Consider the following 119383-nt stretch of genomic DNA (forward strand, 5'->3'; position numbering starts at 1 on the left):
CTGAAGATGGTTTATTGTGAGTCGGCGGCACAGATTTGGATCAGAAGTTCAACCTGATGTGAAAGTTCATTCAATCCAAAACTTTCACGGCCTCAGTACCTTTTCCATCTTAGCTGTTAATCACAAACACTTGATGCTAAAGTACGTTTATTCCTTTCAGCATCAAAATTAACATCAGCACCAAATTTGAAATTGTCCAAATTTAGTGATTTCAGCTGGACTTTAAGTTTTCTAGCATGTACTGAAGTACCACTCTGCATTGCCTTGTATCTACTTGTACTTCTATCTCTGCTCCTGTGTCGTTGTGTCCCAGTGCTGTGCTTTTATTTTGAAATGGCTTCATGTAAAGGGTTGAATAAAGGACGTGGTGAGGCTGTATGAACACTGCTTGTCGTTTCAGAGCAGGGTGGGTGGGATTGACAGCGAGCACCCACACACCAGAGCACAGTGGAAATGGACAGTTCACCATCGCTGCTTTCCGTCACTCAGATTGTTTCAGGATGATTGTGTTTGTTGGCTTCACTGACCTTTGACCGGAATATAAAACACAATACACTGACATGTTTATGGAAACACACACATTAGAGAGAGGCAACCTGTGTGTTTTTGAGTGTCAGCACCATATTATCACGTGCACACCTCATAATTCACCTGAACACACCACGTCTACTAATATTAAAGATGATAATGAACTGAACAGGACTCATTAGCTGGTGCTGTTTAATACCTGTCAACTATGAGCTGAAAAGTAGAACATGTTGTTTACTTCTTGCAGTGAAGAAACACTTCTGATCTGAACGTAATGAAATGTGCTGAAGCCTTCCAGTAATGTCGTTTAGTGTAATTAGGGCAGCTCTTATCACCTCCTGATGACTCCGTGTTCTGTCTCCAGGAGCTAAATAAACCTCTTCGATTTATTGAAGCCCTCGCGCTTAGGTTTGAAAAACTTGAGATTTTCGTGGTTTGATACAAAATTGACGCCGTGGCTGAAAGCGATGCAGTGATGTCACTCGAGTCAGGTTGAAGATGTCTAAAAGTCTAAAAGCGAAACAAACCTGTCGCTGTGGAGTCAGAAAGACGTGAGCTGACCAGACCTCGCACATACACCTAGCACACCATGGTCAGTTGGCCCAGTTGCATTGTGGGTAATGGTGGAGGCTTTGACGAGGAAGAAGGAGAAGAGGAGGTTCCTGTGGTTGTGCTGCATCACTTGATTGCTCCACTGTGAGTCTGTCACAGGAGTGTGATGGAGAAGCTTCGAGTTTTGAGTCATTAACTTCCATGAATGCAGGTTTCACCAGGAATCGTCTCATTATTCTGTTCTGTACATAATCATAATCACAGAGATAAGACTGATCTCCTGCCGGCTTGCAGACGTCAGGTTGATCCATCCTCTCGTCTCCTGCTGAGAAAATGAAATGCAAAATGTTGAAATATGCCTTTAAAGCTGCAGCGTCTGTGTGTCTTCACCTGCTAGTTTAGGGGATTTTAAACTGTTAGTGTTTGCATGGACAGAGATGAGCTGGCTTGTGGGCAGTGGTGGAATGTAACTAAGTACATTTACTCAAGTTACTCAGTACTGAACAATTGAGAATTATGAAGTACTTTACTTGAGTATTTCCACTTTATGCTACTTTCTCTACTACAATCTGGAGGCAAAAATTATACTTTTTTAAAGCTTTAGCTACTTTGCAGACTCAGATCAATAAAACAAAATATAATCAACTAATAAATCAGAGATTAATCTGCCCAGTGGTATATAAAGTAATTACAATCAGCTCCACCTGCAACATTAAAGTCCATCCATCCATCCATTCTCTTCCGCTTATCCGGGGCCGGGTCGCGGGGGCAGCAGTCTAAGCAGGGAAGCCCAGACTTCCCTCTCCCCAGACACTTCCTCCAGCTCTTCCGGGGGGACCCCGAGGCGTGTCCTGGGTCTTCCCCGGGGCCTCTTCCCGGTGGGGCATGCCCGGAACACCCTCCCAGGAAGGCGTCCAGGAGGCACCAGTTGAAGATGCCCGAGCCACCTCAGCTGGCTCCTCTCGATGTGGAGGAGCAGCGGCTCTACTCTGAGCTCCTCCCGAGTGAAAGAGCTCCTCACCCTATCTCTAAGGGAGCGCCCCGCCACCCTGCGGAGGAAGCTCATTTCAGCCACTTGTATCCGAGATCTCGTTCTTTCGGTCATGACCCAAAGTTCATGAACATAGGTGAGGGTAGGAACGTAGATTGACCGGAAAATCTTCTTCACCACGACGGACCGGTACAACGACCGAATTACTGCCGATCCTACAGTCAATCTCACGCTTCATCCTTCCCTCACTCGTGAACAAGACCCCAAGATACTTGAACTCCTCCACTTGAGGCAGAAGCTCTCTTCCAACCCAGAGGGGACAAGCCACCCTTTTCCGGTCGAGAACCATGGCCTCAGACTTGGAGGTGCTGATTCTCATCCCAGCCGCTTCGCACTCGGCTGCAAACCGCCCCAACACATGCTGGAGGTCCTGGTTCGAAGAAGCCAACAGGACAACATCATCCGCAAAAAGCAGAGAGGAGATCCTGTGGTCCCCAAACCAGACTCCCTCCGGCCCTTGGCTGCGCCTAGAAATTCTGTCCATAAAAATAATGAACAGAACCGGTGACAAAGGGCAGCCCTGCCAGAGTCCAACATGCACTGGGAACAAGTCTGACTTACTTCCGGCAATGCGAACCAAGCTCCTGCTCCGGTCATACAGAGACCGGACGGCCCGTAGCAAAGGGCCCTGGACTCCATACCACGAGGGACACGGTCGAATGCCTTCTCCAAGTCCACAAAACACATGTGGACTGGTTGGGCAAACTCCCATGAACCCTCGAGCACCCTGCGGAGGGTGTAGAGCTGGTCCAATGTTCCACGGCCAGGACGAATACCGCATTGTTCCTCCTGAATCCATCATTAAAGTGATGAACATTAATGCATCAATAATTATAATCCAATAATATAACAGATTAGATTCTCTCTGTATAATCAGTACTTTTGCTTTTGGTACTCTAAGTACATTTTAATGCAAATTCCTTTACACTTTTATTAGACTAAGATTTTGAAAGCTGTACTTTTACTTGCTACAGAGTATTTCTGTAGTATTTGTAATGAAGTAACAGCTGTTGCTATGTGGACTGTTGAAACTGAAACTTATTGAACTTTCCTCTGAGCACCACTAAAGGAACTCAAGAACGTCCATTCGGTGTCAAATGATTTCACGCTGTGCTGCAGGAGAATATTCATCTCTGTATCCTCACGGCTCCGAGGCATCGTGGTATTGGATTTTTAATGTCTTTTTTATGATGCCATATTAAGCTTCTGTCGTGTAAGATCGTTTGTTTCTGTCAGTCACAAAGATCAGCGGTGCTTCATAAATCAGTTGATATTACTGTGCTGCAGCTCGCTGTGACAACACGTCATACAACCATCTACAGATGCTCATGCTAATGAAATGCTGTGAAATACAGATTCTACTTCATCTTTTAGAATGTCAGACAAGAACGTCGGCATGGACCTCAAATATCAACGTTTTAAATTTCTGGCTTTTCTACAGTAGCTGCACAACGACAATATGAAGAAATCGTGGTTACACTTCTGGGAGAAGTCAGCTGATATTCTATATTTTTCCTCTGCAGATCAAGACCAATAATGACAAATACTGTGAGTTTATCACAGTCTGATAGATCGTCTTCCTCTGAGCTCCATTAAAACCACATCAGTGAGCCTCACTGTTGCTCTGGCTGACATGTTCCTTCATTACCATGAACACACACACTGTAGTTTATTCTGACTCACACACACACCGTCCTGCTGCCACAAACACTCACTACAGCACACAATGTGGATAAATCCGCCGCTGAAAATAGTCCTCAACAAATGCTCCATTTCCTCCTGTTTGTCTGATAAAAACTACAGTGAGCAGCTTCAAGTCAATTTGATTTGTTCAAAATTATAGTCCAAATTCAAAAAAAGGCAGAAAAAAACAAATAAACTACATGAATACTGTAAGAGTCCCGAAAATAAGGTGAAATACAGTAAGAATACAGCAGTGGCATACACTACTGTTACCATACACTACTGCTAGCATACACTACTGTTAACATACAGGACTGATAGCATACTCTACTGTTAGCATACACTACTGTGAGCATGCACTGTTGTTAGCATACACTACTGTTAGCTTACAGTACTGTTGGTATACACTACTGTTAGCATACATTGTTGTTAGCATACACTACTGTTAGCTTACAATACTGATAGCATACGCTCCTGCTAGCATACACTACTGTTAGCATACACTTCTGTTAGCATACACTACTGTTATCTTGCAGTACTGTTGGCATACACTACTGCAAGCATAAAGTACTGTTAGCATACAGCACTGATAGCATACACTACTGTTAGCATACACTACTGTTAGCTTACAGTACTGACAGCATACACTACTGTTAGGATACAGTACTGTTGGCATACACTACTGCAAGCATAAAGTACTGTTAGCATACAGCACTGATAGCATACACTACTGTTAGCATACACTACTGTTAGCATACAGCACTGATAGCATACACTACTGTTAGCATACACTACTGTTAGCTTACAGTACTGACAGCATACACGACTGTAAGCATACAGTACTGCTGGCATACACTACTGTTAGCATACACCATTTCTGTTAGCTTACAGTACTGATAGCATACACTACTGTTAGCATGCACTACTGTAAGCATACACTGTTGATAAAATACACTACACACGTCCTGCACCCGTCTGCAGGACGGATTATTAGCAGATAAAGTTGTTTTTATCAGTTCCTGCAAAGACACATTTCACCTCCAAACATCCCACATGGCTTCATCTTAGTCCAAAGAGACAAAACCATCAAATGTTAAACAAAAAAACAAATATTAGGAAAAAGTGCAAAAAGATACACAGAAATGTGTATCAGAACTTTGTTTCTTCTTCTTTCCCATTAGCCATCTGATGACCCCTCAGATTGATCTGGTGACCCTTCAGTGGGGAAAGTTGAACATGCTTCACACCTTTCCTGTCCTCCTCCCTGCATGCAGGACTTCCTGTGTTCGTGCTGAAAGTTGGTGCATGATCGTCCAACATGAACGCAGTTCGTTCACAGAGTCCCTGAACGTCACGGAGCATTCCTCGCACTTATGGCATCACTGTGTCGCTGTGTGCGAGGACTCGGTCACTGTACATCACATCTGAGTGAGGTGACGATCACGTGGGAGGCAGAGTGCTGTGAATAATTCAGCCAGATTACATATTGATGCTGCTCATCATAAAGATTGCAGTGCGTGTATGGGCGTTATTTAAAATTGTATAATGGAAAACATTTAAACAGTCTCTCATGTAAATCCCCAGGCTGAGCTGGAATCAGTGTGAGTCACAGCACAGCCTCAGTGAGCCACACTTACCTGTGCTGTTTGGACAAAATGTGTTTTTTCTCTTTCTCCTTTACAGAAAAAAAGTCCAAAGACAACAAATCGTTTTCTGCACGTCCATCTATCTGTCCATGTTTTTTCATCCTCCTGTTTTCAATGAGAATGTTCAATTTTCGACATTCGAAAACTGTTTCCTCTTGGCTGAGGTGGAAAAGTTGGCGTACCAACAAAAACAAAGTAAACAAAGTGAATGGAAACAGACTGAGTGAATAAATGATCAGCTGAAAACATCTGATGTGTGCTGAGGATGAGGAGGCGGCTGTAACCTTCCTCACAAGAACATATGAAACAGAAATGTTTGATTTCCATCGTTTGACCTCTGACTGCAGCTCTTTTAATGTTTTTACTGGCATTACTTTGATAAGTTGGTGTATTTGTGAACAGAGGCAGATTTAGCTGCTACCCGACAGTGGATGAAGTACTCAGATTAATTAAGTACAGCACAAACATGTTATCTTCAAAATAAAGTACCAAAACAGTCATCATTATGCAGAACTGCCCGTTTCAGAATAATATATATTATTGTATTCTAGTTATTGATGCATGAATGTCTTCATCACTTTCACACTGCAGCTGATTTTAATGTGTTAATATTCTGCTGGGTAGCTTGTAATTTTACACCCAGGGATCAATAAAGTTTTTTCTTAACCTGTAATGATGCACTGTGATTTATTGTGATTATATGTTGTGTTATTAATTCGAATCTAAATTAAAAAACAAGTTAAAAGTATAAAGTAGTGGGAAATGGAAAATACCTGAGTAAAATACAAGTACTTCAAAATTGTACTTAGCAATTGGGTAAAAGTACTTAGTTACTTCTGCCCACTGCCCTTTGCTTCCCGTCTTTATGCTAAGCTAAGATAACCATGTCCTGACTCCTGAACACACAGACATGAGATTCATGTTATTAATCACATGCATGGATTTCTTAAAAGCTCCAGCATGAATTCAACCACCTGACCCTCACTGATATATTAACATGTGCACCTTGTTGCCATGGAGATGGGTGAGGTTGAGCTCATGATTAGCAGCATGTGGCTAGCAGCCGCTCCACGGGAAAGCTAACAAAAAGAGCCACCATGACAGCTGCCCGTTGGCTTTGTGTGTTTCTTTGTGTTGTTTGTGGTCTGGATGTTTCTCCCTCCGCCCCTTCGTCGCCTCCGGCGCTGTCACGGCGGCTTCCTCTGCCTCAGGTGACAGCTCGCGCTGCAGACAGCTTCTCGAGGTAGGTGACAAGAGTCAGCGTGAGGCAGCGGAGGGGGAGGAGGCCAGCTAACGTGTTGTAAGTGCCAGGTGACTCCAGGGTGACACTCTGTGATTTTCTGTCAGGATTCACCGTCACGGAGCCGCTGTGTCATGAATAATATACAGAACGCTGCGAGGTTGCAGGTCAGTATGACTGACAGCTGGACCAGAAAAGACGTGTAAAATGAGTCAGAGAGTGAAAATAGAGACAGATTCATTACAATACACCTGCACCAATGGGAGAAGACGTATGAGCAGATCTGTCTTATATCACTAACATCAGTACATAACAACCAGTGGAGAGTAACTAATTACATATACTCAAGTAATGTACTTTTTTTTCATTTTAAGTCACTTTGTACTTCTACTCCACGACCCCTCAGAGGGAATTAAGTTATATTCTTATAGATTTTACTTCTCTCCTCCTGTTTATGTTTATGTTTTTGTTTGCAATCATCAGTCGAGTGATCTTGATTGAATCTCTCTGTAAAGCCCTTTAGTCCATGATTGTTTGGTTTTAACGGTGCTTTATAAAACATATTTAAACTACCTACTACTACTTTATTTGTATATAATATACATTTAAAACCAGCTGTAACATTAAAATGAAACATTAAACATATTATACTGACATTAGTCATTCTGCATTACCAGTACTTTTACTTTTGGTACTTTAAGTATATTTGGTTGCTCATACTGTTTTTACATTTACTAAAATTTTGAATGCAGCACTTTCTTAAATATCTGAGTACTTCTTCCACCACAGCAGATAACAAAACTACATCACTACTTCATAGTCATCTTATATTAGTGTATTACATGCTGTATTCTTTCTTTCTGTTATATACATTTAATAGTATTTGATTATTACTGTATATTGTGTGCATTTAACATAAACTGCCCATATACATTACCTACTTATTATGCTATTATTGTGTGTATTGTGCTCATTATTCTTACTTTTACATACATACTTACATTATTACTGCTGGAGTTGCAGTACTGAACTTCTTTACTTCCACAGTTCACTTCCACAGTCTATATGATCATGTATATAATCTTTAAAGCTTTTTAATGTGATCCCTGCATTTTCCTCGCGCGATGTTTTCTTTGTGTTTCCTTCTTTCTGTTGACTTTCAGCCTCTGTGCTGCTCTGACATGAATTTCCCCTCAGGGGTCAATGAAGTTTTATCAGTCTGCTCTGTGTTGAATGTAAAGATGAGAAAGAGAAGAAAGAGAAGACAGAAAGAGAGAAAAACACCAACCAGAGGGAGAAAACTCTGTGTGTGTGTGTGTGTGTGTGTGTGTGTGTGTGTGTGTGTGTGTGTAATAATCCAATTCAGTGGGGTTCAAACAAATAAGGATGTTATCCTGTTAGAAAGTAGCTGTTGTGCTTGGGGGTCTGTTGTGACATCGTTAAATGTCAGACCCCATCTCTGCTGAGACTAACGGGATGAGAATGTAGGAACACACGCACACACACACACACACACACACACACACGCACACACACACACACACACCAGTAGTATATGGTATCATTTTTATTCATTGTTCATTCACTGTTAGTGAAACACTGAGTGATCCAGAGCTTTTCAGCCTGTTTTAGCTCCAGGTTTGGCTTTGCAGCGCATATCCTGCCGCGGTTTAGTCTCATCAACCTCGTTTCCATCAAAGCAGCTCTGATGAGCCACAGTTCACGACCGGCTCAGCAGCAAACAGCAGACAGGCGGTCAGAGACTCACCGCCGCCAACAAACCAAACAAGTCTGAAACAGAGTTGATGGGCTCACATTAATAATAATGTTGCTCCAGATCAGCTGGATGTGTAAATAATCAACATGTTCTTCATATCAGCTTCATATATGAAAAATGTATGAATATATGTTAGAGTTCCTCCATCCAAATACCTGAAAAATAAAATGAAATACCAATAAACACATTAACTTAAGACACAAAGTGAGATCATAGTCATTCATACAATTAACACAAAAACTTTGGTCAAACAGTCTTTGATAACAGAAGTTTCTCTTTGACAGTGTGATAGTGATGGAGGACGGAGCGTACAGTGGAGTCCCCTCTGTACGCAGTGAAAAGCGGCACCGCTGGCTGTGGCGACAAACACCGACATATCGACACCATCATAGCTTATCGACTGAGTGGATCGATTGCGGATGGTGGATGACGTGTGTCACTGCTGCACCGAGGCGGCAGCACGACGACGCTTGTCTTCACGATCAGTCGCGGTTACTTTGATTTAAAGCACATCACACATGTGGCCCATCTGGACAGCCGTCTGCTGGGTCTTCGTCTGAGCCATCCATCCACGCCACCTTCCTCCATGTGGACTTTCTTGCTCTTTATACCATGTCACCTGACTTCCTCCTTTGCTCCTGTCACCGCACAGGAATAAACACAAATATGGGCCATAATAACCTCTTTGCAACCCATATGGCTGTTTTCCAAAACACAGTCGAGTTTAGTGAAGACAGAATCTGATTTTCATACTAGTCAATACGATTTTTTAAATATGTAATGAAAGTGAACGAAGAGTAAAAGCCATTAAAAGATGCAGCTTTCTGCAGATTGCTTTAATCTGTGCAGAAAGCAGAGAAGAAGAGAAGAGTTTGATGGGTTCTTTGTAGCGTTAATGTTTCCCTCTGGGGTTTCCAAGACAGGAGACTTTATGGAGTGAAGCCCAGAGATAAACTCTCTGCGTCTCTGCAGCTCATCTACATATTCATGAAGGCTCTTCAGTCATCTCTTCAGCTGCAGAAGTGCTGGATTTCCAGGTGTTAAATAACAGATTTGGGATGTTAACAACAGCAGGACTCCACTAGAGAGTATTTTTAGTTGAACAACACATGAGTTTGTACAGAAGCTGGTGAGTGGCTGAAGTGTGTGTTGGAGTGTGTGACTTTGGGACAAACTGAAGGGCCGTTCAGCAGCACGAGGAGCTCATAATTGATTCTGGGATGTGGTTAGAGTGTGGATATTTACCTGAGCGGCTGACGAGAGCTCAGGGTTACGGCTGTTAGTCATGTGTTTGTGCCGCTGGTGATCTTTCTCACATGATTTCTGCTTACGCTGCAGAGCTTTAAGGTCACGCGGCCACACTTTGCTTACACATTTCTCAGGAGGCTTTTCTGGATGTTTGGCAGTTTTTCAACTTGACTGGCTGTCATGCTTCCTCCTGCCATCTGTCCAAAGAAGCAGAAATACTGAAGTCAGCTGCAGTAAACTGTGCAGAGAAAACCCTGTTTCTTCATCTCTGCGAGCAGAAACAGCTGATCAGTCATGTGATTTAATGTTCACTTTGTCGTGAAATTGATGAAGTTTTTTCTAGTTTTTCTACTTAATCACAGCTCTTTCTGCACTGTTGTTTTACTACTTTTACATAAGTAAAAGATCTGAGTACTACTTCCACTGGCAGTCATTAAGATTCAAGATTTCTTTGTTGTCATTGAGCATGACATGTCAATGAAATTTCCATTGCAACTCCCATGTTAGAAACAAGATAATAAGAAAGATTATAAAATAAAATCAAGATACTAGAATAAAACATGCACACAACCAACATGCAATAAAATATACCAGAAATGAAAATATACTAAACAATAAAATATAAAATATACCAGTGAAATGTACCAACAGCAGCTGAAATATACTAAAATGTATATACTGAATGCAAATGGCTGACCATTTAGTTAAGCGTGTGTGTACTTAAATGTTAAGTACACAGAAGGTGGAGGTGCAGGTGTAGGTGTAAAGTGCGGTGTGCAGTGGTTCACAGTTCTCACAGTCTCTCACTCCAGTGAGGGGCTGCTGGGGGTGATAGCTCTAACAGCTCTGGGGAAGAAGCTGTCCCTCAGTCTGTTGGTGGTGGTGCGGATGTTCCTGTACAGCCACAGGCAAACAGTCTGAGGCCCGGATGGCTGGGGTCTGTGGCGATGGATCTCGCCCTCTTCCTCACCCGGCCTTCATATATAGAGTCTAGGTCAGGAAGGGGGCAGCCCACGATGCCCTGTGCAGTTTTAGCCACCCGTGCCAGTTGTTTCCTCTGCCATACCACACTGTCACACTGAGGCAGAGGATGCTTTCAATTGTGGCCCTGTAGAAGTTGACGAGCAACCGAGAGGAGAGTCCAGCCCGTTTCAGTTTCCTGAGGAAGAAGAGCCTTTGTTGTGCCTCCTTCACCAGGTGTTCATGGACCAGGAGAGATCAGATGTGATGTGGAGGCCCAGGAACATGATGTTGTCCACACGCTCCACCACTTCTCCGTCCATGAGGAGGGGGGCGTGATCCGTCTTTCTGGACCTCCTGAAATCCACAATGACCTCCTTGGTCTTCTCTGTGTTCAGCAGGACAGCCTGTGTTTGTACAGTAATACTGTACAAACGCAGGCTGTCATAATAAATTCTGGACAGAACCAGGCTAGCCATTTCCTCCTGATTCCAGTGTTTATGCTATGCTAAGCTAGCCATTTCCTGCCTGCAGCTTCACACACAACATGAGAGTGATATTGAGCTTTTCGTCTCGCTCTCAGAAAGAGAGCGAGTGCATTTCCCAAAATGTTCACCTGTTAAACCTTAAAATACACTTTGCACACCTTGAGTTCAGACTGTTTGAGTCGCGTTTTAGAAACAGTAGTTTTGGAAAGGAAAGAAACAAGTTTTATTTTGTCATTGATGTTTGAGAACCTGCTGAAACAGAAGGCGTTTTTTGAACAAGAGGTGCATCAGGTCTGCCTTCATCCCTGTCCTCTTCTTCCTCTCATTGGTTCTTTGACCGCTGAGAGGTCCAACCATCTGACCCCAGGGAACAATCCTCTGCCTTCCCCTCAGCTCATCCTCTTTCTCTCTGCACAGAGGATTTTATTATCCACTCTGAGCAGAAGCCGATCACATCTGAGGGCGCTTCTCCTCGCCGCGGTGTCGTCTCGTCCTGCCTCAGTCATGCGCTCCTCCTCCTCCTCAGGGTCATGCTGTGTAACTACCTGCCTTCAGCTCGGCTGAACTCCGAAGGAAAATCGTAACCTATTAGTGCAGCAGCTTTGCCAACATGTGTCACAGAGGAACTTTTTGGGCCGACAGCCTTTTGCATTTGTCTGCAGCCTTCAGACGCTGTGAACCATCAGTGTTTTTATTGCTGCCTCTGGCTCACAAAACGTGTCAGATTTGATTTATCAAACTGCTCAAAGTGAAAATTTGGATTTAAATGAAAGATAAAACTTAAAGTGAGACTTTGTCACTTCTGACAGCGGGAATAGTACAGCAGTGCACCTTTGCTCCTTCCAGCAGAGGTGGAATGTAGCTCTGTAAGCAGAACACAGGAGCTGAAGTACCAATCTGAGCTTCTTGTTCTTCTAATGCTGCTTCGTAATTCTGCTTCACTGCATCTCAGGAGGAAATGTTGTACGTTTAACCTCACTGCATTTCTCTGACAGCTTTAGTTACTTTACAGATTCAGAGTTTTACACACAAAACATGTGAAGAGTTTAAAAAAAGATTAAACCACCTAACAGTTTATACAAGAACAGCTGAAATGATGAGTCGACTAACCAATTAGTTGATTGAAGTTTCATAATGTGATTTCACAAAATCATCAGCAGATTCATCCAGAATGAAGAGAATTCAGTCTGATGCAAACACATATCTCCATCAGCCTCAGCATGCCAACACACTAAACTAAGATGAGGAACATTGCAAACATGATAAACATCAGCATTAGCATGGTCACTGTGAGCATGATAGTGTTAGCATTTAGCTAAGCCCTGCTTTCGTCAGTCTTATACTTAACTGCCCTCTTTCAGCCACTTCCATATTATTCAGTGTCTCTTTAATAACCTCATTTACACATTATAAATATATCAGACGGTTGTTAATTTCATGTGTTAAACACTTCTGTGGATATTTCTTACAAATATAATGTATGAAATCATGCTTCTGCAGAGGAATGAAGGAAGGGAGGAATGAAGAGTGTGGCAGATGCAGGTTAAATCATTGTGTCTAATTGGTTATTCCTGCTCAGAGCAGACATGTGATCAATCATGTGATCGCTTGGGAGCTGATCTTAAAGGTTACACCTACACTTCACTGCCAGTTGCTCCATGCTTTATTCTTCATCTGTTTTAGTCTGGGAGTTATTCTGGAGCGTAATTCTTGGAAGTTTGATAAGTCCTTATTTGGTTTGCTTCAGATCTTCTGAGGTGTTACAGAGCGTCTGTTTCTGCTCGCAGAAAACCCTTCAAAGAACCAGCGTGTGATCACAGACATCCAGCTGTCAAACAGGGGCCACTTCTTCTTTCTCCATAAGAAACTCAGATTCACTCATCTGCAGTCTGGACTGCTACAATCCCCCTCTGACGCGGCCAAAGAAGAAGCGTGTCGGGACATTTCAGCTCACCCAGAAGTGTTGCAGACTGCTTCAGCTGCTTCAGCTCTCAGCTGTCTGTTTTGTTTGTGCAGCCTCGTACCTCCATGTCAGGTTGGATCATCACAGATCTGCTCTGACCAAAGAAACAAGAAGTCACATGCATGCATTAGTCTGTTTAGGCATGCTTGGTGTGACTCTTTGTCTCTAGCATTTAGCGCAGCCTCACAGAGCTGCTAGCATGACTTTAAACTCTCATGTGTGTTCAGACAGAACACAAAGCAAATTTTAAAGGCGGTGTATACAAAGCAATTGAAAAATGCGAGTAGACATGATTCGTACCTGCGACAATTTAAAATGTTTCAACTAAATACATTTGCTACATACACATGCAGAGAAACTGGAGGGAAGTAACAGAAAGAACTGGAGTTACTGAACACGAACAGGTCCGGTGCATCCGCTGCTCGCTAGCATGTCGTACATTTAGAGTTCAGACTGCACCAAAAATATTTTCTGTATCATAAACAAACCAAAACTTGAGGGTAACAAAATGGTTTGACCACAAACAACTTGTGAAATCTGTTTGTATGCTGCCGCCACTTATGACCCTTGTGACCACCTGACATCACTTCATGGTTGTCGACACAGGAAGTGGACCTGGGCGGACCTGACCACCGTGCGAGCAGACCAGCGTATCAGGCAAGGCTACATCCTTTTCTTATTCAGGCTGTGTTGTGGCCTGCTGGCAGCTGCTCAAATGCAATTAAACGACCTGCACTGTAACAATAAAGTTTCATTCAGCAGCCTCAACTTTTCCATTTGGGAGAAACACCAAACTTTTGTCAGCTTTGTTGTTCAGTTGTTGCATCTTTTCATTTCGTTTCTCCATTTTTGTGTAACAAAAAGCTCAACTTGCATCAGCATATATATAAGATTTGCAAAGACTGTTTTGTGCACTTCGCTCCTGATGGTCCTGTATCACTGGACCTCCTCACAAAGAGGTTCCCACCTCCCACCTGTTCATATGTGTGTATACGCTTCATGCACAGAGGTGTGAGAGTGGAACGAGGGCTGCAACTAATGACTATTTTCACTACAGATTAGAAGAAACTGGGAGACGTGTTTTCAAGTCTAAAGCAGCATCGACTGAAATAAGGTGTTAAATTCACAGATCTGTTCTTTGTGCTGCTTGTTTACTTGGGTCACATGTTCTTATTTTTATTATTGTATTTTGTATTTACCTTCATTTTCAAGTAGACTCAGTGTGTTATTTTGTCCGACTGTGCATTTATTTTATTTCTTCATTATGAGCAAAGGATTTACAAGAAAACAAGACAGTGTTTCTCAAAGGGTTTATGCTCCAATCAAAGTAGATTTCATTGTTCAACCTGCGGTCAGAAACTCACGGATGTTCACCATTAGGACGTTATACCATCACATTTTTGGAGGATTTTTGCTTGAAAATATGACTCTATTATCTGAATAGTTGCTGATTAATTTTCTGTCAATTAATTTTGCAGCTCAAAGCAAAAATCGACATGCTGGAGAGATGAACATACTTCTAAAGGACTTCTGAGGTGTTTTGTCTGACACAGATGTTCAGATGGGTTAAGACCTGTCTCTACATGTATTCACGTTTATCCCCTTCAAACAGTGTTTGATCTACTTTGTTGACATCTGAGCAGATAATAATTTCACTTTACATATAATATGCATGTCATTAGGATGCAGGTTATTGACTTGATGCCGAGGCTGCGGAATAAAAAAGCTCCCTCAGCTCCAGGACGTACATGTAGAGAATATAAAGAAGCCTCGGGAACAACAGGGAGGTTAACGAACAGATCAGCATCGAGATGAGACAATAGTCCAGCAAAACACACACACACACACACACGCACACACACACACACACACACACAGACATATGACCCCCCCGACAGAGACACACTGGCAAACTAAAAGCTTGAAAAACATGAGATGATGATAACCATTAATTTCAGATTACAGTACAGAGCACATAAAAAGTCATCCATTAAGGTTAGCCAGCATCAGGGCGGAAATGGAAGCGGTCGGCGGTATTATTAACCACAGTGAGATCTATCATGAAACAGAATGAAAATGCCAAACAGCAACAAACCCAAACAGTTTCTGCAGAGACAGAAAAAACACACACACAGAAACAGACTGAAGAGACTTTTTAAAAACCTGAAGCATGATGTCACCTGACTGATTGGAGGTTAGAACATTCCATATGCCTCATGCACAGCTTTTATGCACCGTCCTTTCACACGTGTTTTTCTCTCACTGCCGAAATCTTTTTCCACGAAGCTCATCTGCTCAAATAACAATAAATCACAAAGTAAAAACATTAGCTTCAGCCAGTTCCATTATATGGAGAGGAGGAGGTGAACCAGTTGGAGGATGAGGCGGGGAAGGGAAAAGAGAGGTGAAACATGGGGGAGTCAGCTGTGAAAAATGACTGAAAATTGGACCTAAAATAAGAGGATGAAAGGTAGGTGGTGCAGTATGGATTTAACAGGATGCTACAACAGATAAAGTGCGTAATAAAATGTATGAAACGGAGGAAAATATTTAATTTGTCCTGAAAAATGATGTTGCAGAAATGAGATGTTCAGAGTGAAATCCAGTAAAGGTCTGATGGCTGCAGGTCATTTGATTGTCATGGTGATGAGGATTAAAGCTCATTATTGGCTCATTATCTTTCCCATCTTTAATTGTATCAGTGGTCTTCAGCAGGTACTCTGTTTGTTATACTGATGATTTTGTTATTGTTAAAGTTTTACCAGTAGCTACAGCAGCACCAAAGCTGCTGGAGTATCATTAAAGAGCTATTACAACAGTTTGGCGCTGCTTTTCAAAACAGCCAGCAGGAGGAGGATTGTTCATTAATGTAACAATGGCTGGTTTCTATCCAAATGTGTCACAAAGTTAAAGGATAACTTTCGTTTTTTACAACCTGGACTTTATTTGTAGCATTAAATACGACCATTTAGACACCCAGACAACTTTGGTGGCATTTGGAGTCGTTTTGAAGAAATTAGCCCTAGAAGAGCGGCGCGTATATCCGTATAATGCGAGTAATTGGGGCACCCGTGCGTAGCCTCTATAAACACATAATCTGCGGCGAAACTCGTTCATATTCCAATATTTTGTTACGATATGCTGGTGCTATTCCCCTCTGAGCCCGTGGTGGCATGTTATCAACATCCAGAGTCTCTAGACAACTACCTCTGACGTGGATGACGTCATTTTCGAGCGCCGCGCGCTGCGAGCAACCAGCCACAACACGGCTAACTCTGCGGCGGTCGGCTAGTTTAGCTGTAGTTCAATAAATGTCTGTATCACAACACTGGAGCATATGGAACATATCCTGCTCTGTTGTCATCGATGAACATTGTCCACAAGAACACCACCAGTTACCGTCTACTCGTGGACGCGCAGCCATTTGTTGTTGTTTGGCGAGCTGTTCCTCTCTCTGCCTCCGCATCCTCCTTTCAACGAGCTCCTCGTCCGTGTACTCCGACTCAAAACGGTAAGGACGTCCATCGTAAACAAAGTCATCGTCCACCACCTCAGAGTCGGAAAAATATTCATCCATTTTGTAAAAAATAACAGTCGCAAACTACAGCTAAACTAGCCGACCGCCGCAGAGTTAGCCGTGTTGTGGCTGGTTGCTCGAAGCGCGCGGCGCTCGAAAATGACGTCATCCACGTCAGAAGTAGTTGTCTAGAGACTCTGGATGTTGATAACATGCCACCACGGGCTCAGAGGGGAATAGCACCAGCATATCGTAACAAAATATTGGAATATGAACGAGTTTCGCCGCAGATTATGCGTTTATAGAGGCTACGCACGGGTGTCCCGATTACTCGCATTATACGGATATACGCGCCACTCCTCTGGGGCTAATTTCTTCAAAACGACTCCAAATGCCACCAAAGTTGTCTGGGTGAGTAAATGGTCGTATTTAATGCTACAAATAAAGTCCAGATTGTAAAAAACGAAAGTTATCCTTTAAAGTGATTTTCAAAAAACTCAGCAATGGAAGGTGTGAATGAACGCTTTCCATCCACCACTTCTCCTGTTGGAAACTATTTAACACCACAGAAGAAGAGGGTGAAATAAGATGATGTCATTGAAAGAGCAGCAGTTGATCCTCAAGCAGTGAAAAAAATGTAGAAAACATGTTGGAAATATGACATTTCTGTTTGTTTTTAATGTGAGGAAGGTTACATCAGATCTGTGTGGAGCGAAGAGGAGCCATTTCTTCTTCTTCTTCTTCTCCTAGAGCGGAAACAGCTGATCAGTCATGTGATGTCTCCATCTCCCCTTGGGAACACTAACTGTAGCTTCAAACGAAATGGATGATTTTTAAAAAAAATTTAGCTGCTTCCATCAACCTTTTCTAATACGATGCTTCAAAAACACACTGATGGAAACACGGCCTGTGTGAAGAAGGAAGTCCAGTCCAGTCCAGTCCAGCGCTCCTGCAGTTTGTGTCTGCAGTCTGTGTGGTGATTGGTGCACAGGAAACAGGTGAGAGGACAGGAACAAACAGGTGGATCAGAGCCAGTTGTTGGTGCTTTTCTCTCACATCTCTGTGAAGCGACTTTTCCCTGATAGAAAAAACAATCTTTGAAAACAGAGATTTCCTGCAGGAAGCAAGTTAACCAGACAACAGCCAGAAGTTCATTATCAGTTAGAGTTAATTAGCAACAGCTGATAATTTACTGCTGTGGATGTTTTAAAAGTGTCCGGGTTAACATTAGGGGCTGCAGCCTCAATGTTTGGCACACTGGATGCACAAACAGGGTGGAGAGATAAAATTTTCAGTAAGAGATTCAGTCCGGGATCCAAAGTGACGCTGCAGTGGGTGGAGGGGACGGGGGTTGTCCACTTCACAACTCCACCAACAGTCACGTTGGTGAGGAGAGTTTTGGCACTATTCTGCGTAATTGTGAAATCTAAATGAACAGGAAAGATGATGTGAGTCTGAATAGATGCTTATACTGTATGCGTGAATTTCTGCAGCTTATGAAACCTGATCCAGGCAGATCTGAGGACACCTTTCAAAGAATAGAAGACGTATTCTCTCTTATCACTTCAAACTGTGTGTTATATCCCTGTTATCACTGAAATCCTTGATTTGAGGTGAAGCAGCTGTGAATAAGTCAGTAGAGTGGCTTATCGGAGAGTTCAGAATTTCATTGGCTATTCAAAGTGTCAGTCCTCTACAAAGTCAACTGTGATTGGCTCGAGCTTCAACACTGGAAGAAGAGAAGGAGTTAAACTCTGTTCTGTTCTGTTCAACTCAGGCTGTTATTGGCTTCTCTGGTTGCTAGGCTTTGTATGGCAGATCATGATTGGTCAAGTGAGGAATCATTTGAAACCTGAGATTCCAGAGCCAAGATGGCACCCGTTTGTACAAATTTCCAGAAGTTGTAACATGGAAAAAACAGAAGACGAGCTCATTTCCTGCTAGTTTTAAAGGAGAAAACATATTTCTGTGGATTATTATCATGTTTGGGACTAAATATCTTTACTGCACTGGATCTTCTGGATCTTTGTGGATGTTTCCAGGCTGTTTTTGTCAGAGTTTTATTGATCTGTGGATCATTGAGAGACGTGATCGGTGAGTTTCCTCAACGTTAAATCAATTTTAAAAACAGTTGTTTATCTGCTGTTGGATGGTTTGAAATGGTTTGAATCATCAATCGATTCATCGAACGGTGTCGAATATGAACATAAACGTGAAAGGAGCATTTGTGTCAATAGACGAGAAGAACGGTAAACAAACTGCTCCTACGAGCCACCGGTGGGTCGTCGGAACGGTACAGCAACAACAGGTGACTCCCAACACCTCAGACTATGGACAGTAGTGGTACTAGTAGTAGTAGAAACAGTAGCAGCAGCAGTAGTAGAAGTAGTAGTAACAGGAGCAGGTTTACACTTGTTATATTCATAGATTAAACATTTTCCTCACAAGAGAAACTGTGATAAAATACTCTAACAGAGCCCAACAGTATTTCAAATATTTCCATATTGACCACCTACAAAAGTAAAATGCAGCTTTCTAATGAATGCCTCAGCAGTGGTGGAAAGTAACTAAGTACATTTACAGAAGTACTGTATGATAATGTAGTATTTTATTATTTCCATTTTCTATTTTGTATGTCTACTTCACTACATTTCTGAGGCAAATGTTGACTTTTTACTCTAATACATTTGTATGACAACATTAATACTTTACAGATTCAGAATAGTATTACAAAACATAATCAACAAATAAACTATGATGTATTATTACAGGTCAAACTAAGACTTTATTGATGTATGGATGTAAATTTACAAGCTACCCTGCAGGATGTAGTCATTAAAATCAGTTCCATCTTTACCAGCTGCATTAAAGCGATGAACACATGAATATATCAGTGATTCTAATCCAATAATATGATGCACAACATTCTGCATAAAGAGTTCTTCTACTTTTGGTAGTTTAAATATATTCTGATGCCAATACTTTTGTACTTCTACTCAAGTATATTTTTGAGTAGAGTATTTTTAAACTGCAGTATTACTACTTCCACCAAAGCAAAGATGCGAATGCGTACTTCCTCCACCTTTGTGCTTCAGTAATGATAACACAATAACTATCGTCGGTGTCGCCATCGACATGTTTCGTTCTATGACACTTGCAGGCTATGGAACGAAAAGAAAAGGGACATTTGTTCCCTGAGTTTGTCCTTGAAGGCTTGGACTGTATCTCAGATGATGACTGATGTGGGTGGTGTAGTTTTCAGGATAAACTACAGAATCGTTGTGATTTTCTCTGCATGCAGTATATCTCAGATCTCACCCCTCACCACCGGCAGACCCCTCTGATCCTCCCACTGTTGCATGTTGAGCTCCAGCCTGCCGGAGGCGATCAGACAGGCTGAGTCTGTTGATGCTTTTAAGATGCACCTTAAGACCCACTTTTATTCTCTGGCTTTTAATCACATTGAGCCTGTTTTTATCTTTGTTTTTATCTGATGTGTTGGGTTTGAAATCATCTTCAAACTTGCTTGTATGTGTGAGTGAAGATAACAACAGATAATAGTTTATTTTAAGAGATGATATGTGATGAATTAGTCTTGTCTTTGGCACTAAGACTCCGCAGGAACAGAGACTCCACACACGAATCTGCTAATCGCTGTGATTCTATTGGAAAGAATTGAGATCTTTCTCCTTTTCACTGCTGGTGTGACGGCTATTAGATGTCCACTGATGCGTATCTGTGGCTCTTTTAAGGTCTGTGTACATTAAGTCCTCCTGCACAGAGGTGGATGCGCTCTGTATACATGCGTATACGCACCAGTACAGCTCTGAATGTGCTCTGTGTGGTGAAGCTGGTGGATGGAGCATTTCAGCAGAAAATGAGCAAAGCGAGGAAGTGAAATGGCTGATTTTCCTCTTCACACAGGGGTGACAGAGTTTAGTGAAGCGCAGGTGAACGAATGTGCTCTGCAGCGGTCGTGGTGTTAGATTCCAAACACACATCCACCACACGGCCTACTGAACTAACCTCGTTCTCTCCCACTCTCTTGTAATTTGTCAGCTGCACTTTGGACCTTTTCTGGAACAAAAAAAGACAGAAATTGCAGGTCAAAGGCAACAATTCGTGCTGGATGTTTCTTCCCTCTGCGAAGCCTGAGTGCTTCAAGCCAGAAAATACTGTCTCACTGCTTCCATTTGCCTGTTTTTTATTGGTCCTGCATTCATATCACACAAAATTTGACTTTATGTTCCGTTGTTTTTGTTTTTGAACACCTTGCTGCAGGTACAGTGTGCTTTATACATATAGGGACAGGTTTTTATTTACTTATACAGGGAAGACAGTGTTAGCGTGTAGTTCTATGAGGCCTTAATGATCATCGGTGTGGTTTTATGTCTACATTGTGTGCACTAAAACACTCGGCTGGTCTAATAATATATTTATGTCATGCACATGTTTTCCGATTCACTCCTTAGGCTACATCTGCAGCTACTTACAGCATGAGCTAATGCGTGTGAGTGTGTGTGTGTGTGTGTGTGTGTGAGAGAGAGAGAGAGAGACAGAGACAGAGAGAGAGAAAGCTTGATTTTGATGCAGTGCTGCTTTTCGTCCACAAACCTCACTAAATATTAAAGTTGCGCTTCAGCAGTTCAGTGAAATGTTGATGAAGTTGAGTGATTTCATCGAAGCAGCAGAGGCTGAAATATCCTGACTTTTAGTTTTCTAGTTTGTGTCAAGCTCCAAAATCACTTGATCCTTCATTTTAGCACAGCCTCCCTGCTCAATGTTCACATCTCTCAAACTCTGTGTGTCCTTTAGTGCCACAGACTTTCTGTAAAAACAAAAATTCCCCCAGGCCCAAACTTGCAGTCTCACTTTCCACAGTCCTGACAGCGAGTTAAAGTTGACCTTGATGATGTTGGAGGTGTGCCGGGCAGAGCCTGCAGCTGTTTCTGTTTGTACTCTGAGCAGCTGACCACACAGAGCAGAATGTGTCCAAATCTGGTAGATTAGACCTGTCTTATTGACTCAGTGACGAACACATTTATTTACTGTAACTTCTTCACAATAAAAGCATCCCACCGATTTGGCTTTGGGAATCTTTTAATATGAACCAGCATTTGGATCCCCGTTAGTTGTTGCCTTAGCAACAACATCTCTTACTGGGGTCCATATTCAATGGACAGGTGGAAAAGTCAGAGGGTATCTGATGGACAGGTGGAGAAAATCAAAAAAAAAAAACAGGTTTGGTGAAGTGGGAATGTGGCTACAGCCAATTAGAAAGCCAATAGAATTTGTGTTTAGTGCCAATCAACAAATGCTAGCATGCTAACATGCTAATGCTGGTGAACATGGTAAACATTAAACCTGCCAAACATCAGCATGTCGGCATTATCATAGGGAGCATGTTAGCATGCTGACTTTAGCATTTAGCTCGAAGGACCACTTACCTCCATCACAGATCCACAGAAGGATGGTGTCGGTACAGCTGCTGTAGTACATGCAGCCTCGGCATACACGTCCAATCAGAAAGACAGAACAGTGCAGATTCAGCCTGTTCAATGAACTGTGAAATCACGACTCACGCTTTCATTATTCAAGTTCAATGAACGCAGCATCCAGTCGGCTGCATGCTGGTACTAAATAATCACAAATCCAATTCCCAAAAAAGATTATTGCTTCAGTTTCTACTGTAGAAGCTGGTCTTCAGGTTTATATACAGTATATTTTAATTAGTTAATTTAACTGATTCCACGTAGCACAGTGTTCGCTGACCCCACAGAGGCTGACACTTAGATTTCTGTAGAATAAACATGAAGTCATGTTTATTTAACCTTCTTTAAAACTTGTGGAAATCTCATTCGCACCGAACAGTTTCCAAAAAACTGAGCATAAAAGTGAATGAAAATGTTGGGAATCAAACATGATGAAAAAAGAGCAATAATAAAAATAAGAGTGTCTGTTTTAATATTAAAGCAAATACTAACAAATAACTACCAATTACAAAATATCAATGGAAAATGATCAGCAGATATTTCAACCTGAAGCAGAAAATAAATCTGGAGCTCACAGGAGGCTGCAGTAAATCCAGTGGAACACATCTGTTAACGTCCTCTCCTGTTAGCTCCTCGAGCTGATTTAAAAAAAACTATGACTGCAGCCTGTTTAATAAATGCGGCCTGTGTTTGAGGCATAATGTGTCACAGCTGTGCCAAAAAAACTTCATAAATCTGCAACACACACTCAAAACAATAAGCAGCATATCGATACAGATGAATGCACTCACAGTTCCTGGGAGCTGTTTGCTACCAGTGGTGGAAGAGGTATTCAGAAGCTAAAGTACTGACGCCACACTGTGAAAATACTCTACTGGTAAAAGTATATAAAATGTACTCATCCAAAGCAAAAGTTGTCATGTATCAGTAAAATGTTCCTGTCAGTGTTTCTCTATCATATCTGATGTTTGTGGATTAATATTCCTGCTGCATTAATGCTGCATTTTACTGCTGTAGATGTTTCAGCTTGAGCTCATTTGATCTACTTTATATACTGTTGGCTGGTTTCATCTACAGCGATGCATCATATTCTATAAGATCATCATAAGTTTGTAGCGTGGCTGTCCTGTGAGAACCTCGTATCTCCGAAAAAACAGCCTGTTTTCAGCTTTGTGACGATGCATTTTCCAGTTGATCCAAGAGGCTTTTTAAACAGTTTATTTAGCTGAAGAAGGAGGAGAATTTTCTCAAGACATGAAGGAAAACTTCATCCTTCAGTTTATCACAAACATTCAACAACAACACATCTGGAGATACAAGCTTTTCACTGGACAGAAAGGAATCTGAAAAACTAAAGCATCAGATAAATGTAGAAGTACTGCATACAGTGGAGTATAAAAAGAAGTATAAAGTAGCGTCAAGTGCAAATACACAAGTATAGTACAAATACCTTGAATTTGTACAATACAGTAGAGTAAATTGCCATGACCATGATCTTTGGTGTGTGTGTGTGTGTGTGTGACAGGGCGCTGGATGACTGTTTGTGTTCTGCACTAATTCAGTATATAAAGATATTTCATGGACTTGAAGACGCAGGATGTCACACACTGATCAGGAGAAGACTTAAAGGGATCGATGACCCTCTGGAACGTGGATCAGCTCAGATCCACATTATAAGTCAGAGGGCGATTTAGTGGGAATGTAGAGCAATTACCCAACCACAACACCACAGTGCCCTCAAGCTGGAGTTAGAGGCTAATATTCCTCCTGGAGCCGAGTGCATGGAATGCATGAAAACAACATGAAAAATGATGAGAAATATCCATTCATTACAGAGACTGCTGACCCAGCTGGCGGAGGCACAGAGCGAAGACAATCACTGAAGAATACATTCAATCTCTCTTCATCGTTCCTCAGCCATCATCTTTCTTCTCTTCTCATCTTTACAATCTATTTCTCACCCACTGCTTCCTCCATTTGAGTTATTCTTTTATCGCGGCGGTCATTATTCTGGGAGTCAGTGATAAGGTGCAGTAATATAGCGTTTCCTCCTCATTCTCCCAGACCTCCTCTGTTTCTCCTCGGATTCGTTAATCATCTAGCGTTAGCTTTTACGCGGCTGAAGGAGAGTTTTTGAGTTTTCTCTGCAGAATTTAAGGGTTTGTAATCACCCGCTCTACAATGTAAAAATCCCATTGTAAACAGCACCTATTCCATACACATGCAGCAGCCCTGGTCTTATTCATTCCGCTCGTGGTGCTAACAGATGTCTGCAAAATGCAAATTTACACAGCAAGGCTGACAATTTGCTCTGAATTGCCCGAGCTTTTGAGCGAAGGGTACAAGCTGGCATTTCCGTGGCTTTCAAAGAGCAGGCTGAAGAGCTGCAGCGCTGCGCCATAAAGACAGATTTTTATTGTGTGCTGGCTTTTCCGAGTCCAAAAGGTGAGACTGATTAGAGGTTTCTGGTGACCTCCTGTCACTGCAGATCCTGCTGTCTCTGTGAAATCACATGTGTTAATTCCACAGATACAGAATATATATCAGTATTCTGGGTTCATGTACATACTCATCTACATAATCAGATTAACTTTACAATTGAAAAAATGAAAAAAGCCAGTTGACTGATTGCTAATCCTGCCCCTTAGTTAATGTTTACATTTCATCACCTTGGAATTACGAGGTTACGAGATTCTAGCTGACATTTTTGAGTTATTCACGGGATCATAATCATAATCAGAACACTTTATTGATCGCTGAGGGGATTTTGGGTCAGCTGCAGTTGCTCTCATTGCAAATATATATATATATATATATATATATATAAGTGCTAATATCAATAGTAATTATTATTATTGTTATTATTATTATTATCCAGCCATCCATTATCAATACACCGCTGAATCCTTTGCAGGGTCACGGGGGGGCTGGAGCCTATCCCAGCCATCTCTCGGGCGAAGGCAGGGGTAACCCTGGGCAGGTCGCCAGCCTACCACAGGGCTACACATATAGACGGACAACCAAACACACCACTTATTCACACCTACGGGCAATTTATAATCATCAATTAACCTCAGCATGCAAACTCCACACAGAAAGACCCCAGGCGGGATCGACCAGGGGATCTTCTAGCTGTGAGGCGACGTTGCTAACCACCGAGCCACCGTGCAGCCCATTGTTATTATTATTATTATTATTGTTATTATTATTATTATTATTATTATTATTATTACTATTACTATTATTATTATTATATTCTGTATATATTCCAATTCATTCACATTATGATTCTTTTTAAGTCGTATGAATTTTTGGACTTTCTATTAAGAGAAGAGAATCTGCAGGTCAGACTTTAATTTGGTTCTATAAGGTTCTACCTGTGAGCCAATCAGCACTTTGAGAGCACGTGAGAGGACCAATCAGCTTCTGCTTGGTTGTCAAGTTGCTGCAGCGCCATAAAAAGTGCCATTTTTGTGCTTTATTTGATTCTTTCTGTTGCAGTCAGTGTCCGAAAGTCCGTGATTACACAGGCTCAGTCTGGACGCAGGGAGTGTAGCCTCAGCAGCTCAGCCCGAGGCGATGAAACATGTGTCACGTCAACGCCTCTGCTGATGGAGGTGAGTGTTCAGGGAGATGGAAGCACAAAAGCTGGGGTGAGGACAAGAACAGGAAAAAAAAGGCGGGAGAGCTGGTGACGTTTCAAGCGACAGAAGTTTAGTTTGACAAAAAAACGTTGAACTTTCGGTGTCTGTCGCTGCGAGTGTTTGTGGATTCTGCACCAGGTCGCCATTTGCATGAGTCATGACTATTGTCATCATCTGTGAATGATGAAATGAAGGAAGGCGTGCCTGTCAGCCTGTCTCCATATTACAAATCTCGTTGGAAAAGCTGATCGCATTTTTTTCCGGGCTGCCCTCCTGGAACACAATATTACATCTCTTCCATTTATTCATGGCTTTTCTGTGGCCACAGACGTATGCCATGTCACCCCGAGAGGCGGAGGCGAAAAGTCATTTCAAATCAACGTGTGCAGGAAAGGCCTATTGTGCTCGCTCACCACAAGAAACAAGAAATATAAATGTAAGGGCAGGTCTGAGGAGAGGAAACATGAAGACTCCCCTCTGCTCTACTTCCGCAGGCGTCTCGTATCATTCACAAAGACGGAGCGTTTCCACGTTTGTGCGTCGTCCTGCCGCTGCCACTTTATCTCTTTTAATCAAATCCTTCTTTCAGGAGCCGGCGTGAAGGATCAGCGGCTCATTTATGTGTCTGCACGGTGAAATACAAGCTGTAGCTCTTCATGCTACGCACACATACAGTACACGCAGTATTTTATCTGAACTTAAACAATGTGTACTTACATTTACGTACAAATACACACAGGCAGTAATAAGCAACCAGCTAATGATGATAATGTGTTCTGCCTGTTAACGTTAAAAACTCAACATGTGGGAAACGCTGTGAACGCAGAGTCCGACCCGTCGTGCCTTCAGGTTTAACACTCTGTGAACAATAACCACGGCGATGGTCGAGGAGGTCGCTGTTTTGTTTCTTCTGAGGTCACGGCGGTGCGTGGGCCCCCTGAATGAAGCATGTTGTGACAACAGCGAGTTTCTCTGCCAGCGCGAAAAAACTGATGATGAGAAAAACAAGCAGTATTTTGCAGTATGTGTCCACCACACAACACATACATTGAGCCAATCAGGTCAGCCAATCAGGTCAGCTGGGCAGCTCCGTTTTGTAGCAACGGGCTCTGCTAAAGTGAAGTAAATTGAAGTGATTATCTGCTGACAACTGACTGCCTGACTGTTTTAAAGACATTTAAACAGGTATGAATGATTGGATTGGTTACAGTTGAGCAGGTAAAATAATACAAAATTCAGAAGGATAGTAGTCAGTTATATAATATATTATATTCAACAGATTTTTCGGTTACAGACCTTTGTTTTTACCCTCAGATATAAAGTTAGGTATATTTGCACGTTAGGACAGCTTGATCCAGATAAAAGCAGCTGATGCACATGAATAAACTGAGTGATAGAATCACTTTTTGGCACAGCAGCCCCTGCACGTCCCCTACTGTTCATGGGCATATTGCATCTTACGTTCGTAATCGCTAATTTCTGAGTGCAGAACAATCGCTCCAAACGGATGCAGGATGTGATGCAGGATGTGGTGCAGGACACACAGAAGATTTATTAAAAGCAAGAATATTTCCAGCTCGACACGTTCAGGGCTGTTTGTCAGTGTGCCGTTTAAATTATGTTCTTACTCCATGTGTTTATCAGGTGTGTCTGAGACACACACATATATACACACACACACACGCACACACACACACCGAGACACACACACACACGCACACATACGTGCAGACACACACACAGACACACACACACACGCAGACACACACACAGACACACATACATGCAGACACACAGACACGCAGACACACACACACAGACACGCAGACACGCAGACACACAGACACAGACATACATACATGCAGACACACACACACGCAGACACACACACACAGACACGCAGACACGCAGACACACAGACACAGACACGCAGACACGCAGACACACAGACACAGACACGCAGACACGCAGACACGCAGACACAGACACAGACACAGACACACAGATACACACACACACGCAGAGACACACACACAGACACACACACACACGCACATGCACACACACACACACACACGCACACACACACACCGAGACACACACACACACACGCACACATACATTCAGACACACACACAGACACACACACACACGCAGACACACACACACAGACACACATACATGCAGACACACACACACACAGATACACACACACACACAGAGACACACACACAGACACACACACGCACACACACACACATGCAGACACACACAGACACACACACGCACATGCACACACACACACACACACACAGGCAGGAGAGACGCCTGTCCCCACAGATCATCACTTTCCTTTTACCTTCATCGTCGCAGAAGAAGCGGCGCTCTGCTTGTCGGGGAACACGTCAAAAGCTTCCATCATAAATTCACGAGATGATCGACTCTTCGTGATGAGGAAACGCTCTCGACAATCACACACGGGATCTGTGTGAAAGACACTTGTGTCTGTTCAGAAATGAGCTACCAGGTTCAGGTTGTGAGCCAACATGGTCTAAAGGTCCTAAAGGTTTCCGGAACAGTGGAAACGTCTCCATGTGGATCTGACATCTGGTGGCGTCGGATTCAAACAGCTTTATTTGTTGGAAGGTGCTGACAGGTGATGTCACGTTACTGGCAGGAGCATCAGACGCCTGCACGGCTTGTTCTGGAGTGCAGATACACATGATGCATTTCACTGTTTCTTCAGCCTTCAGCTGGTCTGAGATCAGCAGGTCTTCGAGCCTTGCTGGAGAGTTTTGGCGCTTGACTCGGATGAGGTGCAGGGGTTTCCGCAGGATGTTACAGGGGCCCCTGTGGGTCCAGGGATCAGGGACAGTGAACAGTCTACTGGCTCAACTGAATCCTGCTGATTACTATTAACTCTGCATTAACTGCACTAAATGGACCAAGCCGCCTTCTGGGAAAAGTCTTAATTTAATATTTCCCATTAAGGCCTCTGGTGGAGGTTTAAAGCTGCGATATGTAAAACACAGATCACATATTCAATCCCAAGGTAGCTGCTGCTGAATCATTAATGCTGAGATGCAGTGAGTTCGAGCTGAGGGTCGGACAAATCCCACTAGTGTGCCGCAGTCACTGAACCCTCTGAATACTGCATGTACACATTCTCATTTATTCAGGGAGGGCGCCATATTAGGTCTCTATTTATCTCTGTGCTGCCTTCACTTGTTCTCCCTCCTTTTGTGGCCCACACACTGTACGACGGCCAGTGCAGCGCCATAAAAAAGCACTTCTCACAGACAGATGTACAATATTTAGGATGGCAATTAAACTTTCTACTGCACAGGAAACTTTCATGGAACACTTTCTGCGTATTAATACTTTAAATCACCATCGTACCCACTCATCCCATCATCTCCTACTGTCATTAACCTTGTCTCATAAAGAGCTGGAGGAAGATGCAATATGACAAGGATACAATGAGGCGAGTCGGCATCATGATGGAGGAAAGCAGAATAAAACTCTTCTGGCGAGAGGCTGCAGCCAAACTTAATAAGCTCTGTTTAATATTAATATACATCCTGCAGTTCATTGTTGCCTACACAGCCACATTTAAAGAAAGAGACGTTCATTAAAAATATGATCCTTTAATCGATGCGTTCGATCTCTCTGTGCATTGGAGAGAAAACACTCTGGATGTTTTCACAGCCAGCAGTTTGTTCATGTGCCAGATCCCTCACAGCGTCTGCAGACTCTCTTCATGCACTGGCTGAGTTTTTATGCATATATAATGTGTAGAGTCCTCATCTGCCAACATAGTTAATGTACAGAAAGTGAAGTAAAGTAGAAATACCACAGTGTACAAATACTTTCCTGCATGCAAAAATGTAGCATTTCTGCATGAACGTGTCAAAGCAACTACACCTGTGTTATGTATCTTGTGATGACACAGGAAACATCAGTTGATTGGTCAGTGAGTGAGGAAGGAAGTCGGCGGATGTGACTAAACGCGACGTGAATAAAACTTAAACACACGAGCTCGTTAATGAGCATTTCTGCCTGCGTCAGGTTTTGATTGAGAGACAGTAAACACTTGAACTGTGCATGTAAATGAATATGTACATAAATATATCATTATATTGTTATTATTAATGTGTTCATCACTTTAATGCTCTTTAATGCTGCAGCTGCTAAAGATGAAGTTAAATCGTTAATACGTAATATGCTGCTGGGTAGCTTGAGGATCAATAAAGACTTTATTTTATTTGTTAGTTACATTTTGTGTGATTAATCTGAATCTCCACAGTCACTTTCAACAACAGCTGTCAGATGTTTGGCAAGGACAATGTTTCCCTCTGAACTGGAGTACGGAAGATATTGGAGTAAAGTTCAAGTAAATGTACTTAGTTACTTTGCTCCACCGCTCATGGGATTCTCTGTCTGACTGTAGACAGACGTCCTCTGTGCATCACTCAGTAGCCACTGTGGCTAACCAAAATGCTGCTTTAATGTCAGAATTAACCGTATCGGGTTGAATTCTGGGAACTTAGATCACAATCTTTCCCAGAAATTCTCCCCAAAATCTGTTGTTTTCCCCCAAAGCTCATTAAAGCTTCCACACAAGCCCAACACTGAAATGCAGTTATTACAGCATTCTGTCAGTCAGCAGGTCTGTTGGTCCACTTCGGTCCAGACTTAACAGTCCTTGATTCGATCAGATCCGCAGCTCGATCCTGAATCCGAGCTGTGGACTGCGGAGCTGCTTTCAGCAGATGGAGCGTGACGGTCACCTGAACATTACAGGTGAATACTGTGTTCACCTTCACGCCAGCTCACGGACACGTTCAGACCTGAAGCAGAGACCTGAAGCAGAATCAGATCACTCTCTGTGTGTTTCCAGCCTGCTTTCATGAATAATAACCAGCGTCTCAACACATATTTTCATTATTTTTCACATTTTTTGCTTTTCATGTGTCACTTTAGGCGCGAATGAAGAGTGACTTAACCACGTGTTTATTATTGTAACCATGACAACGGTGGTCAGCTGATTCCAACCTTTTCCTGCATGTCCAAAACTCACAAAATGCGGTTGGCTTTAAATGACCTGCAGACTGCTGACTTATATACACTTAAATGCATGATGCAATTATAAAACTCTCATTCATTCTTGGTATAATTATCATCTGCAGTGCTGTTCCTCAAATCAAAGCTCATCCATGCAGATGTTTCCAGGTGACATGACTTCCTGTCCAGCTTTTCACTTCTGAGTTAGCAAACCTTGTGTGTGTATTAACACATCTGTTTGGAGGACTCACACGACAGCAGCATGATGGCAGAGAGCTTTCAAAGCAGCCTCAGTGTTCTTGTAGTTATGTCATGGATCATACCTCATGAGGTCGCACTGCTCTTCCTCTGTGGTTGCAGGATGAAGTCAGGTAGCCCCTGCAGGCACACAGCACTCATTCTGTTCAGCATCAGGCTACATCTGGTTCGTAGAGCTTCAGTCCCTTTCTCAAACACATGACAATGAAATCGCTCGCTAGCTCGTCGTGACTTGTGATAGCATAGCATCCTGTTTAATATTGGCAAAGGAGAGCTGTGTGAGTGTTATGACAGTGAGCTTTTTTACCACCACTGACACAGATTATAATCAGCAACATAGAGAATTCAGCTTGATATTTCAGGTCAGGATGAGGAGGAGAACCTGGAAGGAAGTCCTGTCTTCAGTCAGGAGGTCAGGGTGTTAGCTGAGGTTCACACTGACAGGAGGTTTTCACATTCAGGGGCCATTTTTAGTCATGTTGGAGTATTTTTATATTAAAGTATCTAAACACTTCCTCTCCCACTGATCAATACACACACCAGCTGCAGCTGCCGGTGAAATGTTGTTAATTAAAGCTTATGTCCATCTCACGAGATTGTCCTCTCCTCAGGCTAGGAGCAGGGGCACAGAGGGGGAGGCGCTGCCTAAAGGCAGGGAATTAAACACCTTTGGATGTGTACTGATGTTTATCTGAGGCACACTGTCAATCGTTTATACGGGGGAGGACCGACACCACACACAACACCCTACCACTACACCTCTGCTGTAATATATGTGTCTGCATGAGGCCACTCTGGGTAATGTTGTGAGACTTTTGCTTTATTTATGAGGAACAACGCATTGATCATCCAAGTCATGTAAATGTGCCAGATTTAGCCAAAAGGCTGATTTTCACCTCAGCAGGTTGATGTTGTGCGTTTGCGCTGCAGCAAACGTTTGACTCACCCGACAGTTTGTTATAAATAACACAGACAAGCATCTCAGCAAATCTGTATCTGAGCTTCAGTCTGTTCAAGTGACTGATGCAGATCGTCCTTCATCTTCTGAGGGCTGTGAGCAGAAACCTGCTGGATTCTGAGAGTCGTCAAACCTGAACATGTCATCCTCAGACATCCACACACATGACTGGGCTTGGTGGAGATTTGTGTCTTCTGCAGAGCAGCGAGGAAAACTTTCAGGTATCACTTCACCTTCATCTGACAACAGGAAGCACCTTTTCCTGGAGTCTTCTCTGAGCTTCCTTCTAGCGATCAGGAAGGAGTTTTCTTGAATCATCAAACAGGTGAGTTGCATGAAGACCAGATTCTTCCCTCAGGGTGGAGCTGGAGTCTGGAAACATGAGCCTGAATCACTAATTTTACAGCTGCATTAATGTGGATGCTGGTTTTCCTGCTGTGGATGTTTCAGTTTGAGCTCATTTGAACTACTTTATATACTGTTGGCTGGTTTAATCTACAGCGATGCATCATATTTCTATAAGATCATCACATGTTTGTGGCGTGGCTGTCCTGTGAGAACCTCGTATCTCAGAAAAACAGCCTGTTTTCAGCTTTGTGATGATGCATTTTCCAGCTGATCCAAGAGGCTTTTTAAACAGTTTATTTAGCTGAAGAAGGAGGAGAATTTCCTCAAGACATGAAGAAAAACTTCATCCTTCAGTTTATCACAAACATTCAACATCAGCACATCTGGAGATACGAGCTTTTCACTGGACAGGAAAGAATCTGAAATGTAACTAGTAACTACAGCTGTCAGACAAATGCAATGTATGAGTAAAAAGTCCAATATTTACCTCTGAGATTTAGTGGAGTAGAAATATAAAGTAACTCTAGTACTCAAACAATATACACTTGATTAAATGTACTTAGTTACATTCCTCCATTCAGTCCAGAGTCCAAATGATCCTGAATCTTGATGATCAATCTGCCTCTTTTATCATCACAAACTGGACGTGACGTGCAAACTCGGGAATGTTGAAAGCTGCAGCAACTTTGAAACAATGTTGATCAATAATATCACAGATTTCGTTATTGATGGAAACTGTTGGCTGTGAGATGAAAAGTCAGTTTCCCTGAGAAAACGTCCTCCTTCGTGGGGTGTTTACGTGGCGGCGTCACAGGTCATCATCACCTCTCTTACTGGATGTGATGCTCATCTCACTTTAATCTTGTTCATTTCTTCCAAGTGAGATTAATGACATGGGAAAAGCAGATCAATATCCACGTTCCCCTGGGGAGGGAGATTAATGTGGGACGGGAGCCGCTTGAAAGGCAGTTAAGTAGAACACTTCCCCCCAAGGAGATCATTCACATCTTAATTAGCTGTTAATGGGACAGACAGTGATATGTGTGCATGAGCGTTTGAATGCGTGCATGTGTGATTCTGTCATAGATTGAAAATCCCTGTATGAACTCCCATGAGGGCCACAAAGAAGCTGCTGTCACTGAGAATCATTCATTAATGGTGGCTGCTGCACATCTCAACATTAAATGATGATAATATTAACGTTTTCGCCCTGCGTGGTCTGCAGGTAGATGCTCAGAGATCACTGAATAATGTGAATGCTGAGCGTCTCACGGCCATTCCTGTCATACTTTACTGATCAATAATCGCCGCAGTCGTCCATCACAGTCGTCCTCGGGTTTAGATCTCGGAGGGATTTTGGATCTTTGCTTAGTTTTCAGTCCTGGATTTGACCTGTTTTTGGATTTCTGATTCCTGCCTGCTCCCTGTTGGACTGCCTTCTCTGGCCTTGACCTTTGACCTGCCTCATCATCTCACAAACCTTTCATACCTGTAATTTTTGTAATGAAATCACTTGAGCTGCACACGCTCTGCCTCTGGAGTCTGAGTCCAGTTCCCAATGCTCCTTATTACCCTGCTTGCACAATCATGCCACTTCCTGTCACTTTAAAGCAGCACTCCAACCATTGAGTATAGTTCTGTATGGAGGAAATGGCCTCTATCTGGAGTCATAACTGGATCAAATGTGAACACACGGACATGATATTTGTATATGTAGACTCAGCGTGACTGAGAATATCACTATCTCTGATGTCCATCTTGAATAAACATCCTTACAGTGAAAACAGACAACTTTTCAACGCCCTCTAGTGTTTTCAGGTTATATTATTGTTGGTCCTGCTGCTGCAAGAAAGCCACATCAGAGCCAAGTGGCCGTCGCAGACGACCAATCCAAACGCTGATGGTGTCAGTATTCTGGAGCCATTAATCTTCATCTTCTCAGTTCACAGACTCTTGTGAACTGCATTTCCTGTTTTATTTTGTAGGAGCCTGCCTTAAGCCTGTCCCTGTCTGTGTTTTTTTTCCCAGTTCCACTTGTCATCTGTTCTCAATCATCCAATCAGGTCTCCAGTATTTAAAGCCCCTGTTTGCCAGATTGTCCTCCAGCAGAGTCGAGTCCAGCCTTTGTTGTCCCTCTTGTGTCTCACGACTGTTTTTGTCTCTGCCTCATGCTTTTGGTTTCGGTCCGGCTCACCTTCTGTTCTGCTTCCACCTCGAATTGGTTGATGATTATTTGGGTCCTTATATATCTGTTAAAGCAAATAAACGTGTTTATTTGTGATTCTTCAGTATCAAAGTCATCCATAATGACTCATAGCTAATAGCTAATGGAAACAGTATACTTCCTGTTCACATTCCAAAAAAGCGTAGGAACTTTAGCCCCAAAACTTTACATTGTGGAACAAGGGAGAGGGCTCAGTTGTGGAAAAGGGAGAGGGCTCAGTGCACAACATGGAACATTATTCCAAATATTTTCTTACTTCTGTCCCTCAAACAGAAGTAAAATCAGAGTTATAAAATCCATTAACTTTTCTTATTGGGCTCAGAACAGGGCCACCAACATGGTTCTTAAAGTCCTGGAACACTGGCGCTGTCCTCCATCCAATCTTGAAGACAGATTTGTGTTGAAAACCTGTGGACATGCAGACTCAAACAACGTGTTTCAGTCGTCCAGATTTTATCAAACTCCTGCTCTCGGCCCACAGAGGCCTGTTTTAACACCATATGTAACTTGTCCACATTTTCATGCACCAAGGTGTTATTTTTACTCTGCGATTCTAATTCTGTTCCAAATTCACCTGCGTAACATGTTACCAAACAGTTTTCTGCTTCCTGCGGAGAGGAAAGAGCTGCGGCGTACATTTCTGAAGTGCCCACTCAAAAATATACAGTATCCACCGTATTGTCAGAAATGTGAGTCATACGCTTACACAACATCCAGCCCTACAGAATCATTAGCGTGTGAATGTGGATGAAAGGGGACCGTCTTCCTGTCTCCTCTCTGCAGGCCCGAGCCAGTTGCTGCTGGGGCAGAGCAGCGAAAGCGAACAGATCGGCTGCAGAGAACGAGTGGGAGGACACTCCATTGTTTTCTAAAACATAGTTTGTCAGACTGCGTGAGTCAGCCGCGCCTGTCATGTAACGGTTAAAAAAAAAAAAAGCTTTGTTTTTTTCCTGCACTGAGGCAGCATTAAAGGTGATTAACACCAATTAAAGCTCTGGGGAGAGGATGAATGGCATCACACTTCTCTGTGATGGAGGGCAGCTGTTTAACCAGCTGGCCTATTTCTGCATTACTGAGACAATACACAGCGGGCCACTGTGGGTGAAAATAAAGTAGCTCTGCCGATATGAAAAAGAACACTGATTTGTAGTAATGATAAGAGCTTGGCGCCAGGTCCCCCCGCCGCCGGTGCATATCAATCTGTGTGAGAGTGCGTGTGTCCAGTTTTTACATTAATGCGAATCCTTCCAGTTTCCAGCATTTATTATGTGCTCCAGATATCCTGTGAGCAGCGAAATCACATTAAACCAGATCAGAGGGTTAATTGAGGATGACATCATAGCTTGTTAGAGCGCTGGACAGATGTAATAAGGTTGTCTGCTGATATTTTACACCACAACTTAATCCATGATTGTACCTCCGTGTCCACGTGTCCTCACCCCGAGCAGCTGCGCCTCTGAAAGTCAACCCTGATTACTTCCTTCGCCGCTGATCTGTACAATATGAACTGTGCAACAGAAACCCAGACCCCGGCAAATTGCCTTTATAAACTGCTGACATGCAAAGGCTAATATGTTTTGAGTATAATAATGTTTAGACGGTCGACCACTTGTTTGGTTCCTCGTTGAAATGTCTCAACAGCCACTGGATGGATTTCCATGAAATTTAATGCAAACATTCTCGGCGTCCTCACGACTGATCCTCTGACTGTTGATCACGTGACTAAAGCAGGTCAAACATTCATTGTCGCCAGAGGATGAATCCTAGTGATTTTGCTGATTTCCTGACTTTTCCTCTGACACAGTGGTTCTCAGTAGCCCGAGCTACTGCGGGGGGTCTCGTTTCCACAGTTACTGTCAATGATTGATAAAAAATTGTGGGGCGCAGGCATGAACTTTTTTTCTTTTTACTGCTAATGTAATGCAGATGTTAGCATGCTAACATGGTGAACTAACATGCCAAACATTACACCAGCTCTTAGTTTTGGTTGGAGAAAGATGGTGGTCTTGGTTAAATGTGGAAAAAGTCAACAGCGACTCCAAGCAGGAGGCAGGACAAATTTATTTCATATATATTCAACTGAAACCATCATCTGTCCTTCACATTAAACCTAACTGTCCTCTCTGCTGTCAAAATCCAGCCTTATGTACAGAGCAACTAGCACATCACCTGTGAACATGATGCAGGCTGCAGTTCAACCACAGCGTAATTGGGGAGACAAATAAGAAGTATCTGAATGTAATTTCTTGTCTCCAGCATTGGGAAGAGAGAGACTGTATGTGAGGACTCTTATAGTAATCACAGATAATTTCCTTTCCTCCCTTTAGGCAGAACAACAGCCTGAAACAAAGCGACTACCCCTCACTCCAGAGGAAATGAGGAGAACTTGATGAGCACTTTGATAGAATGAACTACAGATAGAAAATGGATGGATGGAAAAACCCTGCTATGCCAGCAGCACCTTGAAGCTCCTAAATTTGACGAGCATATTCAGGATTGTCCTGAATACATAGTCAGCGTAGGTGGCGCCAGAAGAAGGTCAACAGGTCACAATAAAAAAAGAGGACAGATCCTTTTGGCAAACATGAACATTTACAGCAAATGCGGCCTTGAGCTTCCATGATACCTTTACATGCACCACAGTGTGGAGGGGTGAAGGAAACCTTGACAGGACAATCACACAGCTACCTAAATGATTAGATATTCTCCTCTGGGGATCCTGCATATTTATACTGCCCTTCATGGCAATCTGAGCGGTCTTTGTGGATGCTCTGAATGAGAACGTGAGAGTGTGCTTGAAACGAAGCTCTCTTTCTTCATTCTAAGCACAACTGCTTCAGTAATGTTCATGTGAACAACACTGTGAGTGTCTTCAAGGAGAGACTGTCTGAAAGTGTCCTCCATTGTCCCCGTTTGAACAATTCATCTCGTCTCACTTCTCTGAACAGCGGCAGGCGTTTCACCCCGTGTGGCCGTTCACACGTCAGCGATAAACACTTCTGCGGTCAGACGTTTCAAGCGTTATCCGGCATTCAGGCCTCGCCAAGGCGACAAAAACCAAGAAATGAAGTAAAGTTAAAAACAGACGACATAGAATGCATAAAATCAAGTAAAATAGAACAATTTAAAATAAGTATAACACTGAATAAGTGTGAGGACCTTAAAATCAGTTGTGAATGTTACAGGAAGCCAGTGCAGAGCAGCTAAAACTGGATTAATGTGGTCTCTGCTCTTGGTTCTCGTTCACAGGACAAGAGGATGCTTTTTCTGTTAGACAAACTCTCATGTGACATTCTGAAGAAGGTTTATGAAAGAGGTCAGAGAATTAGAATAACTGAATAAACTGACGAGAATAAATCATATAAATCAAAGTGCTCATCTGGGTCCCAGCTGCCGTTTGAAGATTCACTGTGGGAATTGTTATTCAGTTTGCTAAATGAGCCTCCATCACTGAAGAGACCTTTAACACCGCCGACTGACCGGATGCCTCTCACAGGGCAGGAGGTAAAACTCGGATTACAAGTGAGATTCTTGTTGCGTTCTCTAAATGGAAGGTCAGAGACTTATTAGAGCATACAGATGTACTCGACTTTTGGCATCAACTCAGTGACATGCGTTGTTTCTTTTCTCTACAGCATTCATCATCATCGAATACCAATTTAGCTCCAAAGACCTTGCTTGCCTCCGTTTGCTTACTTACATTTTGGCCTTTTTCCGCTTTCCTGCGACCTCATTCATCATTTTTAACATCAGGTTTGTTCTTGTAGTTTACATTCAGCACGCACAGTTTTCCATGAGGTGAGCGTGTCGGCCGAGAGGGCTCAGTGCACTGCAGCTGGACAGAACAGACAAGACATGAACAAGTGAAAAACACATAATCAATATGACAAAACACGCAGCATTTAGAAAACACGAGCACTCCAAAACACACACAACACAACCTCATACAGAAATGCGCTGCAAATGCACACAATGACAATGGCGGGAAACTAAAATGTGCTTCTTATCTGAGACATGATGCATGTTTTACATTCTGTGTGAGTTACGTTTTCAGAGAATATCTCTGATGTTCATTTCTTATAAACATCCAGCAATCCTCTCACTGAGCATGCTCAGTAGAGTCCGTCTCCAGCCGAGCCGGTTGAGTCTGAGATCCTCTCTGGCCAAGCTGACTTCCTGTTGGCTCTTTGCACACATAAATAAGATAAAATAAATTAATCGTGCAGCTTTTCTGGACTTTCATAATGTTATTGGACCGAATGATTCAAATTCTGATGATAAAGAGTCATTTCTGGATTTTTGTGATGCTCAGTTATCTCAATTTTGTCTGATCCGGCCCACAGTGTCAGAAAACTCAGACTCAGTCCAAAGTCCTGTTTTTCTGTATCACTGTCTTCGTCCTGTCACAGGAAACTAATGAACCAGCCAGATGGGCTGGAAATCCACACAAAGCTGTAATCTAGGATTTCTCAGCTTTTTCGTCTGAGGTGATATCTCTGCTGTTATGATAGCAAGAGTCTCAGTGATTTATCTGACGACAGCAATGATCTGTGACTGGAGGTCTGAGCCACAGGTGCACAGATTCACACAGACTTCCTTCATGAGTGAATCTCCAATAACCACAAATCCAGTTATTAAATATGTTAAATATCCAACTACTTTTATGAATGAAGCCACATTGCAGCTGTTCATACTGCTGGTTGCAGCCTGTTCCTAACTACTATCAAACTAATGGCTTTTGTGTTGTCATGGTGATGGTTATATGCTGTTGTAGACACTGTACCGTATGCTCTTCATGCGTGGAATAACTGCATTTGCGAAGTGAATCTCCACGTCGTTACATTTTGACTCAGCATGGTTCACTGTTCTCTGGATGCCAGTCAAGGTGTCAGTTTGTAAGTGATTCCTCAGCATGTTCTTTAAAAAGCTCCTGTTTCGGCTCACAGTGCTCAGACTCAGATGCTGACAGTCGCCTCGCCGCCAAACCCTGCACGCCACACCGAGCCAACACATAGCCGAGTGTTGTGACTGAACCCCAGATTAATGAAAACAAATCTGCAGCAAACTCTAATGACAGCAACCTCAAACGTTTCTCAGATCATTATCGAGGCCATATATCAGCACAGCTTTAATTTACTCCCATATGAGCCAGAACACAAGAACATGATCTGAGTGTCAAACAGCAGTCAAGGTTAAGACCAAAGAACCGACAGAAGGTTAAAAAAAAGAAACCGGTCTTTGTATTCATCAGATGATGAAACATGAAGTGAGTGTGGACCCAGAGGAGGAGCTCGTTTCTCTTGGATTTTCTATTTATTACTTGCTGTAATATTTATACAAGCATTAAAACAGGCAACAACAACAGCTGGAATGAAAATAGATTAATTAAAAAAGCAAAATAAATGTGATGTCTTTCTGCTGTTCGTCTCTGTCTTCATTGCTCGGCTGCAGTGTTTTAGCTGGATGCAGCTTCCTGTCCAACAATTTGTTTCCTCTTTGGTTTGATATATGTGTGTGTGTGTGTGTGTGTGTGTGTGTGTGTGTGTGTGTGTGTGTGTGTGTGTGTGTGTATAATAAGCCTTTTGCCCTCTAATTAAAGAGCAGTCATAGCAGAGCTTTGCTTCAGCTTTGCTATCGAGGAATCTGACTAGAACTAAAACCTCCCTTCTCGTCTTTGTTAAGATTAGGCTGACATCAAAAAACACACAGTGAAGGTCAGAAATAGATCATTCTAATACTGAACGACTGTCAGTGTTTAACCTTGTTGTCATTATCAAGTCCAGAATATGACCATGCTGATGAATGGCTTCATTTACATGTTGTGTAAGTTCAAAGCTGTCCGGTGAATCCTCAAGCACCAATCAGGATGAATCTGTCATATCCAGTGATACCAAGTGCGATCAGCTCTGAGGTCAGTGTGCACAAAACAAACAGCTGCAGGTCATGTTTTGTCTGATTGACTGATAAAACATAATCTGGAGGACAAGCTTCATCAATCACTGACGTGAATGACAAGAGGACGGGCAGCTGAAGAATTAAAACATTATCGTTTCACCATCAGAGACGGACAGAAAGACATGTTCGATATCACGTTATGAAGCAGCTCAGCTGTTAAAACTTCAGCTCCAGCAGTGTATTCCAACATGTCAGCTGGACTGGACTCAGGCCAAAGGGCTCATAAGCAAAGGCTTCCCTGAGTGCCTCCATGCTTATAATAAACCAGGAGAAAAGGCCAGGCATGCCCCTTCACCACTGAAAATGTCCTGATATTTATCATGGATTTCAATTTGCATGAGACATCTATAACCTGAGGCCATTTTTATTGGGCATTTTACAGCAGATTGAAGAATCTTTACTGGTCCACCAGCAACAGTCTGCAGCAAAGACTGTCAGGTTTTCTGACATGGCCCATTTGGACGGCATTAAAAAAAAATGGAGATGGTCTGTAAAACCTCCCCCTGCACAACCTGTCTAGTCCCAACATGGCCCAACTGTCTCAACGAACTCCCTCATCTACTGTTAGTCCGTCCAGTTCAGTCTCTGCTTGTGTTTATATGGGAAAATCAGTCAGCGTCAAGAAGTAAAGGTTAACTGGGAGGGATTTGATAGGTCTGGTAGGTCTCACACTTATCAGCCATCTCATCCACTGTGTTGCAATCCTAATGTGTCATCTTCAACAAGTCTTTTCTTTTAATGAATCCAGACGGTGCAAGCGTTTTGCTTACTCTTTATTTTGTCTTTATGGCGTTTGGGAGGCTGAGTATTAGTCAGAATCTCTATATGCAGGAGCTGTGCGCATGCAGTGGTGGAAGGACGACATTATTATATTGTAACTGGCTCTTTTATCCAAATTCATTTACAATGAGGGCATTTAACAAGCTGGATACAACCCATAAATTGCAGTACAGTTAATTTAGTTTTATTGTTATTGTTATATTCCCAATGTAGGGGTCAGGTCCCTCCAAAGGGTCACCAGAAAAAACTACATATCTGAATATAAATATAAAGTTGTTCAAATGAGCTTGAACATTAACAGAAGTAAAAAGCAACAAACACATTAATGCAGCAGTAAAATTAATCAATATTTAATTATTACTGTTGTTATTATTAATTCAGGAAGTCAATACTTCCTCCACCACTGCCATTAGATGACTGGGGAGCCCCACAAAATTACATCTTGTGCAAACAAGACAACAAAATCTTGCACAATAGTTGAATATGATGTTTTTATTGCCTATGTCATCTGTTTTGTCTTATTCTCTATTTTATTTTATTTGTTTTTTTTCGTTACATTTTATCATACATGACTGTAAGAACTTGGAACTTCTCATTCTACTCACTCATGTGTGCACTGCACTGGAACATGTGAACATAAAAACTATTTTGAAACTTGCACCAATGAGAAAGCGAGAGAGAGAGATGTTTTTAAATTAAAAATATGTTTTTAAACATTTAAAAGTGCCTTTAAAATCATAGATTTGGAGTCTGTTATCTTCATGTTTAATATAATTATTTTTGTTTTATATTTCGTCTTTACGTGTATTTTCATCTAAAATTTAGCAGAAAAGTTTTTGTGAACAGGAAGGGGAACAAAACCGGAAGCACGTGTCACTGACGTCAGTGTTGGAAAACAAAAACAAATCGAATTGCAACATCTCGGTCGTTGTTTTTCTTTCTGTTCGTCGTGTTTCCTGCTTTGGAAGCCGTTGTATCGTCTCGACTCTGCGTGTTCATGGTGAGACTTTGCACATTTTAAAATGTCCAAGTAAAAACGGGACAACAGCCGCGTTCACGCCGCTTTTATCTGATGCTAATGTGTGCTAGCTAACCGTAGCTAACGTAACAACAGTGTTGCTCAACTGTCAGCTGAAGACGTTCAGAGGAAAATGAAGTTTGAGGCCGCGAGCAGGTGAACGTGTTTTTATTCTCCTCTGTCACAGGTAGTCCTCTGGGTCCATCTGAAGCTGTAGTCTACCGGTAACATCGCGGTAACGGTAGTTAGCTGCCATGGCTCAGCAGAGAGGAGTCAACAGCCTGCAGTTCAACCAGGACCAGAGTGAGCTGATACCTAACAACTGACCACAGCTGCCTTCTGCCTGCAGGAACAGGACGTACACATGTTTTAATCTTGTCTTCTTGCATGTTTTACAGGCTGTTTCTGCTGTGCTATGGAGACAGGGGTCAGGATTTACAACGTTGAGCCCCTGATGGAGAAAGGTCACCTGGGTTAGTGGATTAAGCTGCCTTGCATTCAGATTTTTCTTGCATTTGTGGTAAATGCTAATTAAAATCCCATTATCACAGGTTTTTGTGTCTGTATGGGAGGTGGGATGAAGTCAGTATTACCTGAGCTGGTCAGTGATCATAATAATGAACCGCACTTTGTAAAATTCATCACAGACTGCTTTTTATAAGAGCAAAGATCTCTGAAATTTACAATAAAACATCAAAATGAGGATAAATGCTGTGGAGAAAAGTTCTAAAAAAAATCTGTACCAGATGCATGGACTGTATGAAGACTAGCGCCACTAGCACACAGTGCCAAGACCACATTTCTGTCGGCTGCTTCAGAATAAAGGTCTCTCATTTGTTTGACAAAGGAAAGCTTTTAAAAGTGGCACTCCACCAACTTCACCAAGCTCAGTTTACTACTGTGAGAAGGACTCAGTCCATGATTAGTCACACGTCAGTCTGTGTGTGGAGACCACAATTTAATAGCTGAAAATCTATGTGACAAAGTGGTGGAGGGTTGTTGTTTGACTGATACGGGTGTTTACCAGGCAGGGAAAGTCTAACATCACCCATCAGCTGTGTTTGATGTGTGTGTGTGTGTGTTTCCAGACCACGAGCAGGTAGGCAGCGTGGCCCTCTGCTCCATGCTGCATCGATCCAACCTGCTGGCCGTCGTTGGAGGAGGAGTCAACCCAAAGTTCTCAGAAATCTCTGGTGATTTTGATAAAGTCTCGTAATTTATTAGAGGAAGGAGTCTGAATACTCTGAACAGTCACCTCTCACACATATGTTAACAGAAGTTATTGTCATCTCTCCTCCTCCCATACTGACTTCATAGTGTGACTTCACTGTGAAACACTTTTTAATTATTTTTGTTTATTGTACAAACATGACTGAAAACAAATAAAGATATTTGAAACTAGAATAGAATAAAACAATAAAATAGAACAAAGTATATATAAGAAGCACTGAGGGAAGAAATACAATGAAAACTAAATTATATTTATGCAGTAGATATACAGCTGCATGTATACATACTGTATATACCCGGGTGTAGCAGTACATGGAAGTTACAGTTCAGTGTGAGTTTGAAACACCAGGAAAAAATACAACTGCATAATGACATTTACTTCATTTGATCAGACAGTGGTGCACCTGTCAAAGGCAGAAAAAATCCTCCTTCTGGAGACTCAGGAAACATTTTGGCCACTGGCAACTTTGCACACCAATCAGGGTGTTGTGCTAACGGCAGCTCATGTTGCTAACGGCATGCGGCTAAAAGCTTCCGGGATGAACTTGCACTTGTGAACTTGGGATCCGCATTACATGCATCAATCCACACACCATGTTGTCTGTGTGAGGCTGCGTGTACTGGACCGTGACCCCCGTACTGTGATGGTTCAGCCTGAATACACAAACCACACACATACATATACGTCATAGTACAAAAAACTTGCCAAAAGTTACCGAATGTACAGACAAAAAAAAGCCATCCAGGAAGCTTTATTACTTCAACCTGGTTTTGATCTCCTGTTTTTGTAAAACAAACTAATATTTAAATGACATATTTTTTATTGTATTATTTTAATATATTAAACTGTTTCACTGCAGTGCTGATCTGGGATGACGCTCGGGAGTCACGAGACCCCAAAGACAAGCTGGTGCTGGAGTTCACCTTCACCAAACCTGTTTTAGCTGTTCGCATGAGGCATGACAAGTGAGTTCATTGTAGTTTGTTCCTGTGCAGCTGCATGAAAAACAAACCATGTAAGAACAACAAGTATAATTGTTGTCTTTTTTTCAGGATCATCATCGTATTAAAGAACAGGATCTATGTGTACAGTTTTCCAGACAACCCAGTCAAACTTTTTGAGTTTGACACCAGAGATAATCCCAAAGGTAAACAGTCCTTCTCGTGTTCCATTGGTCTTTCTTCAATCACGGCTTTCTGATCAGCAGTTTAATTAACTGAACTCTTTCTTTCTTCCAGGTCTGTGTGATTTATGTCCGAGTCTGGAGAAACAGCTGCTGGTCTTTCCAGGTCATAAATGTGGCAGCTTGCAGCTGGTTGTAAGTTACAAACACACAGAAACACAAAGCTCAAACATAACAAGCTTAGACATACCAGCCGTCCAAACTGAAGGTTGTGTAAAACCTATTGTTTTCTTCAGGACTTGTCCAACACCAAACCAGGCACATCATCCGCCCCCTTTACCATCAACGCCCACCAAAGCGAGATCGCCTGTGTGGCGCTGAACCAGCCCGGCAGCGTGGCGGCTTCAGCCTCTCGCAAAGGAACGCTCATCCGCCTGTTTGACACGACCACCAGAGACAAGCTGGTGGAGCTGCGCCGAGGAACCGACCCTGCCACCCTCTACTGGTACACACTAGAGTAGTGATGGAAAGCGTGTGTCAGGTGGTCAAACAGCGTCTGAAGCGCCTTCTCTGAGCTCTGTCTTTCCAACCTGACAATCTATCACGTTCACTTTGCAGTGATTGGTCAGGTGACTGGAGGTGTGAAAGTCAGTGGGAATTGTTAGTTTTGCAAATACATAATCGTAAACTGCACAAATACAAATGAACCTGCTGATGGCGTGAGGTGGAAAGTCAGAGGATCAGCAGAGTCGTCACGGTTCACCGTGACAGAAACATGAAAGTCTGAACCACATCTCAGCACAATCATCCAGCAGTTGTTGAGATGTTTGTGGACAGACTGACCTAAATCGCCGTCCCCGTCACGATGCTGGTGTGGCTGAAAAGGTCAGCATCCACACAGCGGAGGCGGAGAGGTCCTGACATTTGTCTCGAGTCAAGCTCCAAAAATGCTGCGTTTTCCGTAATGTTACTCAGCATCTTCTGTGAGACGTTCTCTGTCTGGTAAACACCCACAGCTTCCAGACTACACACCTCCGGTCTGTAACTGATGACATCAGCAGGATTACTATCAGGAGGGGTTACACAACTGTTTTCACAGACTGAGGAGTGCTTTAAAAATACAAAGTGTTACCTTTAAAATGGTGCTAGTCTTTGGTAAAAGTGGCCTCCACAGCGCTGAAAGACAGCGTTTGTGTTTGTGTCGCAGTTTAGTCTCACAGTCCGTCTGTCCTCGTCTGCTTCGTTTGTTCTTTCCAGCATCAACTTCAGCCACGACTCGTCGTTCCTGTGCGCCTCCAGTGACAAAGGCACCGTTCACATCTTTGCACTCAAAGACACCAAGCTGAACCGCCGCTCCGCGTAAGGCCGACCTCTGACTTCCAGACGCGTTTCCTTTGCCTCCAAGAGTTTTATCGCTTCACGTTTTTTCCTCTGCCTCCGCAGGCTGGCTCGTGTTGGGAAGGTGGGCCCTGTGATTGGTCAGTATGTGGACAGCCAGTGGTCATTGGCCAGCTTCACTGTGCCCGCTGAGTGTGCCTGCATCTGCGCTTTTGGAAAGAACACATCCAAGAACGTCAACTCTGTCATCGGTGAGCAAACACGTGAAAATACACAGAATGTATTTGTGCTGATGGAATCAGAGCAGTTGGAACATATATACTGAATTACTCAGGTGAACTAGTTTAAAACAGGTAACTGCACCCCCTCGATGCTGTTTACAGGCGGTTTATGATCAACTGGCCTTCATTTGTCTGAGTGGAGGAACAAAGCTTCAGTCACATTAAACTTAAATCTCTCATCATGTCGTCTACAGTTGAAAAATGATGAAATCTTTGATTTTGATCATCCACACGTCAGATGGCAGCGTTCACTCGGTGCCTGTCTGCCAACAGACAGAGCTGTTTGACATGAGCTCCAGAATGTGTTATTCACATTGTCGTATCATTGGACTCAGTGTTGCTTGAAAACAGAAAGATGTTATTGAACTTCTGTCCCCTCCTGCAGCCATATGTGTGGACGGGACCTTCCATAAGTACGTGTTCACCCCCGATGGAAACTGCAACCGAGAAGCCTTCGATGTGTATCTGGATATATGTGACGATGACGACTTCTGAGGCCACTTTGGAAACATTACTGGAAGGGAAAAGATGTGAGGACAATTAGGAAACATGAGGAGGACAATGATGGCGAGTGAAAATGACTGGAGTTAATGATTATTGTCCTGTTGTGGAGACAGATGGGAAACTGGCCTGAAACAGAGAATCAGAGATGTGTGGAGGAATAGACTTTCTGCTGGGTCCTGGTTTATAAAGTCCTTTGTGGTCGTGATCAGTTGTATCTACAGTATGTAGCAGTGTGAATATAAACACAGTTTTCTATTGGTCTGTAACCTTGGTGAGTCTGACTGTGTAAAAAAAAAAAACCTTACATGACAAAAACACATAACCTTGGAAGCTGAGTGATTTGCTGTAGTTATGAGAGGTTACTAGTTTAAGTCAAACTGAAATTAAAATTCATTTTTGCTAAGAAATCAGAGTTTCCATCCCTGGTGTTTGTTTTGACTTGTTTACTTATGTGGTCAAAATATGAATTACCAAAAAAAGGAAATGTAGTTTATCTTATTCAGTGAAGGGGGTCCAGGGGGCACATTTATGGAGCTAAGCAGGGCCATTATTATCATTATCAATTTATCTGCTGATTATTTTCTGGATTTATCGGTCAGTTGTTTGGTCTATGAAGTGTCAGAAAATGTCGATCAGTGTTTTCCAAAGCTCAAGATGACGTCCTCAAACGTCTTGTTTTGTCCACAACACAATGATCCAGTTTCCTGTCATAAAGAACCCAGAAAATATTCACATTTATGAGCCAAAAGTCTGCGAATTTTGACTTTTGTCTTTAAAAAAAAATCCCTGAAACTGATTAATTAAGTGTCAAAATAGTTGCAGATTAATTTAATAGTTGACAACTGATCAGTTCATTGTTTCAAGTCTGTAGCTAAGAGAAAACAACAGTGTATTGAATCACTTCTGGAGTTCATGTAGATACATGACAAGTGGAAGTTAGAAGTTAGAAGCTCATCTGCCAAGTTTGATCAGCTTCCCTGACTCTCCACCTGTCATCACTTCTTAAGCTCAGTTATTTACATGTGTGAAATTGACGATATGCCACATAACGTCGGCCTATGTGCACGACTGTTTCTTGGCGTCTCTGCTGGTTGCCTGGCAACTGCTTAGAGCCGAGAAGTAACTCGGCATGTAATCCGCTATCAAACGTCAAATCGTTGTTTATACATTTAGTTTTCTGTACGACTGAACGTGATATGTTAATTAGCAAGCTTTAGAGATGCTGGGAGGTGGATTTTGTTTTTGAGACAGAGTCAGGCAAGCTGTTTGCCCCTGTTTACAGTCTTGATGCTAAGCTAAGCTAAGTAGCTGCTGGCTGTTGCATTATATTTAATGGAGTGGATGATACAAGAGTGGTTTAGATTAATAAAAGAAATCAGGAGGTCGTCAGTAGCAGTCTTGTTGAGGTAGATGATAGAAGACGGTGTCGTCAGCATAGAAATGAGCATTACAAAGCTCTGTTAAAGGTGAATAGAATGTATAGATTAAATAGCACGAGGTCTATTGTTGATTATCTGAACCTTTAAGTCTGAACTCTAACTGACGGATCTGGCTTGAACCAGCTGTGAACCATTAAAGGAAAGCAGCTCATGTAACAAAATGTGATTGGCTGTATGAGAAGCCTTGAATAGGTATCAAAGGTGCAGCACAATGTGTTTTTCCTGTTGTCACACTGTTGTAAAGTCAGACTGCTGCAGCTGAAAGATGTGATTTTCCTCCTGAAACATTTGTAGAAACAAACCAAAAAAAAAAAAAAAAAGCCAGTGCAGTGATGATTTTGTTGCTGCCAGCTGGAGAGATTAGTGTGACTGGAGGTGAGCGTTTGCTAAACCCCGCCCACCTCGCTGTCACCTCCTGGATGAGCCAGACAGGTTTGTGTTTTCACACAGTTTAACTTAAATAACCTAAATCAGTTCAATAATTAAAAAGTAGTAAAAGCAATCAGCATTCATTATGTCTTTAGTGTGATAAACTTCTGTTTTAAACCGAGTGACTGTCTGGAACTGCACCGTTAAATATTTATTAACATCCATGTTGGGAGCATCTGTCACCATGGTGATCTAGTGTAAAGTACATTTGAGGTACTTGTACTTTTCTCCACTACATCTCTGACAGAAATATTGTCTTTTTCAACACATTTCTCGCTATTTTCACAATGTTTCCAAACCTAACGATAGATCGATTGATGGAGAAAATAAACAGCAGATTGATCCAGAATGAAAAGAATCATTAGTTGCAGTCTGATACAAAATAGTGTAAAATGAACCTCAACCACCTCCAACAGTAAAATCCTCGCTGTCAGATGGTCAGGAAACACTCCTCTTTAAACCAATCACGTTGAACTTGGGCAGATGCAGCGATGGCGCTCTTGTAAAACAGGAGAGGAGGATGTTGACTGAAATAACCAGCCAATGGCAGCTCACACCAGCAGCCTACTTCCTGTGAGTCAGACTAATTAAAACGCCCCGAACCTGTCGTACCTGCAGTTGTGCAACAGATGCCATGCTGACATTTAAAACGCTGACCTCCGTCCGTGGCCTGCGCTCCGTCACGTTGATGCGCCGCAGCTTTGGTCGTAGCTGTTAATTCATTACAGCAGTTTACGTTCGGCTTTTACGGCCACTTTGTGGGCTGATGTTTAAATGTCAGCCGTGATGAGTCACTTGTGTGTGGCCTCCGCTGTCGTGGTGAAATAAACATGTTTTACCACCGAAGCTTCTGCTGATGTCAGCAGATTCACAGATTTTCCTGAAGATTTTCCTTACTGCTCTCGTTTTCTCCTCTCTGTGCTGTTCGATGTGATGAATAGAGGTCCTGCACAAACATCTGGGTCAACAACAGCATCTATAAAACTCTTCTTTCCATTATTTTCAATAAGAAAGTCTTAATATACAAAAAAACACCTTCTCCATTCATTCTTAAAAAACGTTGCCTATGAACATAAGCCAGGCAGCGAGTCCATCAGACTTGGGTAATGTACGGCCCGCGGGCCACATATGGCCCTTTGCCTCATGCATGGACTAAAGCTGCACTGCTTTTATTTTGAGGTTGTTTTTTATTTACGTACATAATGACGAGATAGTATAGCAGGCTTTTCAACAAAAATTGGACTGCTGAGTATTTGTTTACTAAAGTTGGAGGTAAGGCCGTTCGTTTAGTTTGCTGGGAGCAGATCGCCGTCTTTAAGGACTACAATTGAGTCGGCATTAAGAGACGAAACACAAGCAGAAATACAAAAACTTGACCGATGTTGAAAGGGCGCAAATATCGAAAGGCTTTGCTGGCTAAGCTGCAAAAGCAGCAAGGTTTTTTTTTTTTTTTACCAAGCTTCACACATCCAGGGATGCAGCAATCCTGCATCCTCGGGCTTTAGCTGCAACGTGAAGTGGCAAGTTTTGGCTTTTTCTCCTTGGCTTTGGATGAGAGCTGTTTTCTGTTTCTCATGTGGCCCCATGGAAAAAATAATTGCCCACCCCTGGAGTACAATCTGAAGCTGAGGTTTAGCAGGCTTTAGCGTGTTAGCATGCTAACATTTAAATTCAACACAAAGTCCAGCAGAGGCTGATGGGAATGTCATTAGTTCTGAAGATATTTGCAAACCACAGTATTGGACGCATTAACATGTTGACCTGATGGTGGTGCTAGAGCACAACTGAAGAGGATTTTCATCCTCTGGGGATCATGAGTATCTGTTGGATCATTTCATGACAGTCCGTCCATCAGTTGTGGAGATATATCAGGCAGACAGAGCGACGCTGATGTGCTGCTGAAGAGGCTAAAAACAGCTTTTTAAAGAGCTTTTTCAGATCACACAATAAAGAGCGTGTCAGTCCGCTGCACAAGCTTTTCAGCTGCCCAGTCGGCCTTTTCCCTCCCACAGTCACGTCGCCTGATGTCCTGCAGAGAGCTACAATAATGAGCATTAATGCACAAACCCACAATGAGAATGCAGCTCATAGACCTGGTTTCTGTTCACGTCATTCATTTCTTTGTCATTAAGAGTTTCTTTCTGCTTTTCAACAGCTTCACAACATAAAGAGCAAGATGACGAGTCTCTGTTATAATGGTTGATTGTTCTGAGTCACAATGCTCCTCTGTACTATATAAACACCTCTATGTAGAGAACATGTCAGAAAGGATGAAACTGTCAGTGGTGACGTGGTTTCAAAAATAAAAATAAACAAAGTCAACACAGTTTAATCTCTCAAAAAGCACTAAAATGTGACCCTGTGACTGTTCTACTGTTCTGTCTGATCTCATTAGATTATCGTGACTCAGTCGTTCATGTCAAAGCAGGATTTTACTGTTAGAGCTGGTTGAGCTTAATTTGACACTATTTTGTATCAGACTGCAACTAATGATTCTTTTCATTCTGGATCAATCTGCTGATTATTTTCTCCATCAATCGATCGATCGTTTGGTTTGGAAATTTTGTGAAAATAGTGAGAAATGTGGTGACGATGAGGCCAAAGTGACGCCTTCACAGTGTTCGTTTAGTCCAAAGCTCCACATTATTACAAATACATTCAAATCATTCAGATGAAAAGCAGCAATCAGTAAAGCTGTCAAATAAATGTAGTGGAGTAAAAAGTAAAATATTTTCCTCTGAGATGTAGTAGAAAGTATCATGAAAAGACTCAAGCACCTCATATTTGTACATAATATACAGTACTTGAGTAAATGTATTGAATATATTGAAATTCTGCAGCTGGTAAATGGAGATGTCTTTTAGTCAGACGAACAGATTATCTCCCCTCGTTGAGAAAGAACAGCAGGAATCATCTCGGCATCACAGAATAATCTGAGTATGAACACACCTGCATGCTTATTCATGTAATTCCACCTGACAGAGATCGAGCAGTGGAAGGAATCACGTCTGTGCTTCTACAGAAATGACTTTCAAAGTAACTTCGTGCTTTTACTGTGAAAACCAGCTGAACACAGCTGACGTTTGCAGGAGAAAAAAAGAAGTCCGATCGTCTGTTTGCGTCGTCTGAAGTTTCATTAGAGCTCAGTCAGTCCTGTGGAGCTTCATTTCCTTTCCGCTGTGAAGTTTTCAACTTATCATCCCGTCAGTGACACACAGGTGTTTACCTCGCAGCTCATAACGAGGACGGACAAATGAATGTTTGGATTGAACTCGTTACCACACAGCTGACAGAGAGGTGTGAACATTTTTATTTCCCCTCACAGAAAAATGATTTTTCTGCTCTGAAACAAAATCAGGAAAAAAAAAAAAAAAAAAAAAAAGGGATGAATTTTTTAATCATCTGGCGCCCCCTGCTGATCTGACAGTGTTTTTCATTCTCTGCACGTCATCATTACCACAAACGCTTTTTGAAATGACAACTCATCTGCTGTATTATTAGAAAAAATACTAATTTCAGCCACTTCAACTTTCCGAACATTTAAAACTCAAACTGACTGTTCTGATAAATAAATCATGTTTGTCATTCTGACATATTCAGCACGTTGAATGTTTACTGAACTGTTATGAATGAATAAAGTAAAAAGCACAAAACTCATTTCACCACCAAACATTTTATTGTGTAGATTCAGGCTGTAACTTATCGTTATTTTTATCATCATTTTTACTGACTCATAACATATAATCAGTGGTTTATAACACACTATAATGTAGCTTTGAGCAGACATAAGGTTATTTAACGTGTTATTTAATGTTCAGTGTCTGTCAGCAGTTATAACTAGAATTATCATTTCTTTTCTGTTCACACAGGAGCCTCCAATAATGGATGTTTCACTGGCAGTTGGAGTTGGTGACAAATACTTTCTCAAGTATTGATCTGAAAAAAGGACATAAATGCTAAATTGTGGAGGATATAATAAAGAGCAAACGATTCATCTTCTGATCATCTTTTTGATGGATCGTTTAGTTTATAAAATGCTAGAAAATAATCAGAAATGTCCGTCACAGTTTCAGAGACCGAGGTGACGTCCTTCAGTAATTGATTTACAAAGATGTAAAACAGAAACATTTGGAAAGCTGGAACCAGAGAATACTTTAGTTTGATTTAATAATTTGATCAATCCACTGTTTGAGCCCAAATGCAGCGGATCGATGTCTGCTCTGTCAGGTAACAGCAGCCTTTTGCTTTAACAACGGACATTTAAATAAAAAAACCCCCACCACAGTCGAAGCACCGGCTCCTTGGTTCCACTGAAGCAAACAGATTTTCCTCCTTAAAACAAACAGTTTCATCACACGCGTTAAGCTGCCAGTCGTAACGGTAACAACCTGTCACACCTGAAGAGTCCAAGTGGAAGACGAGGGAATGAAATCAGTCGTGAAACTACTGTCCAGCCTCAGTGGGAAACAGGAGGACCAAACATCTCCATGGTCTCCATAACAAGCGACAGATGATCCAGAAACGAGTTCACAGACACTCTGAGGATTCGAGCTTCATCTGCGCTCCACCTCCTGAAACACATGAAGAAGAAGTTCAGTGGAAGACGTCAACAGTGCGACGGTCACATAAAGGCTGAGCAGGTCTGAAGCAGAGTCTCTCACACAGACAGCGTGCTGCCGGACACCGACAGCTGTTTGCTGATGCCACCTTTCCTCGGCTCTCGGTCCGGCGCCAGCGAGCACAGAACGATGGCGGCCTCACGAGACGACGGGAAGGGAACGTCCAGAGAACTGAGGAGGGTCAAGGAAGATGAATCTTAAAGAAAATAACATAACATCTACAGGATGTCCCTTGGCAAAAATCTTCTCTGCTTCCTGTCCTCCAGAACCCTGAAAATCCAACAAGAGTTTCCATTCAAACTGTTTTCACTTCTTCTGTTTGTTCACTGGCATCACACCTTACATATATACTGTCAGCAGTGGTGAGAAGTAATGAAGTACATTTACTCAAGTACACTTCTGAGGTACTTGTACTTTACTTGGGTACTTCCATTTTCAGCTACTTTAAACTTATTCAGGTGGAAACATTATACTTTTTACTGCACTACATTAATGTGATAACTTCAGTTCCTTCGCAGATTCAGATTAATAATATGAACTATAATCTATAAATAAATTAGGATGTATTAATATTTGAGATCAAATTTTATTGATCCTGAGAGTAAAATCCATAAGCTTGCCTGCTGTACATAAAGCTGAAAGGTGATGAACACATTAATGCATCAATAATTCTAATACAATAATATAATGTGTTGGATTCTGAAATAACTATTCTGCATAATGAGTACTTTTCCCTTTTGCACTTTAAGTATATTTTGATTGCAATACCTTTGCACTTTCACTGAGACATGAATAAAATAGTGACATTTTTTATAACGGAGTATTTCTACACTGTTGTATGAGTACTTTTACTTGAGTAACAGGCCTAAATTACTTCTTACACCTCTGATTGTCAGTAATAAACCTGCTAGAACAGCTGGGATCAAAACATGCTCATGTTAGCTCTGAAAAAAATCCTCTGCTAATGAAAACAGGCCAAACTAACCCGTTTCAGCACCGTAATAGTGCAACTAACTGACGTTCGTGGCGTCTTTTCCTGAATGAAAATAAAGACCGAAGTACAAAAAACACAAAAATGATAAACGTCGGGGGTGAAATGAAAGGATACAACTCCAGTTTGTCTTTTTCATGGTTTGTTTCTCCGTCTGTCGCCGCCATCGTGTTTGTTGTGCAAAAGTGAATGAAGTTTCCGGCAAACATAAAGAAGGAGAAGAAGACGACGGACTTCCGGCTCGAACTTCCTGTCCGGTAGAACAGACACGGTGATGGTGCGCTGCTGCCCCCAGCGGCATAACGGAGTAATCACAGCAAAAGTGACATAAATAAAAATAAAATAAATTCTGATTATGTCGATAATGTACTGACTATAACAGACACACCTTCAGTATTTAAAAAAGAGGCTTTTTGTCATGAAATGTTATTCATCAGTTATTAAGTAAAAGTAGTGATAACGCAATGTAAAAACATTCTGTTCTTGGTTGAACTCCCACATTAAATATCATCAGCAAATGGTACTTAAAGCTAATTTAACTCATTATACGAACTGTTGGGTGCTTTATGTAATCAGATAAGATAAAATAAGATAATTTATTAATCCCATGGCAGGACAATTTGCAGTGTTACAGCAGCAGATGGGAACAGCAATAATAAGGTGTTATAATGTGTGTAATAATACCTTGTGTTTTATTTGCTCATTATAGGTTTTTAATATCTTCATCTGCAAGTAACTTAAGAGATCAAATAAATGTAGTGGAGTAGAAAGTAGCTTCAATATAAAGCAAAAATACTTAAAATTAAAATGAAAGTTCTTGTACTTTAAAGCTGAACATTGTGAAGGCGTCACTTTGGGCTCATTGTCATCACATTTCTCACTATTTTCACAATGTTTCCAAACCAAAAATCAATCGATTAATGAAGAAAATGATCACCAGAATTAAAAGAATCATTGGTTGCAGTCTGATACAAATGAAGCTCAACCAGCTCTGACAGTAAAAACCTGCTTTGGCATGAACGACTGAGTCACAACAATCTGAGATCAGACAGAACACTCACAGGGACATTTTACTGCACTCAATACTTTTACTTCAATACTTCAAGTACATTTTAATTTTGATTATACTTTTACTCAAGTTATCAGCTACATTTAACTTGTAACAGAGTATTTTACACTGTGGTATTAGTAGGTTTGTTTTTTGTTTTTTTTACTGAAGTAAAGGATGTGAATACTTTTATTTTGTAGTCGCGCTGTCAAACTCAGCTGTGCGCATCTGCGCGTCGCTTCATCCTTCGAGTCCAAACTGAAGCTTCGTCTCTGTCCGACTGATCCCGCTGCTGCTCATGTTGTTCTATCGACGAGCGCGACGTCGTGTCCATGTGTGAATAGTTCCGATAATTGATTACCTCTTTATCGGAAATTAAGAGGCAGAAAGGAGCGGGGACCGCGCCTCCTCCTGCGGCTGGACGCGTCTCACCACAGCTGCGTTTCAACGATCCGGACTTTAACAAAGTGAGTACATGATGAATGAATGGCGAGGAAATATTCACTGTGTACTTTCACTGAGGCTGATGGGACCAACCATCTGTTACCTCAAAACACCACAGAGTACAAATACTCTGTTATCATTTAACTGACGTAAAATAAGTATTGGCAAAATACCAGAAGTAATAGTAGTCATTATGCAGAATATGGTCCATTTCACCATAATATTTATTCTATGTTATTGAATTCTAATTATTGATTCGATCATGTGTTCGTTTATTTAATGTTGCAGCTGCTAAATTTCACCTGGATCAATTAAGTTTTATCTTTAAGACATCGTCATTTATTCTGATTTATATTTCGTATTAGTTATCTAAATCTGCAAAGTAACTAATGACTAACATTATCAAATCCAGTAAATTAAGGCTGGTGCAGTAAAAAGTACCCGAGAGTAGAAGTTTGAAGTAGCAGAAAATGAAAATTAGAAGTAGAACACTTGAGTAAATGTACTTTATACTTTCCAGCCCTGCCGGCAGTCCAGCTGTCCGCAGCTGTAAATGTCCACAGTGTGCCGCCTCTTCCTCTTCCTCTTCCTCCTGCATTGCACGAGTTTTTGGACATGGCCGGGTCGAAGAGCGCCGGCACCCTGCGGGACCTGCAGCTGGCTCTGCAGCTGAAGATCGAGGAGCTCCGACAGAGAGACGCTCTCATCGATGAGCTGGAGCTGGAGCTGGACACCAAAGATGACCTGATACGGCAGCTGCAGGTCGAGCTGGACCGACACCGCAGCGCCTCGCAGCACGCGGCCAACTCCGGGGACACGGTAAACACAGGTGTGTCAGCACCTGCCGGTTCAGGTGGACTCAAAGTGACCCGACTCCTGACGGAAAACAGCGTGTCTGCGCTCAGACCAGAACCCTGAAAACCAACTGTGACAGCACGCGTTTCCATCCAAACATTTTCACTTCAACAATCAATACATGCAAACAGAGATAAGTAAAAACAAGATAAGGTCAGATAAGATAAAACAAGATAAGATAAGATAAAACAAGATAAGATCAGATAAAACAAGACAAGATAAGATAAAACAAGATAAGATCAGATAAGATAAAACAAGATAAGATAAGATAAGATAAGATAAAACAAGATAAGATAAGATAAAACAAGATAAGATCAGATAAAACAAGACAAGATAAGATAAGATAAAACAAGATAAGATAAGATAAAACAAGATAAGATCAGATAAAACAAGACAAGGTAAGATAAAACAAGATAAGATCAGATAAAACAAGACAAGGTAAGATAAGATAAAACAAGACAAGATAAGATAAGATAAAACAAGATAAGATAAGATAAAACAAGACAAGATCAGATTAAACAAGACTAGCAACAAATACACAATAAATGCACAAAAATATATCTAATCAAACTAAGAATATGTAACATCGCACAAAATAAGTTGTACAGATTACCGAGTATTAGCATGTTAACAAAAACATATCTTATCAGCAGTGGTGGATGGATTCAGGACTTTTACTTGTAAAGGAGTATTTTCAGTGTAGTATTAGTACTTAGGGATGTGAATGGCTGTAAGTCAGACGCAGGCCTGTAATCAGATATAATAAACACTGAGGTTATATAAACTCCCCCACTTTAACCAGACACCAAATCAGCTGAGTTTTGATGTTTTATTATTAATAATATTGTAACTGCAGGAATAAAATGTTGGTGATGAAATGCTGAATTATTTATTTACCGGCCTAAAAAGTAAGAAAAAAATGCTGGATGTAAATATTCAGTGTTTATTTTTATACATTTATGATGCACCCACACACTCGAGATGCTTTATGTTTGATTTGGTTTTACATCCTGAAGACACGATATTTCATTTCAGCCGTACTTTCTTTACAGCTGGAAGATAAACGACCTTGAATTTGAACTGAAGCTGCCTCCAGGTTGTTAAATTCCCAGTAAAAACACAGAGGTCATAACCTCAGCTGCTGAGGCCTCTGTGTCTGAGGTGAGGTGAGCTGCAGCGTAAAGGTTAAGGATGACTGAATGATGAATAAAAAGATGTAGAAAAAGAATGGAGAATAAAAACTATATATACATGCATTATATACAAAAAGAGTATAAAAATAATATTGCCTTGAATATTTGAGTTGAACATGGAAGATATGGATTATTTCACAGTTGTTTCCTAAATTAAATGATTGATCATTTTACTCCTGTGGATAGTTTTTTTTTTTTTTTTTTTAAAGGATCAGAACCTGAGATATTATCTCTTTTATTCCACATATTCTTCTTTCTGGCCAAACCTGTTTGCCTACATTACCCACAATGCAACTTGGCTGCTGACAGTGGGGTGGTAGCTTGTGTTATGCTAGTAGCAGCTAATGTAGCCTGTAGGAGAGCTGAGCAGCAGCTACAGAGGTTTGCTCAACTCACGTCTTTCTAACTCCAACAGGTTTGTTTCAGTTTCAAACTTGTCGTCTTCAAATGACGCTGACTCAAGTGACATCACTTGAGGACATTTATCAGACTTCACTGAAACCTTTGTACTACTTATATGCAACACCTGAAAACACACGCTGAGCAGAAACATTGGTGGAGCTCCCTGTTAATCTACTCAATGAAACCACTGCCCGGTAAATCTAGAGCGAGAGAGAGAGGTGGAGGAATGAGGGGTTAATGGGGGCCCGGCGGCTCATGCATCCGGATGCAACAGACCAGTTGATCCTGCTGAAATGTGGTCTCTCTGGTTGTGTCTATAAGGAGCAGCAGTTCAGGCTCCAGCAGCTCCTGATGAGCCTCAGCGCACAAAGAGACAAGCTATCTCTGCAGAGCCCACAGCGCTGGACCCCTCCCAGCTCACTGATGTTACCCTCACCAGCTACTGCAAGACCAAAGAGTGAGCTCAGGACACACACACACACACACACACACACACACACACACACTGACCTGTTTGTGTGTTTGCAGGTCCAGGGAGCTGATCCAGAGGGCTCTGACAGACAACGACTTCATGAAACATCTGGAGCAGGGGCAGGTAATGACGCACCTGCGACCATCCTCTTCCTGTTCATTTAAACGTCAGCTCATGTGTTGGCTCGTGCGTGCAGATCCTCACCATCATGGACTGTATGCATCCCACCAGCCTGGCCAAAGGCTGCTGCGTCATCCAGGAGGGCGATGACGGCTCCACGGTCTACGTTCTAGAGGGTAAGGCTGTGTGTTTGACATGACCTGTTGCCTCTGGTCATTATCTCAGCGACGGCATTGAGCATAAATCACTGCAACTCAGTGGAATCATGATCAGTGGATTAACATACGATAATGCAATAATTCCACACACACCTTTTGCTTGTTTGGACTCTGACGTGAATTTGACCAATAGGAAGCCACTGACAGAGCTGACTGAGCAAACACAGAGGCCAGAACAAAGGAAGCTAGCAGCGTATTAGCTGCGTGTCACCATCCAAAACTGCAAACTGCTGCACAGCAGATGAACGCACTGACGAGACAGGAGCCACTGTTGCAAATGTCTGTTGAATGAATGGTGTGAATTGGGGCCAATTAGCATCAGAGCTAACAATTAGCAAGTAAGATAGCTCAAGTTCAAGAAACAAAGTGAGGTTAAAGAGTCCTTAAAAAGCAGAAACAGACTCACATGAAGTTAGTTAAAATAAAAATGAAGAAAAAATCAAAGAATATCTTAATTTAGCAACATGCGCACCGTTCCTGTAGCGTGTGCAGGTTTCATGGGATACTGCGTGATGGACTGAACATGGTCACGCTGGTGTGACGATTTTCTGCACTTGTATGTAAATAAGTCAGCTAGCTTGGAGAGCTGTTGTTACTCACTGGCTCCTTGCTGGCTAACATGCTATCAGTTAGCTTGGCAGCAACAGTAGTTCACCATCTAGCCATGTGAGTCGTCACCTTGTATCTGGAAACAAACATTTTGCAAAGATACGATAAAGGAGTTATCGCTGAGGGTTCATCCTGTGGGACCATGAACGTCCACACATTTAAAGACACGCCAACGAGGCCTCTGTGAAGAATAGCTGTCCTCAAGCTGTCCCCTCTCCAGAATGAATCCTCTTCTGCTTAGCGGGACCAAAGTAATCCAAGGCTGAATTAGACTGATGCCGACAGACAGCCCATTTATCTGAGCACAGCCAGAGAAGCAGAGCTCCATCAGAGAAGAAGAAGGAGGAGAGAGAAAGGCCGGCGGGCAGGAAACAGCAGGAGGAGACATGGAGCGTGGCAGCAGTCAGGTGATATCATGGTGAGGTCAGTGTCTGGAAGGCGTTGTGTGTGTGTGGTGATAAATGTTATGGCCGCTCACACACACACACACTGCATGGAAAAATGCACGGAAACCTGTGATGTAGCTTCAGTCCACTTCAGTCACATGTTCCCGACAGCTTCACTCCTCTGCTGTCAAGTCTTCCTGTCGTTCAAGGACGAGGACAGGAAGTCTTTCACACTCTTCAGCGGCGTGTTGCTCCTTCATCTCCCTTTCAGACGCCGCTGATGGAGCCGCATTGTTCAGTTTATCTCTTTCAGCTCTCAACAGAGGCTCGCTCCTCTCTTTTGAATTCATGGCGTCCTCTGAATGGCGAGTAGTCGAACAGTTGCTTGTGACAGAATCATTCTTATACAAATGCTGTTTAAATAATTTACTTATAGTTTTGAAATTCTTTTTTTTTGGGTCTTTTCATACATGAAAACATACAGAAAAATTTCTGTTATTTAATTTTACTGCCATGATGCTGTACTTTGCCTTGTGGTAACTCAGCATAGCAGCTAACAACATTATCTTTAGCATAGCTAGCTCCAGAACATTTGGCTCTGGTGTTTTGGTTTCTTGTTGCAACAGGTAAAAAAGGCGTCTTAAATCACACAACTGGACGTAAATGTGATTTCTTGTAGTTTCATAAAGTCTTACCACCACCTACTGGACCGGGGGAGCAGAACAATAAAGAATATGAAGGAAAAGAGAAAGAATTCATTTGTAATAATTAACTACTTAAAGCAATTGATCGTTGTATTATTTCATTAATAGACACATTTACATTGCTGGATAATGTGCAATGTTCACAGTGCTGCACATTTCAGCTGCATTTAAAGCACAATTTGGCTATTAAAGAATGTGATTATGAAACCACTGTTTTCAAATGACTCTGATAATATAGACAATATTTTTAAAATTAATTTGATAAATTAATTTGTACTCAATTTGGACTGTTTTCTCACTTTTAGACTAGTTTAATAAAAATGACCTGCTGATGGTGCTATGAAAGCCAGAGGATCACCAAAGTGAACACAGTGTATCCAAAGGGAACCTGAATGTTAAGTTAACATGTTAATATTTGCATTGTGAGCATGCTGATGTTAGCATTTTCGCTGTGTGTCCACAGAGGGAATGGTCGAGGTGACGAAACAAGGAAAGAAATTATGCACCATCGGTCCAGGGAAAGTGTTTGGAGAACTGGCGATCCTGTACAACTGCACTCGCACAGCAACAGTAACAGGTAGCACAAGAACACACACAAGCACACGCTTATTACACACCGCTCCCACCAACAAGCCCATTATTTTCTAGCAATTTGATGTTCAGAAATGGTGAAAATGGCTGATGATTCTGCCAGTCAGTGACGCAGATGTTTGACCCTGACAGCAGCGGTGAAGGCCGCTGCATCCATCAGAGCTGCTGGCAGAGAAAGAAAGTCAGGCTGTGAAAATGCTTTAATGGCAGATAACATTTATTCATTCAGTGACAAATGAAAACGGCCACATCAGCCACAAACATCACGCCTCTTCTCCTCGTTAATAAACACCCATGTGTCTGAAAGTCTTCCTCGCTGCTGCTTCACCTGTGCAGCTCTTTCAAAAGGCTGCTGCACCCAAACACACTCACTTATGGCACATTTGCCACACGTTGCTGTGGAGTTCTGCAATATCAATCTGACTCTTTTGATCCATTTTAAAGTGAGACTACGTGATTTCTGTAGAAGATTCAGCTTTCTTTCTTTTTTACTGGAAACTTTGATTCACAATCAATAAAATCGCCCTTAAATATTCACACAATGAAACAGAAGAAGTAGATCCAGACGACCATCTTTCACCTCTCCTTGTTCTTTATTTATCAGTAAATAGTAGAATAATAAACACAGTAATGCTAGCAGGCTTATTTTCAACAAGCGTTGCCTGTTGCTGAGCAGTTGCCAGGCAACCGGCAAAGATTCCAGGAAGCTAGAAGTAGAACACTTGAGTAAATTGAGTTGCTGAACTGACATTTTTACACTTTAACATTTTTCTACTGTTTAAACAAACAAGATAAAATAATATTAATCAGTGAGTGCCGTTACTTCTGGACAGCGCCAGGCTAGCTGTTTCCAGTGTTGTAGGCTACTACGCTAAGCTAAGCTAACAAGCTGCAGATTGCAGGTTCAAAGTTATCATGCAGACATCACAGTGGCATCAATCTTCTTTAATCGCATAATGGAGCCAAATAAGCATATTTCCTTTAACAGTGTGGTTTGATATGATGAACGAGCTAATCTGGTCTCCCCAAATCACATTTGACTGGATAAATTTATCTGAGTTGAGTCATCAAAAACAGTTTTGTAGGAAAATGAAAGAATGATTTTTGAACATTTAAGAAGAGACGCTGAACAACAGGGACGCAGGATTAGAACTGGGTTGACGTGTGTCTCATGTCACTGTGTCTGAAGGGGAAAACTCTTCAGACGTTAACTTGTGTCGCTTTTCATCCTGTTTGATTCACCTCTTCACTGATGCCACAGCACTCTGCATGTTTACGCTTTGCAACTCAAATCCCTTCATTTTCCTGGCTGATGGTCGAGCTTCAGATGATGGATGTGCTGTGAAACTGATTTTTGTTTGTGTGTGCATCACTTTGATGAGCTGGACGGACGCCTAGACCCCGACTGATGAGACGGTGTGTTTTTGGCAAGAATTTGTTGACAGCACTCTTGTTCTTGGCTGTGTGAGGTATAACAAAAATCTGCCAGATCTTTAAAACACATTAATCTTTAAATGGGGTCCTGAGTTCATCTTCTTTCTTCTCTGTGAGCCTCTTTCAATCAGCGTCCTTGTGTTTTTCAATGTCATTCAAGTGAGTGAAAGAGAGAGAGACATTGATCAGCCCAAAAGAAATCAGCCATCAGTTCCCTTTCATGTTTTCCTGGACAGAGGCAGGAGTTTTTTTTCTTATGCATTAAACTAGCGCAGCGTTTTTGTGTCTTTCAGCTCATTGTTGTAGTTTTCTGGGATTCAGTTGTAATGTTTTGCCTCTTCAGTTTTTAGCACTAAACAGCAGACAGACTCAGTCAGAGACCAGCTGGTGAACAACAAGTGCAGCGTTGAGCAGCGAAAGAGCAGATATTCCCTCAGGAGACCAAAAACAGAGCTTAAAGAGACAGAATACTGGACTGACGCTCATCAGGTGACATAAACACGACTCCACCTGAATGACCATGTTGCTGCTGTCCGCTACACTTGTAGTAAGGCAGCTGTTTGAAAACCAACCCTCCATATGAACTTAAAGGATCAGTTCAGCATTTTGAGACATCTGCTTATTTGCATTTTTGTAGGAGACTGACACCACTCTTACATCTGTATGCTAAATATTAAGCTACAGCAAATAGTGGTCTAGCTTTGCTTAGCATCCAGACTGGAAACAGGGACAATTAGTCTGACCATTAACTACTACTACTGTACTACAGCCAGTCATCAATTCACTGCACATGTATATCATTTCCCAGCTTTAAGCTACATGTATTTTGAACAGCATAGTTAGAAGGTGCAGAACTGGACTTTCTCCTGCTCCAAGTCAACTAATGCTACCTCAGATCGTTTTCATGGAGATGAGATGGCTACCAGCCGCATTAACCTGCAAGAAAAAAATCATCAGTGCTCCACCTCTTTTGAAACTGTCTGTGCTCCAGCTCTGCTTTTCTTTTAGCTTTAGAAAGAGGTGTTTCAGTGTCATGTACAGTGCAGTAAATCAGAGTACTTCTGTTTGTAGATGAAGTGTTTATGGATGTTTTCAGAGCTGTGCTGTTCTGTCAGTGGGAACATGATCAGGTGTTTAAATTTGAGCTAAACAGTTCTTGAATCGAGGTCTGACCTGGACTAGCTTCTTCATATTTGGGCAGGTAGTTTCCTACTTCAGGACCTTCCATTCTTCTGTGGCCTTTAGTGATGCATTTTGGTTCACCTGAATATTTCTCTAACTCATTCTCTGATTTGCATCAGATCAAACCAAGTGTGGGTTTGAAAACGCTGCATGTTGACAAGTTGAACAGTTTGTTGCAGCTAAATATTAAATGTGAAATTAAAACAAATCATTTTTAAACTCAGAATTTGCAGCCTTATTGGAAAATGTAATGACTGCTTCAATAAAAGGGAAAGGGAAAAAAACCCAAACTGAAGAAAGGTTAATTCCATGGCTGGATTTAACTAGAAATTGTAATCATGTAGGAATAAGCCTTGTGGGATTGTCTGGCAGGCTGAATATGTCCTCTGGGCCGGTAGTTTGAATCCCCTGTGCCAAACTGAGCTGAGATAACCATGAAGACATCATTAAGGGTTATTTCCCCCCAGTGAAGAAAGCTCCCTCCAGAACAAACTGACAGAGCGCTCTTTCAAACTGTAAAATGAAGCCGTGGCTGTGAGCAATGAGCAGTGCTGTAGTACGACCAGGTGAGGTGAATACGGGTCCAGAGAGGGTAGCAGAGATGGCTTCACATTTAAATAAATGTGATGGATGCACAGGAAGATCTGTTTCCTGATGTTTCTATAGCAACATGGAAGATGAAAGGCGATTAAACAGAAAGTCATCGAATGCAGTCAGAGAAAACCAGTTCAGTGTCACCTGCCATTCTGGATTTAGACGCATGTCCTTTATGAGGTAAAGATGGTCAGATACGGTGTGCTGGTTCCCACTGTGACGCACAGCAGCAGGATGTAAACAGCTTGTGAAATGAAACCTTTGACGGGATTATAAAAGGCAGATAACCACCGCTGTACGTGTGTTTCAGCCTCAGTTTCACACAATCACAGTGAGGACACGCTGGCTGGTCCTCACGACTTCAAAGGAGGAAAGATTTGGTTTAAAGGTTCAGGTTTGGTTCAGCTTTTCAGGTTGGCATTATGCTTTCAGCTGTGATGGATCAAGAGCACCTCCAGACATGTTTTATAGCGTATAAAAATACTGTGAATCTTTTCTCCACAAAAGTTAAATCTTAGAATTACATCTGCTTGAAAAATCCAGAATCTATAAATATCCCAATAATTTTCTTTTAAGAAGTTTAACAACTGGACACAAAATGTGTCTTTGTGTCCTGAAAGCTTCATGTTTCCACATCACACTTGTGTAACTTTCATACTGGACCCTGATTGGTTTCAAACTAGTTGTGATGTCACAAACCCTGCAGGTAAATCCAGGTGTTAGACTGAGATTCAGGGTGAGCAGATGAAGGTGAAAGCAGACTGAACAGACGTCATTCTGCACAGCAAAGCTCGAACGTCACAGCGAAGGAACAAGAAGAAAAAGTTTGGTTGTGTTCGAGTGGAGAGTTTGTGTGTGTGTTTGTGTGTGTGTGTGTGTGTGTGTGTGTGTGTGTGTGTGTTTGTGTGTGCTCTCTTGTTTCTTTCTGTTTCTTTTCCTTGAGGAAATTTTCGTTTTAAGAAATGCTTCTGTTGTCTCAGAAGAACAATGCATTATGAAAAGAACATTATATATATATCAACCGTGTTTCCTAGAAATTGCAGTTATATTATTACAGTATTATTGTAATATATTTACTGTTGCTGAACTGTAACAGTAAACACATTAGAGAGAAACATTATTCCACCTGAAGTAGTTCGACTTGTTGCAACTAAAACATAATAAAACTTTTTTACGATTCTCTTCTGACTCTCACAGCTCTCAGTAAAGGTTCAGGAAAATTAAAAACTCAATAGTGATATGAATTGTTGACCTTTAACTGAAACCATAAAAACTACAGCGAGCTGCTGATTAAGCTATTTAAACATCAAAGTATATATTGGTGTGTTTTTTTTGTTTGTTTTTTTAATATTTCCATTTTCAGCAGGAAGTCAGAAAGTACTTAGAGAAACAATAAGACACGGCTGATTTGGGTTTTTGAATGAAATTTGTTGAGTCGAGCGAGGTTCTGTTCTTGATCGTCTTCTATTCACCATATATATGAATAGCACAATCTGTGCGTCTCCACGTTGCTATATTTTTTTTTATGCAGATGATACAACGTTATACACCACTGATCTGGCTGTTGCAGGTCTACGGTCTGCTTCCGCTGCATTTCAGAACTCTAAAATAAGCTTGTTTTAAATGCTGACAAAACAAAAAGTATTCAAAGGTCACGCAAGACCTGACAAATGATGCAAGTAACGTTGTGGGGGTGTCCAGCACTGATCAATATAAGCTTCTTGGCTGCTGACATACCAGCCAGCCATATTTCTTGTTCCTTTTCTGTGAGTATAGCTGCATGTCTGTAAGTCTGAGGAGTCACTGAGGGCCTGAAGTGCTGGATCCATCTGCAGATTTCTGTTCTTCATGATGGAGATGGTCTGGACAAACTCAAACTCAGACCAAACTCAAAGAGAATGATCTGATGATAGTGGTTACATGATAGCAGCGGCCCAAACTTTGTCCCCCTCTTTCACACCTGTAACTGAAACCTTTGAGCGTGATATAAATTCACTGTACATAAAAAACACATTTCTCTTGGGTGCTAATGGCTGGTGTATGAGCTCACAGCTACATTTGACCTTCAGAGCTGTAAAGCAGTTGAAAATATAGACACAGCAATAGACCACGAGTGTTGTGTTTTCAAGCACCTTCTTCAGAGGAGACAATGAGTCATCCTCGTCATCAGAAGCAGAATATTTTCCCACTGGCTGAATGTCTGAACATTCGAACGTGCTGATTCACAACATGTTCAGCATCTTTTCTGATGTAAAACTCTATTCATCAGAGCAGACAGCATGAAGTGTTAAAGCCTTTTCTGTCCATCTGTCCGTCTGTCCGCAGCCCTGACTGACATCAAGCTCTGGGCGATTGACCGACAGGGCTTCCAGACCATCATGATGAGGACTGGTCTCATCAAACATTCCCAGTACACAGACTTCCTCCGCAGGTATGGCTCATGTACACCTGCTCGCTACCTGACTGTTTCGAGCTCTCGCCACATGAGACTGACTCACACCTGTAAACTCTCCTCGCAGCGTTCCCTCCTTTCAGTCGCTACCTGAGGACATTCTCAGCAAACTGGCGGATGTTCTGGAGGAGGTGACGTTTTTCTATTCTAAGCGCTCGTTCACAGATGTGCAGATGTTTCTGCCATCTGTTCTTCCGTCCGACAAACACAAACCGTCAGACACATTCTGTTCAGTAATCCGAGGAATTGTGTGCACATGATTCACATCTCTCTGCTTTCTCTCAGACTCATTACGGCGACTGTGATTACATTATCCGTCAGGGAGCCAGCGGAGACACATTCTTCATCATCAGTGAAGGACAGGTGAGGAAGAGGGCTGACAAGAGAATGAAGGACTTATTGGGAGGTGAAAAGAGAGTAATTAACGCAGAGGGAAAGAGGGGGGAAACGGGGGAAAGGTGAGAGGTCAGGTGGTTTCAAGGCTCGAGTCTGGACGCAGGGCTCTGGGTCTGTCGTCATGGAGCTGCGGTGTCATGCGTTCTCATTGATGTGCAACACACGTCAGGGTCTGCTGTCAGGCTGCAGCGACCCCCTCCCCCAAGTGGCTGAGGTGCATTATGGGAATTGTTTTTGTTCCTGTCATGTAATGGCCCTCCTCTTCCAGTTCCCGTCACCCACGGTTACTGTTGTTTTGATTATTGAGAGACTTCCAGGTGGGCTCCTGTGATATTTTGTTGTGTCCTGTAATTTCTCTGTGGGATTATTGATCTGCTGCTTCTGAAGGTTCGGACTGGATTCAAACAGCTTTTCCAGCATCAACTAAATAAAGGTCAGACGCAGTTTTCAGCCAACAGCAGCACTTAGGTTGTCAGTGCAGTTATCTTTATGACTGAAGTTTATTTCTTAATAATGCCATTTTTATTCTGTCGTACTGTTGACTGACAAAACGCCACGTGGAGCTGTGAGCATGTGATTTACTGTGTTTCAAGACCTTCATGAAACTTTGCGATGAACGAAGTGTCCTCTGGCGACGGGGCTGGGTTCCACAAACCAGATTACTGCGTACTGTAATGAATTATATGTCATGTCTATGGTGAAAAATCTGTTACTTAAAGGGCAATATTTGTGCTTTTGCATGTTTAACCCATTTTTGGCTCATGCGCTCAAGTAAGTTTGTGACCTACTGCACATGCTCAGTGGAGTTTCTCTCACTGGCCCCGCCCTCTCAGCCCTACATTAGGATGAGACTCAGGTAAAGTTTTATTAAGTTTAAGATTAATCCTCCATGGATTAAAAAGTCATAATACAAAGTAAAGTAGTTGGTGTAGTTTGCAGTTGGAGGTGTTAAGTCTCTTTTATGATGGAGGTCTGTTAGGAAAATGTTTTTTTTGGCAGGCCATACTGTTTTCCTAAAAAGGCAACGGAATCATCCAATCATAGTGAACCCTTGAAACCCCGACCTTCTTGGGTTTGATGTGAAGAACATTTGTTCACTATGATGAACAAACTTCACTTTCCGTCACTATCTTGGCAAAAAAGCATTTTGCATGGCATTAGTTACCTGAATCCATCAGGGACCGTGTTTAAGCTATGATGGTCCTTGTAAGGATGCTCTGACCAGCTGTCAAAAAGCTTTGTACCGGTGAGATGTCAAACGCAGCAGGAAAATCAAATCCAGAGGACAAACAAGTACAAATGGACATTGTGAAAAAGGATAATGTGATACTGTCTGTTCAGTTGACGCAAATGGCAAATTTTAAGGCAACAGCAAGGAGACAGTTTTAGCTCATAACTGCATTACTGTGCAATGAGAAAAAAGTGACAACCTGGAAAGTGAAAGATGAAGATGCTGTGATCTGTGACGCCCACAGGTGAAAGTTTCTCAGCACAACTCAGCCAATGACGAGCCGGTGACCGTGAAGACTCTCTCTAAAGGGGACTGGTTTGGAGAGCAGGCTCTGAAAGGGTGAAACACGCATACACATACACACACATTACATGAATTCAACGAGAGCCACACGTCCTCCTTCACACCCTAACATTCAAAATGCTTTTAGATTTCCCACCTTCAAGTCTTCACCAGAGACCCTCAGAGGTCAGTGTTCAGATGCAGCGAGCTCTGTGACCTCTAGAGGCAGGACGCATCCTGTGTGATCAAAGGTGGAAGTACACAGGTGTTGTTATACTGCAGTAAAACCTCTACAGGTGTGTTCAGGCAAAAAGCAAAGCAAAGTTTTGCCACATGTCGTTCACACGAATTTGTTTGCTTTACCTCGTTCATGCAGCTCATGCTGATTCACCTGAAACTGCAAATGTATCAGCTGTACTGATGTTAGCCGTAAGCTAGCGAGAAAGAGATGCAGTGAGTGTGGTGTAAAACCAAGACCCAAACCCCTTGCCTTTCAGACCCAACTGACTTCTGAATCTGAGGCTGGAACCTAACCCGAGACTGAGACCATATTCTCAAGTTTTAAGCTTGCTTTAGGAAATCTCTCTGTCACAATAAAAAAACCCCACTAATCTGACAAAGACAACAGACCAACACCCACAAATGTGTGTAATGCTAACTGACTGATAAGTTTGAGGTTCAGTGACTTCACAGACTGCAGTCAACCACCAGCATGTCCCTAAATCATCTCAAAATAGTAAATGATGCCAGATGAACGTATCTGATAAACTCGCAGCATCTTTCCCATCTGAACAAACGGTTATAATCCAAAAAACTCTAAAATCCTCTGTCTGGACACACCTGAACACACCTTCATGGAGTAGGCATAGAGGACCAAGACCAGTTCTCCCTTTCCTCAAGACGTGGAAAGACGTGGTCAGACATCATCAACAAAACATCATGCTAAAATGGTTTTTCCTGTTATATTCACTCCTGGCGTCTGTTTCAACTAGGTTTGAAGCTTTCACAATGAAATGAATGGAAAACAACAGCTTCCTGTGAATCTACGAACCTCTGGTGTAAAATCATCTGCAAAACACTGAAGCATTTTAATTTAGCATTCTCAAGCTGTTAGTGTTCATATTTCATGAAGGACTACACAACACGCCGCTGCAGACTGCTTGTCAGTCCGACAGCATCAGACAATCTAAGCCTGCGTTTTTAGTTCATGTGTCTGTGCTTGCAGAGAGGACGTTCGTACAGCCAGCGTCACGGCCGTGGGAGACGTCACATGTCTGGTCATCGACAGAGAGTGAGTGAGGGTCTTTGTTGAGCCTGAACATCCGTTTTCACGCCCAGGTGGAGTCTGCGGTTCGCTCGCTTTAAAGGCATCTTTGTGTTACTTGCTCAGTTGCTCATTTGCTCGTGTGTCTCAGGTCTTTCAAACAGCTGATCGGAGGACTGGATGATGTCAACAACAAGCAGTATGACAGCGATGAGGTCAAAGCAAAGTGAGTTCATTCACTTCTTTCAGAGTGGATTCATAACTTTCTGGAACAGTTTGAGTTATTTTGGATGGAAACTTGATTGATGCTGTTCCTCTAACCCAGCTGTGTGCTGTCCTGTGCAGCATGGACATCTTCTGGCTTTGACTCATTGAATCCTCTTCGTTAACGTGTCCCGCACTCCTCTCTGTAGACTGCAGGCAGAGGCTGATTTCTTCTCCAGCGTCTCACTGAGTGATTTCAATATAATCTGCACTCTGGGGATGGGAGGCTTCAGTCGAGTGGAGCTGGTCAGTGTGTGTGTGTTTGAAGAAGCTTAAGGTGTTTAAACACATGGTATTCGTGTCTGTCTGTGCTGAGCGTGTGTTTGTGCGTTCAGGTGCAGTTAAAGAACGACGCCAGTCGATCGTTCGCCCTGAAGGTGTTGAAGAAACGGCACATCCTGGACACCAGCCAGCAGGGCCACATCCTGTCAGAGCGCCGCATCATGATGGAGGCTCACAGTCCGTTCATCATCAGGTCAGACGGTATTTTCATGTTCCTGACCGCCGCCAGGATCCATACAGGTGTTTATTAAAAGTGCATCACACTTCTTCAGAGGATCTGATCTTCAGAGGTGACTTTCTCTTCTGCTGCTTTTCCTCTGAATGATCTGAATGTGTTTGTAATAATGTGGAGCTTTGGACTGTTGGACTACTGTGAAGGCGTCACTTTGGCCTCATCGTCACCACATTTCTCACTATTTTCACAATGTTTCCAAACCGAACGATTGATCAGTTAATGGAAAAATAATCAGCAGATTGATCCAGAATGAAAAGAATCATTAGTTGCAGTCTGATACAAAATAGTGGAAAATGAAGCTCAACCAGCTCCAACAGTAAAATCCTGCTTTGACATGAACAACTGAGTGACAGTAATCTAATGAGATCAGACAGAACAGTGGAACAGTCACAGGGACATTTCACTGCAATCTATTTAATACTAGTAAGTAACATTTTCAATGCAGGAATATTTTCGGTAGTATGATATTAGTACTTTTAATGAAGTGAAGGTTTGAATCCTTCCTCCATATCTGGTTACGTTCCCACCTGGATGGTCTGAGCTCACTTCGTGTCAAAGAATCTGTACAGATCCAGTGTTGATGAGTGCAGCTTTCTGTGGATCACTGCTTTAGGGTTCATGACCAGATTCCTCTTTGATACATACAGAAATATTCCTCCAACTTGGAAACTTTGTCTGGTAGTAGCACTGGCTAATGCTAGCATATGTTAGCAAACAGTGTGTAACTTTATGAATCTCTCTACTGGTTATAACCAGTCACACCAGAGAGCGACACAACAAAGCAACACATGCGTCTTCACAAAATGTTTGTCTCTAGAAGCAATGTACTGACTGCTGGCAGAGTTAGTTTATGACATACCGCAGCCAGCAAGCTAACAGCTAACATGGTAGCCAGCCAGAACATGCTAGCATGTTAGCTTAGTCTCTAGCGTGACAATAAATCCTGAATGAAGCATGTCCTCTTGTCTGTGTAAACTATACTGATATGAATGCAGGACCTTTTAGCTATGAGGCGACAGTGCTAACCACTGAGCCACCGTGCAAAGCAAAGAGCCGTATACTGAAAGAATTTACAGATTAAAGACATAATACGTAAATAATCTATCTGGCAAAAGTTGAGTTTCCATAATTAGAATCTTTTTAGTTCTTAAATATCTGAAAACCTTGTTTAATTTGCGCCCAAAGCTAAGCTAAGTGGATAATGAATGGATACAGTTTGGACATGTGGATCTCAGGTGCAGAACTGGATGCTCTCCTCTGCTGCATCTGTACTTTGAGATCGGTATTTGCATTCACTCTTGAACACACTTCTGCCTTCCTGCAGGTTGTATCGGACCTTCAGAGACTCTAAATATCTCTACATGCTGCTGGAGGCCTGCCTCGGGGGAGAACTGTGGACGCTACTGCGAGACAGGTGCGTGACCGTGTGTGTTTGTGTGCTCAGCTACGAAAGACCATGACGTCCTCAGGGCCAGCGCTTTGTCTTTCAGGGGGTCGTTTGATGACGGCACCACCCGATTCTACACCAGCTGCGTCATAGAGGCTCTGGCATTCCTGCACTCCAGAGGGATCATCTACAGAGACCTCAAACCCGAGAACATCATACTGGACCACCGAGGATACGCCAAGCTGGTGTGGACACGGTTACCAGATATAACAGGACAATGTGGGTCAGGTGTTTGACACAGAAAACACTCTTCATGTGTGTTTCTTTTGCTCAGGTGGACTTCGGCTTTGCTAAGAAGGTGGGTCTGGGTAAGAAGACGTGGACATTTTGTGGGACCCCTGAGTATGTGGCCCCTGAGATCATCCTGAACAAAGGCCACGACAGTTCAGCTGACTGCTGGTCTCTGGGAATACTGGTCTTTGAGCTGCTTAGTGGCAGGTACACCAGCAGATGTTATATATTTCTATTATCCAGTGGTGGAGGAAGTATTCAGATCCTGAACCGAAGTAAAAGTACTAATATCACAGTGAGTAGCATTTTGAATGCTTTTACTTTTTTTTCTACTCTGTGGTATTTCTGCTTTTACTTAAGGAAACGATCTGAGTTCTTCTTCCACCACTGACGACCGAATGCAAAAAAAGAAAATTGTCCATTAGACTGAATGTTAGAGCTCAGATAAACCAGTTTGGTTCTGGGTTGAATAAATGAAGCCGCTGTTTGTTTCTTCTCTCTGTCTTCAGTCCTCCATTTTCAGGCTCTGACCCCATGAAGACCTACAACATCATCCTGAGAGGCATCGACATGATCGAGTTTCCTAAGAAGATCACCAAGAGTGCTGCCAACCTCATTAAACGACTCTGCAGGTTGTCAGTCCGCCTTAACTGCACATTTGACGTAGAACAGAGGGACGGTTCACCTTTTCAGCATCTTTGCAATCTGTATGTTTCTCAGGGACAATCCTTCAGAGAGGCTGGGAAATCAGAAAAATGGAGTCAAGGATATCCAGAAACACAAGTGAGACAGTAAAGATGCTCGTCATGGGATTTCACTCTCAGTGCTCTCTATAGGAGATGACACTGTAGTCATGGTAACATGTCCTTGTCCTTCAGGTGGTTTGAGGGTTTCAACTGGGACGGCCTCCGCCAGGGGACGATTGACTCTCCATTCACACCTACAGTGGGTATCCTCCAGTGTCTCTGTGAGCTAACAGTACACAGATGAGAGCGTTAACGTTCTCCGTTCTTCTTTCAGGTGGACGGGCCGCTGGACAACAGCAACTTTGACTATTTCCCAGAGGATGCAGAGGACCCTCCTCCTGATGAAGAGTCTGGCTGGGACCTTGAGTTTTAACAGGATGTGATTCTCGGGGGGAGATACTGAAGCCATGTTAGAAAGAGTTCAAGCTTTTCATTTCTTATGAATGTTTGCACCAAACGTCAAAATAAGAACGTGAAAAGCCAAGAAAACAGATTAAATATAGTAGATAATACAATAATCACAATCAAGGAGTAAAAAACACAGATCTTCGGAGTAAAACTTGTTGAGTAAAAAGTCGTTATATTACAAGAACAAGTGGTAGTAAAATAAAGTTTTTTGAAATTTAGGACATTTTTTTTTAAATGTTGAGAATAATCATAATACATCACTAACACTTCATTAGAATTAAGTGTTTTACAATAAATGCTAATATTTAGAGAATTAACTATTAATTTATTGAGAAAAAGTCAGAATATCTCAAAAACGACTTATGATTTTAACTTGTTTTTTTAATCTATAGCTAAGAATAAGGTTACACCGTACACTTTGATACTCTTTTTCTTTAACCCCTTGACGCCTGAATTTATTTTGAATTATATAAAAAAATTAATTCTTTGTGGTTTTGCTTTCAAATTGATCCTAAATTAAGAGGAGTTTGTTAATTTTTCTGTAGCACATACAATCGATATAAATTTAGGTATGATGCAAATTAGCGACAACAGGCGTTAAAGCTTAAATGCAATAAAAATCCTTTTTTTTTCAAAATTCATAAATGTGCATAAAAAAACATCATAAAAAAGCCATTCAAAAATGTATTTCAAAAAATTGGCTTACAACCATTACATTGTAACAACAATTAGAACAGGAGTTCTTTCACTTTGACCGGTCTGACGAGAAACCAGTGCTTGCAAAAGGTTCCTAGGTGTGTGTTGAATATGCACAAAGCGGCTGCGATTCGGCTGCAATGTAGATTAAAGTGGTGTGATGCGAATTCGTCACAATCAGCGTTAAGGGGTTAAAAGCACCTTTTTTGAGATCTCATTTTTTTCTCCTGATAGTGGCCCTGAAGGTCAACAGAATACAGAATATCACAGCAAAGATTTATCATGTTCAGTATTCTCAAAGCACATAGATTAAAACCTCTTCATCATAACGTATTACACAAAGTTATTCTGTTTTCAGCATTTTCCCAGCTGGGTTCTCATTATGTTTCAGGGTCCATCTGCTCAGAAAGCCCAACAAAAGAGGGGTTTAACAGCAGATTTCATTTGAAAGAGAAGCAGCTGTCTCACACAGCATCTCTGCTGCTTCTGTCCCCGTCGTTCTGTGATTTCAGTCTCAACGTCGTTATGATTTTCTTCCTCACCTGTGTTTAGCTTGCAGTCTCTTCGAGGTGCCTTCAGGAGATAGCTCAACATTTCTTTGTGAGATGTGAAGATCATTGTCGAATCATACCGACTGAACATAAGAGCACTGTGTTGCCTTCAGGTACCGGGCCTGCTGGGATATAAGAAATACGTCAGAGTTGATTCAGTATAAGCACCAAAACCACAGGGGTAAGCATGGCAGGGACAGCTGGGCTTCTCTACAATCCCCAAGTTACTGAGATGTGACATTTATGAGCAGAGAAGGCGAATCTGGTCTGCAGCTGACAGGAAAAACGTTTTCTTCTAACACTGTTCTCAATTTAATGCTGTTTTCTTCTTCTTTTCAATGACCAGTAGTTTATGAGGAACTGACCGTTTGCTAAACCCTTCCTCCATTATACCCGTACTTCAACAACCTTAACGAGGCCTTTGTTTTCCTCGTTCAAGCGATATGAATAGTTTAGGGTCATGTCTTTCTTTAGCCTTCACAAAACATCAAACAAAAGAGCTGAAAAGAAGTTCATTTAACAGTGTTTGTTCTAAATACAATTGTTAGCATGTTCGGCTAACTAGCTTACAACTTACAGCGGTAATTCTGCATTTACTTCCAGGTGAAGGACGTGATTAAAGCTTCGATTAGCGTGTGAGGTTACGATAGAAAAAGCCCTTTTAACAACGAGCACATCCACTCAGTAACATTTGGTCCTGTATGATGCTGTATCAGAGTTTAAGCTAACGTAAGCAGCTATGGCCTGCTGCAATTTGATTTGATTTAAACGCGCAGCTTCAACCAAACTTCCATCAGATATCACATTTAATGATCTGTTTATCCCCAACTTAAAAACCATTTTTCTCATTAAAGTGCAAAATACTTTCTGAACATTATAACATGAGTGTGACCATTTCATTTCATTTCTAGTCCTATAAAAGGGCGAGCTAGCTGCAAATTTGAGAATAATGCCTGACCTGTTAGCTTTAGCCTCACTGTTTCATATCAAGATCTTTTTGTTCTTGTTTTAAAACAAATCTGCTGCAAACATTTAAAAGTCAGACAGTGTTTTCAACCAACTAATGGAGCTAACATAGCTTATAGCTAGCTAGCTACATCTGCTACAAAAAGTCAAATCTGCAGAATAAAGAGACAATTTCACACAAAAAAAATTTTTTTTAAAATAAAAGTCAAACTATTACAAACTATTACTATGACAATTTCATGTTGAGATTTTAATACTCGGACTTTTTTCTGAGAATGTTTTCAATTTATTTTCCCAAACTTTTTCTTCTTCTTTCATAGTTGACATATAATCCACCACAAACGTTTATCACACGTGCCATTAGAAAGCTCCACGCGGGTTAAAACCTCATTCGTATTCTGTTTGTGTGGATCGTGGTTTATGTTTCCTCAGTGTTTGAATCAACTTTGTTATTCACACTTTATTTGTACTATTTTTGCATTCAAACCAAACACGTGAATTCTTCTTCTTGGTTTTCTGTTTCCGGGCCGTTTTCTGACTGACTGACTGTTTCCTTTGATTCTCCCTCAGTCGTCCTTTTATAGTCTGTCTCTTTGCGCTGTACCATATGTCCATATGGATGTGGTTTAAATGCTATTTATATGTTTTGTGGTATTTTGCTGAAACACGTTGTCAGAAAAGCGTCTCTACGCTAACAATAACATTCCTTTGGTTGTGGTTTTATGTGACTAAATGTTGTGTTTATGAGGACTCTTTTCACTGTGTTCGGTTGAAATCAGGGAACTAATTAAAGATTAAAATAATACATGGAGCTGGGCTTCATCGAGCCTCAGAGGTGGCTGTTTTTCCACACGGCTCCGGCGCTGGAGGGGCAGTTAATGAAAACTAAAAGCGTGAGAGGTGGGAGATGTTTATCAGCGCCGGCTGACCTCCAGGCCCTGCAGCCAGCAGAGGTGTGTGAGGTTCACTGGTTCCTGTGGTGAACCAGGCCATGATGGAAACGCAGCCACTTCCACTAACGACGCTCTCACAAGTCACTGATAAGTGACGCACAGATAAGACACACTGATTTTTCCACATTTCCTCCGGCAGCACGGCCAGTAATGGAGCTAACGTTAGCTTAGCCTGCTAGCTGCAGGTGGACTCTGAAGCATTTTTTCACTATTCACACCTTTTGACTCTTTGAAAGAGTAAAAGACTGAACGTGTAAAAGTTGAGTAAACACTTAAATCTAATTAAATTTAAAAAAATGAAGTTACACAATTAAAGAATTCTTTGACATTTTGGGAACTCTAACTTTTTCTGCAATTGCTGACAGCTATGTTAATTAAAATGCCCTCAAATCTGCTTCCAACTGCCCTATAATGTGTTATAAACCATTTAATTGCTATTATCATTCATCTTTTCATTTTTTTAAACATTTTTCTTGATTTTTATTTAGTATGGATCTGTGCTGTTCGTTGTCATCTCTGTGTGTTTGTTTTTAGGGTATATTTCTATTGTTTGTATGTGTGTTGCTTCTCTGTCTCTGATTACAGATTGTTGTTCTGATCGTTGTCGTCGGCGTGCTCGTGTGTACTTCACTTCCTCTGGGTGATGATAATAAAGTTGAACGCTGGCTCAGTGTGCTGTTCGGACTCTCGTGTTTGAGTTGCACTGAAATGACTGAGAGTCTTTTCACCTTCTGCTGGAGCAGCCAAAATGTCTTTTTGTAAAGAATAAAAAAAACTAGACAAGGCCGACAGATAAAGTCTTTCACATTCATTTAAAATCACTGAATCACGTTTGAACAGCTAAAAAGACTTCCGGAGAAAGAGGCAACGTGAGGAGCAAGTGAAGCATCTGAAACACAAACATTAAAGGCTCTCTGACACCACACATTATATTTTATGGCCATTTTTCATTCTTGGTTTAATGAACTCATAATTAATAAACTGACTTCATATGAAACTTTTTTAAACCAAACGTATACAGTTTAGACTCATAATGCCAGTAAAGTATACTAATAATGTAAAAATATTTTAAATCAGAACTCATGATTGCATCAATATTTCTCAACACGCTTCTAAAATTTAACATTTTTTCCATGAACATGTGTTCATGTTTAATATTCATCTTGCCAGCGATGCTGCCCACAGTAAGAAGTGACAAGCTACAGTTCAGCTCTTTTGTTGAGTTTCAAGCCTTAAAATAAGATCAAATTAAAAGCAGCCAGGAGGGATTAAAAGGGTGGAGGGATCAGACCTTTGAATCCAGACTTCATTCAGAAACCTCATAAAAGAGTCTGCTGGAACATCTGACAGAGATATGAGGATCATAATTATTCGAACATGAAAACATCTTGGCCACAGCTTGCATTGTGAATTCTTTTATAGAATCAGAGTTTCATTTCTCAGTTGAAGTCTGATTTTCATTAAACTAATGAAGTGTTTGAGCAAAAAGAACTTTACTCGAGTACTGTATTTGAGAACAGATTCAAGGTATTTCTACTTGAATTGAGTATTTCAGGACAAATATTGTACTTTTCACTTTACTACAGATTTAGTGACTTTCAGATTCCTTCCTGTCCAGTGAAAAGCTCGTATCTCCAAATGTGTTGCTGTTGAATGTTTGTGATAAACTGAAGGGTGACGTTTTCCTTCATGTCTTGAGAAACTTCTCCTCCTTCTTCAGCTAAATAAACTGTTAAAAAGCCTCTTGGATCAGCTGAAAATGCATCGTCACAAAGCTGAAAACAGGCTGTTTTACTGAGATACGAGGTTCTCAAAATAGAATATGATGCATCGCTGCAGATTCAACCAGCCAACAGTATATAAAGTAGTTCAAATGAGCTCAACCTGAAACATCTACAGCAGTAAAATGTACAGCAGGAATATTAATCCACAAACATCAGATATGATAAACACTGACAGGAACATTTTACTGCTACATCCACACTTTTACTGTAAGTACTTTAAGTACAATCAGCTGATAATATTTATATACCTTTACTTCAGTCAGGTTTTGGATGCAGGACTTTTTCTTGTTGTAGTACTTTTACTTCAGGATCTGAGTACTTTTGTCTGCTGGAGGACATCAAACTGCTCCTGCTGCGTTCACGGTCCCTCGTCAGCTTTTTCTACTTGACTGAATCACTTCACAGGAAAAACACCAGACGTGACTGGAATTAGAAACTGACGCATCCTGTTTCCGTCTTGTTCTGCTATTTTTAGACAGTTACACATTCTGAGCAAACACATTTCTGTTCTGATCCGTCCAGAATAAAACACTGCAGCTGGAGATCCATCGTGTTGAAAACCGCCTGAAAACTTTATTTATACTGTTCATTTGATTTATTTGTCTTTTGTGTTTTTCTCTTTTATTCAGGCGTTAAAGCTCTGTCTCTGCACCCTATAAACAACAGCAACATTAAAAAAAAAAAAACTTCTGTTTTTTTGCCTCTGGTTTAGTAGTTTTTATGCTGTGCTCGAGAAGAAACAGTCTAAGTTTATCCTGTGACTTCATCCTGCTCGGAAACTCCGTGTATCCTGTGGTATGTGTGGAAATATCCAATTAGCTGTGTGGGTTAATTACACCCATGAATAAACCATTAACAGCGACCCGCGGGAGCGGCGCGCTCCGATTGGTCAGTCCCCTGATAGAAATACCAGGTGTGGACGGTGCGGCAGGACAGGCAGGACCACCAGGAGGACTGAAAACCTGAACCAGACCGACCTCATCCACCGTCAGCTCAGTGAGACAACATGCTGCCCGGCTCCGCTCTGCTCCTGCTCCTCGGCCTCAGCTGCGCCGCCTGCTTCGAGCTGCTGCCGGAGGAAGCTGCTCCCCGCCGGGCACGATTCTCCGCCAACAGCCCGAGTGAGTCCCGGTTCTCATTTGAATGCTCTGCGTCTGTGTTTCCCATCAGCCAGCTCCAACAGTAAACTCCTGCTTCTACACGAAAGACTGAGTCACAGTGATCTAATGACTTTACTGCACTCAGTACTTTTACTTTAATACTTGAAGTACATTACACTGACTTTTACTGAAGTATCATTTTCACTGCAGGGCTTTTACTTGTGACAGAGTATTTTTACTGTGTGGTATTAGTACTTTTACTGAAGTAAAGTATCTGAATACTTCCTCCACCTCTGGACTTTTAGGTTGGAGGTGGAGCTGAGCGTCTCTGTCTTAGTTTTACTTTAAAGGTTCGATGCTGATGTTTTTGCATGTTTTTATCAATTTACTGCTGACAAATCCGAATCATTGTTTATGATAGCGGGGGTCTTGTTGATGATCAGGCAGAACTTGTAATGGAGTATTTATTGTTGTTGTAAAGACGTGAGTATATCTGAAGCCGACGGGACAATTCATGATTGTAAACCACTGAAGCTGCAGGACGTTTACTGTAGAAAACGAGCTGAAACAAGCACAAAACTCTGCAGCACAGAAACATTTGGACATCTACCTAACAGGAAGCTCAGTACATGTCAGCTGACGTTCTTCCTGAACCTGTGTGTTCACACGTGGTCCCATGTATTTGTTTGTGTGTGTGTGTGTGTGTGTGTGTGTGTGTGTGTGTGTGTGTGCAGCTGATGTGGCCAGATGTTTGAATGGAGCTGTTGCTGTGGGCTGTGGATTCTTCTCCTGTCTGGAAAACTCAACCTGTGACACTGACGGGATGCACGAACTCTGTGAACTCTTCCTGCACACAGCTGCTACCTTCAACACAGAGGTCTGTCTGTCACCCTGTCCACCTGTCTGTCTGTCTGTCTGTCTACCTGTCTGTCTGTCTCACCTGTGTGTGTGCGTGTGTGTGTTGCTCCACAGGGTAAAACCTTTGTGAAGAAGAGCCTGCACTGCATCTCTCAGGGGATCACAGCGAAGGTTTTCCAAACTATCCGCCGCTGCAACATCTTCCAGAGGATGATTGCTGAGGTTCGTTAAACTCGCGGAGGATCAGTGAGGACGACGCTTCTCTCTGTCCCTCTGCTCACTCAGGTTTTGTCTTTTTAAAGGTGCAAGAAGAGTGTTACACCAGTCTCGACATCTGCACTGTGGCTCGAACCAACCCGGATGCCATCGGAGAGGTGGTGCAGGTGCCGACTCACTTCCCCAACAGGTGAGGACTGATGACACACACGCCTGTCTGTCTCGCACCGCAGTCACAGTAACACCTGGAAATCAAGAGAAGCATTAACAGCTACAAAGACAGTCTGCAGCCATGCTAACATACTCACAGTCACACTGCTAACATGCTGATGTTAGCAGGTGTAATTTTTACAATCTTAGTTTAGCATGTTGGCCTGCTAACATATCTAATTAGCCGAGAGGTGGAAATGTCATTAATTCTGCAGGTATTTGATCATGAAGCAAAATATTGGACACATTAACATGTTGGCCTGATGATGGCGCCAGAAGTCAGAGGATCAATAAAGTTATTATAGTTCATCCTGAGGGGACCATAAACATCTGAACCACATTTCATCACAATCATCCAACAGCTGTTGACGAAAGATGGAACTGACCAGCATTGACATCCATAGAGCCAAGCTGCTAAGCTGTTAGCATGGCTAATTAAAAATAACTTCCCTTTGTTTATTTCTTTATAATATAATAATAATAATATAAGACATAATGAAGCACTGCTTTAGCTGAGGTGGAGCACTGAACTCAGGTTTCAATTAGCTGATTGGCTTCTTCGTTCATCCTCCACAGTCACTGGCTCATTGGCCAGCAGTGTATCAAGAAATGTCCAGTCACATTCATGCAGGTGTCCATGGCAACCATAACAACCTGACACTGATGTAGTTTTTTTTTATTATTTCCTTTTGATTTTCCTCTGAATAATCTGCATCTCGGGCAGATGGTGAGAAGGAGATTATAAAGTGTTTGTCTGAATGGAAAATAAAAAAGTAATAAAATATAGTAAATAAACCTGCTGTCATGGAACCGACCAATCAGATCCTGACTTACGGTTTGTCTCGTGGTCCAGGTACTACAGCACTCTGCTGCAGACCCTGCAGGCCTGTGACGAGCAGACGGTGGCGGCTGTGAGGACCGGCCTCCTGGCCAGGTTAGGCCCCGACATGGAGACCTTCCTCCAGCTGGTCCAGAACAAACCCTGCACCACCGGCTCCAGCTCCACCACTTACAACAGCCCCACCAGCTGGAGGAACATGCCCGTGTTCAACATCCAGCCAGGCTTCAGAGGCCGAGACCCCACCCACCTGTTCGCCAGGAAGAGATCTGTGGATGGCGTGGAGGGAGGGGTCAACGGTGGCAACTAGACAACACACACACACACACACACACACACACACCCACACACGTACACTGACACAAACATGCATTTTTCTCCTCACATGATGTTACCTCCTGCAGGGTAATTATTGCTATGACACACATTAATATTAATATTATTTAGGGCGACGACCTGATGCCACCAGCTTCACTGACAAACAGACATTTGGAAAGAGGCCTATTATGATTATGATTGATATTTATTTTCTTAAAGGAGTTAATTTATGAGGCTGTCATGCTGTTATATTTAATGTAGTGGGAGGAGGAGACGCTGTGGAGGTCAGAGGAAGCTTTCGTGCTGGTCGTGGAGCTCCTCATGACTCCTGTTAGCGGCCGTTTCGCTGCTCTGACATCACTTTAGCTGAAGTCGTATGTTTCAGTGGGAAGTTATTGTGGCTGTGTGATGTAAAACCTGACGAGCTGACAGAAGTCTGGATGCTGACTTTGTGTTAGAAATAAATGATGTTATATGATTGATTGATTCATTCATTCATGTGTGATCTTCTTGATGATGTCGGTTTTGATCAAAACCCAGAATTTAACGCAGACACAAATATACAGTAAAATATTATTCTAATAATACACTAATAGTAAAACACAATTTGAATCTAGTATTGTGCTATTTATGTATATATATATAAGTGTTACAACAGTGTTATGTTTCCACTTCTTATACTCCTGCTTCCACAGAACTCATTCTGTGTATTGCTGTGAATTCTTGTTATATTGAACAACATCAGTTGAACAAAAGAAGATTTTTTTGAAGGTCAAACATTACCTTTCATGCTCAGCTTTGTTTGTGTAGTTTGTGGACGAGCCACCAGGTGGCGTTAGTGTAAAACAACCTTTCACAGTGTTTCTCAAACTGATGTCTGAACTTTTTCCAGCTGTGTTTCTGAAGCAGTGGAGGAAAGTAACAAAGTACATTTACTGACGGTACTTTATTTGAGTGTTTGCATTTTATGATCCTTAAAACTTCTACTACACTCAGAGGTAAATATTTACTATTTTACTCTTTTACTTTCTTACCATATTTATTTAACAGCTGTAGTCCATCCATCCATTATCTATACGCCGCTGAATCCTTTGCAGGGTCAAGGGGGGCTGGAGCCTATCCCAGCTGTCTCTCGGGCGAAGGCAGGGGACACCCTGGGCAGGTCTACACATATAAACAGACAACCATGCACACCACTCATTCACACCTACGGACAATTTAGAGTCATCAATTAACCTCAGCATGTTTTTGGACTGTGGGAGGAAGCCGGAGAACCCGGTGAAAACCCACGCTGCACAGGGAGAACATGCAAACTCCACACAGAAAGATCCCAGGCGATTGGACCAGGGATCTTCGAGCTGTGAGGCGACGCTGCTAACCACCGAGCCACCGTGCAGCCCACAGCTGTAGTTACTTTGCATATTAAGATTAGACATTAAAAAACAGGAGTTTATAAAACCAGAAGTCTACAGCTCAGATAATACTGCTGTACTTTACTGCTGATACTTTACATTTTACAGCTAATACTGAAGTAGGATTGTGCCGCAGGGCATTTTTACATTGTTGTATTGGTTACTTTTACTTCAGTAGAAGATCTGAATCCTCTGTTGAAAGCAGCGTCTTGACTCTGCAGCACAAATGATAAACAGACTATCGATAATGGAACTCTGTTTGTTTGAGATGCACAGCAGCAGTTTTCCATTCACTGAGTCATGGAAAGTCAAAAACTGGGCTCGTTAGATGCCGACAGGCTGCATCGTGACGGCTGATCGTTTGCAGGATAAAACTTCTCAAATGTCCAGAACAGATCGAAAGATAAATATAAAAATCTACTTTTATTTGGAAAAACATTTTACTCTTTTACAGGAATCTGATCTGAATGAAAGACAGAGGTTGTTAGAATGAGCTCACACTACATTTACTCAAGTCCTGCACTTAAGTACAACATTGAGGTACTTATACTTTATTACTTCCATTTTCTGCTACTTTATACTTCTCCTCCACAACAGGTCAGAGGCAAACACTGTAGTTTTTACTCTAATAATACAACATACTGTATAATCTATGAATGAATATCCAGCAGAATATAAAGTTTGCTAGTAGCTCCACTTTCACCAGCGTCAGCATCAAAGTAATGAACACATGAATGCATCAATAATTAAAAAACAACAATATAATAAATATTATTCTGAAATGGGCCACCCTGCATGATGAGTACTTGTCCATTTGGTGCTTTCAGTGTATTTTGATGCTGATACTTGTAGTACTCAGTATCTATGCTGTGGTTCTGCTATGTTTACTCAGGCAGAAGACTTCAGCACTTCCTGCACCTCTGACACACCTTTGAGAGTAGAGTCACCTCACGGCGGTTCAGTATTTGTTCAGGCCTGTTGGGTCCTGCAGGAGGTGTTAAGTGACACCATGATGGCTCTCACTCGGCCATCTGTCACACAAGGTAAACAGTGACCCATAATGGCTCCTCACCTCCCGCTATGGCCCATTAACTTCCATCAGGCCGGGTGGGAAAGAGGACCAGCCCCCCCCTCTTTCCAGCCGGTGGAGGTGTGTTTACCTGAGAGTCTGCTGAGGTGTCACTGCTGACAGGTGGGCAGGCGGCTGTTAACAGATGTGATGTGTGTCTGCTGAAGGCCTTCGAGTGTGCAGCACAGCAAATATTTCCGCAGCATGAATCAGACGGTGCAAAGCAAACTGAGAAAGTAAAGAAGCAAAGAAACAATGCAGAATGTTTAATGTAGCACCTTAATACACCTGCTGTGTGATTTATGGTTCACATCTTGATATTACACCCAATATCTGTGCAATATCACATATTCATTTCTACGTTCTGAGCCTATATTTATGTTTTTCCCACTGTGTTACATATATTTCATCTACTGTGCAGTAGTACAAACACTCTACTTAATCATCCATATTTTACCATGTGCAATTTTACACATTTTTCTATCACATTGTATAAATAATTGTATATACATACATACATATATATGTGTTTTTTTCTTTTTTGTATTTTTTATTCACTTCCTGCTACTGTTGCTGCTGCCTGTGACTCCCTGATTTCCCTGGCGGGGGATTAATAAAGTCATATCTTATCTTATCGCTTATCTTAGAAGTTAATATGTGTGGAAGAGCATCTGTAAGAGTTCAGCTCACAAAATAAAAGTTAAACATGAGAGTGTACGGTCATGCTAACAGCTCTGATGTTGTAGCAGTGCTTTGAGCTAAGTGCTAAAGTTAGCATGCTAACATGTTCACTCTGTTTACATGCACACTAATTTTTCACTCTTCCAAACTTGATACGGGTGCAAACAGGATTCATTCTTAATGATTTCATGATTTTATTCTGGTCTTAGGGGTCTTTGGACATGAATGCAGCACAATGCAGGTGTTTCATGACTGGAGGCCACAGACACACCTGCTTATAAACCTCCTGAAAGACTTTGATATCAACATTTTTTCATATATGCACAAAAATCACAACACCGGTTTTCAGGCTGTAACGTTTGAACCAAACGTTAGCGTGCTAGCACACTGTGGTGAACATGTACACCTGCTCAACGTCAGCTTGTTTAGACATGCCGCTGCAGAATAGAAGCACAGAGGACTTTTTTTTCTTGAAGAGGTTTTGTGACTTATTTTGGAAAAAGCAGGACCGAATCAGAGAAATCACATGAAGCTGCAGGAGCGTCCTGCAGGAGCGTCCTGCAGGAGCGAGAACACTTTGGAGAGGATTCAGGGAAGCCGGAGGCCTCTGAGGGGAACATGGATGGTATTACTGCAGAGAACAGGAAGGAGAGGGATGAGTGGCAGCCAGAGGCCATTCAGTTCAGTTCAGTGTGAGACGCTGCACAGCAGTTTAAAGTCAGCCAGCGGCTACAGAGGGAGTCAGTGTCACAGACAGAAGAAGAACATGATGGATGGAGCCACCTGACGGATGTAACACAACGTTCCCTCCCCGTTTCCTCTCTGTGGGAAGGAAACGCTGCTTCAGGCTCTGCAGAGAAAACCAGCCGGAGGAAGGTGTGTGTGTGTGTGTGTGTGTGTGTGTGTGTGATAGATGGTGCAGAGGCCCTGAACAAGCTTCTCTTTCCACAATTCATCTTTTTGTACAACACACACACACATATTCAACAAGTGAATGGTTGCTGTTGGAGGCACTGGGACTCATGTTTTATCTTCATCTCCAAGGTCATTCTTCACACACACACACAAACACACACACACAAGGTGTGACTGGTTTGCATCAGACTGAGAGTGTTTCTATCAGCTCTGAACGATCACACAGCAGGATTGTTTAAACCTGGAGCTGCTGGTGTTTCTCAGACTCAGTGTGATGACGACAGCGACTCCATCACCAGCCTCAGACTCCACAGTCCTGCTCAGATCCTCACTGTGTCACATTTGGTGATTAGAGTCATAAATCCTCATCTCAGCCGCAAGGCATTACAGACCACATGTTGATCCTCGACCAATCACGGCTCGCTTTCTTTCGCAATATGCGTGATGTCATCAGGAAGGAGGTGCAAGGGGCTAACGTCTGGGTACAGGGTTATAAAGAAAGAAGGCGTCCCAAATTAACATGTCAACTTTACAGCAGGAATCATCTTGCTCAGTCTGGTACAGTCTTGGATTTTGTCATTTAATCACATCAAATCTCCACCAGAGTAAAAATTCAAAAGGATTTTAATACTGTTAATCAGTTATTTTACACATTCAACAAGAAGCATTTTCTGTAAATGGCTGCAATCAGCTGGAGGATAAGTGCAATGTTGGACTGTAAGACTGGCAAACGTCATCTTTGGCAACGTGACATTACTGCGGACGACAGACACATAAATATCACTGGAAATTAAATAACTGAAAGTAAATACACAGAGAACTTGAGAAATAAATCTATAAATGATTAATGAATTATTTCCAAAGGGATTATGAAGGGCTGCTGATGGAAAAATACAAAGTAAAATGATTAAGAAATGTTTGTTTTTGACACATTTATAGATTTATTTGTACATGTTGTTGTGTATTTTATTCATTCAGTTATTAGTACAGTTTGCTTTACTCCCTCTATCTCCTTATTTCATACTTCTCTTATAAATCCAGTTTGATCTTCCATATGACAAACTATTATTTACAGTATTCACACTGAGAACGTTATTATTAACCACAGCACTGATGGGCAGACCCGGAACCGAACCCGGCTCTCACAGGGTGAACTCAGTCTTTACACCCTTTATGAATGAGATGCTGTGTGAGCTGCTTCCTGAGGCCTCGCTTGGAGTCCAGCTCAATCCAGCTGTTCTTCACATCAGGCTGCTGCTGATAGACGGCGGTGAAGCGGCTCGTCTGAGCTCCTCCGTCCGGCCTCGTCTGGGACCGCCGCCGCCCCGGCAGCAGAGGAAACGGGATGAAGGTGATCCAGGAAGGGAACGGCTCCCAGGACGCCTATGTGGAGTTACAGGAATGAGCCGAGGAAGAGGAGCCGACCTGCGAGTACTGGACCAGAGGAACAGCCAGGTCCAGGTACTCCTGAGGAGACACAGTAAAAACAGCGAAGTGAGGCTGATGTTTGATGGCAGGAACAGAAGAATGAAACAGTGAAATCAGTGAACACGACAACTGGAATGACTGTTTGACTGCTGTAGAGTAACAAATGAAAGCAGTTGAAGCACTGGAGGTAGTTGAAGTGCGTGCTCTGTTGAAATGTCAGTTGACACACAAGAGTATAATAAGAGATGGGAGCAGTTGAAGAGTCACCTGATATGCAACGAGTGAAGTGGTTAGTTAATGTGAAAGAAGGGCTGGTTTATGTGCAAGCGTTGAAAAAAAAAAAAAAAGCAGAACTTTCAGTTTAAGAATAGAATTTCCCACTGTCCTTGAATGCTTCACACTTTAAACATCCACTTATTCTATGGAACCGTTGTGTTGAAAGTCTAAACAGATGATCAGATGTCAAAATTAAGCTCAGTATTCTAAACTCTGAATGTTGATGTGAAAACACGTTACCTGGTTAGCCATGAGAGAAAGCGTGCGATCTAAATCTTCTACCAGCTGCTGGAAAGTTGGTCTGCGAGACGGGACGGCGTGCCAGCAGTCTCTCATCATCAGATACCTGATAAAACACAAAACCGCGTTCAGACACCGAACATGTATACAGGTCTCCTACCAAAATAGAAGTATCAGCACAACAAAGTAAAATATTTTAGTTACTAGTACATTACAAGTAAAGGTTAGCGATGATGCTGTCAGTAAGCTCACGCTACAGTGTAGTTTTCTTACAGTTGATCCCATTTTGATTATCAAAGTCTGTGATTCAGTTTGTGTTTTCTTTTGTGGAAATCAAAGAGCCCTAAAATACTCCAGTTAAGAGCAAATAACTCAGAACTGAAGTAATCTGGAACCTAAACACAGATGAATTATCTTCAGAGAGTGAAACGACTGTTATCTGTTTAAAAGCTGCGTTTCCATTTGAAGGCTCGAGGTGGGGTGTTGAGTGTGGATCCACTCACAGCTCCTGCGTGCATGCAGAGGGTTTTTCCATGCGATGACCTTCCTTTAGCAGCTTGAAGAGCTCCTCCACGGGGACTCCGGGGTAAGGAGACCCCCCAAGGGTGAAGATTTCCCACAGCAAGACACCAAAAGACCACCTGCAGCAGCAACAGAAGGAAACATTACAAAAACCCTTTCAGACGTGGAAAATGTAAGTGGCATCATTTATCTGCTGCAGGGGTGTGAGACAGGAGTCACATAAATGCTTCATTCAGTCGTCACAGGGAACTTAATGGAAAGGCATCAATCATTAATTATATTCATCATTAATATTTCCACTTTATTTCCACCACATCTTTCATGGAATTCAGGCATAAATTAGATTAAAATTCTATAAGAGGCTGCTGTTGCATCATGAGTCATATAAGAGATTTACAATATATATATATATTTTTGGGGTGATTTCAACATGATTTGTGTAAGCTGTGTGTCTGTTCACATGTGAAGCTACGACCAGCAGTCGGCTAACTTAACTTAGCATAAAGGCTGCAAACAGGGGGAAACAGCTAGCCAGCCTCTGAACAGCACCCCTAAAGCTCAGTGATAAACATGTTATATCTTATTTTTTAATTTAAGCTCAGTCACAGTGTTAAATGCTTAATCACACATACATTTTTTTCTCTTTGTGCAAAAGAGATGACCTTTCAGCTATTTTCAATTACTGGTAATTGCTGAGTCATTTTTCAAACAAAAATGCCAAATATGTGTTTGTTCCGGCTTCTCCGAGGAGATGACTTGATGCTTTTGTGTCAGCGATCTGAATATGTTCGGGTTCTTTTAACTCTCATTAACGTTGAACTCACACATCACTCTGGTGCGTATAGACACGGTCAAACAAAGCTTCTGGTGCCATCCACTTCACCGGCAGACGACCCTGTCGGGACATTACAGTGTCAGTCACAACACATCTCGTCAAGTCATCTTCATACTAATATTGATTCTATTAAAGTCCGTCCGTCTTACATTAGTGGTCTTCTTGTAGTAGTCGATGTGGTGGATGTCTCGAGCCAGACCGAAGTCAGCGATCTTCATCACGTTATCTTCTGTGACGAGCACGTTCCTCGCTGCCAGGTCTCTGTGAATACACTGCACAACAGAGAGGAGGCACATGGTTCATAACAGCTTCACTTCCTGTCGCCGTCCTGCATTAGCTCTGAGCGCACACACAGCAGAACCTTCCGATCTGATGATGAGCTGACCTTCTTTGAAGCCAGGTAGGCCATTCCTCTGGCCACCTGGTACGCAGCAGACACCAGCTCCATGAGCTCCAAACCGCCCAGAGAAACCTGCCTGGAGCCGCTCCAGTACTCCAACCCGACCGGCCGACGAGCCCGGAGGTATTCCCTCAGGTTACCCTGTGAGGCGTACTCCACCACCACGTACAGAGGGCCTGACGGACACACGGCAGGTGGAGGTGTCACATCTGTACAACACACATCACTACTGACACACATCACCCATGCAGCACACAGACTCACCGTCCTGAGTGCAGGCTCCCAGCAGGTTGATGATGTTCTTGTGTTTGCCAATCATCTTCATCATTTCCATTTCAGAGATCAGGTCAGACAGGTCCTTCTCTGTGGCGTCCGCTGCACAGAACGATTCAGCTTCACGTTAAACTAACACACTTTTCTGTCTCCACTTGATTAATATGGAACAAGAAAGAGGAAAAGGCTAACTAAATCAACTAAAAGGTGGATCAGATCTTCTGTTAGATTGTGGATCAAAAATGAAACACAAGAGAAAAACAACCAACCCACAAATTAAATGTGAATCAAGAGTTCATCATCTTCTCAGAAATAAGAAAATATCCAGATTTTACTCCAAATCAGGAAGATAACGTGTTTAAAATAATATATTAAATATATTTGGACAGTTTTGGATGTCAAGTTCATTAGTAAATAAATCAATCGATAGAATCAATAAATTATAGTTTAACCTAAATTCTGGTCTGAAGCTGCAAAATCATTTTCTAAATAATTCTCAAACTCACATAATAACAATGCTGCTTTATTGCCAAACTGACTGATCTGCTATTATTGTCATTGTTGTTGCTGTTTTGTGTTTTATTCCATTTTATCTTCATATTATTTTTTGTTTGACCATCTAAAGCACTTTATAACTATGTTTGAATAGGTTTATTATTATTTGTTCTCATTAAATTTCTGTGAATCAAGGCCTGAAATGAACTGATGCAAAGAGTCAAAGTTAACAGTAAATAAACAGCTACATGAGGGAAGATGGAGGAAATGGTTTCATTGTGAAAAATAAGCAGTCAGAACTATCATCTGTCTTTTTTAAGCTGTTCTCTGTTGTTTTTATATTTACTTTTCAAGATGACAATAAAAAGATAAAGTATTATCATATATTTCAGTTTAAACTGTTTTTGCCATAATCCAGAGATCAGAAAGTCGTTCTCACCTTTGAGCATCTTCACAGCCACCTTTGTGAGGCGGGTGGGTTTATTTTTGTCAACCCCAACAGCCTCCGCCAGAACCACCTGACCGAAACAGCCTTCTCCCAGAGGCTTCCCCAGCGTCAGCCTGAGGACGACACACAGCCGACATATCAGTGAGCACTGTGGGCTTACTGTGAGGCTACCAGGACAATGCTGTGCTCCAGCTGCACAGTTACACCATAACTGGCTTTACATTAGCAAAAATAAAATACAAGAATCCAAACACATGCAGGCACATTAGAAACCGAAGAGATCAAACAGGAGGCAGCAGCCATCACATGGCGTCTGCAGCCCAACCCTCCAACAAACGACCAGAGAATGAAGTAACTGACCTTTACCTTCACACTGTCATCGACATGTAAACTACTGGAAAAATGCATTTACATGTCTATATGTGTCAGCGTGTCAACCTCTTCTTTCTGACCTGAATGTCTATGCAGAGAAAAGAGGGAGGCAGGAAATGTGACAATTTTGTCCTTGACTAAGAAATCACTGAGTGGGCGTTTAGACTGGAAAGAGACCAGTGCTGGTGGGGGACTGCTGTCACCGGTAAGACCAAAATCTGCAACATGCAAACTGCAACATGAGATCACTTCCTGTCAAGATTCAGGAATAACCTGAACGCCATACTTCTTTTTTTCTGGATGAATGTTTTTGGTGTGAAACAAGAATTTTGTAGTGTTTTTTTCTGGGAGGTCGAGGATGGCCACACAAGTCGGATCGAAATTAAACACAGAAATGATTCTGTGGGTTTCTGAGGATCAAGTGGCAACACTTTTATAGCCACTTGGTAGACAGATGTAATTTGTCATGAGGTTACAGAAGGTAACAACAGAAGACAGGATTAAATAAAGGGTGTAGCGTTTAGTGAAGGCTGGGCCACTGAAAGACTGCAGGGAGTCAAAAGACTCGCCGTGTCTTGAGAAATAAAACAAGAATCAACTCATCGTCACATGTAGAAGAAACTCAGGAGTTCAGATCAGAGAGCTCGAGAATAAAAGTGCTGTTAGGAACTATTCAGCTGCTGGAGCATCGAACTTGCAGCTTCTCGCTGAATGGTGGACAGGGACTGAACGGCAGTGAGACGGTGCATGGAGGCGGCCATACCTGTCACGGGGCAGCTCCCACACAGGATCGTAGGGAAGTTCGTACTCCGACACTCCTGCCAGGATGGTGGTGGCTGCACTGGAGAGACGAGACTGGCGCATCAAACACATTCCAGACTGAAGGGAGGATGAGGACTCGACTGATACCTGCAGCAGGAGAGAGGCTGTGAGAGGCTGCGCTACATGACCTCATTCAACAGGAAGACCTTACTTTACTTCCTGTCTGTGATCACCTTGTACCTGCATTCTGTCAAATACCTGCTCAGATTTATAATCTAGCCCACAGTGTGAAGGACGGACAGAGCAGGACGTGTTATAACCTGCATTCTGCATGACCTGAATAAGAAGTATAACACTCTTACACCTCAGAGACAAATGTTTGTTTTTCACATGCTGACATCAGAGCTTTCTGAGGCGCACCAGGGAGCTCAGCGCTCATCTGAATGAATGCGAAAGACACGAGGCATGAATTCAAAGGTTAATGTGATATGTGAGGCGGATGCGGTGGCGCCAGGTCACATGACCTCCTCATAAATGTCTTAGAGAAACATCTAGCTGGCAGTGTGAACCAGTCAGAGCTGAGACTCGCATTTACTGCAGCAAGGAGGTCAAGACAAAAGACAGAAGGGAAACAGAGACAGGGACGGACATGTTACCTGTCTCCTCAGAGGGATGCTCTTGGCTAGTTTTTGGACGGCTAGCTGGCTGCCGAAGTCGCTTTTCTTCGGGGCGCAGCAGAGTCTGCAGATGACTGCTGTGGCCGTGAGGATGATGATGATGAAAAAGCCGAGGCAATAGATGAAGATCTCCAAATATGTCTGAGAGGGCAGCGGGGAGGGGGGCAGGTCTGAGGTGAGAGACAGTGGAGCACAAACATCAGATCCTGGTCGTCACCGTAACGCTGTTGATCATTTCTTAAGGATGGTCTCTAGTTTCTGAAGCTTCGGAATATCGTAACATACCGTCGACGACAGTGAGCCACGCAGAGTGATGAGAGACGCCGATCGAGTTACCTGCCAGGCAGGTGTATTCTCCAGCATCGCTCAGAGTGACGTTCTTCAGAGTCAAAACCTCCATTTCTTTATCTGTTGTGTTCAAACCTGCAGTCTGGAAAGAAATGAGACATGAAATAATAATGACCACCAGCTAAATGTAGGTTCACTCTTAAGTTAGGCTGCAAACTCCACACTAATCAATACACTGAGACTAGTTAGCTTGATGCTAATGTGGTGTCATGTTTGGTTGCACCGCAGAGACGAAAAGTTCATCTTAATTCTGGCGTCAAGTCCAAACGAACCAGAATTTTGTTGCAGAAAATGACATTTTTATTTCCTCAGTAAAAGCACTATTCTTAATTTATCCCTGTTGAGTTTTTGACAATTAGGAGTGTCACATACCTGCCTGTCGTGTGTCATAATACACTGAAAAAAACAAATCACTGTTTTTTCATTAATTTTTATGATTTGTGTATTTCAGGCCTGCAGGCAGCTCGAGCTTCTGTCTGCAGGTAACTGGTCGGGTTCAGTCCCGGGCTGTGCTGGACTCTCTCTGGCTGCTGCTCCTGACATTCATGGTTAAGATATGAGTAAATAACTGAGATTCTGTTTGAAACCGTCTCTTTTATCATTAGACTTTCATTGTATTCAGGAACATATGTGCACAGCTCCTGGCTTCATGCCACGCAAAACACAGCATTCTGCCCGAGTGTCTTTCATCACGCTGAAATAATACACCACAGATGTGGTTTTACTCTCCTCCATCAGAGAGACATGAAACCAGTGTCGTGCAGCAGAGACCTGCTCAACCACCGCTGGTGAAGGTTGGAACAAATACACTTCACTTTAATGTCAGTGAATCACAGCAGACCTCCTACATGTAGTTATCTTCACATGCTGCTGCCATTAAAATCGGTTCATACATACTGAAGACAAAAGGTTGAAGTACAAAAAAATCATTCTGAACCACAAAGTCAGTTTTGTTTAAAATTCAAAGCGTATTGTTTTCTAATAATACTTCCCTGCAGATGCTACACTTAAATCCTTCTCTGTGTTTGTTTGTCTAAGCTGCACTATTAAAATTTAAAGAATATGTTAATGATTAAAGGCTTTAATAATGCCTAAACAAGTTGCTACAAAACATCTGAGAACTGGCCAATCAAACAAAAACAGGAAGTCACTGCAGCATCACAAACTGCAACATAACCTCCAAACAAACAATGTTAGGAGGTAAGCGATATTTTCGATGAAAGACAGTTTTATTTACACAGCACATGGAGAGCAGAGGCTCCCACAGGTTGGCTCAGCGAGACATTTGGCTGGCTGACAGTAGTCAGTCAGTCATTTGACAGAATATTAATCAGCAACTATTCTAACATTCAACAAACTGTTTTAAACAAAACCGCCAAAATCTTCCACTTCCTGTTTTTATATCAGCTGTAGCTTCGTGACAGTTACACCTGTCAGTTACTGGCTGTATCTAAACTTCCTGTGGTGTCATGAGACTTTATTTTTACTGATCAACTCGTCCAACCTGACCTTGAGAATGAGGACATACGGGTGTCCATCTGGTCCCTCTCTGCTGCCATTGACGGTGATGTGTTTGAGCCACTGGATGTGAGGCTGCGGGTCGCTGAACACTCGGCACACAAACGCCACGTTGCTGCCAACAACAGCGGTTTGGTTAGCCGGCAGACCTGCCTGCAGGATCGGTCTGTGAGGAGAGCGCTCTGGAACAGAAGGTTTGAAAAAACCTCAGTGCACATCGATCTGTGTCCTGTTCTCATCCGAACTGTCTTCAGAGTGTCCAGAGTGGTTAAATCTTAAAACACCAGCTTGGTGATTCAGTGTGTTCACGGAAAACTGAGCAAAACAAACAAAACATATAAGATGATTTCATCATTCGGGTGTTTTTTTCCTGATGTTCAGGTGCTTCGGTGTGAACGGATCTGTCTAACCCACACAGGTTTGTCTTCTTACCAACTACATCCAGCAGGTAGGTGTGTTTGAGACTCCCGTATTCATTCTCCACCACACAGGTGTAGTTGCCTTTATCAGATGGAACCACTGACTCCATTATTAGAGTCCACATGTGGTCTCTGATCTGAAAGAATGAGGACAGATAAAGAAAATCGTGAAGAAAAGCTGTTTGACCGCTGTTGTTTTGTCTCAGCGGGTGAAAAACACACCTTGAACCCTCCGATTCTCTGGTCCTTCCTGAACTCTTTGCCATTCTTGTACCAGCGCAGGGAGGGAACAGGGTTTCCAACCGCCTGGCATCGAAACTTTACGGTCCTGCTGGCAGGAACGGCGTGGAGCTGCTTCTCCATCTTCTCTGGCATCACCCACTGAGGCGCCGACGCTAACGAGATAAACACCATGATTACAATCATTTGTGTTTACGCTGATTTATGTTTCCAACACAAAAGAACAGAGAGAGGGACAGAACAAAATTTTGAGGCTTACTCTGGAGCTTTTCGTTGCTTGTTGACAGCTCATTGGACAGTTTATTTTCCTCTGAGGATGACTCATCGTCTTCTTCGTCTTCAGAGGATTTAACTGCGTCGGCTACAAAAGAAGTCAGATGTTCAAAAGTTGTTCAGAAAACTGTGAAAACAGGACAGGCGGATCTTCAGGCTTCTTACTGCGAGTCTCAGATGTTCCCTCCAACAGACAATGAAGCCACTTTGTGGATTAACCTCAGACCTCTGACCCCAGCTCTGAGAAAAGGGTCGCTGTGAATGAGGCTTTAAGCCTTCCTACTCGACAGCCGGGCAGACAGGAGCTGTCGCCACAGCTCAGTTACTACACCCAACCACTTCCGAAACTTCAGAGACCTCCTCCCTATCTGCCCCGGCCATTAACAGCAAACAGCACACACACCCCTCCAGTCTTTCTCTGCTCAGCGACTGAATGGAAAGTGCTGCAGTGAGGAGGGGGCTAAAAAAAGAGTTCTTCGTGTTTCCTTTGAACCTCTTTAACTGAGAGGAAACTGCAGCACTTCTACTCCTAATGTCTGAAAATGACAAAACGATGTGAAAATGTTTCATCATTAAAAACTGAAAGCAGAAAGAATTTTAAGTGCTGAACCCAAATTTATCCCTTAACATTCATTAACACACCAACACTCACATTAAAACTTTTAAAAGAGGAATTTATGGCATAGAATTATTAGCTATCTGCAGATTATTTATGTAATTATTAGTAATCCTTTAGCCTCTATAATGTAAGAAAATATTGAAAATGTCCAGAATAGTTTACTAAAGCCTGAAGTCTTGCTTTATTTAACCAGCTTTCCAAACTAATAACATTCTCATCAGCCCCATTCTTTGTTTTTACTGCTAATTAGCAAATGTCAGTATGCTAACATGCTAAACGAAGATGGTGAACATGACAAACATTATACCTGCTAAACAGCGGCATGTTTGCATTGCTACTGAGAGCATATTAGCATGCTGACATTAGCATTCCGCTGCCTTACGGAGCTGCTAGCATGGCTGCACACTCTCAGTCTTATTTAGGTTTTTGTGGACATTAGTGGACATAATCTCTTCTATCCATAAAGACTATGTGTATTCTGCTGGTGTTTCAGTGTTTGAGGTCGGGTGTCCCCTCAGAGTTGCTGTAAGTCCTGTCTTTTGATACTTGTGTTAGAAAGATAAAGAAGCTGCTGCTGGTCATCACAGTACGTCTCTATGTTCCATCTATTGTTTTATTACTAAAAGAGCCCAGTTAGACGGACCAAGATGCTCAGTTTCAGCAGTGTCTGGTATGATTCAGAGACAGGACTGTTTATTAGGGAAAAACGCACCTTTATGAGCCACTGTCATACACTAAAGACATCATTTGTAGACAGTCGATGATTAAGCTTTTAAAAATATAACTCTGGTGTGATGAGAACAAACAGAAAACTGCACAACCTTCTCCAATCATAATTCACTGTGTTTCTGGAAGTCATGGTGAAGGTGAGCAGGAGAAGCCCACGACACAAAGCCAGCCCTCTGAGACACATGGGAAGCTGGGAATCCCTGTAAAACCGTGTGTTGTGGTGCTGAAAATATAGATTATGGCAAATGTGCAGCTTCTGTTAAACACATCACACAGTTTATAAAAAGATCAGTGTGCCTGGTTAGAAAGGGCTGGGTTTTAGGGATGCTTTTTTACAAGAACTGAGCTGAGTTCATGGCACTTACAGGAATATTTAACTGGTTTTATCCTCAGTCTCGGGGAGCAGAAAGTGTACGAGAGGGAAGCGGTTTGATCTCAAAAGACTGAACCTTCATTTGAGAGAATACAACTGAGTGAGGTGGGAAATTGAAAGCAGGCTTTGTTTATGGAAGGAGTCTGCAGCAGAGAGGCTAAATTTGATGTGTTCTTGACTGAGAGGAAAACAAGAATTTATGGGCTCAGAAACAACAGTATTACATAGACCTGCACTCAGCTGGATCCCAGATGGTTGGAACCAAAAAGACAAACACACACAGAAGGTATATATACATGTATGTGCACGCAGACACAAATACTGGCAGGAAGTATGAAGGTTTTCTGAAAGGGGCTTCTTGTGTTTCTGCCTGAGAGAGTCTGAGCGGCCATAACACACCAGACTAAGTGCATCTGTTCCTGTGTTACTGTGTCTGGACAGGATATACAGACCATAACCAGCACCCTGAGAGCCAAGCCTCGGTTACACCATGAAAAATCACTTTAACCAGTTTCAGATGCCTCAGAGCCAAAAACAGCCAAACCTTGAAAAAGTCACTTTCCTATTAAAGAAATGCGCTCATTGGAAAGCTTTATAACCTTTTTTATAATTGAGAGTCTAAAACACCATGACCACAGCTGGGACCAGACATGAAAGAGCCCTCAAACAATAGAGAGGAGGAACAGCCCCAAACAACAGGTTTAAAAACTCACCAGCAGCACCAGCAACTGTGAGGCAGAGACACATAAGTGCCTTTTTTTTCAGATGTTAATCATAGCTTGCATCATTAACAGTGTCTTAACGAGCTGCAGCAAGTTAACGCTGTTACTTTTACTAGTAGTTTTAGAGCTGAAATGATTAGCCAATCAATTAGTTAGTTATCCGAGATTAATCAGCAACTATTTTGATAATCATCCTAAGCAAAAGTCCCTTTTGAAGCTGGTTCCAGCCTCTTAAAGTTGACGATTTCCTGCTTTTCTTTATCATTAAGCTGCAGATTTTTCATAACTGTAACAATGAATCATCATTTAACTAATTAAAATTAAACTTAATAGAAAAATGACCATGAATCAGTCCGATAAAAACCACATTTAGAGATTTTCCTCACATCCTCCAGCTCTCCAGAACAGACCTGTGGCATTGACCCTCAGACATCTGTGAAGTGTCTTACCTGCGTCTCTCTCCTCTGTGGCCGGTCTGGACTGAGCCCGAGGAAACGGGACCAGCAGAACCAGCAGGATGCAGGACAGCAGCAGCTGGAAGCAGCGGGGGGGAGACATTGTGTCCTAACACATCAACGCACTGAGACTTCCAGGCTGGGAACACACTGCAGAGAGAGACAATAAAATCAGATTCACAAGAAGAAGAGATGCTCGTCATCGTCATTGTTACCGCTTTTTCCACCGTTTAAGCAATTTACTGCAAATTGTGTTTACTTTGCGTTACTGATGAACGTTCTCCAAACAGACCATCAGCTTCAACACTGATTTCGTCCCTTCAAGGCAGCCAATGCGTTCCATTTATTTCACAGAAGAGGGGCTGCGTGACTATTTCAGCTGTCGATTAATCTGCTGATCTATTTTTTCAGTTAAATAATCAATCTGGTGTTGCTCTTTATGTTTCTTCTTGTCAACAAATCACATATAGGTTAAAAAACACAGAAAGAGAAGAAATAAAGCATCTTTGGTCTTTTATCAATCTAAGCTTTGTTATTAATTACTGTTGTATTAATACTGATAAAACAGAGAAAGTAAAAATATGTACTTTTCCACCTATTATTTTTACTTGATTTGCAATTTAATTTTTCCTCCTTCTTTACATTTCAGGTGATAAGTGGTGAATCTTGTCTTGTTGTCATGGAAAGTATATATTTATTTATTTATCTATTTGAAGAAGACGCTTCCTGCAGTTTACAGAAAACAAACCTTAAGTTGTTCCACGTTAATTAAAACTTTCCAACTGTTTTTGATCAAGATAAATATAAAAGGATAAGGCTGGGAACCATTCTCTGGTTCTACCTTGTTCTGCATTGTTGTAAATGCACATTTTTCACTTTTTTCTGACATTTTATGGACTAATGATTAATTACGTAATCAGGAAAAATTATCTACACATTAATCAGTAAAGAAAATAATCATGATGCAGCCCTGCTCCTCCTATTTGAGTGTCCTTGAACGCACCACCAGTTTTCACATCCGTCTCTGCTCACTTTTAATTAAAAGATAAAACAAGTAAAGGCAACAAATTGTTCTCAAACAGCATCTCTGCACCTTCATGCTGTAATGAAATGAATGGACACCAGTGGCTGCTGGGAAAACAGTTGGTATTAAAACAAACAGAGGCACCAACATCATCTGCTACTCTCCACACTTGTGCAGCTGTTTCTCACAGTAGGTGAAGACGTGATGATGTGGATCCATAAACCTTTGACACTCAGAGTCCCCTCCCCCCACAGCTCACCTGTGACTACTAAATATCTGTCAAGTGTCAAACAAACAGTGCAGCAGCAAATCACAGGCAGACAGACGTGCTCACTGCAGTTAAACAAACACAGACAGACACCATTTGCTGCATGTGTCACCATGAAGGTGTGAAACTCCTCTGGTAAATACATTAACTCTGTATGGGAGCTGAGAAGAGACACAATCATCCAGACCAACACCTGCAATCACATTACTAAGGCTGTACTTAATGCTAATTTTCATTATCCATCTGCTGATTATTTCCTCCATTAATGGATGATTGACTTTAAATGTTAGAAAATCACGAAAAATATTCATCATAAATCCCCAGAGTCCAAAGTGATGTTTTCAGAAGTCTTTTGTCTGACCAACAGTCCAAAACCCAAAGATACTCATTTTATGTTAATCAACTAACTGTTTAATCAGCTAATTGTTGTAGTACTAAAGTTACTAATGTTTAGAATGAGGGAGTTTGTGTGCTCTTTACTTGTGCAGACAAAAAGCAAGGATTTCATACATGCTAACTTCTTTTTTGAATGCTAACATCTCTTTTTGAATGCTAACATTACTTGTCTGAGGGACACATCTGTGATGTTAACCGGTTCTGCCTGTAGATGGTTACAGGTCATTGCATTAGCATTACAACTGCTAGTTGCTGTCGTTTCTCACTGGAATGCCATGCATCATGTTAGCTAGCAAGAGCCAACAGATGTCAGCATACAAGTTTACCTGTAAAAAGTAATTGTTGGTTTCCTGCATGTTGCTTTATTTGTAAATGCAGAGCATTTGTATTTATAAGCTATCATGTTGGTATCCTTGATTGTCTGTTAAGGTGAAACCGGACAAGCAGGAGGGACAGCAGCTCTAAAAGAAGTTAGCCTCAGCCGGGTAATGACATCAACACTGAAAGAATGGTAGAGGACATTAACTGCAGGAGGACACTCATCATCTTATGAGCCTCATAAACAATTGGACATTGGCTGCCATCACTGAGCCCTCAGCTCGTCCTCTTCAGCTCTGGTAGCCAGGATGAGACAGAGGACAAGTGTTGCCGGCCTCGCGTCTCACGACCCACAGAGCTGTCTCATGACCGAGTCTGTCCTACGGCTTCATGCTGCACAGACAAGCACGTGAGCAGAGCTTCTGCTTGTGGTTGAGGGTGGCGTCCCTGAGTATGACGAGCATTAAAGCAGAGCATGCCAGGTTTATTAAGTCATAATTAATGCGCGCGTGCGCGCACACACACACACACACACACACACACACACACACACACACACACACACACACTTGGACGCCAGATGTCTTTTAAATAAATTAGGATTTTTGTGAGCATTAAAGAGTTTTATATGCTGCACACAAGGGCTCCTAACAAAGACCTCCATGTTGACAACTTTTTCTTGTTTTACACACTGGCTCAAATGTAAAGAGCTCATCAAACAGCACTCTGGAAAATACTGTGTTCTCCCTCCCTCCTGCACATCCAGTTAACACAAACATTCAGCAACACACTGCACCAAATGAGCTGCAGGAGTTCAGAGAGAGATTCAAAGCCGATTTCAGCTGATCGATGTCTTCTGTTAAATTACAGGAAATATCAAATCAGAAATTATATGCTGATGCTATCATTTAGAAAGAGTTTGGCCACCAGACAGAATCACATCTCTGCTCACTACATATCTTAGTCCATGACTGCAACTTTCATTACAAATGAATCTGTTAATTCTTTCCTTGATTAATAGACTATTCATTTGGTAAACGGTCAGAATAGGCAAAAGGCTCAATGGGCTTTATGTATGCTGATGCACCTGAAACTGTTTCTGAACTTCTGCACTTAAACAGTCTAGTTACAACAATAACAGTTAATTAGTGCTAGCTAACAGCTAATCATAAGCTAACACACACACAGATTATTCATATTTATGAACTATGAGAGAGACAACAGTTACATGCAGATCAATGCTCTCTCATCCATACAGATCAATGCTCTTCCACATATACATATCAATGCTCTCTCACCCACACACTTCAATGCTCTCTCACCCACAATGATCAATGCTCTGTATGGGTGAGAGAGAGAGAGACCATGGATCTCATAAGAACATCGGACAGTCAGTGAATATTTCCACAGTGCTTACTGATGTGGATACACAATGGGAAGAGGAGAGATTACAGATGTGTCTTGGGGAGACTAACGCACCTTTTGAACATCTGGCTGGAATGAATCTCAAATCTCCTCCAGAGGTGGTTTAAACCACCAGATTTCAGTATGTGTTGAATGCTTCATGGATGAATTTACACTTCACTTGACATCCATCTGATCTATCCAAGATGCATGAAGTGACTAAAGTAAAAGTGGTCTGTGTCTGTAGACGTGCTCTCACTAAAATGATCTAATAAGAAAATACTTCAGACGTTACTATAACTCTCTTTCTACAAACACTGAACCCTCTCTAACACACTATCTGTTCCTCAGTTTTTAATAACAAACCTCTCTCACTTTCCTCCACCCTCTGCGTTACATTTCCTGTGCTGAAGCCCTCACCTACACACCAGATTCTGCAGCAGGCTGGCAGCTCTGAATAGTTGTCATACTAACACACTAACTACTGATGCACCACCCATCCATCCATCCGAGCTGGAAGGCAACATACAGCACAACGAGTGCCAAACAGGAAGGGCCCGTGCTGATTTGAAGGCAGGAGGAGAGTGTATTTAAAGGAAAATGGAGAAGTCATGGAGGAAAGTAAAGGAGTGAAGGAAGAGGAGACTAACCTGACGTGAATAAGAATTAATGGCTGTAAGAAGCAGAGGATGGGTTACAGGTTTGGAGGCGTAAACACTGCAGAATACCCCACTTTGGGACTGCTGAGTGGAAAAGTGAGTCACACTCCTCGTGCCCACTCCACATATTTCAACCGTTCAGATTGACATCACGAATGGTGGTGATTTAACAGCCTGCACACAGATTACTATCAGATCACCGTCACCACGCACTGTTAAATTAAAATAAACTCTCATTAACCACAGTGCTGCTGGGAAAAGACAGAGCAGCCAAAATGAAGCACATACTGAGCTGCTACTACCAGATGTAGCATCTATATTTATATTGTAATGAACAAGTACTGTATCTAACTCACCTGAAGGGTAATGGAAGAAGTATTCTGATCATTTACTTAAGAAAAAGTAGCAACACTACACTGTAAAAATAGTAAAAGTCCTGCAATCAAAATAAGTTAAAATATACTCGAAGTTACACCTTACCTTATTGGGTTACTATTATCAGTGATGTGTGTGCATCTTTTTGCTGTTGGCGTTGGTTGAGGTGTAGAATTAAATAATAATTTCAGTGTTTTAAATACTGTTGGGTAATTTATACAATGCATCAAACATGATGACCTGGTCAAAGCTTTTGTGTGAGGAAACTTAAGATAAAAAAGTAACTTATAACTATAACTGTCACATAAATGTGGTGGAGCGGAGGTGCAGTGTAAAGTATGAGCTTGTACAGGTTGATGCTGTGATACAGGCTGAAGTACACAAGAGTACATAAAATAATTAAGAGTAGCTCCACCCAGATGAACTACAAGTACTACGAATGCATAATAAATGAGTACTTGATAAAACACACATAGGGAACTTTCTGCTTTGTGTACCTTTTACTTTTGATACTTAAAAAACATTTAGTTGTGTGTACTATTTATTTTTATCCAAAACAACACTCTCAATGCAGGACTTTTACTTGTAGTGGAGTGGAGTATTTTTATAGTGTGTTTATGGCTAGTTTAACTTAAGAAGATGATCTGAGCAGGTTATTGCTCCAATCACTGGTTAGTAGTTATTCCAAACTATCTAAAACAGTAACATGCTATGTTGAAGAAACAAACAATATAATACATAAAAGTAGATATAACGCTCACATGAGATGTTTTGCTGCATTATGTACCTTTACTTATGGTGCATTTTGCAAATAATACGTGTATACTTTTACCCATACAACGTTTTCAAATGATTCTTGTAATGAACTATTTTGACGATATTTTTACTGTTACTTTACTTTAGCTAACTTAGCTACCTCAGAATACTTCTTCCACTGGAAAATACAGATTCAACTGTAACACACACAAACAACTTTAATAGATAAAAAACGCACATACTTAAGTAAAGCACCTCATAAATATCAACAATTACGAGCACAAAACCTGAATTTTGAGGTAAAAGGTCTATTAGTAACGTTACCTGTAGCCGTCCGTCCACAGTTAGCTGGTTTATCCGAGGGGACGTTACGTTAGCTTGAACGCGTTAGCAGCGGTTCTGACCCGGGACCGAAAACAGACTGTACACAACTTTTCTGTCTATAATTCAGCTCAGAAAACAGACGAACCAGACGTGTCGCTTTGATATTAACGTTTTCCAAATGACTCACAGAGGTCTCAGTCGCCTGAACACACCCCAGCGAGCGGACAGCAAAGCCCGGCGGCGTTCCTCCAAACGAGCCCTTCGCTCCTGGAGAAGAAACGTGGGAAAAGTGCAGCTCATTGACGCTTTGTGTGGACACACAGTCACCGAGAAGAAGAAACGCCTCCGGGGGGAGTCTCCTCCTGCTCACTGCTTACCCCCCCGCTCGATTAATACCCCTGAGCCCGATTCATTGACTCCAGTTACCGAGTGGCGCAATCCAGCTTCCTCCCCCCAGGAGCCCTGCGGGGTGTGTGTGTGTGTGTGTGTATGTGTGTGTGTGCGCGCGCGTGCGTGTGCACACCTCCCTCCTCTTTGTCTTGCCGAAGCAGGAAGGGAAAGGATTTCCTCTCCTTTAAATTCCTGCAGTCCAAAGTCTGAAGAGCTTAACTATTGACTTGTTTTCATGTGGTCACTTCGATTTGGTTAGGGATTAGGAAGTATTCACATCCTGTACTTAAGTAAAAGTACTAATACCACACTGTGAAAACCAGTGGGGGAAAGTGATATGTACCGTAACTACCACATGTAGATGTCATGTTGTATTAATAACAAACAAAAGCTATATTTGATGCACCTGAAGTCTTTTTACAGTGGAAGACATACAAAGATAATTTACTTCAGTAAAAGTAGCAATTTTGCACTGTTAAAAATTATGGGGTAAAGTACTGTAATTAAGCACAATTCCGAGTTACACGTACTTTACCTGAGTGTTGGCAAATGGTACTTTTTACTTCACAATATTTGGTCGACAGCTTCAGCGGGGTTGCTTTTTATTTTGAAGCTTCAGATTTTACAAACAAAACATACGATGAACAAATAAGATCTGACAAAATATAAAGACTGAGCCCACCAAGACCACCGTGAGTGAGCTCAACAACATTTATTCAGATCCTTTACTTCAGTAAAAGTACTAATACCACACTGTAAAAACACTGCTAGAAGGTGAAGTCCTGCTTTGAAAATGTTGCTTCAGGAAAAGTACGTCAGTATAATCAGGAAAATGTAAATGTTAGAATTCAAAGTATTGAGTGCAGTAAAAACTGTTTGTGGTAACGATGATATTAAAACCACTCAAGTGACATGAAAACGAGGCCCGCAGGAGGAAAGAGGGGAGAAAGTTTCTGAATGTCTCTGTATCACTTCCCTGTGATCATAATCAGCTGTTTAGACTAACCCTGGTTACATCACCACCCAGCACACACACACACACACACTGTGACTGTCCCACACATGGACTGCATTGTGAATTCATTGGCAGATTGGCATAATGTGTGTTTGAGAGTGTCAGGCTGTGAACAAAGACTCGGAGTGTTTCTGTCCGGGTGTGTTGTGAGCAGAGGACTGAGACAGAGACAGTATTGTCTGATTCTTTCTACCAAACAGATGCTTCTGCACGGTTTAGCACGAATTTAGCTTGATGCTAATATTCAGTACATCTAAGACTGCAGCAACAGAACTTTAAGGTCTTATACTCACACAAACATGACACAAGTCAAGCTCGGAGAGGAGAAAGAGATGAAGGTGAGCAGTTCTACTTCACCAGGCGCAGCGGTGGAATGTAACTAAGTACATTTACTCAAGTAGTGTATTAAAGTACAAATTCAATGTACTTTACTTGAGAGTTTACATTACTTTATACTTTTTACTCCACTACATTTGTCTGAGATCTTCAGTTACTATCAGATTCCTTCCTGCCCAGTGAAAAACTCGTATCTCCAGATGTGTTGATGTTGAATGTTTGTGATAAACTGAGGGATGAAGTTTTCCTTCGTGTCTTGAGAAACTTCTCCTCCTTCTTCAGCTAAATAAACTGTTTAATAAGCCTCTTGGATCAGCTGGAAAAGGCATCGTCACAAAGCTGAAAACAGGCTGTTTTTTCGGAGATCTGAGGTTCTCACAGGACAGCCACGCTGCAAACATATGATAATCTTATAGAATATGATGCATCGCTGCAGATTAAACCAGCCAACAGTATATAAAGTAGTTCAAATGAGCTCAGCAGTAATATTAATCCACAAACATCAGATATGATAGAGAAACACTGACAGGAACATTTTACTGCTACATCAGTACTTTTACTTTAAGTGCTTTAAGTACAGTAAAGGGTCTGAATATTTCTTCCACTGCTGTCCAGGGGACCAAGAAGCTTTTGGGTTAATCAGGAACTTTATCTGAGTTTCAATCAGAGGAACCAGCGACTAAATCTAGTTCCTGTACCATCGCCCCAGTTGCCACAGCAGTACTTGTACTGCTCTGAGGGTGGTACAAGTACTTTCTGATGATTCAGTAACCAGCAATGTGTCTATAAATGTCAAATCTCTGCTGGTTTTCTACTGACAGTTAGATTATTACACCAAACTTAGTATTTGACCACGTGTGCAAGAGAAACGTTCGCTTCAGGATGAAGACTGAAGTCATGGAAAACACGTAAGTACGTCTTTCTGTTAATGTGCCCATTAGACTGTGATGTTCTTCTAAAGGTGGTGGACTTGGCCAGACGGTGGTGCTAGATTAAAGGTCAGAGGGTCATCATGTTCCTTAGAAATGATCCTCTGAGAAGGAATAAACAGACTGAGCTTCATCATCAGTGCGACTGTTAGTTGATGAGATGAGCACGCTCAGACTGACTCACTGCAAAGTCGAGTAAATCAGTTCGCAGTTTATACTCACAAACATCTTTTAACGTGTTTTAAACACACAGACCTGATATCTGTCAGCTATACACTGAAGCTCCTGAATGAGTTAGTTTGTCAGTGATTCCTCCGTCTGCAGGGGTTTGGAACGATGCTACAGATGGAAATATTCTGGTGTTCACCGTAGAAAAGGGATCTTTGGAACAGTTGGATGACATTAGTATCACGAGAGTTTAAAGCTAAATCAATATTCTCACTGGACTATATAGTTAATGCTTGGAGACATTATTAAAAGCATTCTGTGGCGAAACTGTGGAGGATAAAAATGTGCTTCTGTCCACAAGCCCGAGCATGTGGGTTTGATTCCTGTTGAATGCGGCCTGTGAAGTGTTGCTGTGTGAGTGTGTCTTTATGTTCACATGGTTACAGTATTTTGAAGCTTTAGAGGTCTTACTGTAGTCATTTCCTGCACCTGTTACAGGGGAAATATGCGGGAACAGAAATGACTTTAACTTATTCCTGATCGTTAATGAACCTTTAAAGGCGGAGGCAGGATGAAAAGCTTCTCCTGCTCAGTTTCTCACTTCAGCTGGATGACTTCTTCTTTTTCACACTGATGGCGGCGAAACTCCTGGAGAGGTGGAAGAAATATTCAGATCTTTTACTTCAGTACAATCAGCTTCATGCAGTAGAAGTACTGTCTGTGCAGTAAAATGTCTCCTGTGACTGATCTCTGATTCTATGAGACATTATTAGATTGTCGATACTGAAGCATCGATGTAAAAAAACAAAAACAAATGAGAAGTTTAAATGTTTAAATATCTGACGCCTGAAACAGGAGACACAACAATACACAGACGTTCTGTAAGAGGTCACAAGACAAAAAAGCTTCTGAACCACTGGGTGAATATTCAGAAACGGACATCTATACATATGTATTTCATGGGAAATCTTTATGTGAAAGTAATAAATAGTGCAGATGAAGTATAAAGTAAACTTTGAGGAACGCTCAGTGCAAAGCACAAGGAGCTCAAAACTGTAACAGTAAAAGTGTAATTTCTTTCTTTTTAACTCAAGTCCAATTAAAATAATACTTCAAATGATGAACTGATTATATGGCAAAATAGAAATGGAGGTGAACACTGTAGCAGCAGGCGCTCAATCGTTCAGATCACATTTCTGTGCAGCCATAACAACCATTATTTATATTCTGTATAGAAGAATAACATGTCTGAATTATACGGAACAAACTTATTCTGCACCACAATGTACAAACTGGTTCTGTCTGGTTCATGTATCTCATGTGTAGCATGTAGACAAAACTGTAGCTCCAGGCACAAGCTTATGTGTATATATATATATATAGCCATGAGACAGAAAGAGTACACAGAGTACATGCAGAGAACTACAATTTCAGCATATTGTTCTGTGGGCTGCTGTGAATGTTGGTATTGTGTGCTTATCTGTGTGTGTGTGTGTGTGTGTGTGTGTGTGTGTGTGTGTGTGTGTGTGTGTGTGTGAGAGAGAGAGATAGAGAGAGAGAGAGCTCAACACACTGCAGCTTAAGAAAACAAATGCAAATGTGACAAATGAAATGAAGAACACCAATCTTCACCAATTCAACAACACTTGCAGCATTTAGAAAGACGAAGTGAGGAAACACAACAAAACACAGAACTGACGACAATGGGAGCTGTTTCCGGGGGACACTAAAAAGTGATGAACACAACTGACGCGCGCTTGTTGTTGTCTTGGTTTGTGATTCTATCTGTGAGGTTTTTTTTAAGCTCTAAATGATGAAGTCAAAGAGATGTAAAATGTGTCCAGTTCAGTCCAGTTAGTGAGTCCAGTAAGATCTCCCAGTCCACTGACGTCCACGCTGAGACACAAAGGGACGAGTTGAACTGTTTGATTGGCTAACGACGCTTCTCTTCTTCTTCTCCACCGGCATGTGGTGGAGACGCTGTCCTCCAATGTGCTAAGCAACATGGACATCAGAGAGTCCATCTGCAGCATCTCATCAGCAGCCACCTCGATATCTGTCCCCTGGATGGACAGAGGGGTCAGAGGAGCTTTAGTCCTGCAGAACCCACAATCAGTTCCTTCGTCTTGCTCAGCTGCAGATGGTTCAGTCTGCACCAGCCAACCCAGTCATCCACCAGGCCTCTGCCCCCTCCTGCTTACTGGTTGCCTTGTTTATTGATTGATGTTGTTGGTTTCTGGGCTTCCTGAGCTTCTACCTGTCAACTGTTTAATACTGGGATGAATCTGGGGGGCTGATCAGTCCTTCAGTCTCCTCCCAGCAGAGGAGAGTCCGACTCTGTCATTATTTTGGACATTCCCTGTTAGAGCATTGAGCAGATGTCTCTGCGAGTTGGTGAACCACAGCAGCAGCCCCAACCCCAGCCCAGCGCTAACTACTGACCCTGCTAAACCACACAGTCAGACCAGTCTGGACCCACCCAGACCTGGAGCCAGAGCCAAACCCCAGACTCTGGAGAGACCAGAGCAGAGCCAGGATGCCCCAGACCAATAAAAAAGCACATTCCTAGTCACCAAACCTTTCTTGGCTTTCTCTGGCAAACAAATGAGGATTATTTTATAGCACTTTGACCAAGTTTAGGTTCCAGAGTGTTTTACAGGAATAGGAGAAGAGGAGGGAGAGGAACCAATCAGGAAAACAAGCACAACAAGTTCACAACCCACAAAGTCAAAGTTATAAAATCATGAGAAAGACGAAGACAACAAATGAGTTTAAAAATGCACACAAGTAACAGCAAAACTCCATCAGCTGCAGCGTCCTGAAGACCTGAAGCTCCTCCCGGAGGTCCGAGGACAACAGGGACCTGACCGTGAGGAGACCAAGCCAGCGGAGAGAAACCGGTGCCACCTGAGCAGGGTCTGCTGGTCCAAAATGATCCAGAAGGAAATCTGGCACAGGCACTCATGCTCCCCAGAGGATAAATCCTCTAACTCCACCATGAGTTTGACATTTGTGGTTTTGAGTGAAATACCTCAACTACCCAGCAAAAGCTCGTCAGACGGTGACTTTGTGTCCTGGATCCACAGAGATCCTGGTAGGAGGTCAAAAACCACAACATGCACTGAGAAGTGAAGTCATGGAAAACAAGTAGAATCGCTGTTTGACTGACGTGTGCACATGTTTGGATTGCAGACATGAACATGTTGCTGTCCTGTATACAAAATGCCAAACCAGTAAAAGTATGTAAGTATGATCAGCAGAAAGTACTTACAGCACTGAAAGTAAAAGTACTGATGTAGCAGTAAAATGTTCCCCTTCAGTGTTTCTGTATCGCCGGTTCCTCTGATTGAAACTCAGATAAAGTTCCTGATTAACCCAAAAGCTTCTTGGTCCCCTGGACAGCAGTGGAAGAAGTATTCAGACCCTTTACTGTTCTTAAAACACTTAAAGTAAAAGTACTGATGTAGCAGTAAAATGTTCCTGTCAGTGTTTCTCTATCATATCTGATGTTTGTGGATTAATATTCCTGCTGCATTAATGCTGCATTTTACTGCTGTAGATGTTTCAGGTTGAGCTCATTTGATCTACTCTATATACTGTTGGCTGGTTTAATCTACAGCGATGCATCATATTCTATAAGATTATCATATGTTTGTCCTGTGAGAACCTCAGATCTCAGAAAAACAGCCTGTTTTCAGCTTTGTGGCGATGCATTTCCCAGTTGATCCAAGAGGCTTTTTAAACAGTTTATTTAGCTGAAGAAGGAGGAAAAGTTTCTCAAGACATGAAGGAAAACTTCATCCTTCAGTTTATCACAAACATTCAACATCAGCACATCTGGATCACCAGTATGTTAGCATGTTAGCATGCTCAAAGCACTGCTGTGATTACATCCAGCCTCACAGAGCTGGAGACTGAGTACTGGATGAAAACATGGAGGACTTCAAAGCTTTAGACTGAAGTCAGGGGTTGGAGGAGAAACTAAACCACAGATTTCACATGAAGCTCAGAATTTAGGTTGGAATCGAAAACCAAAAGTGGATTTAACATTTAGGTCAAGTGAACCAGCTAAAGCTGAGTATTTCTACAGGACAGTATCTGAGCCAACGAAAAGAGTTTGTGTTGGATCAGCTCCTCATCCCCGTTTATCTCTGTCTCAGTCACTCTTAAAAAGTTCGTCGTGTTTGGGGTTTTTCCAGGTCCACTTCAGCTGTGGAAAGCCCGAAAACCATTTATGCAAATTGGAGCTGAAGTGACCTCGAAGGCTGAGCCACATCTGAGTAGCTCTGCGTTCAGTCCACTCCCTCACGTCCTCTCTGTATCTTTGTCACTGTTGCGTGCTGCTAAACATCCTGAAGCCTCTCTGAGGTTCAGCAAAGAAAGTGTGTAATTTAGCTGAGATGCTCAGCCCCTCTGAGCTGCACTCTAATGACAGAGTCTGGGTTCAGGGCTGGGCAATATGATAATGCACTGAAATGCTGTGTGTGTGTGAGAGAGATAGTATGTATTTACAGAGCTGCTTTAAATCAAGTAAAGCAAGTTTTTTACCCCTCAGTGTGATAACATCCTGTGTGGTCTTTTTCTGCAAATGCCTGTAATTCACTTTGAAACATGTGCATGCACACACACACACACGCACACACACACACACACACACACACACACACACACACACACACACACACAGACACACACACACACACACACACACGCACTCCTTCGAGGAGTTTTGGATGAACACACCCCCCTGAGGTCATCCAGGCTGCAGGGAGATTGTTGTGGAGCGGGTTGGAGGTTTTGGTGGTTCCTGGGTGGGACAGAGACTTCATCTAAATGTTTCCATCCTGAATGCTTCTGTCACACTGACAGCCAGAGGTGGAGGACACAGTACACAGATATTTACTTATTGGAGGTGAAAGGACACAGATATTTTCAGGTTCATGTGGTTAAAGAATCAATTGTAAAAGTCCTGGTTGTGTCATGTGACGTTAATACTGAAGCATCAGTGTCAGAGCAGCATTTTACTGTTGGAGCTGCAGCAGGTGGAGCTACTTTCAACCACGTCATATACAGTTAGCTAGATTAGTCCAGTTCAGTCCAGTTGGGCTCAACCTTTTGCTCTTTTCTCATTTTCTATGAGATAATTTGACCTTTGACCTTTTGGGCCTCAAACTGTTAAATGAAAATCTCTGAGCGGTTCAGAAGGGAAATGTCTGTTTGGTGGAGCAGATAATCGCTCATAGATAAATGAGAAATGACAAGAGGCCACAACTACTCCGCTTGCACGTGAGCACTTGATTACTTTCCACCACTGCTGCCAGCAGCTAATGAGGAGTTATCTGCAGAAACATCTCCGAGCGCTGACTGGTTTTCATCACAACACAGCTGTTGAGTGTATGATAATAACGACTGCTTTCGATACACTATTGTGAACTGACTCCTGAAGGTTCAAGTCTTTCGAATGCGCAGATAGCGAGACATTTTGCAGGAGTAAGCAGAAAGTGTGTGAAAGTCAGCGTCAGTGCAGATCTTCAAAAAGCAAACGCACACATGCAGCCTCCTCCCTCCATAAAAGAAAAAGAGAGAGTTTGAGACAGAAACACCACAGACTCAGGAATGTGGAGTTTACATGGGCAGCTTTATTTGGCCTGAAGAAAATGTTTCCTCATTGAGCTCAGAAAGCCACATCCCACACACACACACACACAGATAGACACACACCCATACACATCCACACCTACCCACATAAAGAATATGGCTGTAAAAACACCCACACACAAAGTTAACGTCCAAAACAAAGTTCCATCTGTTATTGATGTTTAATATTTTCTTCTTCGCTGGCTGTTTGGGGCAGAGCAGAGCGCCTTCTGTGGCACGTCTGCTGGTATTCAGTCAAACAACCTCACAAATGAATTCATCAGCTTCAGCTGCAGAGGAACTCCAGGGACTGAGCATTATTTATAATGTGCTGCTCACACATACAGGCAGGCTGAATGGATTTATGACGGTGGATATATGAGACCGTCACAAATCCTGTTGGTGTCAGGCTGTGATGACGGAGGTGGTGTCGCGGCCTGGCTGATGGAGACTGTGCTGATGAATGGTATGAATTAAATTGCACCGTGCGAAGTGGCGCAGCAGTGATACAGAGTCGCAACTTCATACATTTGGACCCGAATATGAGTCAAGCCCCACAAAAATGCTGGATCCTACATTTCCAATAATGCAACATCAGAATTCCCACAGCTGTCAAACTCCATCTTACTGCAATGTGAAAATGCATCATTTGGCACGTTGATATGTCTCATTGTGGTTGGTTGCCATGACTACTAATTAATATGAGCCAAAATAATCCCTGTTATGCTACATATTTATGGACGCTGCACAGAACTGCATAAACTCCACATTTATCATGATTAAGAACCTAAACAATGCATGACGTCACTCACGGAAACCATCCTGCATCACTGACAGCATCCCAGGCAGCTGCTCATCAGGAGATCTGGATCACAGAGGTCACTAAACTGATGCCACTACGCTTAAATTAACAATAGTGTCACGGTTTGGACAAAACGTCAGCTTTGTACTGCATCTAACAATGTGTGCTGAACACGCTCATGCTCCTGACGGGATAAACTCTTATGATTGTGATGCCATCACCTTTCCTGCGCCATCAAATACCTTCACTGTGGAGAGGAATAATAACTGCACCCTCTAGTGGCATTTTGCAGGACTTTAGGCCGCTTATTTATATAAAGGAAGTGGCTTCTCTTCCAATAATAACATTAACTGCTCATATTAATAAAGCAGACGGTATTAGGGATGATGGTTCCAGTGATGTCAGTGGAACAGATGTGACCATTTATTCATATGAGGTCATATCTGAGTGGGCTGCTGTCATTACAGCACCAGGACAGACATGTGGATGGAGGTTAGAGTTACACAGCTGACACTACGTTGAATTAGCGTCACTTTAGCTTGTTTTGGGTGCAATTAGAGCTTACATAGTGGGAGCGATGATGGATGAGCTCATAGTTTGTTTGAATGTCTGGATGGGGACATATTTCCCATGCAGGACCATAGCAACGTGTCCTTATGTTTTGCTTCATGATAACAGTCGTCTTGTTTGGTCTCCAGCTGCTGCTACTTGATTACACTCTTGTATATAAAAACACTGTATTTTCCAGTTCCACGGTGAAATATGGTGCTCCACAGGGATCAATACTTGGACCACTTTTGTTCTGTGTGTATACATTTGGTCACATTTTCAAAGAATACAACATAACTGTTTCTTCCTTTAACAGCTCGTGAAACGGGAGAACTCCTCCTCAGAAGCCCAGAAGTCCGGTGTAAAAACAATCCTGCATCCAACAGAAACATCTTTGTCCACGTTTCTCTGGATGGTCCATATTTCCACATTCAAATTGCAAATTTCTCTTTGGAGATGAATAAAGTATCTATCTATCTATCTATCTATCTTCAACGCTGTGAGCCACAAATGAGATCCCATTCACCTCCACTTTATTTTTAAGTAAGTGAGGTGAGGGAAAAATGTTCATTAATGTGGTTATTTTGCTTGTGACCACTCTTCCTCCTGTCTATGCTAATGAAGAATGTTTCCTGCATTTAGCGTGCGTCCTCTTTGCATCTTCTCCCGACGACACAGTTAATAATTTTGCAGCAAGTTTGGAACAAACCTGCAGACGAGCTGAAGCCTGCAAAGTCTGGACAAACAACACGAGAAGATTGTTTCCACCAACTGGCACAGATTTAGTGTTTGCCAGTCGGGAGGGAGCATAAACCTGACGACGGTAAATACAGCAGACAACACAGTGAACCACAGATCTCTGGCCATAAACAAACACGGATGCCAACCAGCAGCTCAAACTGTTTATATGCAGCAAAGTTTGTGTTGAAAATGCTAAGAAGAAGGAAAAAAGCTCAGTTTGGTGAGAGGCGTGTAGGACCGAAGAGCCTGCAAAGGGAAAAACGAAGCTAGCTTCAGGTAAAGCTGCTTATCTACAGGTAATGAGTCTGAAGACTTCAGATTAGCCTCTTTACAAACTAACCCAGACCGGAACAGACCTGGTCCAACCTGGTCCCTTCAGTTGCCACAGCTGAGGAGACACAGTCCTGAACCTTTAGCCAAAGGTTTGTTGGCATTTTTGATCCAGCTTGTGTATTTTTATGGCTTGAAACTTCGTACAGAAAGACCCTCTATAACATCCCTCTGCAAACACCGCACCGTCTGAAAGCCAGCAGTGTTTTAACCAAACTGTAATGAGCACACTCAGCCCTATAAGGTGTGTAAACACTTCCAGCCCACAGTCGTGCATTTTTCTTCCTTCTTTTAAACCAAGAAGCCGGTATTCTCTGTCCAAACACCAAGTGAAGCAACGCACTTTGTGCCTGTCGGGCTCAGGAATACACCCACCAGTTTCCTCTAACACACAGTGAGTAAAGCATGGGGGAGTGTTGTGTTTGGCAGCTGTCAGGATGGTTTATGCCAGCCAGGCCACGACACAGCTGATGTCGGTTAAATGAGAAACCGCAACATGATATAGATCCAAGCTGCAACATGTGACATCAGTGGCGGTTCCAGATGAGGCAGCGCTGATGAGCCAAATTCTGCAGCTGATATTTGAACTTAAGGGTTTGGTACAAAAACCTGCCATTTCGGGACACTTGTTAGTTGCAGAAAGAGGCTGTGTACTCAGCAGCGGCACATCCTGTTAGCAAACAGTTGTTTGTTTGGTAGAGTCACGGAGCAGCATGATGACTGATTTGGAGTCGTGCTTGAAGGTGATAATATGTCTGTGTTGTGTTCACAGCTTGTTTTGGCCCCAAAGTGGCCAAACATCAATGAATGCAGCCTTAAGGACGTAAACTCTGCAAGTGTTCATGAAGCAACACAGCTTCAGATTACAAACGCTGTTTAGTGGCTGTGGTTTCCAGATGTGTATTGAACTATGATTGGACCGGTCGTCTCTCAACCACAAACCACCAATCAGGACCCTCCACCCACAGCCTCATTTCCCCACATAAACACACCACCGCATTATGCTGTCACGTTGGGATAAAAGACAACAGATAACAGAGAGGAGGGCACGTAGCTCCATCATGTTCCTCCAGCCCGGAGCTCAGATCGAATGTTGATCTCCAGGTCTTTTTTGGGGGTACCACCTGTTTACATCTGTGGTGTATTTATGTACACACGCATTCTGGCTTGAGTGTAAACACAGGAACACGCAAACTGCAGCCAAAATGACCATATGTAAGAGCTGCAAACAACATACTGGATGGTTGGGGTCAGGGTCCGGATCTGGGGGTTTGGCCTGGAGCCCATCATGGTGTTTTTTTTATCATCACCACAGAGCAGAAAAGAGCAGACACTTAAAGGATCAGTCTGATGATACTCTGCATTTCTGTTACTGCCAACAAATCTCATGTTCAGACTCACACCAGCAGTGAATGCTAACTGCTAACAGTTCTGTCTGTGTGCTGCCAAACACTCACCACAGCACCAAATGTAGATTCATCCGCTACTGAAATTCCCCAACAAATGCTCTATTTCCTCCTGTTTGTTTGACAAAAACTATGGTAAGTAGCTGTTTGAGGAAACTTCTGAAACTTTTCAACATCAAACTAAATATATGTGAGTTGTGTTTTTCTACAATCGGACTTTTTCTCAAGTCACAAACACGTTTCTGACGGGATGAAACACTCGCTCTTAAATCTACAAGTCTGCCACTCAGTGACACTGAGACAACACTGCCCTCTGCTGGGTTGTCAAGGTACAACATCCAGCAGCAGTAAAACAGCCAAACTTATATAGTACAAGTGCAGCATAATAAATAATACATTTAGTGTAATATAACGAATCTGAAAAGCAAACAGGAGGCAGTTTGAAGACAAACATTTATTAAAGAAATCAAATTCAACCTGGACGCAGCAGAACGACGGTTCAGGTGTAGCACCTCAGTGATTTCACATTTCACACCTGTTTACAGGTAACCTGTTGACGCAGGTGACGTAGAGATAACACACATTCATACGCCATCATGCAGTAGGATGTGACAGTTATTAGAATATACAGTTTAAGATGCAAACATGATGGTTTTAACACATCAGCAGTTGAATGAGCAGAACTGAAACCATTAAGACCAGAAACAAAAGAGATTTTTACTCATTTCAACGTTTCTAAAATAGATCTGACTTTTTATTTTAACTTTTCTTATATTCTGTAGAAATGTGCACAATCTGTTTTTCCATGGGAGCTGCTGAACAAGGCAGTTTTACTTTAAATCTTCATCACAAAATAATTAAGACAACAAGCAGTACGAGCATCATTCAGCAGCTGTCAGAGGTGGTATGGTGGAGGTTTGTTCAGATAACTCTGCTTCCTTTACAACCAAATCTCATCAGAATTTCTCCACATTTAAACTTCTGCATTTGCTGCTTTCAGTGACGGAACATTTTAGCCTCAAACTGAAGAATCGTTCAGTGTTGCAGACGTTGTTTGCAGAAACAAATCATGAGCACGACATCATCGCCTTCAGGCTGGTTTGTTGAACTTCTTACCTTCAAAGGAATCTCCCTCTGATATGTAGATGTACATCATCATCCCTGCAGGCGCAGATACACGCAGTGTTTACAACCGCATCAAAAACCGCACATTAAACACCATGATGACACACATGAAGGATGCCTTTAGTTGTATTGTATGCAAAGGTCTGTAAGATATTTTGTTGTTTGATCTATATTAAAGTCTACCTCATGGATGGAGAAGTGGTAATGTGTAATGTGGTAATGTAATGTGCAGATCAAAAAGTGAAAATCCTGTCATCTGTTCACCCTCATGTCAGTTAAAACACAAGGAGCAGGTGGGTCTCCCTTGGCTTTATATACACTGTGTTAAAGTCAGTGGAGACCCACTTGCTCTCCAGTAGTGCTGCAGCCTCCTTGTGTGTTATATGGACAAACTGCACCTGTGGTTTAACTGACATGTGGGTGAGTAGATGATGACTGAATGTTCATTTTTGGGTGAACTGCTCCTTTTGTAAAGACAAGATAATACACCGAACTGTAACATTGCATATTGTGTCGTGCTTTTTTTCTCTCCATCAAACAGGGCTAATGGAAGAGCCTGTGATTGTGATGTGATGCTGCAAAAGCTTTGTTGGCTGCAAAAACTGCGTTGACCTATAATAATAATTTCAATCGCTTTCGATCCCCGGTTCGATCCCGCCTGGGATCTTTCTGTGTGGAGTTTGTTCTCCCTGTGCAGCGTGGGTTTTCACCGGGTTCTCCGGCTTCCTCCCGCAGTCCAAAAACATGCTGAGGTTAATTGATGACTCTAAATTGTCCGTAGGTGTGAATGAGTGGTGTGCATGTTTGTCTGTCTATAGGTGTAGCCCTGTGGTAGGCTGGCGACCTGCCCAGGGTGTCCCCTGCTTTCCCTAGGCTCCAGCCCCCCGTGACCCTGCAAAGGATTCAGCAGTGTATAGATAATGGATGGATGGATAGAAAACAAAATGTGTGTGCAGGTACTCATTGAGAAACTGTTTACTAAAATCTTCAGACATGCAAGCACGGACTTTCACACTGATGACCTACAGGACGTTGCTAGGCATCTGATTGAGTGCACATGGGCCGAAGTCAAGGGTAAAGACATCGATCTAAAAACCTTTAAAAAGCTTGACAAGGCCATTTTCAAGAACCTGCTCGACAAGTGGAGAGGTATAGATATGTTGCTGATTTCTTTAAAGACAAGGGACCCAGCAGTTGAAAAATACATTGTCTCCACTTTCAAAAAACACCTAGAAAAACGCAGCACCATCCGCAGGTTCATGTCCGCTGTGGGCATAGTCGTCTCTACGGTGTCATTTTATTGAATTACAGTATTCATCTTGAAGGGAAAAAAGGTCTCAATCTTCTTTTTTTCCTTCAAACTGAATGCAATAAGAGCTCAAGTCCTGCCTCATGTCCAGGATACCTTCTGCACCGCCGGCCTCTGTCGACAGACACGGACCAGTGGAGCAGGAGGATACCCCGAGCTGGGCCAGGACTTGAGCTCGTGCAGCCACCTCAGCAGTGTGACCACATTACCAGAAGCGAGGGTCCGGTCCCGGTCCTGAGTCTTTCTGAGTTTGTGTGTTATCTGCCTGTTGGTGAGGTTTTCTCCGGGTGCT

At 42.2% G+C, this 119383-nt stretch overlaps 5 protein-coding genes across 6 annotated transcripts; 3 read left to right on the top strand and 2 right to left on the bottom strand.

The window, feature by feature from the left end:
• Nucleotides 1-42247: 42247 nt before the first annotated feature.
• Nucleotides 42248-47278, top strand: wdr45 (WD repeat domain 45). The gene is made up of 11 exons (XM_041960175.1): nucleotides 42248-42376; nucleotides 42582-42697; nucleotides 42793-42867; nucleotides 43483-43587; nucleotides 44485-44590; nucleotides 44678-44772; nucleotides 44864-44943; nucleotides 45045-45253; nucleotides 46006-46107; nucleotides 46192-46337; nucleotides 46753-47278. The coding sequence occupies exons 2-11, from the start codon at nucleotides 42649-42651 to the stop codon at nucleotides 46860-46862; spliced, it is 1077 nt and encodes a 358-aa protein (XP_041816109.1). The 5' UTR covers nucleotides 42248-42376; nucleotides 42582-42648; the 3' UTR covers nucleotides 46863-47278.
• A 5101-nt stretch (nucleotides 47279-52379) lies between these two features.
• LOC121623445 (EKC/KEOPS complex subunit Lage3) lies at nucleotides 52380-56439 on the bottom strand. The gene is made up of 4 exons (XM_041960718.1): nucleotides 56355-56439; nucleotides 54467-54599; nucleotides 53401-53529; nucleotides 52380-53310 (listed from the first exon to the last, which is right to left on the bottom strand). The coding sequence occupies exons 1-4, from the start codon at nucleotides 56437-56439 to the stop codon at nucleotides 53196-53198; spliced, it is 462 nt and encodes a 153-aa protein (XP_041816652.1). The 3' UTR covers nucleotides 52380-53195.
• A 17-nt stretch (nucleotides 56440-56456) lies between these two features.
• Nucleotides 56457-73804, top strand: LOC121622961 (cGMP-dependent protein kinase 1-like). Its single transcript, XM_041960052.1, has 20 exons — nucleotides 56457-56670; nucleotides 58613-58748; nucleotides 58820-58886; nucleotides 58960-59059; nucleotides 61264-61377; nucleotides 66927-67032; nucleotides 67121-67184; nucleotides 67339-67416; nucleotides 68925-69019; nucleotides 70188-70253; nucleotides 70378-70452; nucleotides 70640-70736; nucleotides 70826-70965; nucleotides 72332-72421; nucleotides 72498-72639; nucleotides 72729-72892; nucleotides 73195-73317; nucleotides 73406-73468; nucleotides 73564-73630; nucleotides 73706-73804. Exons 1-20 carry the CDS (start codon nucleotides 56457-56459, stop codon nucleotides 73802-73804), a joined length of 2100 nt encoding a protein of 699 aa, XP_041815986.1.
• A 5945-nt stretch (nucleotides 73805-79749) lies between these two features.
• stc1l (stanniocalcin 1, like) lies at nucleotides 79750-82647 on the top strand. Its single transcript, XM_041960387.1, has 5 exons — nucleotides 79750-79910; nucleotides 80624-80766; nucleotides 80862-80969; nucleotides 81050-81153; nucleotides 82027-82647. The coding sequence occupies exons 1-5, from the start codon at nucleotides 79796-79798 to the stop codon at nucleotides 82319-82321; spliced, it is 765 nt and encodes a 254-aa protein (XP_041816321.1). The 5' UTR covers nucleotides 79750-79795; the 3' UTR covers nucleotides 82322-82647.
• Nucleotides 82648-86516: 3869 nt separating this feature from the next.
• Nucleotides 86517-104803, bottom strand: fgfr1b (fibroblast growth factor receptor 1b). Of its 2 annotated transcripts, none has more exons than XM_041960029.1 (17): nucleotides 104542-104803; nucleotides 98825-98980; nucleotides 95919-96020; nucleotides 95642-95814; nucleotides 95433-95556; nucleotides 94992-95182; nucleotides 93420-93564; nucleotides 93114-93304; nucleotides 92459-92604; nucleotides 91315-91436; nucleotides 90372-90482; nucleotides 90093-90283; nucleotides 89857-89979; nucleotides 89697-89767; nucleotides 88854-88991; nucleotides 88351-88456; nucleotides 86517-87873 (listed from the first exon to the last, which is right to left on the bottom strand). In XM_041960029.1, the coding sequence occupies exons 2-17, from the start codon at nucleotides 98931-98933 to the stop codon at nucleotides 87790-87792; spliced, it is 2127 nt and encodes a 708-aa protein (XP_041815963.1). In that variant the 5' UTR covers nucleotides 98934-98980; nucleotides 104542-104803; the 3' UTR covers nucleotides 86517-87789. The 2 variants fall into 2 exon arrangements, with proteins under 2 accessions (XP_041815963.1, XP_041815961.1); XM_041960027.1 differs by having other exon boundaries at nucleotides 86518-87873; nucleotides 104355-104803.
• Nucleotides 104804-119383: the final 14580 nt, after the last annotated feature.

This window comes from Chelmon rostratus, chromosome 19 (assembly GCF_017976325.1).
Source record: "Chelmon rostratus isolate fCheRos1 chromosome 19, fCheRos1.pri, whole genome shotgun sequence".
Lineage (NCBI taxonomy): Eukaryota > Metazoa > Chordata > Actinopteri > Chaetodontiformes > Chaetodontidae > Chelmon > Chelmon rostratus.

What these genes read in the sequence shown, in the direction of transcription:
- stc1l (XM_041960387.1), top strand. Translation starts at nt 79,796, where the DNA reads ATGCTGCCCGGCTCCGCTCTGCTCCTGCTCCTCGGCCTCAGCTGCGCC. An exon ending in ATTCTCCGCCAACAGCCCGA is followed by an intron (nt 79,911 to 80,623) that starts GTGAGTCCCGGT and finishes GTGTGTGTGCAG; the next exon opens with CTGATGTGGCCAGATGTTTG. An exon ending in CTGCTACCTTCAACACAGAG is followed by an intron (nt 80,767 to 80,861) that starts GTCTGTCTGTCA and finishes GTTGCTCCACAG; the next exon opens with GGTAAAACCTTTGTGAAGAA.
- wdr45 (XM_041960175.1), top strand. Translation starts at nt 42,649, where the DNA reads ATGGCTCAGCAGAGAGGAGTCAACAGCCTGCAGTTCAACCAGGACCAG. An exon ending in CACCAGAGATAATCCCAAAG is followed by an intron (nt 44,773 to 44,863) that starts GTAAACAGTCCT and finishes TCTTTCTTCCAG; the next exon opens with GTCTGTGTGATTTATGTCCG. An exon ending in AAGCTGAACCGCCGCTCCGC is followed by an intron (nt 46,108 to 46,191) that starts GTAAGGCCGACC and finishes CTGCCTCCGCAG; the next exon opens with GCTGGCTCGTGTTGGGAAGG.
- LOC121622961 (XM_041960052.1), top strand. Translation starts at nt 56,457, where the DNA reads ATGGCCGGGTCGAAGAGCGCCGGCACCCTGCGGGACCTGCAGCTGGCT. An exon ending in GCTTCAGTCGAGTGGAGCTG is followed by an intron (nt 70,737 to 70,825) that starts GTCAGTGTGTGT and finishes TTGTGCGTTCAG; the next exon opens with GTGCAGTTAAAGAACGACGC. An exon ending in ACTCTCCATTCACACCTACA is followed by an intron (nt 73,631 to 73,705) that starts GTGGGTATCCTC and finishes TTCTTCTTTCAG; the next exon opens with GTGGACGGGCCGCTGGACAA.
- fgfr1b (XM_041960029.1), bottom strand. Translation starts at nt 98,933, where the DNA reads ATGTCTCCCCCCCGCTGCTTCCAGCTGCTGCTGTCCTGCATCCTGCTG. An exon ending in CGTATGTCCTCATTCTCAAG is followed by an intron (nt 93,565 to 94,991) that starts GTCAGGTTGGAC and finishes ATTTCTTTCCAG; the next exon opens with ACTGCAGGTTTGAACACAAC. An exon ending in TGGGAGCTGCCCCGTGACAG is followed by an intron (nt 91,437 to 92,458) that starts GTATGGCCGCCT and finishes TGTCGTCCTCAG; the next exon opens with GCTGACGCTGGGGAAGCCTC.
- LOC121623445 (XM_041960718.1), bottom strand. Translation starts at nt 56,439, where the DNA reads ATGCAGGAGGAAGAGGAAGAGGAAGAGGCGGCACACTGTGGACATTTA. An exon ending in ACTGCCGGCAGGGCTGGAAA is followed by an intron (nt 54,600 to 56,354) that starts GTATAAAGTACA and finishes TCTACCGGACAG; the next exon opens with GAAGTTCGAGCCGGAAGTCC. An exon ending in TCCGGCAGCACGCTGTCTGT is followed by an intron (nt 53,311 to 53,400) that starts GTGAGAGACTCT and finishes CATGTGTTTCAG; the next exon opens with GAGGTGGAGCGCAGATGAAG.